Genomic DNA, 142,411 nt, shown 5'->3' with positions numbered 1-142,411 from the left:
GTGAAAGCAGGGGGGCTTTGCGGGGGATAAGCACACGGACAAAGGGGTTTGCGGCCGACTGCAAGGTTGGTGGTTCGAACCCAGCCAAGGGCAAAGAAGATGCTGCACATCTGTCCTGGTTGCCTGGTGCTGAAATGGACTATATGAGGTCACCAGACAGCAGCTGGACAGCCTGAGCTTTATGGTCCATGTACAGTTATTTATTTATTTATTCTCATTCACAGCTGTATGAAGGTCCACATCTGGTCTCCTGATCCTGGACTCCATGAGGTCATCAGACAGCTGGACATCCTGAGCTTCATGGTCATGTTTAGTTATTTATTGTCATTGTCATGTCACCATTTCTATCATAATGTCGAGAGCTTGTATTTAAGATCATATAAGAAATAATAAAGCTTCAAACAAAGTTCCGATTGCAAGACTTTTATTGAAATAAATAACAAACACAAAATAAAAGATGGCAAATAGTAATAAATAAAGAAACAAGATAAACAAACTAGTGTGTGTATATATACATATTATAAAAGCAAACAATAAAATGTCCCTCATCCAGAGGAACAGCCGACATGCAAAGAAGGGGTCGGGGGATGCGGGAGGCTGGGTGTAGATGGGCCGGGTTTGGGGGGGGACCACCAGAGATTCAGCTCACCGATGAGTCGAGACCTCCCCCCGCCGTCCCTGGTAAACAGCACCCGACCGATCCACTGCTGCTGCTCTGCAGTGAGAGCTGCCTGCTAGGACTCGGGCAGCAACTGGTGAGACGACACAAACAGACGGGACATCTTCATACCTGAGGACACTTCATGAGGGCAGCAGAGACACATGAGGCCTCATGTGTTTGACAGACAGACTCACCTCAGCGCTGTCGGCAGGTGGTGGGGGAGGGAGGAAGGCTGGACCGGGGAACTCCTCCTGTTCCTCCGGTGGCGGCGTCCGGGTGGCGCCGTCCAGGTGGCGGCTGCAGGCGGCATACGGGTGGCGACTGCAGGCCGGGCCGAGGTAGCTGGTGACTGCATGAGGCTGCACCAGGCCGTCTTTGTCCTGCGTGGCCTCCAGCAGCTCCTGGTCTGTGGGCTCATGCGGCACCGCAGAGTCACCAGCTCCAGGATGTGGTGCTGAGGAGGAGGGAGGTGGAGCGAGGAGCGAGAGAGGGGCCTGTACATCTGAGGCTTAAAGAGAAATAAACGGTTTGGGCTGTAATCACATGATGAGAGAAGAAGCAGGAAGTAAACAGTGCACACAGGAAGTTCAAAAAAGATGAATTAACTCTATAATTTATGCTGGACTTACCTGGAAATGCAGGCTTAGGGCCCACCATCTTCTTGACCTGGGCCTGCATTTCCAACGCAGACAGAGAACGCCGTCCAGAGACAAAGGCCGCAAGCGACGTACCTGATCTTTTTTGAGTCCTCAGACTCGTACAGGCTCTGCAGGGTCTCAAATTTAAAGTCCCCGAAGCCAACAAGGGCCTGTCCCTCCTGACCGGGCTGGCGGGACTTCCCCCTCCTCAAACGCACAGTGGAACCTGACTGCCTCCACAAAGCCAGGGTACACTGAGGAGTAGCGGGTGAAGGCGTCCTGCAAGTTCACAAAGGAGGTTAAAACTGTCATTTCTCTCATTTGTGCTATGGCATGAATGTGTACTGAAGGACTCCACCTTGTTGGCCATCAGCGGGGACTGAGACGCTGTCCTCTCTCGCTCCTTCTGGTGGGAGGAGACCAGGTTCACTCAGTAGCCCACGTCGTTCTCCAAGAGCCAGTGGAAGGTCTGGCCCTGATACTGACCAAACTGTAGCTTCCACCGGCTCAGGACGAGGGCGGCGTTGGCAGGGTCACCGCCCTCGGAGACGGCGTGGGCCCTGGCCTCTGCCTCCACCTCCTCTGGCTGCTTTGGCCTGTAGGGTTGGCCCCTGCCGACCTTCTGAGCCCGGGCTGCTGGCGAGGCCCTCAGCAGGAGAGTTCCATTGGAGGCCCTCACAAATGTTGGATGTTCCATCTAAACATAAAGAGGAACATAATAATATTACTATGAATAGTATGTGTATTATTATAATATATACACTAATATATAATACAAGTGTATTAAATAGACAGTGTGTGACATATAATATATACTATTATATATACTATAATAAGTTATAATAAAAGTGCATTGAACAGACAGCAGTGTTATCAGCTCAGCTTGCTGCAGGCAGGAGCTACACGTGAACAACAGGTTTAAACAGCAGCGACCCCCGCCCGGTAACACAATCATAATAAACTGACTATAATAATATTGAAATATAAAATAAAAGTGCATTGAACCGACAGCAGTGTGTTAGCAGCTCGGCGCTGCGGCAGCCGCACGTCAACACAACACGTCAATAACACGTGAACACCAGGTTTAAACAGCAGCGACGTCCGCTGCCATAATAAATAGACTATAATAATATATAATATATAATAAGAGCATTGAACCGACACCTAACAGCGCAGCGGAAGCTACACGTAAACACAACACGGCAATAACAACAGGGCAGACTGGCTGATTATAAGTAACTCCGGGACTGTCAGCCACTAATAACAGCACTAGTATGAGCACTAATATGTCACACAGTCATATGTAACAGTAGTTAATAAGCACGGCGTCGATAAAGTGTAATAAAATGTACTCGTATTGTACTCACGTCAGTGTGGTCCGCTGTAGCGAGGATCCAAGATGGCGGAGCCTCGGGACTTTCCGGAGAGGTTCGGAAGGTGAGACAAGTTCGTGAGATGAGACAACCGAGCCATCTGATTGGACGGCAAAAGCTTGGATAGCGTGATTGGCTCGTACAAGTTGAGACAAGATGAGACAGATGAGACAGAGAAGAATGTTTTCTAGGGAACGGCCACTGTCTCGTGATCACATTACATCACTGGCATCACATCCAGTGATCTATGGCTATCACGGTGGTCCAATGGTTAATGTAAGGGCCTGGAACACCAGAGACCCGGGTTCGATTCCGTTAGACTCTGGGTCTTGCTGAGATTTGCGGCTCAGTGACCCTGACATACACTGCAGGGTATGTCGCATGGGGTCCGTGTGTCAGGAGTTCGCTCCCCGTGGTAGTCAGGTGGGTTTCCTCCGAGTTCTTCGGTTCCCTCCAAGTTAGAGGACATGGAATACAGGCTATATACAAGAATTACAGGCGATATACCCCCCACTGGTATATCGTAGGTATCGTAGGTAGTAGCTGAAAGTAGTCCTCCAAACTAAAGTTGGCACCAAAATACAAAAAAAAAAAAGTGTCAACAAAAAACTTTTTTTTCTTTTTTCTCACATTTTTTTTCTTTTTTCTAACAGGAAAAACAGGAAAAACATTTTCATTTTATTTTGAAAAATGCAAGTTTGAAAGTCTTTTTTGTGCTGATGCAAAGCTATTAAAAACACATTAACGACTATCTATTTATTGAGTCTATTTTCACTTAATACTCCGTAAACTGAAGAAAAAACACTGAATTAAATTCATATATGTAAATGTATATTTATCTTAGTTGTATTGGTTTTGGCAAACTTATGTTTCCAGGGACATTTTTCTTCATCCAAAATCCATCCAGAACCACTGGTTTAAAGCCGCTTATAGTTTTAGTTTGAATCAAAACTATCTCCAACAATAAGACAGGCTTTAAAAGATCAATAAGTATCAATTCACACATTAAATCAACAAGAATGATTTGAAACAGGGTATTAAGAGGGGCTTGCTTTTTCACTTTGGATTTTTATTTACCATGTACCAACACATACATTTTCAGTATAATTATTTTAAATCTTTTAGACTTGTGTAAGCAATGCAGTTGAGTTAGTATAGTAGTAGTACAGTTCAAGTGTGATGGTCGACTTATTCCTGAAGAATATACTCTGTAAACAGCAAGTGGACCTTAAGTTGACAAACAATGACCATGTTTGACAAAAAAAGTCCATGATAAACACATTTCGCATGTGATAAATGAACATGACATACAGTCCATGTGATTTCCAGATCCTATGTCAATTGTAAAACACTGTCACATGTTATGTAATAGGAAAAACATAATTTCAGGTCATCACTTTAAATATTTCACATGTGGGACATTACTTTGCTCAATACATGCACAGTAGGAATATTATTATACAATTATATTATTATATGCATATATGCAAATAACGTGTCCATTGCATTGGGCCCAGATGATTGGTCTATTTATTTATACTCAGTGGCCATGCATCTTTGCATGACTCCTTTCTCCTTTTACTTATTTTTTCTACAATTTACTGTCTCTTGTCTTGACAATTTGATATCAAATAATGGCAATTGGCAAAACTCCAGTTCAGGTCCACTATGCTTTTTTTTTTGTCTTTCTCCCAGCCAATTTATGAGTTCACATAATAATATAACATTCATCCAAATCTGCTCATTCAGTCTGTTAACGCGGAAGAGAGCCTGCACCCCATTTTAAGGCTTAAAACCGCAGTATTTGGAAAATGTGTTGACTTGTTGGCAGGGTACAATAAAGCAAACAAAGTGCACGTGCGCGTGCGTTGGCTACACGCGCGTGTTGGTGCCATTAACTGTGATTATGTCGCGAATAGCTCCTCCTTCTTAATCCCTTACATCCGCTAATACCGCGACAGACTTTTACAAACAAGCACCAGCTGCCGTCAGCCAACACGTCAACGTCCCGTGTTGTGAAGCTCCGAGTTCGGGACGCTTCTTTATTTATCTCCGCTGAGGTCTGAGGAGAAAGGAAGGTAAGGAGCCTTTATTAGTGTTCAGCCCTCATCGTGTGTGGACGGCTGTGCAGCACTTAGAGAGCAAAGTACAAAGTCCTGCCTGTCACTCACTCAGATGGGCTGCTTCAAATAATAAAAGCCTAATCCTGTGTGATGGACCCTTAAAAGCTTGGTCTTAATTGATAAATTGTGATGTGCTTTGGTGTTTGGACAGTACGTTTCTGATTAAGCTGATGGGGTATTACAGTGCTTTTTGTGAGATAGGAGACTTGTGCAGAGAAGATAAGTGGACACGTGTCCCAGCATAATTCATATTTCTATACAGGCTGGTGTTAAATGAATTGTTCTTTTCTGCTGGTGACAGTCGTAAAGCTTGTACAGCTTGTTATTGTGGTATGTCTTCACAGGGGGACGTGTTTACTCACTGCTGGTATTTGCAACCCAAGGAATGGCGGCAAACCAGTTATTGTGACTCACCTACTAATCAAAAGACTACCTCCTCAACCTCTTTGAGGTTAAGGCTTCATCCTGGTGTTGTTCTCCTCCCTGTCGTTTCTCTTTGCTCAGTCAGCTGCTCGCCATGGCCTCATCTGAGGACACAGAAGGGTCTCTCACTCCGGTGGATTTTATCCAGCTGCAGCATTACATGGAATGTAAGTGTCATCTTCTCACTAACATGTATTTCAACAGTTATTAATACTACAGGCATGTCAATGCTGCACCTAACACATAAAGAGACCAGCTGAAGAGGTAGTTTCCTCAGTACTTGCTGTGTGGAGCACAATCTGTCTTTTGGGAAATATTTAACATTGTGTACAACTGCCTCTATATTTACTTATGACTTTATACGTTTATATAAAGAATAATGATTTCTATTGTTGAAATGAAACTAAGTGCATGAACCCAAGAATTGTTTACATTTTATGCAAATGTATACTTCTATATACTGATTGAACTGTGTATAATGTAATTTAAATGAATTCCAGCCAGACAAATACACCTTCACATTAATGCATCAATAACAATGGTCAAATCATTTACTGTAATATATAACAATCATAGCTTGACTTTTCATACCTAAAGAATATTTTTCTACTTCTGTAATTTTACAGAGATTTGTAATGCAAGTATTTTATGTATTTTGTAACTAAGTACATTTACTAAAATACTATACTAACTATAAGCTTAAGGTACTTTATTTGAGTCTTTTATTTCCGTGCCACTTTCTACTTCCACTCCACTACAGTTCAGAAAGAAATATACATTTATTTCACAGCTTTAATTACTAGTTACTTTGCAAATTAATATTAATATTTGGATACAACACATATTAAGAGGTTATTAATTATGATGTTAGTTATAAAGGAAACTAACCAACTAAATATACAAGTACAGCTGGTGAGCTACTGTTTTAACAGCGTGGTGTTAGTACTTTTACTTAAGTAAAAATATATGAAAATATGAAAACTGTATCCAACATGGATGATTTGGAAGTTGTGAGAAACACAATGGTTGGATCTGTGATGAGTGAAGGTAGAGGAAGAAACAAGGACAAGAAGAGAAGAAGAGCCGGACAAGCTCACACACTTCAATCAATCAGAACACTCTGGTAATCATATACATGTACAACACAGAGAGGAAACAGGAGGGGCGTTCTGAAACCTCTGCATGTCATCCTGTGTGCAGAATACAGAATATAGAAACTGAGAGAATTGACAAAAGTGCATTCTGATTAATTTGTCTGTGCAGACTTCTCTTATACCTGATTGATCACTGAATTACTTGAATGAGTTTCCAGCTACTTTCAAACTTGAGAATCTGTCCTTTGGGAGGTCGCTCAACGTTCACAGAGAGCGAAAGCAGCAGCAGCCACTAGACATCGGTGGTCACATAAATTACGGAGGAAGTTCCTCAACACAAAATAGATCCTCCGAGGACCATTCAGCGTCAACACAAAAACACAAACAAACAACTCCAAACTGTAAGTGCATGTGCTTATACGCTGCACTTCAAGCTAATACACAATTAGATAGACCTGTTGACAGGAAGCAAAAAGGCTAAACATATTCAGCTGAATGAAATTAAATGGGTTTGTAGGCTTTTAGTGTTGGGAGGGGGTCACTGTTGGATAACAGATTAATAGATGAAAGGATAATACACTCGCTCTTCTCAACAGCACAGGATACACACGCATGTCCACAATTAGTGATGAACTCCCTTTTGTTTCCTGTTTTAGCTCTCAAATAGACAAAGAGCTATACTAAGAGCCTCTGCTCCCAGTTTTACTGTAGGAGTTTTCTTTTCATTGATCGGGTTCAAAACAGATTCATATCAGAAAGTAATTGGAAATAATTGTATTAGTTTGTCCTCTTTGATTTCTAATCCACTTCCGGATGTTCTCTTTGCAGACAGCAGTCTTAGGCTGAAAGATGTGATGAAGGAGTTTCACCCTGGTGGTCGGCTGGCCCAGCACAGCTTTGGAGAGGTGAGTCTAGCAACAGACCCATTATACATGTGGGAAGTCTGGCTGTTATTTTTAATAATGTGAACTTGTGTCTTCATTTAAGTTAACATTACGTTGTGCTACCCGTTAAGTAATTAGTCTCTGTTTTCCTGTAATTAGTTCCAAATGAAATCGTTTTTTTCTTTCGAGTAAATTGTGAGGGAATTACCTAGAAATTACATTTGACCTTGAATCGAGTTTAATTTCTTTCCACAGTATGTGGACGGGGAGGGTTTCTGTCTTTTTCTCAAGACCTACCTCGAAGTGGATGACTTCCCCGCAGATTTCGCCCAACGTCTTTTTCACTATTTCCAACACGTGGAGCACGATGCGTCCAGCAAGAGCCCTGCGCCGCCCAGAGGAGGTACATCTATTTGAAAGCCTGATCTCTTTTTACATAACAACATGGATCAGGCAGGTGTTCATTGGAACAACTTTACAGTCTTGCTCAGCTCTGAGTGAAAATAATCAGAGCACGCTACAAAGAGCATTTCCTGTTGGACACTTTGTCCAACGCCCACCTGTTTGTTTGTTTGTTTGTTTGTTTGTTTGTTTGTGTTTATTTGATCTTGTAGAGCTGCGTCACAGGAATGAAGCCGTAGGCGTAGAGTAGCTTTGGAGATTACTGCACTTGTTCAGATAACCAACCTTTGCTTTTATTGTTTTATTGCTGCAGTCCAGAAGTGAAAAGAACATGCTGTTTTAAATCTCAGTAATGTAATGAAGGTTTCCAATCTGGTCAAACGGTTGATTCTGTCTTTCTTTATCTTCAGGTGGGGTCTTTCTTCGTGATGTGTCCTGCTACTTCTCAGTGCTGGAGGAAGGACAGCCACGCGAGAAGCTCGAATGTTGGTTTCATCCTCCTTTTGAACATTTCCTGACAAATGCAACTGCATTTCATGAACATTTTGCCACTAATGAATGAATAAGATTGATGATCTGGAAGGTCTGAGGAAGTGAAATGGTTGACTGACTTTGTTTTGTTTCTAGTTACCTTCAAACTTTACGATAAAGACTGCAACAAACTCCTGGACAGCTCTGTAAGTTGCTCAAAATCACTGACAAGTTTCTCTAGCGGCTGTGTTTACGACATGCGCCTCACCTCACAACATGTGTGGGATGCCTTTTTCTTCACTTGCAACAGTTGACACATATACATTTATTGTTGACAATCAGTTCTGCAAAATGTAAAAAAAGGTCTCGTGTGTAACTTACTGTTTTGTTTTGTTGGTCTTAGACCCCTTAAAAAACACTGAAAAGTCAAATTATTTAGTTCTGGAGTATAAGTATTCTCTCTATATGTACTTTATAAGTTGAAATGTTGATAGATGCAGAACAGAAAATGCCGCTGACAGTGAACACCCAGCTAATGTATTTCTTGCTGGTGCAAAAACATTTTAGCGGCACCCAGAAACGTTTTTCTAAATTGTAGATAAAGGCTAATTAATACTACAGACCTGCTCCTCCACTGCATATTTGAAAAGCCGTATTTAAGATCTTTTAGATCTTAAAAGTCTGATAATCAGAAACCGTTAAGACCAAACAGGTCTTAAGCCAACCTTAATAAACAAACAAGTAATAATCAAATAATAAGACCTAACTGCAGTTGGACTATATTTAACTTCCATTTATTATTTTGTATTTTGTGGAGGTGTATACGTACTTAGATTGAGTGGCTGTTTTGTTTGTGTCAGAGGTCACAGTATTTTGCGTAAGATGAACATGGTGACTGTGAGTGTAAACGCTGTTGTCTCTCCATCAGGAGGTGGATCGCATCATCACCCAGATGATGCGAGCTGCTGATTACCTCGGCTGGGACGTCACTGAACTCAGACCAGTATGAGTCTCATTTTGGTCCATTTTTTATTTTTAAAGCTTGTATGATTTTTTTATTCTATCATTTTATCATGTATGCTTTTTCAGAAGTCGTCTACATGAGGCGTGTGGTAACATGTATTTGTATTACATCAGAAAGAGAGCTTAAGCTGAGCAGAGCTTGAGCAACTCACTGCCCCTAAAGGCCTAAAATGTGTTAAATGCAGTGGTCAAATTGAATGTATGTATGTGGTGATTAAAATAAAGTTTAATAACAGCAGCTGACAGATGCAAAAGGAAGTTTACTATACAAGAGTTAGACGATGAGTAAGCAGATGTTTTTGTAATTGGACAGGTGCTCAAAGACATGATGACAGCAATCGATGTGGATGACAGTGGGACTGTTACTCTGGATGAATGGGTGAAGGGAGGCATGAACAATGTGCCTTTACTTGTTCTGCTTGGACTTAAGGTGACAGAGCAATAATTTCACTCCATGTACAACACTTACGTTTCCCCACAGTAGCCCCTGTTTTGTTATTGAATGAACCAACTCAAAATAGTTTTTTTCAGTGTAATCAACTGCGGTTCCACTTTTCTTTAATTAAGTCTTCTTACCCACAGATGACAGAGAGAGATGGACAGCATATTTGGAGGCTGAAGCACTTTAACAAGCCGACATACTGCAGCGTGTGTCAGGGCATGCTGCTCGGCCTCAGGAAGCAGGGACTCTGCTGCACCTGTAAGAACTCATGGCGGCCACTAGGGGGCAATCATGCACCTCATACGCAACACAAGCAGAGGAGTCACGCCTTTACTAGTTCACTTATAACTTTTATTATTATCCATTATTAGATATATTTTGCAATCGAATCATATATGTTTTAGTTAAGAACACTTGATCTTAAACTCAGTCTTCCCGGTTACATCTGTTCTTCTCCCTCAGGTTGCAAGTACACCGTTCACAGTCATTGTGCCAACAAGAACCCTGAACCCTGTGCCCGCACCTTTGGCGGATATAATAAGGAGATTGACGTAAGGACACACACGACAACTCCACTTAATTTCCTTCAAACTTACATTTACTGGAGCTAAATTAAAGGATTAGTCCATTGATATTCGATGTCAACAAATCCCATGACAAACAACCAAAACCAACATTGCATTCCACTTAGTCCCACCCTTCAAACGCAGACTGGCCAATCATAGCGTAGCATTAGCCAGCAACGAACTGGCTCACCTCCATATATACTTTCATGCAATTATTTCAGGTTTTCTTCTTTTTCCGGCTGCTTTTGTGGATTTGGAGTCATTTTTTCTATAATATTTATTCAAAGAGTGACATTGTGGGGTCTATGGTGACTCCAGCTCTGACATCTTGATGGAGTAGCACCAGGGGGCAGAGCTTAGCAAAGGGTCCATTTGTTCTTTTTCTGTTGAAAAAGACAGCAAAGATGCATTTTTTTAAAAGGCAGAAAATGTCTTAAAACAGAGGGGCGCAGTAGTTTTTGTAAATGTCATGCAAAAAGAGAAAATAGTGCATTTGTTGGGGATGGGGACTATTTTCAGCTGCTGATTGATACACAGTTGGTGCACCAGCGTAGTTCCTTATTCAGGATGGTGGATGTGCGATTGACTCAAAATAAACTGCAACAGTGAGTCTCATCTGTGTTTTTGAACAGCGAAGCTCTACATCCGGCTGTGGATGTATCAACATGTTCGTGATCAATTCAATCAATCAAGAGATTTGCCGACAATTAGAAAATGATGGAATATGTTACATTTTATCTTTTAAAGTTGTTGTGTCACATTTAAACCAAATCTGTAAAAAGTTATTTTGTCTTTAAAACTATTGTTTTCAAGGTCAAGAATGAACTGAAAGCTCACATTTGTCAAGTGAATATGTCCAAAGTACTATTTTTACTGTCCAAAAAACGACAGGGAACGTCACAGTGCATTAGTCTGTAATAAGTGCAGCCCATCAGTGTTTTTAAGTGCAGATTACAGCCAGCACAGTCTGCTCTGCAAATCATCTAAATGTCCTGATTTTGCACAAATGTAAACAACGAGGTGTTCACTGTCTTTTTTTCTGTGTAGTGTCACAACCACAACCACAACTCACAACTTGTAAAGGATCACAGCAGTAAACTGGCCAAGTTTCGTCAGCCGCTTCCAGAGGTGCCAGGGCGCTCTCCGGATGTTTGTTCTGTTGATGCGTGTCTGCTAGTACATGGTTATCCAACATGTCGTGAATCTAACGCTGCCTCCGCAGTTGCTCTGTTGAGGGTGTGGTCTGTGCTGAGTCTTTGAAATTCAACTATAACATGTTTACTGAAGTCATTCCGTTGGTTTGTGGTTTGGCACCACTGCAGAGAACATGAATGATGTTTTTCCTGGAACGGAAGTTGGTTATTGCCTAAGACTTGACATTATGAGTAGAAGAATAAGTGGAAATGATTCTGGGGAATTGGAAATGGGCAAAGTAGTAGTTGTGAATTACACCTTTTCTTCAGCCTCCTCTTTTTCTCCTCCTATTTGCCTCAGATAGCAGCTCACGACTGGATCAGAGCGGACTGTAAGTCCACCAAGTGTCAGGTCTGCCACAAGAAGATCAAGACTTTAGGGGGGAGGCGTTGTGTGTGGTGCCAGGAGCTGGTGAGGAGTGTGTGTGCGTGTTTGGACATGAATTACAAGATCTCTTTGCTCTATGTAACTGAGACTTGACTTCTTTTAAGCGTCACGATGAGTGTATTTTCTCTGGCTTATCGTCCTGTGATTGTGGGCCACTGAGAGATCATATGCTGCCTCCATGGGCCATACACGCCGTCTCAAAGGTGAAAAGAGCAGCACCATTTTAGGATAATTGTAAGTTAACTGTCTGTTTGTTAGTTAACTGTCCCGTGTTTCCTGCAGGAGGAAGACACCAGCTTGTTAAACGTCACCCCTGATGGCCACATCCTGCAGGTCTGCTGTTATCAAATCGTCCTACACACTTTTATTCCTTTTCCAACTGTAGACCCATGTGTTTTCTTCACGAGGTCTCCTTCAAGTTGTCCTTTCAAACTACCATCTGCATATCAATGCTTTTGGGAGAATCTCCAAATTTAGGGATTCATCATGTTATTTTTGGAAGATTTTCATGTTAAAAAAGGACTGTGCCAGTGTCTTTGGAGTCTGTTTGTAACAGGATGAAGTCCTGGTCAAACAGGCCTGGGACAAACCCACTGGTCCAGTATTTACATTTAAAGATACTCACCAGATACTCACCTCCTGTCACAAGCTTAAATATTGTTGGTTTCAATATATTCCAAAGGAAGCAATAGTAAAAAGTACCAACGCGTATAGAGAAACTTCCTGCAGCATAATCCACTTTGCAGTTTGGCTCAGTTAGCTTTGTGTCCTTATGAATGTGCATTCAATTATTTTACTTTCACTTTCAAAATGTTTTAAATTGAATATTCCTAAAATCAGGCTGTGGGTAGCACTGTCACCTCACAGCAAGAAGGTTCGATCCCCGATCCCGGGTGGTCCCCGTGGCAGTGTGGGTTCCCTCCGTGTTCTCCGGGTTCCTCCCACATTCCACAGACATGCAGCTTAGGTTCAGGTTAATTGGAGACTCTAAAATTGCCCGCAGGTGTGAAAGTGAGCGTGAATGGTTGTCTGTCTCTACATGTACGCTGCAATAAACCGGTGACTTGTCCAGGGAGAACCCCGCCTACGCCCAATGTCAGCTGGGATCGGCTCCAGCGCCAATTTCAATATATCATCATAATGTTTAAATATGAAGGAAACTAAAACTTTCTTTGGTGAGAGACACACAGAGAAGTCATGGTGTATGGTGTTCATGTATAAACCAAGCCTATTTCCTGACTGTGTCCATACATCCTTTCATATGACGTATGTGTTCTTCAAATGAGTTACATAATCCATTGGATTTTAATCTGTATTCTTCTTCAGATTGTTCCAATTCCAGACACCCACCCTCTGCTGGTGTTTGTGAACCCCAAAAGTGGAGGAAAGCAGGGCGAACGGTAAGCAGCCTGAAGTCTCGACATGTTTGTGTAACTTTTTTTTACTTGTGGTGTAAAAGTACTCCTTCCTTTTTTATGCCATTTTTAGAACATGTCACCTCTCCCTTTCGCGTTGTGTTTATTTGTGTGTGTGCTTCTCTGTTTTCCACAGAGTGCTCAGGAAGTTTCAGTACCTGCTGAACCCACGTCAAGTGTACAACCTTTCCAATGGAGGTCCTGCTCCAGGGTACAGTTCACTTTCACCACTATAACTTTAAACTTGCGCTTCTTCACATTAATGATGCCACTACCTGCACACTGCCACCCATGGTCAACCTGAGATAGGCTCCACATTCAAACATTATAATACACAGACATAACTAATGGCTCCTACGATGCCTTGGTTTCTTCAGACTACACTTCTTCCACAATGTGCGTGAGTTCAGGATCTTGGCGTGTGGAGGAGACGGCACCGTTGGATGGGTCCTGGATGCTATAGGTACTGTGGGTCATTTCGGGGTTTCTGAGCGGTAATTAAGATCAACATCTCTAAGGTTGAATAACGTGCCTGTGATTTCAGACAAAGAAGACCTGAAGGGGCATCCTTCAATAGCTATCCTGCCTCTGGGCACCGGGAATGACCTAGCTCGCTGTCTACGCTGGGGAGGAGGTAAAACCATCAGCACATTCATTCTACACCCTGGAGCCATGCATTTACTTTATCTGCTTCCTCTATTATTCCACAAAAGGCTACGATGGGTCAGACTTGAGAGAAACCCTGAAGGAGATCGAAGCTAGTGAGGGGGTTTGCATGGACCGTTGGAGCATCCAGGTGATACCAGAGGACCCCCAAGAGGCTGGGGACCCTGTGCCCTACACGATCATTAACAACTACTTCTCTGTTGGAGTGGTGAGTCATTGCCTCGGCAGGAAGGAATGGTAACATCATGCATTGAAACGCGAATACATTACCTTATGACTTTGACAGGATGCCTCTATCGCTCATCGTTTCCACTCCATGAGAGAGAAACACCCCCAGAGGTTCAACAGCAGGTAAGCATTCATAGAGTCTTTTCAAATAAAAGGTGTAACAGAGATTTTTTTTTCAAATAATAAAGGTTAATCTGTTGTTCTCTTTTGTTTGTAAGAATGAAAAACAAACTTTGGTATTTGGAGTTTGCCACCTCTGAAACCATCTCTGCGTCTTGCAAGAGGCTGAAGGACCTACTCATGATTGAGGTTAGAATATCAATACATCCATGAAGCTGTTGGGCCAAGTTACACACATCATTGTCTCCACCAGGAGGAGCATGCAATGGATTTGAGTGTGTGTGCATGAGTGTGCACCTCTTTGTCTATCCATGGCTAATCTCGCATTCTGCTGCAGAAATCTCTGTAATATTTTGCGTGCCCAGTTATTCTGCATGTTGCGGTGTCTCTCACTTTCTCAAAACACCTTTTACTGCCTCTTTGATACGGCCACTGACTGCCTTGTGACTCCTCACACTCTCGTCACTTTTAGTGTTTTGGTCGGTGTGTTTGGCTAACAGCTAACAGCTAACAGCTATTGGAACGACCAGTACACACACTGTTGAGTGTATCACCGCCACTCAGCCACTGCTAAGCGAGCAGCCAGCTTGGTGTGTTTCATTTTATTTTTGGCAAGATTGTATGAAATGTTTTTTACAATCCCTTACAGTCCATTCCTAAAGAGGTGTTAGCCAACTGTGGGTTGTACTCATTCAATCACACAATACAGCAGTGACGGTTGCAGACACACCTGCCGGAGATCTGCACTCCGCTGAGTGAACCTGTTTCGTCAAGTTTTTTTAAGTTTTGTTCAGTGGTGTAACCAACTTGTTGTGTTGCCTCCACCAGTGCTGTGGAAGAACTCTGGACCTGAGTAGCAAGTCTCTCGAGGGCATAGCTGTCCTCAACATACCCAGCATGCACGGAGGCTCCAACCTCTGGGGCGAGTCCAAGAAGTCTGATAGTGGGCCAGTGGTGGAGCCCAGTGAAGTTATTACTGACCCTGAACTTCTTAAAATAATCTCTCAAGGTTTGTACTCTCCTAAATCACCAAAAGAAATGTGTCCAAATATTGTCAGTAAGCCTTCTCTGCCTTCTTGCGTGCCGATGCCATCAACATGGCTGTTTGTAATAGCGATTGAATCTTTTACAAATTCTTTGTGTGTGTTTCGTCCCTCTGCAGATATGAGTGACAAGCGCTTGGAGGTGGTGGGGCTGGAAGGAGTCATAGAGATGGGACAGATCTACTCTGGACTGAAGAGCGCCGGGAAGAGACTAGCTCAGACTTCCCAAATTACCATCAGGTTGTGTACTTTTACCTACAGGTGGACGCCAATGACAAATAACACCTGACCAATAGGTCAGGCATATATGGGGCCGTTGTTGTGCATTGCATTTTCTTGCCAGGTGTTTTAGCATCTAGCTATGCAGCCTGGGGTAAACAGACACATATTTGACATAATTTTCAGAAAAACAGTATAAATAGCATCGCATAATTAGATCTCTCCTCCGTGTGCAGGACAATCAAAGCCCTGCCCATGCAAATCGACGGGGAGCCCTGGATGCAGCCTCCATGCACTGTAAGTGACAGAAACCAGTGTAATTCAGTGCGAAGAGACGTTACATATGAGATTCATTAAAGTCAGTGATTACAGCACCGTAGTGTACAACAAAGTAAATACAATCATTCTTAAATGTATTCTTACATTTGTTCTGTGCAGATAATCGCACCACGGATAAGATAAACAATATCTCAGTACATAAATCCGTCATGAATAATGAAATTGTTGATCACTAAAGCTGTTTTATATGTATTATAGATCCACATAACTCACAAGAACCAAGCTAACATGCTGATGGCTGCACCAACAAAACCAACCGGCTTCTTTCACCTCAAATAGATCAACGCTTCCACAACACCCTCCAGTCTGCCAAGGGGCACCACCTATTTTACTCTAATGATGCAGGATGAGTGTGTAACTGTGTGTATATTATTCAGTATTAGTGTGTATGTCCTTTAGACTTAATCACTGATATAATTCAACATCATTTTAAAGTACAGACATCTTGCACGGCAGAGACTACAGTGACAGAACAAATCTAAAGTGCAAATTTCACTACACAGTCTGAGTGTTGCTATTGTGTGCCAATTTAAATGTAATGCAATATTTTTTTTTGTAAATTAAATAGCAGAGCATGTTGTGTATCTACAGTGTGTGGATAAGGAATACATGTGTGTATGTTATGTTGGGATTGTGTTATGGTTAATCACATAAATACAGTAGTTTCATCTGTACTTCCTAAGGCAGCTGGTGATGAACTGGCTTTGTTCCGGATTCAGAAGTTCACAGCAGCTCACATTGTTCAACAACACTTATCTTACCTGTCTGCTCCCGTGTCTTTCCCTGTCAGTGTTTATTCCAAATATATAATGTCATTATTTCAGTGGAAAGCAATGATGTGAGAAGATAAAGATTAGTGCTGGACTGATGGGGTTTGACCCAAATTCACCAAGTTTAGTATAAAAACAGCATTCCACTGTATTTAATACATTAGGTGCACAATGTTTTCTTGATGTTGTTGTCCTATAACTTTGATGACAATTTTAACTTTGGATCTTTGTAACAAGTTGATTCCTTCCATTGCTTAGGCTTTTTCAATGTAGTCACACAATACACAGAAGCCTTCAGAAAGGTAATAAATAAGATGTATTCCACCAAATAATATATTTTGTGACTTGAAAAATGTTAACGAGGTTTTGTTTTTGTGATCTGCATCATGTGTCTTTCAGGTGTCAGTAGTCTTGTGTTGTTGTGTTGAATATTACTGCAAACATTAGTACAAGTGTACATGTAACATGCCACCCTGTTCATGTTTTATCTTGTCTTAATGTCAGATTGTGTAGCTGTCATTTGCATGTGTGTCTTGACAATGTTGCATACTCAGTTTCAGTGATGCTCATACAGCATCACATTGACAACATTTATTGAATTTTCCTCCGAAATAATTACAATATGTTGCCCCACCACGAGTCTCTTTGGAATATACTGTCCGACCTTTTTATATTTGGGTTTGCACTGTGTGTCGCAGCTGAATATGAAGCTCTCACATGAGACAGACTTGTACCATAAGGTGCGACAGAATTCATTATGAGGATACAAAATAAAAACATGTCATCTAAATGTTAAACTCTTTTAAATGTAAAATGGCAGGGTACCTGAATGTCTACATGGTCAGATACATCACACTTCTTAATAACATGCTGCTTCAACTGCTTTCAAAGTAGAAAAACACACATTTCCCTGTAAAAACATATTTAACACAGTGTGAACTGTACTGCTTATCTGCCATAAAGGTTGTTTATGAGCACTCATCAATGGTTATATTGAAAAGTATTGACTTGTGCATTTATTTAAAGTATTAGGCTATATGTTAATGCAATAATACTCTGCATGCAGCCCACTTATTGAAATTCTAAATCCGAGTTGCTTAAATCGCCCTAAATCCAAAGCATGGTAGCGTACAGTGAGGCAGGCTTTGCATCAGTGTGGGAGGGAAAGCAGGAAGCCTAATCCAGCAGTGGAAACAGAAAACGTTAGGTTCAATGTAGATGACGTGTGTTTGTGTGTGTTTGTGTGTGTGTTGAACTCTTGTGAGAAGGCATCAGACATTACACATAGGGAGTCACTAATGACGGAGGAAAGAGCAGAGGGAAGAGTTGGTTGAAATTAAAGATTAAACAAAGATATTTTCATACTGCAAATTAAAAAGCAAATCTTAAAAAGTAGGTGAGATATATCTTATATTTAGATGTGAAATCTATTTTGACGTTTTTGAGTGGGAAGGGATTATCCAGTGCTGGCAAAGCAACACTGAAATGAATCAGAAGTTGTCATCTTTGTTAAGTTTACTTGTCAAAAGACACAAGACGGGTCTGTCAAAATATACCAGTGCTAACTTGTGATAACATACGGCATACAAACCAATTTTAGCACACATTGACTTATTTCAACACCATACAAAAACAAGTAAGAACAAGTCAGATTGTTGGATCCAGACTGTGGTCGAGCTTCAGGTACATACATGGACTACATCATATAATTGGACTGTTTAATTGATACAACACCTGTATAATTAAAACAAGCAATGTCTGTCTTCTGTCTTTGTATTTATGTTTGTGTACTACATGCCAGCATGTCTGTTCTTGCACGACTGAGTGAAAGTGACAGAAAGAATCATTTCAGTCTAGCCTGTCATTTTATATTCATACTGCATAAAACACAGCCTCATGCACAATCCCCTTGAATTGACTCCGCTAACGCAGGTTTATTGAGCTCCTCTCCACTGCTTCTCACTTCCTTCATACTTAAGAGAGAAACTAAAGCTCTCCCAGTGTAAGTGTTAGTGTTAAGTGTTTTTGACTTTCTGGTTATTGTAAAATAAGATCAAATAAAATAATCCTTTATTAGTCCAGCAGCGGGTAAATTTACAGCAGCAGAAGGGGTAGTGCAAACATGAGACATACTAAAAAAGAAACAAGAAAAAATAAGTATTATAAATAAGCAAATAAGTAATAAAAACAGTAATGAAAAACAGTACAGAATCCACAATAACGGAAATATTATGTATACAGACAGAATAAATATTCTTGGATGTGTTTTTCCCTTATGATAATTGGATGTTGTGAAATTTATATAACATAATTAAAGTGTTCATACATAAGTCAAAAAGTGATATTTTGTCAAATGATTCCAGCTTAACGTATTCATTGATAAATGCTCGAACGGTATCATGTATAATCATCTCTAATTTGGAGAAATACCTTTGTACAAATGTAAAACATACATACCATTTTTAAATGAAATGATGACATAAAGTTGACAAACAAAACGGAAACATAATTAAACACAAAGCACATCATTACAAAGTATGAGTATATACAAGGTACAACAACAAACAACATCATTTACAACTGTTTCAAAAATAAATAATCATATTACATGGTTTAGACGTCAAAATGTCCATATTTGTTGCTGATCCGAGTGTTTATATGTGGATGGTAAATATAAATGTACTCGTAGTACCTTTCCCCCGAGTTTAGTTGAAAGATGCCAGAGTAAGGAGTTTCTATCCATTCTGTGACAACACATATCTTATTTCATGAAACAACATGCAGGTGTTTCCTGGTCGGCCGTGATAACACACCTCCATGTTGTAAACGTGTGTTGCATCTATATTTCCAGTCATTTAACGTCTGCACCTCCAAACTACCGCTATTTTTAGCATTTTTCATCCAGTAATAGCCCCATGTGAGCGCCGCTGCCGTTGTCGGTCTATATTTAGAACGCACTCTCCCTCGGCTCTTGCGTCAATGGAATCCCTTCCGTGCGTCACGCGGAAGAACGTCTGCGCATCGACCGCGCTGATTGGCTCGCGAGCCGGAACGTTCCACCGCCCTGTTCACCATCTTTGGGCATCGACCCCGCCTTTTGTCGACGTAGCCAAAATATAACAAGCGTGTATGGATCCTCCTGCGTTGGTCTGACCCAGTATGTGTGTGTGAGAGTGTGTTTGAATGAGTGTGTGTGCTGAAAGCAGCTGGCAGAGGTGACGTTCATCAGTTCCACTCGTTTGGAATAAATGAAAAGTTTAACAATCCGGATATTTACATGAACCAGGTGAGTTTGTTTGCATGTTTTTATATATATTCAGGGATGCACATTAATGCTGATTTGAGATTAATATGCTTTCCTTTATCCTTCAGTATACTTCCATAATAATATAGGCTCACAGGACAAAGCTGGGCTGCTCATACAACAATTCAACTTCATGCAACCTTTTAATTAAGTTAGCTTGATAAAAAGTAATGTTTGTAGATGTTATATGTGCATCAGCCTTCCTCTTTGAGTAGAAACCAGAACAATGCAGTCAATTGTAAGTTGGCTAGGTACAACTAGCTAATGCTGTCTAATACAACATCTATGCAAATATTCCCTTCTGATTAGAATGTTCAGTTATGTTGATATTATTTTTTGTGGATTCAACGAGACGACTCTCATTTATATAAATAGGGTGGACAACATATTACCAACACTGTACCAGCAGAACACACAACAGCCTCCAAAATGACCATAAAGTTGAATCAAAGCCCTTCTGTTAGAGCACTGTGTGGAACATTATTATTATGGAGAGAGACATTGTTATACTTTGTCTTTAGTGAATCCTGCTCGTACAAATAATACGGTTGCAACTGTATTCTTACAGTTTTATCAGCTGTCTGATACATATTTTGAGATTAAAAGCTCAGCATTTACAACAATATCAACAATATCATCTTAATGACTTAAAGTGATTCCACATGTATGTTTTATGTGTAGGTCTATTACCATTGATATACAAGAAGATGTATAGAGTATATTTATAGGACTTAAAACACACGTTGGACACTTGAGCAGTGTGTGAGTTTAAATGTAAGTTTGCAAATATAATTTAACAATGTGTTACTGAACAGTGATCATGTGAGATGTGTTTCATTTTTGTATTGAAAACCCACAGAGTGAGGAAGTTTGCACATGTAAATACACGCCCCATTCACCAAACCATGCAGAATACACGCACACACACACACACGCACGCACACACACACACGCACACACATGCATGCACGCACACGAGCGCACACACACACACACACGCACGCGCGCGCACACACGCACACACATGCATGCACGCACACGAGCGCACACACACGCATGCACGCACGCACGCACGCACACGCACACACACACACACACACACATGCATGCACGCACACGAGCGCACACACACACGCATGCACGCACGCACGCACACGCACACACACACACACACACACACACACACACACACACACACACACGCACACACACACACAAACAGCCCGCCCTGAAATACAATCCAGCAACACTCCCTGGTTCAGTCCTGTTGAAAGAGGGTTGCCCTCCACTGAAGGAGGTTTTCAAAGCATTAACAGCCGGTAACACAATATCTGACGATATCTGATTTCTTCACTGGATCTCCCTCTGCATTTTATAAAGATGACTGATTGGTCCTGAAGCTAGAGAAATGGCATGTAGAGGAAATGAGACCGCGTGCGTTAAAGGTGTTAAAGTAAGCTACTGTTTGGAAGGTTATAGACCCTGTACCACATATGTTTAGCCGACAAAGTCCTGTCAGCCCTAGATATTCCAAGTGATTAATTATTTTACAATCGTAATATAGTAGTAGATATGAATACAAACAGTATTTATATAGCATTGACAAAAGGTGAAGGTTTATTTCAATTTTTTTCTTCTGTTCTCTGTCCTAGCGATGCCCTGTGTACAAGCCCAGTATGCTTCCCTGCCGCATGACAACTACTTCAGCTCTGAGTTCTTAAATCCGGACCTCAGTGCCAAACTGGTGATGGACATCAGTGGCCAAAATGACGAGCTGTCTACATCTTCGTTGCCCAGCATCAACACCCTAGTGGGAAATGGCTATGTGGGGGAGTTTGATGCGTATTCCTGCAAGATTACCACCTCCCCTCCCGCCTCTACCGTTTCATTCGGCCACGCCGCGGTAGCTGAAAGCTCCTGCCCTCAGATGCAAAGCCAAGCCTTCAAGCTGGATGATCTTCAGGTGTACGGCTGTTACCCAGGTTCCTTTGCGCTGAGCTGCCTTGATGAAACACTATCGTCATGTGGCTCTGACTACTATGGCAGCCCAGTGTATGCCGCTGCTTCCCCTCCAACATCAGGCTTCCAGGCCCAGTCTGCACCTGTGTGGGATTCCCCTTTTAGCCCCTTCCCCTCAGCCCCCCCTTCCTCTATGGCAGATAAGGGTGCCATGGCACAGCAGCTCTCCTTTTTCAATTTTGGCAGCCCCGCACCAGAGCAGCATTCTCCCCTGGGGCAGCATCAGGACGCTCAGCCAGTCCATGATGACCATTTCTTCCTGCCTACTCAGCAACATGTCTCTCCACATCATTATCCTCCCATGTCCCTGGAGCACGGACCCCTGGAAAGCCCCAGGATAGTGGAGGAGGCCATGACGTCTCCTAAACCTCACAACTCAGGATCCAGTGAAGGCCGCTGTGCAGTTTGCGGTGACAATGCTTCCTGTCAGCACTATGGAGTCCGCACCTGTGAGGGCTGCAAAGGTTTCTTCAAGGTAAATAGCTGAACAGTAGGTTTATTCTACTGAGTAGAGCCTGATGAGTCTTACATTGCCAAACCTATCTCCACAGCGCTGTGTCAGCACTAAATAAAGGTCTGGCTCCACACATTATCTCTCTGGTATTGGGGAACAACGCTCTAGCTTGTTTGTGTTTCTTCAAACCAATGACAGTCATCTTGGGCAGCGTTAAGCACAGGATACAGTGACGGTGCGGTTGCAAAATAGACAGCACAGATAACGTAAATTTAGGAGAACACAGCTTGAGATACACGGCCAATGGCAGACTACACCCACAGTCTACATCCTGGTGAGTCAGACGAGAGTCTGATTGAAATTGGCTGATTGCAGTTTATTGCATATATTGGTACAAAACATCAAAGCTATGTTTGAGATAGTTGAGAAATAGTGACAAGATACAAAAGTGTGTCCACCAGAAAGCATTGACTAAATTAAATGTACAATGCACCCTGAAGTAAATATCTTGATCACAAGTCCAATTTTTAAGGGTAAAGTATTATTACGGGACTTTTTGAGATCTCAAATCTTTCTGTCGGTATCGGCCTCAAAAAGACACTATTGGTTGGACTGTACTACTGAGTTTAGCCTACATGAGACAGTATGCAGATTTATTTCATGTTTGCCCATATTCATGTTTTTTTTCCTTGTTTGACAGCGAACTGTACAGAAAAATGCAAAGTACGTGTGCCTCGCCAATAAAGACTGTCCTGTGGACAAGAGGAGGAGAAACCGCTGCCAGTTCTGCCGTTTCCAGAAATGTCTGGCCGTGGGAATGGTCAAAGAAGGTAATGACTCACTTTTAGTGACTAATGTATGAGAAACTGGGGTTAGCAATGACAGTCTTGTGAAACCAAAGAATGACAGACATACAGTATAACCAGAGCCTTATGGTGCCAGCTGCAGAAAAACAGAATCTGATGCAGCAGTCTTTTTTTGTTTTGCACGTAGAAGCAATGTGAGCGTCACAAACGTGTGCTTCAAGTGCTCCTGTTTTCTGTCCCTGTCTTAGTTGTTCGCACAGACAGCCTCAAAGGTCGACGGGGTCGTCTTCCCTCCAAACCCAAGACTGTGGCCGAGGCTTCATCCACAACCCCCAATGTCAACATCATAGCCTCTCTTGTCCGGGCTCATCTCGACTCAAACCCAACCATTGGAAAGCTCGACTACTCCAAGGTAAATCTCAAGACTTGAAGCATGTTCAGCATCAGATCCTCAACAATTAACTCAACACAGGCGGTAGAATGAACTACAGCGAACATCTCATTCATGGTATTTACAGTTCTCTTCAGTAGCATTGACCCATCCCTTCTCTCCTTCCTCAGTACCAGGAGACTGTGGCCAACCTGAAAGGAAAGGAGGAAGCCGGGGATATCCAGCAGTTTTATGACTTGCTGACTGGTGCTTTGGATGTAATCAGAAACTGGGCTGAAACCATCCCAGGATTCACAGATTTCTGCACAGAGGACCAGGAGCTGCTCCTTGAATCAGCTTTCGTTGAACTCTTCATTCTGCGCCTCGCATACAGGTCTGCTTCTTTTACAGTAAAACAAAAAAGCCATCTTAACTAATATTTCACAAGACTAATGTGCTGATTGTACTATTCTTTTGAAACCCAACAGGTCAAATCCAGAGAAGAACAAGTTGATCTTCTGTAACGGTTTGGTCCTCCACCGACTGCAATGCGTTCGCAGTTTCGGTGACTGGATTGACTCCATCATGGCTTTCTCCCAGAGCCTTCACCGCATGAACTTAGATGTCTCCTTGTTTTCCTGTCTTGCAGCGTTAGTTATCATCACCGGTGAGAGCCTGGCTTTTACTTCTCATTACAGTGAGATACTGTATTTGAATTGTATGTTTATGTTGTGCGTTTCTCATGAAAATGTGTTTTGCATCTAGATCGCCATGGCCTCAAAGAGCCCAAACGGGTCGAAGACTTTCAGACTCATCTCATCACATGTTTAAGGGAACATGTGAGCGGGAACGGCTCAGAGCCGAGTCGGACCCAGCCCAACTATCTTTCTCGTCTTCTGGGCAAACTCCCTGAACTGAGGACTCTGTGCACACAGGGCCTACAGCGCATCTTCTACCTGAAACTAGAGGACCTGGTCCCTCCTCCACCAATAGTGGAAAAGATCTTTATGGATACTCTGCCATTTTGAAAAAACATGAGCACAAATGTGTTATTTGTAAAGATGATAGACTCAAAGCACCAAATGTGAGGTTCTATCATTGAACTCTGGTGAACCTCCTTCTATCACACTGACTTGTGTGCTGACATTGTTCAAGAGACCATTATTTTTCTAACATTAAGTTTGAAAAAGGACTATGGTGCATGTGTGAGTACCGCATCAAGATTTATTTCAGTTAAATGAAACAGGACAGGACACTGTTACATCTTGTGTGTGTATTTGTAAACTGACTTTATTGCTGTGCTGGATGTGTGAATGTTGTCTTGCTATGCAGCTAGTAAGCCATGGATATTTGGGGAGATGCAATGCAGTGTTACATACTCAGCTTTTCCTAAAATCAAAAGAAACACACTAATCTCTTAAAAAAAACTGTGTTTAAAGTTGCTTTTTGATCCCACTAAGAAGCTGAGATAGTAGACTATTTAGTAGGAAAAGGAAGGCAGAATCATGCGTCCTGTTTCTTTAAAGAACTGCGGAGTCCTTATTTTCAAAAGGGAAATATTTACTAATTTCTTTGTATCACAAAAGGTAGTTCTAGTTCTAATTGTGCTCCTGTGGAAGGTCTCGGACCAAAGTTTACTCCTATTTTGATACTACCACTCAAAAACCTTATTGCCTTAAGCTAAGCAAAATGTTCTGCCATAACTCCATGTTGCCATTTTGCAACAACTTGTAAAGGCTGATGTTGGCAGAGTTACTGTTGAACTGCATGTCCCTTAACAACACACTCTGTGAACAAAAGTGAACTAAATTCAAAGTGCCTTTTATCCAGCCTCCCTCCTTCAACCATAATAAGTGACACAAAATGATTTTTCATTTCAAAAATCACATGCAGCAAACCCCAATACACATGTGAACTAATCAATTTCAGTGTCACCATCAACATCTAATCCATATTTGAATGTGATTTCCGGTCAGTGCCAGATTTTGATATGAAGTGCCTGAGGCATGTGATTGTTAAACCACTTTGAAAAAAAAGCATAAGATGCTTCAATTTTGAGCTCGTACTGCTAAACTGGGAAGACGTTAAGGGCTGACAGGTGGTTTAGGATCAACAAGTACTAAATCCTGTTCCTGTGTCAGTGGATTTATAACTGCAGCAGAGCAAGTTTAAGATTAGTATTACTTGTATCCACAATCAGATAAAGTATACCCTTTATAACATTTGTTTTTACCCAACAACTCTTGGAAATCCACATGTATAAACAGACATTTCATGTTTGACATCAACTGGTTTCTTGTCTTTGGCTGCAAATACATCTCCCTGCATGTGTTTGTGAAGCTGTCTTCCACATTCTTCTCAGTTGTGCAGTTTTTAAATGTTGGATTTATTTTGCATTTTCAGCTCCAAATGAACAGAATACATATCTTAAGGAATCACCAATGTGATGAGAAGATGAGCAGCTAAGAACACTTACCCAAACAGTGTTCAAACTATTCTTTCTCCTACTGTATGTGTTTTGTTTGGGATGTGTGTGTGTGTGTGTGTGTGTGTGTGTGTGTGTGTGTGTGTGTGTGTGTGTGTGTGTGTGTGTGTGTGTGTGTGTGTGTGTGTGTGTCTGCGTGCGTGTGTGTGTGTGTGTGTGTGTGTGTGGACTTTGAAAAATACTGCCAGGGCTTTCTCAAAATGATGCAGAAGTGTTAAAAGACAGAGAATATTTGATATTAAAACCTTTTTGAAAATACACCACTGATTTATGTCATGTTTGGGAGATCTTCAAATGTATATTTGTTTTCCTCAGATTTTTATTGGTGAGACCATTTCTCTTTGTTCGTGACGGTGTATATTTTATGTTCTGTTTTTGGAAGTATTGGCTTTCAAAAATGATTGGAGGATAAGACTGTTAATGTTCTATACAAATCACATGAAAAGAACAATCAACCCCAAGAGCTCTGGTTTATACTGATACTGATGAGATAAATATTTTAGGTGTAAGGTGTTTTAGCCTAACTCTTCCCAACCATTAGTCCCAACCAGTCAACTCTGTCAGCACGCTTGGCCTTGCAAGGTTCAGGGTTGATTATAAATAGTAGACCTTTTAAACCCATAAAATGCAGGTTTTTATACATTTGGTTTGATATGTCAATATGAACACCAGCATTGATGTGTTTCATCCCAGTTCAGTAATATAATTGAGTTTACGTTCCAAAAACATGTGTAGGTGTACAGTACTTCTTTAAAAACAGCTCACCAATATACTATAATAAAAAAATATATAAACAAAAAGCAATTCTTTCCAAACGCAGTTGCACTGTTGCTTATAGCAAATGTTCCTGAAACAGGAGTAAATTACATTTTTTATGGAGACTATTTTAGCGGCAGATTTGTTTCGCTAAAGCAGCAAAACGGTGTTTGAGAGATCAACGCAAATAATCTGCATTTGTTCAAACATTCATTCCTCGCAGAAGATTAATCCTAATGACTTTGGTGATGCCCTGACTTTTCCTTTAGTGCCACCATGAGGTTGATATTTGTGGTTTAGCCAGAAATGTCTGGCTAAACACCTGGTGGGTGGTGTACTGCCATGCAATTTGGCACAGCCATTCATGGCCAACCCTTCAGGATGAATTGTAATAACTAACTTTTAATCTTTAGCACTATCGCCAGTTCAGCATTTTGACAAAATAGCTGAAAAACTAAAGACATCATCATTAGCCCCAGCTGCCATTTGTGTTTTGTGGAAATTACCAAATGTTAGCATGCTAACATGCTGCACTAAGATGGTGAACACGTTCAACATCAGCATGCTAGCATATCCGTTGTGTTAACATGCTGACATCAGAATCAAGTTTAAAGTTCTGCTGTTTGAGCAAGGCTAACAAAGGCTGATATAGATTATTTAATATATTAATTGATTTTGGTCTTTTAATGGGCTCTGTTGGGAGAAACATACCTATTCTTTACAAAGAGTTTATAAAATGTCTCCAGTCTGTTGCATGAAACAAAGCTTAGCCTTTATTTAACGTGTGCTGCAGCTTGTTACATATTAATGGTGTGATGAAAAGTGACCAAAAGTAGTCCTTCATCTCCTTTTCAGAGTCTGTGTTGTTCTGTCAAACATGGCGTTAATGTTGGCTACATCCTTGACCAAAGGGAAGATGACACCGTGCCACTCTCAGCCACAGCAGACTGCAGCAGCGACTGCATTCAGCCGCTCGACACTCGATCCTACTGTACACCACGTTCCGGTCATCTGGATTTTGGTGTTGGCAGGCAGAGTGGAAAAAAGGGACAAGGGGAGAAAAGAGGAGGAGGCAATATGAAAGCTAGCTTGTATTGAGTTTTTCATTATGTTACAAAATGGCAAGCATGCTGCCCAAGTAAGATGCAATGGGACCAGCAGATGAGTACATCTGGTTTCATGAGGATTTAGTTCAGAAAGTTCCTTTGGCTCAAAGAAAAAAAACATTTTATAACCTGAACTATCTACTGGTTTAATCCCTTGTAAAGTTATTGTGACTTCTTTATGGTCACATATCCATGACAGGCCAGACATGTTGCCTCTTCACATGGCCCAAAACCCAGACTCAAAATACACTCTCCCCTGTCAATATATCTCACCTTTGACTGTTTGACACCATTTATTTTTCCAAAAGTGGAAAGGTACCATCTGGAGCTGCCATTGGCCCCTTAACTTTTGACCTGTCATGCAACACTCTGCTATCAGGAGCAAACTGTAGCTTTACACGCTGGACACACGAGACATTATGTTCTGACCACTAATATGTGGCTCACTTGTCATCGTGATCTATGGCAAGTACAAGCTGAGCTCAGTGTTTTATGCTTTGCTACTGAACCACCTCCTACTAAGCTACAAGAGAGATTTGAAAAACATGTTAGCAGCATCTACAGAACAGCAAACAGGACAGGCTTTTCTTGACAATTGTAAACGTAGTGGTGAGTTGTGATTAAGTACATAAGTGCATTCATTAGTACTGACGCAACATTGTTATACTCTACTTGGGTAAGGAATATCATTTTCCTTTATTCTTGTACTTCACTACAATTGAGAAAAACACGTTTTACTCCAGGACATTCATCCGACAGATGTAAATAGGTAGTGATCATTAAAGTCAGTACTTCATTCTCTGGGAACAATGAATGTGTGTACAAAATGTCATGATAATACATCCAGTTGTCCAGAAACTTTGGTTTGGACCAAAATGATGGAGCAACCAACCAATTTATTTGTTCAACCGTGCGGCTAAAATGCAATGCTGCATAATAATAATGTAACAAAAGAGACATTTTATCACAAAATATAACTCTTACTTGTGATACTTACGTAATATTGAATATATTTAGAGTGATACATGATACATTTCAAAGAATTCAGCAATTAAGTCATACAAATTGTACATACTGGCCTATCACAAAATGTGTGTGTGTGTGTGTGTGTGTGTGTGTGTGAGTGTGTGTGTGTGTGTGTGTGTGTGTGTGTGTGTGTGAGCAGCTGATCACTGGAGAGGAAATTGTTCCAGCGGGCGGAAAGCTAATAGGTTTGTTTGTGAGGATGCTGCACCTGTCGTCTATTGATAGATTGAGCTGTAAATAACTTTGTGAAGTTCTGTGGGGGTGTCTGTGTTTCCCTTTCCACTGTTCTCCCTCTTTTATACATTTGAATGCACAAGCACTTACACACAAGTACACATAACGGTCTGCAGATATTAATCTTATTTATTCTACAGAGCATCTTATCTGAATACCTCCCTTTGCTTCAAAAAAATAAACTAATTAAGGTGTCTAAAAAAAGGTTGCCATGATAATTTAGTTTCAGTGATGAGCACAGAGTCTCCCGTGTTCATCCAAACACACATTAATTTACACACCTACAACCTTTTTTTGCAACAGTTCTTGTGTGTGTGTGGGTGTGTTGTTGATTGTGGAAAACCCTCTGAGATTGTATTTATAGCAGGCCATTGTTGAGCCCTTAGAAACCTCTGTCATTGGAGCTTGTCTCTCTCACTGATGGAGTCCGGTGATAAATGAGTTGGCAGATGTCAGTGCTCATGCCAACTCCGTGATAACTGTACGCCCCACATCACGTCTTAAGCTCTTAGTCTCCGCAGGATTAAATTCATAAGTGAATGGTGAGCCGGCTGAATTATCATTCTGAGGGGTGCAAAACGAAGGGTTGGTGGAAACCTGTTTGCTCATTGGCCATGTAATGGCTGTCTTCGTTGTGTCCTTGGGCATTGACTTTATTAATTGGACGCTCAGTGGTGCATTTCAAAGACAGCTAACATGTTTTTATTTCATCAGAGAAAAATGAGAATGGTATTTTGCCTAAAATACTTTGAAATATAAAACAAAATATTTTGGTATGTTTCATACATCGTTAGGGTTAAAGCATGTATTCTGTTGGCTTTGAGTCTTCTCATGAGCGGTTGTAGTTCAAGGGGATGAGTGGTCGTCCTGCAACCACAAGGTTGATCCCGGTTCTCCCCATAGTTCGCATGTCGAAGTGTCCTTGGGCAACAACAAAAAAGCCCCCAGTTGCTATGGATGGGTTAAATGCAGAGAGCAAATACTTTCATGTATGTATGTTAAAAATGCATGTAATATGATGCTGTTTTAAGTTCTGATTGTATTATTTCATGTACTTTATACACCTTAAACATGTGATCAATAAGATGTGAAGATGCTGCTGGCGAAGGACAGAGTGTGTAAGGCATGTGTGTAAGGCGTGTGTGTGTGTGTGTGTGTGTGTGTGTGTGTGTTTCTTATGTTGGAAACTTCTCTCTGCTCAGCCAGAGAATATGAGAATGTTACAATTATAAAACAAGATTGACAGGATGGATAGTGTTGCACTGGTGGATGACAGCTTCTGGCTGCATGCCTGGAAGTTATTCACAGCAAAGACAACCCCCCACCCCTCCTGACACACACACACACACACACACACACACACACACACACACACACACACACACACACACACACACACACACACACATAAGGGGGGATGCAGGGATGGCGTTAGGCGTCAGAGGAGAGGGGCTGGTGGACAGGGTGTGGAGTGTGTGTGTGTGTGTGTGTGTGTGTGTGTGTGTGTGTGTGGAGAGGTTCAAGGTCAGAGCAAACACATGGTGCAAACTAGCAACTAGTGCAGACTGTTTGTAAGAGTACAACATATATAAATAACTGCATCAACCAACAATAACACTGACTGCTCAAGGCGTAACGTGTTTTGTAAATCTGTTAGATTTATAACAATCGTAAAACATAACTTTTCCTGCACAGTTTGGACACTTTGCTTCCTCTTAAGAGCTGTGGAAGTGATAAAGCATCAAACATGCCCTTGGAAACATGAGAAGCTGTTAAAAATAGGAAGTAACATACAGGCGATCATACGGTGTAAAGACCTGTAGAGTATAAGGTGTATACTGTATATATTATACGATACATTTGTTGCTGCCTCTTACTGTTGTCAACTTATTTTGACAACAGCAATAGGCAATATTTATTTTACTGCCTTGACTTGCAGTTCATAAAAAGCTCCAGACAAGAATGAATGCAGAATAATTTACAGGTTTGACTAAACGTGTGTGAGTATCAGTAATGTTGGCTGACTGTAGGAAGCTACAGTCAGCAGCTGCTTTACTTTGAGCATAAAGACTGGAAACAGTTGACTAAAACAACTAAAAACATTTTCAGCAGCTCTGTGCTTTTTCTCATTACATTTAGTTCAATCCGAATTCAAACAGAAATATAAACAAACGAGATTTTATGATTTTATGGTTTGACAACAGCAGAGGTCGATCGTGCCGAACTATTCCTTTAGGCGGCCAATTAAGTCAATTTAATTGTGTGGTTAAAATGTAGAAAAATACTTAAAAGTTCCTGCTGGTCAGAAGAAAACTAAGCAAAGGGCTGCAAGCGAGTAACAATCGGGTGTTTTAGGGTAAAAGAGAAATAAGTTATATAGGGAACCTATGGGGTTTGGTATTGGGAAACAAAACTAAGGTTCTGGAAACATTGAGTTAACAATATTAATGGACATGGACACTAAAGAATTGAAGAAAACATTGAAGAAAACGTACTGGATATACGTTCCCAAAAAACAACAAGGCAAGGGTAAACTGCAAAGTAGTTTTGGTGTAGAAAGCTAAAAGAAAAGGGGAACAAATATTGGAATTATGAGAAACTTATCAACCATTTATGGCCAGCAACGTACATATATATGTGGACATAACAGATTATGGCTAAAGCCGACTGCAGATGTGCGTTGTTCCTGCTGCTGTAAAGCTTCCTTTGTACGAATGCTGTAAGACTGGCCTGTGCTCCTTATTAGTTATTCATCATAGATCCATCTGCATTCATCTAAAGAAAACGTTTGATCCCAATAGACTTTTCAAGGTTCAAGGTTTTTATTTTGCCATTTGTGCCTAGACCAACAGTCCAGACACATTGGAATTATTGGGCAGGGCTCTGAGTCAACAGTTTAGGAAATACAAACACACTATAGTAAGAAAGAGAACAAATATAAAACATAAAAACACTATACATATGGTGGTATATGTACAGAATATGGTATATGTACAGAATATGGTATATGTACAAGAAAGGTATTAGATACAATTTCATTTTTTTTTTAAATAACAGTAATAAATAGGCTAGTCCTGAGGGCTGTTCCTGGATTGTGAAAAGAGGGATAAGGGGAGAGTGCACATTTTGAGAGGTGGAAGAAAGTTATCTGGGGATAGTGCACAGTTACACAAATCCTGGATTTAAGTGCCATTAAGAATATGTAATATTAATATTGAATTCATACAAAAAAATGACACTTTAAATCAAAGTGGTACCATAGTGTTAGTTACTTACCCATAGTTACTCAGAGTTAAAATGCAAATGTGGCTTTATCACTACAGGTCAGCAAACAGATAATATGTTTACCAACACAACAAGACGATAATAAGAAAGCAAACACTGCAAATTAGCAGCTGTTTTTCTCAGCTAAAAATAAGGCAATGACACAAATGGATCCTCTTGAGGCGAAGCGACTTGACAAAGAGCCGACTCAGTATCGGAGAGATGAAGGCTGGCCATACTTCACATAGAGTTACATAACCAGTCTGAGGCAAAGGGAGCTGGCACCCCTCATACGATCACAAGGTGCTGCTGTGAGCTCAGCTGTCAGGGGTTGACATTGAGGGCAAAAAGCTGCTGCTCCTCCTAAGTGGATGAAAGGTATTGAAGGCAATCTACCACCCGCAGGACTCTGCTGACTTAATGTTGCTCTATTTTTAAATCAATATCAGCTACAGTGAACACATGACTGAACACCCAAAATGCCACACATGCACATACAGTGAATACCCAAGGACCAAACATGACTATACATTTGCATGGAGAGCTTTCTTAGCGGTGTCTCTATGTGGATTATCAACAACTATTTAATGGATTTCCATGAAATCTGTAACACAAATCCCTTCAGAATTATTTGTAATAACCTTTCGTCGACAGTGCCATAAAATAAAATATGTGTAATACTCTCGCTCAACCAAAAAGTATATGACAAATGTCTTACTAATGACCCTACCAACCATTGTGGAGATCACATGTCATTTTGGGGGTTTATAGATAGTTTAAATTAGTTTTTGCCATTAAAACAAAAGGTAGAAATTCAGTAGAAAATATAACTGTCAAAATTAAATATACAAACCCCCCTTTATTATATGAAACAGACTATTCTGAAGGGTGCAGCTTGTGTTGACAATTTTGGCGCATGTCCATGAACGTTTTAGCCTTTTATTTTGAAGGCAGTTAAACAGGAAGTATTATTTTTGCACGTTTGCTGGTGTTTGACGCAGATGAACTTGAGTTGAGACGTCATCGAAGTAAAACGCGGACCTTGTTTAGCCCGGTCAGATGAAGGTTTATCCTCATCATCAGTAACTACGCCTGCACTTCCTGTTTGGAATGATCGGTGACTTATTGGGTAAGTAAATGTAAATGTATGATTAACAGCCGGAAAAGAAGCAGAAGGCAGAAATGTATTTCGGTTTTGAGTTTTGCATTTTTCCAGTGAAACAGAGCAAACAAGTTAAAAGTGTGACTCTTCATTTCCACATAACAGAGACAATTACACAACTACGACTCATGTAAGGTCGAATAGAGGCTAGCAAGTTACGTTTTGAAGCTGATTGAGTATCAAACATATATCAACAGACTAAGTAAGCGAAGTGCAACACTCCCATGAGAGTTGGAAAAAAGGAAGGAAACAAAAGAGACATACGGGCCACTGTGAGGCATTACTAGAGAAGAAGCTGCTTGTCAGGCAGATCTCTTTGGGCAGAAATGAGACATGGAATAATGTCATGTAATGAATTATCCCAATTAAAAAACAAGTGCTGCAAATATAAACACAATGTGTCTATATAAAAACAACAAAGTCTCAATTAATAATACATGTTTCCTGCATCCAAACCACACAGAATAATGATCATGTCATTAATACAATATCTTTAAATGACAGCTGACATCTCAATCAATGGGCATCCATCTGTAAAAATGAACACATCAAATACTATAACATAATGTAATACATAGCTATCCTACCTATCTTCCTTCATCTGACCGGAGCCCAGCTCCTCCCAGTGAGAGGACATCACTAGGGAAACCTGTTTGCCAACATCCAAGGGGGAATTACAAAAACTCTATGAACCCATAAAACAAACACGCTGGTGTTATTTATACACCTCAATTGATAATGTATCAAATACACTGACATATTAGACTGAAGTTAATGATTAAGCAGACACTAAAGCACTATTCATTTTGAAGAACACGGCCTAGTAAAAAGGGAGAAAGGCAACCTTCAACACATTAAAACAGTTCTGGACAGTCAACTCAGTTTCATGCATTCTTTGTAGCTGTTTGTCAAAGAGAGAGCGATGTTTATCTTTCTGGTCAACCTGTTGCATTGAACCTTATGATGAACGACACTGGAACACGTGACATGAGTATTTCCAATGCATATAACTTTAGACTTTTACTCTTTATTTATATGACAACTAACTACAATTGTGTTTACAGAACAATATACACATATCATTAAATATGCTCCATTTGTAGAGATTAAACTACCCAAAAGTATAATCATTAATTTACTTCACCAGAACCAACTGCTACAGTAAAATGTTGCTTACACTAATATGTCAGAAATAATCAATGCAATATTACAATACATAATAGTGTGTTTAGTGGGCTACATTTCTACATAATTAGTACTTTTACTTTCAAATGTTGCCGCTAATACATAATTAAACTTATAAAAATGCATGTCATGCCTTTTACAATATACTAAGTATCAGTGTTGATATGTTAGGGTGCAGTCATAGCCTAAAACACACTTTTAATGGCTGTTTTTGTCGAATATTGTCGACACAGATTATGTCTTTTCTGAATGCTGTAACTTGGATAGCAAACAGGAAACACCTTCTTCACCCGGCCCCTCTATATTCTATCTTCTTCTGACACTCCATTAAAACATTTTAAAAGCAAAGCTGGAGCAACAGTGTGGAGCAATGTAAGGACAAAACCACCGACAGTCCATATTGAAAAATCGTTGTAAAATAATAGCACAGCACAAAAACAGAGCCTGACCGTTTCCTCTTTTGAGTCTCTGCTCAAATATGTACATGTAACACTCTAACTTAGTGATGGCGAGGTTTCATTGTATTTATGGTAAAGGACTTTCACTTCCCTGTTTGCAAGAGCCACTTCCTCATGGGTAACATTTCCATTAGCTCAATGGAATGTGTTAGAAAATGTTAACCATGAGGGACAGACCTACCGTCACCGTGTGTAGGCCTCACCTGGAGAAAGGGTTTCACCGTCAATGTGTTGATGTTGTGCTCCGTGGACACGCTTTAGGTCTGGATTCAAATACTGAGACTGTTCTGATTCCTTGTCAGTAGCGGGAAGCTTGTTGGAGATGGAGAAGGCTGAACACAGACGTAAGAAATGACGAGGAGTCCTGAATTCTTGGAGCAGCGACAGATGAGCTTATAAGGGGTAAGTCAGTTTGGGCTGATATACAAGACAGTGTATTATGTTTAAATTCACACACACACACACACACACACACACACACACACACACACACACACACACACACACACACACACACACACACACACACACACACGCATAGCTTTGTGGGTTTAATAGGCCTCATGGAAAGTTAGTAAATGTTGGTATTATAAATACAAATACATATAATTCAGAACCAAACTTACGTACAACTGTTATGCACACATATTTTGTTATTATGTAAATCAATTATAATGTTTATATTTTTTTCAATATTCCCACCTGCATATATATATATGTATATATATTTATATATATATACATATATATATATGTATATATATATATATATATATATATATATATATATATTTGTATTTAGTCAATTTGTGGGTTCTACAATTAAAATATTCACATGGTTGATAGATAGTTTAGTATTTTTTACTCAATAACTCAATAAATAAAAGCTTCAGCATTTCTTCCGCAGAATCAAAAAAGTAATTAGACTTGGCAGGAAATAAGATATGCCATTTTTTTACTTTTTTTATTTTTTTGTCACATACATACTGGTACAAAAAAGAAATGTATAGTCTTCATTTAACCCATCCTAAGCTGTAAAGGGAGCAACTTGGGATTAAGTTAACACTTTAACATGCGGAGAGGAGCTGAGGACCGAAGCAGCAACTTTGTGAATAAAGGACGAGCCGCTCTACCAACTTAGCTGTTGCCTGAATAAATCAAATAATAACAAAACTCAACTGAATACGATGCAGTGTGTGCGAATTCATGACAAATTCTATATAATGTCTATGTGTGTACGCTGGATATAGTAATATTTCACATATAATGTGATAATGATACATTAATTAAATTAATTATGGTCCCATTCTATTTAGTGTGTCACCGTCATTGCGGTGAGCCAGCATGCACAACCAGGGCCCACGTAAATGGTACAGAGCCATAATTAATGTTATTAATTACATCTGTGTTTACCCTGCAACGACATGTCGAAATGGCTGCTGTGAAAAGTGCCTATTAAGATGGTGAAACTGGAAAATATTTCCTTAGCGTGGTCATTTTGAGAATGTTCTCATGCTGAGGTTAAATTTACCTCAAAGCTCCACCATACCTGAGTCAGCCGAGCTGTGAGATGAGCTGTAGAGTCTGAATCTGTATACTGAGTGAGTGTATTATTTAAATGTGCTTTCCTTTATTTATTAGCTGCAGTTTCCTGAGCTGGTGAGATGGAGGAAGCATACAGTGAACTGTACCAGCAGTTTCTTCAGCTGAGGTCACTTTGCCTGCGACAGGCAGCTCTGCTCAATCAACTCACGGCCGCTCTGCAGAAACAGCAAGGTCCATATCAACACATGTAATTCCAATTCTCATAAACAAGTCGAGGATTCACTTAACACACCTACAACTCTCTGTCTGCAGGTGCCACTGTTCCTAATGGAGAGCTGAGTGATATGATGTCCTTCCCCGCCCAGTGTTCCCAAGAACTCCCTGTGTTTCTCCATGTAAGGCCTCCCCAGCTGACGGCCACAGTACGCGACCCTGCAGCACAGCGTGCCGTCGGTCGTCTCTCTCCAAACGTGGGGACCGTTTCTGATCTCCTCGCTGAAGACGTATCGAAGCTCTGTGTGGATGTGCCTCGTCAGGGCAAGGAAGACGGGACGTTGGAGCAAATGGTCGCACCGCTGTTAAGCTGGGACTTCCTGGGGAGGCAAGGAGCCTCTTCCAGTGTCTCAAATCATCTGGGGCACGCCGGTCATCACAGCAGAGACAGGACAATGCACACAGTGCAGGTAGGTGTCTTAAATGGACTCAAATCTGTCCTTGTATATTTTACCATGTTCTTCCTTAAAAAACTCAATGTCTTGTCCTCTCTGTTTGTGTCAGATGCCTGCACCAGACAGCCCCTCCCTGCCTAGAGACTTGCTGAATCCATCTGACGGGTTACTGATGTCAGACGTGGTGTTGCAGTCTCACGTTTGTGATTTCTGCCAAGCGGCTTTCCCTGGAGACACAACCACCAGGGGAGAGTTCCTACGCCATCTTTACACCCACGTCACCTAAACTAAGCTCACCGTTCTCCTCCTCCTGACATTTTAGTTGTGTCTTCATAAACGGATGATAGGCTGATGATAGGCTGTTAACCTGATCTTTGCAAACAACAATTGAAATTGACCTGCTCATCATCTGGTTTAGCCGTTTGCTAGATGGACTGTGCAGAGGCTGATGCTGGCATCTTTTTCTGTCTCTGAGATGTAAAAGGAAGAGTGGAAAACTTCCCATGATTCAATTGTACGTGAATGTATTGAGATAATGTATTTATAAAGGCTCAGTACACCCAATTTAAAAAAGAAACGCTACTTTACTATAACCATGACTTTATTTGAGCAGATTTTGACTTATCCACACATCGTAGATGTCAAATGAACCTCACCCAATCCACACTGCGGCAAATTACTCCATAACTATTCGCATGACCATATTTTTTATTTTTTTATGTGGCTCACAGAGAGAAAGCCTATGATAGCATGAATTATTGACACTCTCAAGTCTATTATAGTTTTAACTTGGAACGACTACGTATTGCCTGAGTTTGTATAATAATTTTTAAAGGACATAAAGGAATCCTACTTCACATACTTCACGTGACTGTGTTCCTCCACAGTTGCTTTAATGTAGCCAGGAGACAACAGACACACGCCTGACTATATGAGATTAATATATGTGTTTGAAGGATGCATAGATCCTGATGGCTTGCTTGTAACTAATAATATAAAAGTATGGAATAAATTATGAAATAAATAAAAAAATTCTAGATTGTGATGTTCAGGCATAGTTGGCTTACTAAACCTTTCAATCAGTTCCCGTACAATTTTTTTTAATTTTGGGCAGCAATTATTGTTATTAATTGGTTAATAAAATGGCCAACAAAGGCAGTTATGACAGTTAGAAAAAATGTTTTGTTTATAATCTCAAGTAACTGTTTGAAAAGATATTTACAAAGATAATTATTCAAACTGAAATGGCTAACTTTCCGTATGTTGTCACCACCAATTTATAGCAAAAGTGGTGGGACAGCTACTTCCTTGTTAATGACCTTGCTGTGGTTTCTGACCTGGACCTGAAAATGGGCATCGTTCCCTTTCATTTTTTCTTTTTGCAATTTGCAGTTTGCACAAGCAAACAGACTCCAAAGACACTCTTAGCTTTGAGACATATCCTGATAAACATCTGCATGCTGTGGGAAAATATATAAAGAAATTGAATGCAGGTATGCAGAGAATTCCTAATTTCATTAACAGTCTTCTTTGTGCTTTTTATGTGTTTGCTCTCAGGCAGTTAACTCATCAGCTGTCTGCTGCTCAGCTCTGTGTTACTAAGGAAAACATGGGCTAAAAATAGACTCAAAGCTGTATCTCCCTATTAGTGGCGCTGACAGCGGATTGACGATGACGGTACCCTTCATCTGCGGCCACATTGACTGTTGCTCTTACAATCACACTACAGAAAACCAACTTGATAATATGCTCTTGTGTAATCAGAAAGGTTAAAGGAACTTTTCATATACACATCACTTTGAGCATCTGACCAGATGTCCTTTAAATCGGCCCTGTGATGGAGGTGACATTCGATATGACTCAAGAAGAGTTTACAGTAAAGCCAGCAGTGCTTTGAGCTAGCATGTTGATGCTTACTAGCATAGTTTAGCGCCTCAACTGATCACAGTTGCTGATTAGCAATAAACACACGATGTAACTGAAGCTGATATCATAGCTTTGCAGGAATTTGGCCATAAAACAAAGCATTAGATCAACAAAAATTTGACCTGATGGTGGCGCTGATCATCCTCTGGAGACCAAGAATATCTCCACCTAATTTCACGATACTCTCTTCTATAGTTGTTGAGATATTTCAATAAAAAACTAAAATGTTGTCCTCATGGTGGCGCAAGAGCAAAAGTCAACGTATCATTGGACTCAGTAGGATTTATCTTATTAAGATCATTAATAATTATACAATTTGATGGCAATCCATCACATAAATGTTGTGTTATTTCAGTCTCGACGGGAATGTTAGATGGACTGACCAATCAATAGACACTGCTATAGAGAAAAAAGCAAAGCTTAGTTATAACATTTAACTTTTCAAACACATTGCACTCAAAGGTTTATGATTTTGCGTTATACATACAGTAAAACGGTGAACATTTATGGTTTTGACATCATTCAAAAGCTTGAGGTTGTTTGATGTTTGGATTGTAACTTCTCCGTCTAAAAGTCAAGCGAGGGAGGCTGTGTGTGTGTGTGTGTGTGTGTGAGCGCTGATGACATCGCTGGTACAGGTGAGTCATGCCGGCTTCGAGGCTGATCAGTGCAGAGCGTGAGTGCAACAAACCAGACGACAGCAGAGGTGTTGCTGCCTGTGTGACGCAGTTCCTGCAGCCTCTTCCACACATCAGAATTGCCAAGAAAAAAAAGGATTCTTTGTGGAATACAATGCAACACACTTTAAGCAATAAAATAACATTTATTAAAATGTAACAAAATAAATAATCTGTTTTGCAACATAATAAACTGAGGAGGTTACTAATGCTCAAGAGACAGGCAGGTGTAACGGATGCAGAGCGGGTTACCTCACGGACACACTCTGTGAATAAGTATACACACATCCTTGTTTAGCCATCGTATCAACACGAGCCCTGTCGTTACATAAAGTCGGAATACATTGCAACAATTTTAAACCGACAAATAGGCTGATGGATCTTGCAGGAGCTGCTGTATCAAGAGTCGAGAACATGAGATTTAAAAATCTGCATGTGTGTGTTTTTTTTGTTATGTCTAAAGCTTAGTAAAGAAAGATTAGTCACCCTAATTAACAAGTCTTAAAGGGACCAAAGAGGGAAACCGACATACGAGCCATAATTAATATCTTACGACTACAGAAATCCTCCCAACAACACGTTGCCAATATGTTTCCACTACACCTAAATAAAATTGCCTTAAAAATCAACAATAATCACCACATTCTTTTAAAAATGTGGTGATTATTCATCTCTAAATCTTGCAAATTAGTTTTGAATACATCTCCTCACAGACTGTACAGTGGCACCTTTTGGGAGCAACATTAAAGTAAAGATGAGCGCCGCTGACAGGCCTGGAGCGAGACCCTGATACTGAAACCTGATGTGTAGAGAGAGGCAACTGAGAGGTTCACTGTCGACTGGAAACAATAAAGCATTAGTGTTCCCAGTTTAGATTTAGGTGTTCTGTGTACATTTTCACATAGTTAAAGATAATGAAAAGCCTGAAGTATTGTCTCTTAAAAACAGCATTTCAGTTGCTTGTGCAAAATATTAGAGAAAGATGTGAGGGTGAGGATGATGAAGACCTGCGGCTTTATATCTCATAACCCTCAGCAATGTGTTTTTAAAACTCATGGACGATTAGACAATCAAAAGGACAAAAGGCCTCTGAACCCAACAGCGTTTTAATCGTACGCTCTGGGAAATTTAGATCAGCATGTGATCTAAACAGAACATCCATTTTTCCTGAGGGCTGAGAGTGTTAACAAGCGTTTTTTTAGATTGTGAGTTGCTGAAAACGTACATAAAAAGTCTTCCAATGAAACCAAGTTTCCTTGACGTACTCCAGTGTGTTACAGGAGTAAGTTGTCAAATTTTAAGTAGCAGTGCCCCCTGCTGTGTCGAACCCATCTGAAACAGCTGGTCTTGTCAACACACGGAAATATAAATAAACTGATAAACTTTTTCCCTGTTAAAATCAGTAGATTATTCCACTATCAGCTAAACTTGTCAGGAGGACAAGTTCCCTGACAAAAGATGAGCGTTTTCATTTCCCCCGGTGATTAGAGTCGTCTTTGGTGATGCAAGGGCTGCTGCTCCTGCACACTGTTATCAAGCTCCGCCTCTCCACTTTACTGTCATGGTCTGTGGAGAGAGGTAAAGTTTACAATGAGACCTGGTTTGAACAATTCACTCTGGAGTCACTTAATAAAGAACAAATCCTAGTTAAGAGAACCAATGAAAAGTATATAAAGAGCTCGAACAGCGATTCCAGACTGAAGCAAGTGGCATTAAGGTCATTAATGGATCTACTGTCCGTTACATCTATACATCTATACTATTTCTAGCTTTATGAGTTTTTGCATGGATGGATAAACAATTTGAATGCAAGATGAACAGCACCAGAATGACCAGACGGACAGTTTTTATAATACTGATGTAAAGGATAAATACATGTGAAGTAATCAAGATGCAACCAGTGTTTTAAGACCTTTGAACAATAGTTTGGGGAATTCAGCGAGAAACTCTCCCACGTGCAGTGAAGTCGTTATGGGTTGTATGACCAACCCAAGCTGTTGAATAACAGAAAGCCTACAGTACCACAAGTTTGATTAGTCTACAAATCGAAAAAAGTGGACAAAAAATGTGTAAAGAAATCAAATAGAAGTTGGTGTTCATTGTGTATTTATATTATAACAATTACCTCTGATTTGCATTCATTAATTTGCAAGAAAAGTTGTACACTTAAAGCACATATTAATTTATTGACTATTTATTTATTTGCTCATTAAGAAACCCCCATGTGTGCATGTGCTTTAACAGCAAGCAGGAATGTATTTTGTGATTACACACGGTTTTGATTTCAATTCATGATTTTGATGTTTAAATGATGGTAAATGAGATCCTGATGATAAGTTATGGCAGAAAAACAGTGGCATTGACAGGAAGTGAGAAAAAAGTTCTGATCCATGAGAGAGACAGACAGAGAGATGAGATAAGAGATGAAAACCAAGACAACGTGAGGGAGATCGACGTCAGAGATGAGACATATGTCATTTTGTGTTGTTTTCGCAGTCCTTTTGGTAGAGGGAGAAGATGTAGAAAAAAGACTGTGCCATTTCTCTGCCCACAGTTTTTATTTTTGTACACTGTCGCTTGGTGAGTCAATGCAACGCCCCTCCAATTACCTCCCACTCCTTCGCCCCCACGCCCATCCATCCCGCCCTTCAGCCCACGCACCTAACACACTCTGACGTCAGTCCTTGCCGAGAAAGGGGGGTCCGATTCTGCCGCCCACAGAGTACTTCCTCTCCCTCCCCTCCATCCCCGCCCCCTCATGTCTTTGCTGGCTTTCTTCTCCTCGCCTCATCTCTTCGACTGGCTATCACAGCCCAGAACGACAAACTTGCCCAGATCACTTGCTTTTTTTTCCCTTTCTTGTGAGAAGCTGTGATGCATCAGAAAAATGCAACAGTAACAGGGTATTAAAGAAGTGCTATAACAGTGTAACACCCCCTCCTCTCACTCTTTTCCTCTCTCTCTATCTCTCTCCACCTCCTTCTGTTTCCCCTTCTAACTTCTATCCTCTCTAATTTACAGTCTGGTGAAGTTCAGCTGTGCATGGTGGGAGGCGTCACCTCAGAGAGATTATGACTCATACAGTTCAAGCTGTAGAGCTATAAATTATTCATTGTTAGGAAAGGTTAGGAAGTCTGTCTATCATTTTCAATTCAACCCCAACATCTACTTGCTCTCTTTTTATCCCCCCCTCGGATTCCAACTTTAAGAAATTGTTTGATATTTTGGGAAATGAACATCATTACTTTCTCAAAGTTAGATGAGAAGATTGACACCACTCGTAATGTCTGTACATTAAATAGGAAGCAAACGTTGGCAGACGCTTAGCTTAGCTTAAAGGTTGGGGGAAACAGCTAGCCTGCCTCTGTCTGAGGGTAACAACATCACTATTTAACACATTATACCTTGTTTCTTTAATCTCTTCAAAACTGTATTGTAAAACTGCTTCTAGCTGAGAAATAATTCAGCAATTAAACAAATTGTGTTTTTTTCACACATAAACAAACATGATATATCGTGTCAATGTGAGTTATACAGGAGCCGATAAGTGGATCTTGTTTTGGACACGGGCTTATTTCCAGGCTTTGTGTTATGCTAAGCTAACTGGCAGCCTTATATCTATCGTTCAAGTATAAGTAATAGTATTGATCATTTAATCTAAAAATCTAAAAAGTGTATTTCCCAAAATGTCAAACTTTAACCTGAACAAAGTTGGACAAATATTGCAAAATCACTTTTTATTCCGTGTCCATCATTGAAGACATATTATTGTTAAGTCATTATTGGAAAAGTCACCTGTAGAGTGTGTTCTTTCTGACCCTAGGCTGATCTTGCCAGCCCGATCATGTGACACCATCCGAGCCAATCGCAACCCTTCATCCATTAGCGTTTGCTGTATGAGATGGCGACTCCAGTTGGCAGGGTTGGACGTGTCGGTGTGGGGACGGGGGGATGGAGACTGGTTGCACTGTGAGCCGATGTCTAAGAGGACAAGGCAGATTTGGTGTGTAAATCACATTTGACTGAAGACCGGTTTTCAGCTCAGGCAAAATAAAATCTTGTACGACATACATCAGAAGTCTTTACCATGAGACACACTGTCGAGGCTTTCTGCAGATAAGCTGTCATCATCTGCCCTCTGGGTCAAGCCCTCCGAGCCCTCAACTCCAAGAACCAACGACACGCTCTCAGGCACGATTACCTAAAGACAGCACTGTCAATGTAGTGCTACTGACCCACTTCAAAATGCTGACGAGTGACCTGAACTCTGGCTCCGTTTACACGTTAGAATCACACATTCATCCATAAGGAGTTACACTGAATGTGGTTGACTCACCTCATATCTCGCTCTCTTCTGAGACACTGCACTGCTCTCATCTGCATTTGTCCTGCAGGGAGAAAACAGTTGAGCCAACTGAACGCGAAGATTCGTTCTTGACCTCGGAACATTTTATGTGACAGAAATAGATCTTGACTCATGGTCCACTTAAGAGTTGTTGTTTTTGCAAAGCTTTTAACTGCAAGATCTCCATCATGCAGATGAAGGTTGACGGCTCAGAGAGAAAAGACAGTAATGGATTTGAGATTTTCTTTTGTAAAATCAAGCAGGTGGTTTTGACCAAGATGCAGCGAGAGAAAAGAAGTCACACTGATCGCAACTTTTATTGAACTATTTAATTATTTGTATGCAAATATATATTTTGGATGTTTCTTGTAAATATTTCATGTCATGTGATAATGAGCATGAGGCAGAGTTTTGTCTTCACATTCGTGTATTTGGTCTTCACCATTTGACTAGGAAATATGAAAACATTTAATAATATCTGGAATTAAGACACTGCTAAACCAGGGCATTTGAAACACTCATTAAATCTAATATATGACAAGAATTTCACGAGTGATTTGTTGTTACTTTCTGGAATTCATTAATTATGAGGAATTAATGAAAAACTGTTGATTTTATAAAGATTATCGAGAAAAGAAATTGGGGTTTTGTGTTCTCCTGTGTGGCTCTAAAGTTAGCTCAATATACTAACACTACAGAGGTTGACGTTTAATTCCCAATTAAGAAAATGAATGCACTGGTGGAACGATGACTCATAAGTGCCTTCTTCAGCTATAATATGATTTCATTTATTTCAAATGCTGCTTATTATAACAAGATGCTACTCTACATAGCATTTTAGGAATTGCCGAGTCGCTGTGGAGGGTGCCGACTTAAATCCAAACTACTTTCTGTGAGGTGTGGTGGTCACTGGTTGCTGGTGAACAGATCTCTCTGCTCTGAAGGCAGTGCCCCTACCTTGCATGCTTTAGTGTGGAGGTGTAGGCACATTTTCTCGCCACCTGCCGAGCCAAAGAAAAGAGCTCCACCCGTCTCAGCAAAAGGGCATTGTCACGCATGCAGAACTGGGCTGCAGCTTCATTGATGATCAACTGAGGAGGAAAAGCACTGAATGAAGGAGGGACGGACACTGTGAAAATGTGCAGACAATAGAGACACCCCATACTTTTGTTTGAAATGTATATTTATGATTACAGCTGCCTTCTTGATTACATCTTTGTTCTCGTCTTTGGTGCTTTTACCTCATGGTGTGTGAGCTGCTTCCCCTCTCTCCTCTTGGAGTCAAAGCGGCCGTAAATGAGACTGTACTTCCGGATCTCTTCTTCTTTGTTCACATCCTGGGACCCCATTTTGAAGATGTGTCCCACAGTCTTTGCCATCTTCTTGTTCATCCGAAGCAGAGTCTTCACCTCTGCAGGATCCGACCTGGGCAGGGTTCTGAGGAGCCTGTCCACGCTCTCCACCACCGCCCTCGCCGTCTCCCCGTCCAGCTGTCCCCCGGGCCAGGCTGAGAGGGCCGACGGGACAAATGAAGCGGAGGGGCTCGGAGACGTGGAGGGACCTGGAGGACACGCGGACATCAGCGGTGGGCTGGGTGGCTCCTCCTCTATTCCAGATGCAGATGTCAACGTGCAGTTCCCGTCAGGCTCTGGGCTGAGCCAGTGTGGGTCCATAGGAGACAGTTTCTCCCTGTAGTGTGTGTCTGGCGGCTGTGGGGAAGCCTGAGAGCAAGGGCTTCTTGGACTTCCGCTGTGCATTGGAGTAAGACACGCCCGATCTTCTCTTTCACACGGTGACCCTGGCTGCCCGTTGCTCACACACTTCCTGGGCCCGCCTGCTGGTCCACTGCCCGTCCCGTCCACCTTGAACAGAGGGATGCCCCCGAGAGGAACGTTGGCGATGGGCTGGCTGAAGAGGGCAGGGTTCGCCGCCCAATCTCGGAGGGCCTTCTGCAGCCTACGCACATGCAGTGGCTTGGTGGCCATGCCAACTAGTGCCATGATCTCCAGAAACTCCTCCTCTGCTGCCTCACAGAGTTGCTGCACGTCGTCACCACCCTGCTGGATGAAGGTTTCATAATAGGCCAGCAGGTTGGCCCTCTGCAGCACCCGATAGAGCTGCAACTCCCCAAGTGTGCGTGGCAACGACATGGCACACAGCTCTGGAAAGTTTAGGCAGGAGAAAGTAAAGACATGAACATGCAGGTAGAGACATCTTGTACAAGTTATTTATTTAGATAAAGAGTTTGCCATCTGGACTGCACCTGTATACCTGTACCAAAGTATGTTATCTTGATGAAGCATTCATTCAAATAGATGAATACAGGAAGTGATGCATGCATTGGAGCAGAATAGTTTCTCCAAACTATTTCCACATTTTCAAAAAAGTTTTTTATTTAAGATCTCACATGACTGATGTTTGAGAACATATACATATAAACATCTCTTACCTTTTTTCAGGTCAAGTAGACGGATGTGCAGAGAGGTTTTACGGAAAGATATCCCTCCCAATTACCGATGTCACAGGTCGTTCCTCCCGGAGTGAAACTGGTAAAGAAATACAAAAAATAATGTCCGCTGGTCGATGAGACAAAAGCACGTTACATTGAAATGACACTAAAGTAGAAACACTTGGATTATCGTCTCCAGCTCAGGGAAAAACATCGACTAGTGGCAAGTATTCCTGAGCCAGATGTTCGCAGAAAACACCCTCCTCAAACACACATCGCAGTTTTTTTTATCCTATTCGTTTCTTACCCAGTTACCTATCGCCCAAAGCTTCCCCGGCTCAGATTGGCGTAGTAAATCCCCTTTGCGTATCGTACCTCGTCTGAAATCACTGGCAGAAGTCCTCCTCCGGCGCAGCGTATTGGCTGCTGGCTGCCCTGTCTGTGTGGGCTGCAGAATGACGGGGGCGGACTGCAGCACGCCATCTGACCGAAAAAGAGCCTTCCTCTCCCGGTAGAGAGGCGGCTTTCAAATTGGAGATGTGGGTGGTAGTGGTGGGGGCTTGGAATTAACCCTCTGCGTCTTCAGGATTTGTCTTTTATGCAAAAGCTGAAGGGGGTTCCCAGAGTTTCGCCATGAGAAAGAGCCCTACAAAAGCAGTCAGTCAGCAACACTATATACTATTTAGAGACCGATGAACGCATGTGACAGATGTGTTTTTTTAATGATTTGCTTTTAGGAGGTGGGTCGTAAACTATTCTGAGAGTTCAGGTGAAACGCAGTCGTTATTTTTTACTGTGGTGTTTTTTAATGGTTGTTCTTTGCGAATTTAAATTGCAAATTCACCAACAAATTGTTTTCATAAAATCATTATTAACAATATCAGTTAACCTTATGTGTGGTTGATGTATGGTGATTCTTTATTATCTTTGTTATATAAAATAAAAAAATATATATTATATTTTATATATAAATCCCCCCCCCCCCCCCCCCCGCCCCCCAACAAAAGAAAAACATGTTAGGTATCAAACTAAACGTAAAAAATCTGAGGATTTGCAAGCAGAATTTATTCATTTCAACATATTATTAACGTGATTTGTTGCAGCATAGTGCTGTCCCCATTTATATTTACACCAGTTCAAGCAGTTTTAAGTTAGTTTAAAAAAAGGAAGCCCTCCACCCGACCATCAACATAGATGGCACTCCCGTCTAACAACGGTGCTATGACACCTGTCACACTTGAACTGCACTACTGCTATACAAACCCAACTTTTGCTCACTCAAGGGAACTGATTTGCAACTCAGTTGCTCTTGAGCGCCCGAACCAACCATGCCTGGTTAGCGCTCCCCTCCAGCCGAGGAGCTGAATCCCACTGATCCCGCCTGAGGGATATACACTCACCTAAAGGATTATTAGGAACACCATACTAATGCTGTGTTTGACCCCCTTTCGCCTTCAGAACTGCCTTAATTCTACGTGGCATTGATTCAACAAGGTGCTGAAAGCATTTTTTAGAAATGTTGGCCCATATTGATAGGATAGCATCTTGCAGTTGATGGAGATTTGTGGGATGCACATCCAGGGCACGAAGCTCCCGTTCCACCACATCCCAAAGATGCTCTATTGGGTTAAGATCTGGTGACTGTAGGGGCCATTTTAGTACAGTGAACTCATTGTCATGTTCAAGAAACCAATTAGAAATGATTTGAGCTTTGTGACATGGTGCATTATCCTGCTGGAAGTAGCCATCAGAGGATGGGTACATGGTGGCCATAAAGGGATGGACATGGTCAGAAACAATGCTCAGGTAGGCCGTGGCATTTAAACCATGCCCAGTCTTCAATTGTCCAATTTTGGTGAGCTCTTGCAAATTGTAGCCTCTTTTTCCTATTTGTAGTGGAGATGAGTGGTACCCGGTGGGGTCTTCTGCTGTTGTAGCCCATCCACCTCAAGGTTGTGCGTGTTGTGGCTTCACAAATGCTTTGCTGCATACCTCGGTTGTAACGAGTGGTTATTTCAGTCAAAGTTGCTCTTCTATCGGCTTGAATCAGTCGGCCCATTCTCCTCTGACCTCTAGCATCAACAAGGCATTTTCGCCCACAGGACTGCCGCATACTGGATGTTTTTCCCTTTTCACACCATTCTTTGTAAACCCTAGAAATGGTTGTGCGTGAAAATCCCAGTAACTGAGCAGATTGTGAAATACTCAGACCGGCCCGTCTGGCACCAACAACCATGCCACGCTCAAAATTGCTTAAATCCCCTTTCTTTCCCATTCTGACATTCAGTTTGGAGTTCAGGAGATTGTCTTGACCAGGACCACACCCCTAAATGCATTGAAGCAACTGCCATGTGATTGGTTGATTAGATAATTGCATTAATGAGAAATTGAACAGGTGTTCCTAATAATCCTTTAGGTGAGTGTATGTATATATGTTAATGTATATTTATCTTGCCGCAATTCCCTCCCCAAGGTTGGTCAATATAAAAATATAATATATATAATGTATTATATATATAAAATATATATACAAAAATTATATATATATATATAAAACAAACATTTTAAAGAAAACATATTTATATATAAATATACAGCAGTAACCTTTAATCATTAACCTAGATCAAAGACACAGGTACACTGGAGATTTCAACCATGCAAACCTTAAGACTGTCCTTCCCAAACTACATCAACGTTGTCTTCCCAACAACAGGGTTTTTGTTATGTATTAGATGATGGCGCAATTCCCTCCCCAAGGTTGGTCGATTTAAATTTTTTTTTATATATTTAATGTATTAATTATTTATTTTAAACCATTCTATATCCATCTATCTATCTATCTATCTATCTATCTATCTATCTATCTATATATATATATATATATATATATATATATATATATATATATATATATATATATATGATTGAACATAATGGATATACTGAAATAAGACCTACAATACTAGATTTGTAGAGGAAAATCTACGTTTTTAGATGGCCAGGTTGATTCTTTATTATCAGCATTACCAAGAAATCAATGTGCGGCAGTAGAGGTTTTCTGAGTTGTGTGCCGACAGTCTAAAAACCACGAAGAAGAAGCAGGGGGAGGAGGAGGAGGAAGAAGAAACTGGAAGAAAGTAGGAAAAGGAGCAGGAGAAGAAGAAGTGGCTAAAAAAAACAACACGGGCACTGGCTGTCTGATAACAAACAAGGTTACACAGTTGTCTAAGAGGTATATACGACATTTAGTTTGTTTGAATGCAAAATGCAAGTAATTTGCCTTCTTGATGGTGCGGTCCGGTGTCCAAAACATGCCTTAGCTTGCTCGTCAAACCCCACAGGAAGGGGATATTAGCTAGTCCAGCTCGTTGCTGGTATTAGCTAACAGTTATCTGCTCGGCTTACTGTCTGCTAGCTAAAGACGTGAACAGTGTGCAGCTGTGCTGTCGTTTAATCTTCGTTTGATACCTTATTTAGTCGAGATGTTGTCAGGTTATCTAGCCAGAAGAGAGCTAATTATAGCGCCTGTCCGTCATCCTGCTGCTTCACGCTAACTCCCTGTCTGTCTGCTAACATTAGCCGCCTTGAAAACAACTGGCAGTGCTGTCAGAGTTACATTTATATCAATCCAGTCAGTTAGTCGATTCACCGCTTTGTAACGTCTGCTCGTCTCGTTTTTCATTGGTTCTGAAATGTGAAACGTTAATTCAGCTTGCTAGCTAGTTCCTGAAGGCACCGCGGTCCTGGCTAGCTGAACGTAATGTCTCGTGCACTGTGGTACACGCGCTCGTGTTGAATCAAGTGTCTAATTTTACGTTTCCTCTACAACGACTGGACGGACAAGGTCATGCAGTTGCATCACATGTTTATTATGTTAATCATTAATTAATGACACGACTCATTCGTGCTTGGTTGATTATTTATTCAGGAAAAGCTTCTTCAGAAGCGTGTCGTTATAGTGAAGTCTGGGCTAACTTCAATGTATCGCCTCATCATATTACTGGTAGCAGCAGGTGGAAGGTAAAACTATTATTCTCGATTTGTCAATTGTTTAATCAAGTGTTTAGTCTATGACGTTATATATATTTTGCTGTCACAGTTCTTGTCTTGTTTGACCAACAGCACAAGTCTAAATATTAGTAGTTTACAATTACATACAACTGAGAAAAGCAGCAAATCCTGATATTATTAGAGGCTGGAACCAGTGGATGTTTGATAAGTAAATTTGACTTTAGAATCTGTTTTTGGTATATTTTTCTGTTTATCCACCAATCAGGTAACCGTTTCATCGCTTCATCTTTTATTATATTGCTAGGTTCATATGCAATGTAACAGTATATTTTCTTGAGTATTCAATTAAGAAACAATCACCAATAAATGTCAGTGTCGGTTGTAAAATTCCTAAAAACCAGTATCAACAATACACACCCAGAAATGTTAAAGAAATAGCTACCATGGATTTAACAATACAACAAAGCTTCTGATGGTTGACATATTTTTTAAGACAACCCCTTCATTTCAGTTTGTGGAAGGTGTAAACAAATGTTATTGTAATATGAATGAAGACTGATAGAAGTAATGTTTCCTCATTTATTTCTGCTTATTCACAATTCATTTTACGTGTTGATTTTCAGGTAACGACCGGATGCATGATGCGAGGTGTGTAAAAACCTTTTGACACCTGGAAGCGGCTGCTGATATGGTGGACCAGAGCGTGACGCTCAGGAGCCCCCAGTCTCACCTTTTTATGAGAGCCTGGGGAAAATTCTGCCACCGATTATGGATCTAGAATTTCTTCCATGAGATTCCGATTTTGCGGCTCTTCAATCAAACGGCTGTAAGAAACATGGAGCGAGAAGCAGCTGAGAAGGAGATGGATGGCGTTACAGATGCTGATGAGGAGATCCCTGATGGTGATTCAACCTCAGTAGCTGAGTCTAATCAGTGGGAGGCCAAACAGACTGATGATGAATGTCAGCAGGAGGAAAAAGAAGCCTCAAATCTCAAATCTCAGGACACCCCAAATCCAGCTCCTCAACAAGACTCTGGAGATGCTGAAGCAGAGTATTGTGGATCTACAGAGGCCAAAGAGGATACTGAGGAGGCTTCAGATGGGTTTGAGCACGACGACACTGCAGATAACGAGAACCCACATGTTATAGATCAAGAAGAGGATGAAGCTGCGAAGGAGCAGCACATGAACGGGGAGTCCGGTTGGAGGAACATGGGGCCTGGACGTAGATGCAAATTGAGGCTGAGTGGATCAGTTTCAGAGCAGAGCGGTCAAAGTGCATTCTCCTCCATTCCAAAAGGCAATGTAATGTCGAGTGGTGGGCGGCACAAGCAGACCCGCAGACGTAACCACCACCACCATCAGCAGAACCGAGGCCGCAGGCGGACAGGCAACCAGCTCGTCTTAGCTTTCAAGGAGATGCTCTCAGAGTCCCTGAGCTTCTGGTGCATCTCCTGCGTCCACATGATGATTGAGATTATTGTCACATTTACTCACAATTGTGGAGTTGGTGTGGAGACGGGAGGGGTGAAACTATACAACTTTGGGCAGCAGCTCCTTGTAAAGATCACGGATGTAGGAGGATTGAAGGCGGACGCTAGTCGGATTCTGAAATGGACTGCTGGCACAGGAACAGACTTGGTGGATAAAATTGTTCGGTCAGTAAAGTGGGTAAAAACAGCTGCCTTATTTTGTTTGAGACTTTTCTGCGCTTTGGTTATTCTCGGCTTCCAGTGGGCAAAAAGAGTGTCGGTTCGTCTTGGTGGAGAGAGGGCAAAACGCTATTGGACAGCTTTTCAGGAGTCAAGGTTTTGGACGAGAGTAGTGTCCCTGCTGGAGAGAGTCCGTAGCAGGTTTAGGAGGCATGGCCATGTTCCACCGTCCAGCCCTGACTCACCGGGCAGAGCAGGGAGAAGCCAGCCAGGCCAGGAGCTGGAGAGACTGCTGGCCTTGGCTGAAGTACCAGAGGATGAGCTTGACCCCTTTATGGTGCTCGGTGTGGAGGTGCATGCCACTGAGGCTGAACTGAAGAAGGCCTACAGACAGCTGGCTGTCCAGGTGTGTGTGAAGTGACTAGCTGAGTGAAAAAATACAACTATTGAATGCCTGAATTAATGCCTGACGAATGTATCGGAGGCTTTCTCTCCTTTACTCATACAGCCTTTTACTCTGTTCTTTCTTCTTCAGGTCCATCCAGACAAGAATAAACATCCACGAGCTGGAGAGGCGTTCAAAGTACTGAGGGCTGCCTGGGATATTGTCAGTAACCCAGAGACACGGCGAGAGTACGAGTTGTGAGTACACAGAAAAAGCGAGACACATAAATACAAAAAAGACAAATGTCCTCAAAAACATTTATTTAGTAGTTTTTAAAATCAGTTTTTCCAGTTACATTGATACCTAAAAATTCGTTTTTTCTGCAGTTGAAAACCTGTATCACCAGTTTGGTAATAATACATATTCTAAGTTCTTATTTTTTTCATCCTCCTTTTGTTAACCACCACTGTGGAGTGCATGTGCTCCACAGTGGGCTCTGTCCCTGCATCATTTGACCTAATTCAAGTTTCCTACAATTTCCACATATGTAAAATAGCGATAGTCAATAGAGATTAACTGGAACTATCCTGGGTCTATTGCTTTAAGATGTACAGTGTTTTCTTCTGTGAGTTTGACTCACAGAAGAGTCAAACTCTTCTGTGAGTCTTCCAGCCTTATGATGTTTTATGTGTCACAAACCTGTCTGTTTCGTTCCCACACAGGAAGCGTATGGCAGCAACCGAGCTCTCAAAGTCCATGAATGAGTTTCTCACTAAACTGCAGGATGACCTGAAGGAAGCCATGAACACCATGATGTGTACCAAGTGTGAAGGCAAACACAAGTATGTCGCTCATCAACTGAATTAGAGTCAAAGTATTTCCTCAGACTGAATTTAAACATTCTGTGATAAACACAACTAAATCATGTCTTATGCAGTAAACTTTCACGACAGACGTGTTTCCTTCGTTGCCTTTCAGGCGGTTCGAGATGGATCGTGAGCCTGCAGAGGCCCGGTTCTGTGCCGAGTGCAACTGTTGCCATAGTGCTGAGGAGGGCGACCTGTGGGCAGAGTCCAGCATGTTGGGCCTACGTATCACGTACTTTGCCTGTATGGATGGCAAGGTGTTTGATATTACAGGTGAGCACGAAGATTGATCCGCCCCCCTCATCAGTAACTAAACAGTAATACATTCTGTAGTTTGCATGAGCTCATATATATGATCAGCAACCACCAGTGCTTGTATTTGCAGGTTAAAGGAATACTTTACCCACGAAAGCACCTTGTGTTACCTTTTAATTCTTAAAGAAAACTTAATTTTTTCCCATTCCTCCACAGCGAATGAAGATTTTTTTTTAAATCTGAAAAGTCTTGAGGTATTGAAGTAAACGGGGGGCCACGCTAAACAGCAAAACTATACGACACTAAACATCCCTTTACAAACTATCACACAACTCGTGCAGTATGACCGAAGACTCATTTCTGTAGTTGTTACATTTCATTTCATTCAGCTGACGCTTTTATCCAAAGCGACAATAAGTGCATTCAACCATGATTACAAACTCAGAACAACAAGAATCAAGAGAGTACAATTTCTTCAAAAAAGCCTTTATTCAAAGTATAGTCGAAAAAGATGTGTTTTTAGTTTTCGGCGGAAGATGTAGAGACTCTGTTGTATACTTATTACTTGCCAAACACATGCATCTTTGCTAAAATCATACTATTTCAAACACTTGGTCACAAACACGCTCACTCTATTTGTTCGTGTGAGTCTGCATGAGTCACACGCGTAGTGATAGTAGCGAGGTTTTAATGTCAATGCATGTGCGCATACGACTCGATAAAGGTGACTTAGATTGTACCGCACGAGTTGTGTGTGAGTTTGAAAGCATCGGTCATTGACGTCAATTCATCACGACTTTTCTTTCTGTTTTTTGATTATTTGTTCACTGTGGAGGCACTTGAGGAAAAACTATTGTTTAGGAATTCAAGGTAACACGGGGTGAAGTAACCCTGGAAAGAAAAGCGTCAAAGCACAGGTTCAGAGTATTTCCTAGATGCACTGATTCCTGTCGGTCATGTGAGATGTTGTCATGTTTCAGAGTGGGCCGGTTGCCAGCGAATAGGCATTTCTCCTGACACGCACCGAGTGCCCTATCACATCTCTTTTGGTTCAAAAAACAACAGCAACTCCACACGACACAGGTACGTCCCTTCTAGTGAGACACGTGTATGTTTGTTGTATCGGTGATAAATAATGTTTTATAATGTATCAAAACGCTCAATCCTTGGAAAAAACGAACATCGCCTGCATTCAGAAACTGTGCCTTTTTAAATAAGCTGTAGGGCTTCGATAAGGTTGGGATGTCACATCTACACTATATACAGACAGTCAGTGCAGCTTACAGTTATTTCCAAGCTGCAATGACGGTGCAGAGCTGCTGAGAGTGCCGAGGCGTAAGACCCTGAAACGCATGGATGAGAGCAGTCTGGGCTCTTTTGGGAGCAGACTTTAATGGCGCTAAACTTCATCTTCTCAGACAGAGGATTAATATACATATGTTCATTTAAACAGACAGTACCAGAAAATAATAATAACTTTATTTATATAGCACCTCTAAAAACAAAGTTTACAAAGTGCTCTACAGAGAAGCAAAGTCATACATAACGTCAATACTGGTAATCAAAAAAGATCACTACCATAAAGGCAATGAATACAACAAAACCAAACGAATAACCAAAATGAGCCAATGGAATAGAAAACAAACAAATAAATAAATAAAATAAACGAACAAAAACAGGGGAACAAAAGAACTGCATAGGATGAAATAAAAGGATGATGTCACTTAAAAGCAATTCTATAAAAATATGTTTTAATGATTTGAAAGAAGTTTTTGATTCTGCAAGCCTTATCTCCTCCGGTAGGTCGTTCCAAAGTCGAGGGGCCCTGATGGCAAGAGCACGGTCACCCTTCGATTTAAGCCTCGACTTTGGAACCCGAAGGATCTGAGGCTGCTGTTGGCTCATATGGGGCTAGCATTTCAATAATGTAGCACAGGCGGGCCTTTAAAGTGATCCATACAATCTTTAAATAAATTCTAAAACCAACCGGGAGCCAGTGGAGAGAGGCCAGAACTGGAGTAATGTGATGTCGTCTGTTAAAACCAAACCGGTAGGAAGAAGACATGTTCTGGTAGAAACCCAACATCCAGTTATGGACCTGGAAATGAGCAGGATGTGGTTCCTTTAAAGACTGTAATTATAATAACTACATTTTTTTCTCGTCTGTGGGTGTGTGTGGTGCCGGAGTGGCCTCCCCTTGTGTCGAGCACTGTTGTGAAAGAGAAGCCCATACTACTGCCATCTTGAATGCACTTTATGTTCCAATAGAATATCCTTCTTGTTTACATTTGGCCAGAATGCACTCTGCTCATATGCTGTTGCATATCATGGTCTATGAGAAGACCATGATTTCACTCGAGGCTCCAGCACAGATCTCTGTACTTTACACCTTTGACTTCCAGGACGCCCTCAGAGCACGCCGCAAGTCCGACCAACCCTGCAGACTTGCAAGACTTCTTCAACCGCATCTTCAAGGGAGGACCTCCTAACGACATGGCGGCCAATGGGGGCTTCTTCCCATCAGGTCCAACCCCTCACCCACCTGGAGCTGGAGCTGGACCTGGAGCTGGACCTGGACCTGGACCTGGACCGCCCCCCTTCTCCCCTCCCCCGAGCCAGACAGGTTTCTACAATCCGGGGGTTCCACGGCCAGAGTCCAGCGAGAAGTGGGCAGAAAGTGGCAAACCCCCCCGAAGGAGGAAGAAGGTCCGCAAACCCTTCCAGAGGTGAAGTCTGTTGACCCCTCAGTGTATTAACATAGCAACACAGAGACACAACACATAACGGCCATGTTTGTCTCTCGCCTGCCTGTTGGCATGCCAAGATCTGAACTGGAGATAATTTGTAAGGCTGTGGTCAGATCAGCCCGAGCAGCGAGAGAGGGACTATCATGGGAGGAGCCTGTTGACTGAACAAGTATTGAAGGAGGGCTGAAGAGGTGGAGGTGATGGTGCTTTACCTCTCATGTCACCTATTTTGTTTTGTTTGTCTTTAAGATGACAGTAGCCTTGGCATTGAAATCCTTATCGGGATGCTGTAATGAAACGTTTTCCTTTTCATAAATTCCTGCCAAATCCCGCAACGCATGATTTATTCACTTGCATTTTAATACTTTGGTTTACTCACTTTTGCAGTTTTTTTGTTTTTGTTTTTTTTGTACATGGTTAGATTACGACGTTGGTTCCATTCAGAGTGTCACCTGAGGAGAGAGTTATGGATCACTTTAATCAACATGATGATTAATGCTTCACTTTGTCAGTGGCTCCTCATGCATCTCACCCACTGTATTTCAGGAATGAATGGAAACTAGTTGAACTCAACACATCTGAACTAAATTTAAAGAAAAGGGCAGAAAATAGTGTGTTTTTCTGCTTTTACAGTCAAATCAGAAAGTAATACTACGTTAAGCATTCGCTGTGTGGACGGAGCATTAGTGTCTACAGACAGCAGGATTCAGACTAAATGAAAGTCAACTGAATCTTTTGAGAGTAACAAACTTGTGCTCTAGAAATTATGTTTCAGGGTTGAGATATCACAGAATATTAAACAAATTCGTTTAAAATTATTACTACATGAAGATTTGGCCATTTGTGCAGTAATCTTTAAATTCTTGATATTTGTGGCGGAGATTACCAGAGAATCACATCCTACATTTATAAACCTTTCTTAAGAGCCACTGAAAATGATAAAGCGTTTTTTTTGTTTTAAACTATACTGATTCTAACGCGCTAAACCTGCCTGCTGTTTGTTTCCGGTTGAGATGTAAAAGCAGGAATGAGTTCAGTTGTGTTTCTGTTAGACTGATCACCAGTTTAAAAGGTCTCAACTTTAAAGTGACACCTTGACATTTTGAAATGTTGATATTTCTCTGCCACATATATTGGTGTTTTGAAGCGCAGATATACTTGCTCTTTGCTGCCCCCTGCTGATTCAAAGTGGAACCAAACAATGGAAACATCAAATGCTAAGGCAAGCCTGACCTGTATGTAAACTTACAATGCTGTCAAATGTTTCCCCCCAATCAGCATTACTTTAATTTGCTCATTATTGACTTTCACAGTGAGCTGACGGTTAAAAACATCATGCAATTTGCAACATATACAAGATGTTAATGTCATTTAATTTGAGTAGTTCATGCTGCCACTGAAAGATTATACATTCCACAGTCGTCTAAATCTGAACACTATTTTTTATCAGCTTGTTAAATTCCATCTGACATCAGTGGTCACCCAGCTCAGGACTAATCTGTAAAACATAGACAAATAAACCTTCATAAATAATAGTCTTACTCCTGAGGGTGTAGAGCTCAGATATGTTTTGTTTGAAATTATATATTTGTATCATCTTGTTTTCAGCTGACTGCTTACAAACACAATAAATAATGGTATTCTTAAGGTTTTGCGGTCAGGGGTTTTCTTCTGGATGTGGTTCAGCTTTCAAAATGTCAAAGTCACAGGTTTCTGTTTGCAACAACATGAAGGGGTCAGAACAATTATAATTAGTTGTATTTGGGGTTTCGTGATTATGGTTCTTGCATAGAAATAATGTAATTTCATCAGAGGTTAAGACAACTGAGCTGTTAATGTTTACACCTGATATGTGAAGGTTGTGAGAGTGTAGTGAAATGGCAAATGTTTGCGATAAGGCATTTGATAAAAGCTATTTTTTTATATTGACAGTTTATGTTTGTTGTGTTTTGCACACCCGCCCCTGTATAACATCGGAGGGTTTTGAACAGTCATCGTTTAGTCGAAGCAGACTCTTCCAGCTGCAGCTGAGTGGGAGGTGTAGCTCGCTAAGCTAACAGCTCTTTTGCAAATTAAGATATTTTTTGGTAGAATCTAAATGTTAAAGGAGTGACAGATTTTTAGAAAAACAACATTTGAGTTACACTCTGGAGAAACCCAGCTCTCCAGAAATATGGCATTGTAATGCATTATTTTTTCTGGTAGTTTGAGAAGCTAAATCTTTGTTGTTTGAGCTCATTGCATAACGCTTGACATGTTTCCTTTTTTCTTTTATGTGTGCATTTGACCAGTTTCCCAGACTGTATTGAGTTGCTGTCAATTAAAATGGCCCTTTTTAAATGAAACCAACTCAAAATTAAATATTTGTTTTAAATTGACCAGGGTTAAAGTTCGATTTGTGATAATCAGAAAGAAACCAACAAAAAATGTGGGTAATTTGTTCCAGATAAATAAAAATTCCAACAATGTTTTTCCATCTTAAATACTCATAAAGGCTCATTTTAATATCTTAAGTTCCTGCTTCAGAAAAGTGTTTTTTGATCGTTATAATTGTAAAATATTTGAAACTGGATTCACAGCTGAAGCCACGTTGAGCAGAGTGTTGATTTCCACACCTCGACTTGAATGTACAAGGATGTATGTTAAAGGTAGCAGGTCGAGGTCAATGAAAGAGCCAACACTTTGTTTTCTTTTCTTTCCAAGTTTTTAACAGAATATGCAGAAATATTGCAAAAAATATCTGACAATCATCAGGGTTTTCTTTTTCTTGTGGGGAGTTCTGAGGCGAGTTCCCTGGCTGGCAGACAGTTTAAAGATATCACTGTTGGGTTTCTTTCCCCCGCTTACTCTGGTTTTCAAAATAAAGAGGATTTCCTATATGCACATTGTTGTTCTGTTTTATGCTCAGAAGGCTTATACATAAATTATTTCTGGTACAATGCATATCAAAGCTATATCATATAAACATACACTGACAAAAAGATTACACGTCATCATTACAAACATCTTGAATCGGTTTCAGTTCTTTCGAGGAGCTTGTTGGCCTGCATAGGTCCCATTCTTCATATTACATTTGACTAAACGCACACAGTCACTGTTTTACCTCACAAGGCTTTTCCATTCGCTGACCTTAACTGATGGTACTTTGGCCATAGAAAGAGCCGTCCACCCTTCTGCTCCTTAAAAGGAGTTGTTCCAGAAAGGTGCAGATTACTGAGTCACTCACTTGACTCATTATAACCTTTTACAGGTTAGGGTGGAACACTTGTAATATCACTTTTCATAACTGCAACTTAAACTCCTTTAAATCACAAAGAAATCCTTCAGATCAGTCAGAAGCCGTCTTTAAGTCTTTCCTCTGGCAGTGAAGCGTTCCTCAGCAGTGAGCGATGTTCCTTCTTCTAGCTAACGTCTGTCTGTAGACACATGGCCACAAAGCTATTAAATGCTCATCAGGTCAGAGCTAAACAAAATTCACAAATAATGCCAACATATTGGATCATCGCAGCGCATAGAAGTCAACCGTGAAATTGACTGAGAAACATTCTGATGTAAATCTGAGGTCGCAAAACGTTTCCTGTCCCTCGCCACACTGTGACCTCCACTCCCTGAGGCATTGATAGTTTTAATCTGTATCAGCTCGGAACAATACTGGGAACAAACAGCATTTTTCTTTTCCCGACTCTTTGTGCACACACACACGTTCAAAAGTTTGGGGTCACTTAGAAATGTCATTTTTCAAAGAAAAGCACTGTTTTTTTCAATGAAGATAACATTAAATTAATCAGAAATACACTATACATTGTTAATGTGGTAAATGACTATTCTAGGTGGAAACGTCTGGCTTTTAATGAAATCTCTACGTAGGTGTATAGAGGCCCATTTCCAGCAACTATCACTCCGTGTTCTAATGGTACATTGTGTTTGTCATCGCATAGAAGACTAATGGATGATTCGAAAACCCTTGTGCAATTATGTTAGCACAACTTAAAACAGTTATGCTGGTGAGAGAAGCTTTAAAACTGGCCTTCCTTTGAGCTAGTTGAGTATCTGGAGCATCACATTGTGGGTTCATTATACTCTCAAAATGGCCAGAAAAAGAACGTTCATGTGAAACTCGCAGGTCTGTTCTTGTTCTTAGAGATGAAGGATATTCCATGCAGGAAATTGCGAAGAAACTGAAAATGTGTCTGGGTGACCCCAAACTTTTGAACGGTAGTCTATATATTTTTTTAAAAGACGACATTTCTTGTACTTGTCTTCTCTCTGAAAAAATCTTTTGAACCTGAAATTAAAAAGACAGTATTTGAAATCATTGTTTAGCCCAGACCGGATGTTCATCTTGTAATATGCACACTTGCAAATATATATATATTGGTTAAAAATAAGTCAGTCTTATTTATATTTAAAATATTTCAACCCCATCCTTCTTTCTCTACTAATATAGAATGAATATGATCATATATGCAGAAATCACTGCTTCAGCTTGTGCTGATTACATCGCTGCTCTTTTAACTACAGCTTGTCTTTCAGAGGTCCGATGATGCTGCGAAGCTGAGAACAGTCTCGATAAGCCGCCAGGCCGCCGCGGTTAGCCCAGCGCTCTGCTCCTTTACACTCAGCGGAAGGCTGGTGATAGGTCAGTTCTATCTGGGGATCCTGCGCTCCAGAGCTGGACTGCAGACACTTAGTCAGGTCCACCACTCCCCCTCCGAGGGCCCGGAGCAGAGCGTGAGGCGCACAGGAGTCCCACTTGAAGGTGCTCCCCTCTGAGAGCACGTAAACATCAGCCAGGCCCTGAATGACGCACAGGATCTTGTAGCCGGCTCCAGAAGCGTACATCAGCTTGTCGGGGCCGCACAGAGAGGTCAGCGCCTCCTTTACCACCGGCTTCTCACTGGAGCTCAGCACCACGGACAGCCCCGCTCCATCCTTTGGCCGGGACACGGAGCAGATATTGATGCCGCCGCAGGACACCCCCCAGAAATGCTTCCCCCTCCAGCTGTGAACGCACAGAATCAGTAGGTTGAGAATATTTGAATTGACTTTTCGAAATGCTAGCCTGTCTGTGATGTAGTGTACAGCGGCTTTTTAGAGCTTTTACTCAACAGCTGCTGCTGCATCCGTAATACACCAATACCAAAAAATATACAGCTACAAATGTACAGCTACATAACTCCCTGTAAAGCTCCTGAAAGCTGAGGGGAGCTGCAGATTAATTCTCTGTGAGCGACTCCTTTCAAATCCTTATTTGTACATAGTTAGCTTTAAAATATCAAATTCAGCTGCGTTGTGGTTAAAGGGAGGCCATGCCATAACATCTTGGTTACGTAGTTGTTCACAGGGTTCAGGGGTTTCACTAGTACTAAGTCACCTCTTCTTCTAAACACTCCCCACAGTTGTTTGTAGTCACAGTATCTGATTTGAATCAGACTGGAAAACGGAGCTCACAGTCTTAGTTGTTTAATTCTGATAAGCTCGACGGAATGTTTTAATAAATATTATATAAATATGAATGCAGCTGCAGACTATTTGCCAGAGAAAGACAACTCAGTGGCCACTTTTCAATGCAACTATTCTGCTATAAAGTTTACTTTTATGATGTTTTTGTACACGCCGTCATAGAGGTGTTAACTACATTGTACGTTTTAGTACTGAGGTCATACTAAGTGGTGATGTTTTACTGGACTGCATTTTATTGAGAGCGGTTTCTAATATTCTTCCCCCTCTCGTTTGTGAATGGGGATGACCAACTAGAAGAAGTCAGATTGCAGATGTACATTTTAAACTTACCCTCCACCTGCCGGGTCTTTGTGGTTGAACGGCTGGTTGATGACGCCCATGACGGGCTCGCCCGTGCTCCGGAGATAAACCCCGATTAGGACCAAAGCGCAGTGCAGCCCCGAAGGAGACAGGTGGCCCTCCTGCAGCACCTCCTCTCGGCCCTCGATGTACTGGCTGGTGGCGTCTTCATGCAAAACAAGAGACACGCGGTTCTCACGGAGACTCAACTCTCTGCAGGCAGAGTTCATACACATTCTGACCAATGCTTTTCCATGACTTTAAACCAAATCTCCATGACCAAACATGTTGTGAAATCTGGGTGTAAACATGAAAAAACGTAGTATTTAAACTAACAATGAGAATACAAAGCATACAGTAAACCTTAAATGACTCAAATAAATGAGACAATAGTTTGATTAAAAGAATAAACATTTATATAGATGCCTGTATGTATGCCTGCTTATATTTTTAACGTCTTTCTTTGAAAAGCATATTAATTATTTCAAACTCAGCGTAAATGAACGTCATGAACACATGAATATAACACATTTACATGACTTAATTTTTTCCAAGGACTTTTCCAGGCCTGGAAATAAGCATTTTAAAATTCCATGACTTTTCCAGGTTTTCCACGGCCGTAAGAACCCTGTGCGGTGTTTTCTGGAATCGTTCAGCGCATCAGACGGGAACACAGCCAGCCTCTCACCTATGGGGTCGATCCAGATGCCGAGCTCGGAGGGGCTGATGGGCAGCGTCAGCCCGTCTGTGTCGCCGTGGATGGTCGCTGGATCTTGGTGGATGGCTCGCGCCAGCAGAGACGCCGCCGTGTGGTCGCCGTCCAGCACCGTGGCGAGCAGCGCCGCGGTCGCCTCCTTCGTACCGCACACCGTGACGGTCACGCTCTCTCCTGGTGACACAGAGGCAAGCGAGGCTTCCTTTAACTACTCATTCTGAATTATTAAAAGTACTTAAAATATTTACACAGCGCAATGTGCAGTGAGCTGGAAAACGTTTGGACGACACATTGATGCGTTATCTTTATATTCTGATTATTTCGATGAATGATGCTTCACTCACTGGTTCAAGTGCAGATTACTAAAACAAGCGTATTTTCAGTGCTTCTAGTATTTAGTCTATCAATATAAAGCTTGAGTGATTACTATTATACAGACTTACATCATATTTTAAAGGGTACAAATTTCTATCACCAGATTCTTTTAGTTTCAGATGATCACTGTGATCATTTAGCTGCGTCTCAAGACGTTGATGTAAATACTTAAGTCAAATGATCGTTAATATTTTTGTGGGTATTAGTATAGCACGTCTTACAATCAAGCAATAAGCAGACACAGGTGTGTCGTCTCAGTGGAGATGTAATGGTTCTTACCGGAAAGACAAACTATTTAACGGCACAAAGCTATAAGCTAGATTCTACATGTTGCATAAGTACTGACACAGGAAATGAAACTACAGCATCTCGGAAGAAGCAAGCAGAAATAAATAAACCAAAAGGTAACACATTGTGGCTATTGGTGAAGGACCGGCCTCGAAGGAGTTTCGATGAGATTATCGTTGGATTGTTTCATTGCATCGGCAATCCAGTTTGAACGTCAGTATCAAGGAAGCAGAGACGGTGGATCTTTTATCCAACTCTGGCTGAAGCTTTGAACAGTATTGGGCTGTATTTATGTCGCGAGGCAAACATTGATGATGATGATTTTGAGTGTTGAGTCAATAAAGCTTCTTTGTGTATTTCATCCCTTGGAGATATAGAATAGAAATACCCTGATAACTATGTTAACTGAACTTATGGCCGGGAATCCTGAACCAACCCAGAACACTGATGTTAAAGAAAAAAGGAAAATCAACTACAGTTAATGAGTGGAAAAACTAATTGAGACGCTTATGCATGGTTTGAAACATTTTCAGGACATGCGTGATAGTGGTGTTTAAATACACAGACGGTTGATTGATTGACCACTTAATAATATAATGGTATAAGATGGATATAAATAACCAGCGTATGAGTAATGTGAAACAATAGCTGACAATCAGCTTGATGATGATGATGCTGATGTTATAGTGTTTCAAATGTTTCTGTGAAACACGTAAAAACTAAGGTTACAATCAGTAAATTGTCTGCTTCAAGTTCTTCCTCGGTTTATCGTAAAGCTGCATTGCTCTGGAGGCTAAACATGCTTTGGAAGAGGAAAACTAAAAAAGAAGTAAGGAGAAGTTACAGCTGGAGACTGAACTAAAAGCTGCCGATGCAATGTGTTTTTAGAGGAAGTGATGTGTCTATTTGTGCCAAAAGCAGGATGAGGACACGAAGGCTCATCCTACCAAAATCTAAAAACCAGCAAACTTTAGATTAAACCAAATGTTGATTTGAAAGAAAACCAGCCTACATCATTACAGGCCCTGGAACATAATCTGCTAAACAAAGGAAATCAGCTGTTCATCCTGCAATCACGGTTTATATTTAAAGATGCACGATTTCTGTTTCAAGCTTCTCAAATGTAAGGAATGGCTTGTTTTCATTGTCTCATGTGATATTAGTAAACTGAATATTTGGGGGATTTGGACTGGTCAAACAAAACGTGTGGAGACGACCGCTTAAGCTTTGGTAAATAGTTTTTCACTGTTTTCTAACATTTTAGAGACCAAACAATTAGTCGTTTGCAGCTCTAAAATCATTCAATACAAGAAGGAAGTTCCAACTAGTGCACTGCAGAAGAGCAGGACCGGTCTTTGTTGACCTTCATGATCTTAATCCTCAATTACATGTATTTGTCTTTGTCCCTGTGGGGCATCTGGGACCTTGGGGCAGGTGCTCGCTTTGATAATCCAGAAAGGTTTCCACACACCTTCAATATTACGATGTATTTTACTTGTTGTGGAAGGAAAATTAAAATGAATAAACTGTTGCAGGAGCAGAAGGACTCTAGATTGATCATATTCCCACGACACGAGATATGGACTCAAGTGTACAACCAGCTACACCGATTATATTGAGACAAACTAAAGTCTGCTTTAACCTTGAAGTCATTTACATCCAAAGTCAACAACAGAACATGAACATGTAGTGTGTTAAGAACAATATCAAGTCATTACCAAGCCCATTTTCAAATTTGTTGGACTCCTCTCCATGAATGAAGGCGGCCATCTCAGGGAACTGTCCAAAGAAAAGACAGCACACGATTACAATCCAACTCCAGTTGATTCAGAAAGTCCTCACTTGACTTCTCCTACCTGAGCGCCGACATCGTGCCGGATCATCTCCTGGATCACCACGTCGGCGAGCGTCTTGAAGTCCTGGACGAACTTCTTGTTCTTGTCGTCTCCGGTCTTCTCCTGAACGAGCAGCTGAAACAGCGGACCCTCCTGCCTGCAGACTCGAGCCACGTTCGCCGCTTTCTCAGCCACCCGGAGCAGCAGCCTCAGCAGGTCAGCCATGCCTGAAGAGAGAGAAGAAGAGAGGGTTTAGTCAACATGGAGACGGAAACTGTGTGTGTGTCTAAGAGAAAAGGAGACGAGCAGGTCACACTCTCACATACCGAGCTAATTATAGCCTTTAAAAGAAAACAGGGCATTTCTGAGGAAAAAAAGATGTGTGTGAGGGAGGGAAAGAGGCTTCAGGTCTTTGCACCTCTGCTGAAGTCAAATGCTCAGATATGCAGCTTGAAATCCTTTCCAAAAACACTCCCATCAATCTCATTTTCCAAATAGTTATCCAGAGAGCATGAACATCTTACTATATAGCAACACTGTATCTTCTTACAGTGAAAAATAATGATAAAAATAACATAACGGACCTACTTTGTGACACCTACACACTGCGGAGTGCTATTAGTGTCACAGTAGCCATATGTTAGCCAATGATGGAAAAACGGCCTCCATTAAAACTAAATAATGTAAATATGGTTGTTTTGACTGCATCCAACTTTACTCCAGTCAGCTAACTATTCCAACGTCACTGGTCTCGACATCCCAGTGAACATATGTGCTCGTTTAGCTTAGCATTTATGATATTAGATAATGTAGCAAATGAGTTCAAAATAAAAAGCACTGTAAAATAATGGAAACCTCACCAATACACAGGTAACAGACCGCGTGTTTCCCTCTCGTCTGTCGCTGTCGGTAGCGGTGCTTCTCTCCGCCCAACAGTCACCAAACGCGGAGGATTTAGCGCGAGAGAACGAAGAGTTTCAGTAAAACTGTGGTGTTAAAAAACGCCTAATTAACACTGACGTCTGCCTGCTCTGGTTTCTTTACGTCAGCGCGAGTTCCGCCTCGACGGAAGGGCGGATACATATAAATATATATATTTAAATATATGGGCCGGCAGCCAAAAGGTGCAGACAGGCGCGTAACCGGAGAGCGCACGGTGGGTTTTTTAAACAAGGTGCGGACAACAGGAAATGCAGCAGCGCTGCGTTCAAACGCCAATGGGAAATTTAAGCTTCTGACGGAAATTGTAGGGTGATTTCATGTTATCTTAGTGGGAAGGTTTTTTAGCAAATCTACTTACAAATAGAAGTTATCGTGACATATACTTCATCTGTCATTGAAGCAGAAGTGTAATTTTTCTGTTTTTGCTTTTGTTGGTTAAGTAAGGTACTGATTTTAGCATTACAACGTAGGCATGAGGGCAATCAATGCTAACATATGTATTCGGTTGCCTTTCATTTAGATTGTATCTGTACATTCATTGTATTCAGTGATCTACTGCCTCCTGCCTTCTGTCCCCTGCCTCCTTGGCCCTGCCTCCTGGCTCCTGCCTTCTGTCCCCTGCCTCCTGTCCCCTGCCTCCTTGGCCCTGCCTCCTGCCTCCTGCCTCCTGTCCCCTGCCTCCTGCCTCCTGTCCCCTGCCTCCTGCCTCCTCCCTTCTGCCTCCTGCCTCCTGTCCCCTGCCTCCTTTGGGGGGAGTTCTTCCTGGTCCGATGTGAGGTCCCGGGACAGGGATGTTTTATGTGTACAGATTGTAAAGCCCTCCGAGGCAAATTTTTAATTTGCGATTCTGGGCTCTACAAAATAAACTGAATTGAGTTGATCAAGTCAGGACTCAACATACAATAGTTAGACTGAAATGAATGGAACTGAACAAAGTGATTCCATTTAATTGAATTAAAAGCTGGAATATTCCTGTTTGATTAAAAGAAATGACCAGAAAATAAATTCAAAACTTAACTAAATAGAATAATACATCTTTGGCAGTGCCTTTCATCCACTTCCAGCTTCAGTTATTGTCTTTTCATTCATGGATATATTATTATATATATCTCCTCCTGCTCCATATTGTGAGAATTTACCAAAGTCCTCAGAAAGTAAGGGTGGTGACTTTATTGTTGGGAAACAAATATTATGAATTTCCAAACCATATTCACTACAATTGTAATAATTGTTTACTAATAAAGCCCCAGTAATCTTATCTAAAGTTTATAAGATAAAAGAAAGTTGGAATTAAACATATTTTGTGCACATGCCATGTATTATTAAACCTTATTTGTGCCCAAAGAACTTTTGATGTGTGATGAAAATGCATTAGGTTGTTTTTATAACAAACTGTACACTTCCTATGCTGGACATTATCGGGAAGACTCAAAACCACAATGGCATTTAACAGACCACAAGGGGCAGATGCAACATTGAAAACGGGAACATACTCCCATAATGCAGTTCATATACTTGATTACACACACACACACACACACACACACACACACACACACAACCTAATTGGAGAAACTTACATCAAATGGTTGATTTTAAGAGCAAATGTTTTTTGGTCGAAGCTTTTACCACTGATTTCCATTAGTCGTCCATTACGTAGAGCACAGCAGAGGAGAAACCTTGGCGTGGTTGATCAATACAGTTTAGTGTCAGAACACTGGGCGAGGCTGTCGACACACTGCTGGACAAGACATCAGTTATACAGTAGGATCCTTACAAGACAGAGGAGTTTCTTCAGATGGCGGTAAGAAACTTAATGTTTTTGTTTTTTTCCATATAACAATATTTCTAGATGATAAAAACATAGTACAATAAGTAAAGTGAATGCGTTACAATGTGTTTAATCTCTATCACATCATAGTAAAACACATGCTTTTGTATTGTGATTTAAATTGTTTGTTGCAGGCCTCAAAGAAGAAAATGTCAGAGCTGGAATGTGGCATGGTCACTATAATCAATGTGTTCCACAAATACTCCAGTTACAAGTGCAATCTGAAGAAAGTACAGCTTAAAGATCTTATTAACAATGAGATGGGTAATTTCATCCTGGTGAGTTATGGAAGTATAATTTTTAAAAAAAGGCATGTGTATCAGTACTTTGCAGTGTAACGCTTGTAAAAAATCAGCAGATTATAGTACAAATTATAAATCAATGTATTATTATAGATAAGATGAGATACTTGTTGAGCTTGAAGCTAACATAATATGCACACATGTTACCATTGTGAATGTTGCCAGAGGATCAAATAACATTTCTTTATCACAACCTTCAGGCCAAACAGTTTTATTCTATTCTGCAAATATGTGTTCTGGTGTGCAATGAGCATTTTAACCTCACGGTGTCACAAGCGTTGCTACAGACTTTTAGTTTTATGAAATAAATGAAATAGCCTGCAAATGGTTCACTGTCTTTTCAATTTTCCTGCTGAACAGAAAATCCATGAGAACGAGACTCTGGACCAGCTCTTTGCTGACCTTGACCAGAACGAAGACCTGGAGATTGACTTCAAAGAGTTCATCAACCTCATCGCCATGGTTACCTCAGCATGCCACGAGCTCTTCATCCCGAAACAATTGTAATAATTAGTTAGCATGTCTACTCATTACTCATTAAACATTTGAGGATTAAAGAAAAAGTGTCTGACTTTTTTTAAGGTGTCGGAGAAGATTTTCACTACATGGATGTCGATTCTTTGTAACATGTTTGGTACGACAACAGTGTGTTGCATAAATGAAAATGACAACGCACAAAGAACCATACATTTACTCTAATGGCATTCGGTGCCGCCGCACCTGAAACCAGACAATACATCAGCCATGAAGCCACTACGTTCTATCTCAAGATGGACCACAGCTTCACCGTCTCAGATGACGTTCCATGAAATCCAGGATCTTCTTCCAGGCATCTTGCTGTGCAGCAGCGTGAGGCGCAGGTTGACCTCCCCACAGAGTGAACACTGCAGGAGAAACAGAACAGCATTGTGATTATTGATACTTAATAGTTACATCTTCTATTTTGCAATGATTTTAAAGTTAAAAGTGTAAAGACACCAAGTGTAAAATAGGATTTGGGTGATGGAAAATGCAGTTCTGGGATAAGGCTCACGCTTTTTTGGTTTGAAGCTCCACAGGGACAGTCTTGCGTTTGGTGTGTAAGGCGGTTCAATCAGGTGACCGGCACCGGGGTACGACACAAGGGTGAGCAGCTGGGATTTACCTGCGGCCCTTAGGGTCTCTTCGATCTGGGGACAAATAAAACAGCGGCAAGCAGATCAACCATGAACCTGAAGCCTGTAAACGAGAGTATTAAAGTGAATCTCACAGCTGAAATTTATAATTTAGTTTGTGAGGTCAAGACTGCTCAAATTACAAATATCACGTAAAAAACAAAACCATATCCAGTATGGTTTGCTCGCTTTATCAGGGAGAACATAAATGCTTTCCAAAGTCAATCATTAGAAAATACTTATTTTTACAGTAAAATAAGACAGAATGTACCAGGTTTGCATTCTCCATACTTGAAGAGCTCAGGTCATCTTCACCCATGATGTACATTAATGGACAGGCGAGGTGCTCTATCTGTAAAAAAAAAAAACAAGATGTCATTCTGGAGCAGAGTTTCTCTTATTGATACAAAATATCAACATGCATATTGCATCAATATATTTTGTAAGCCTGAGTACATGGTGTTATGGTGGATTCAGGAGTGTTAAGTATTCACCTTCACTTTACTCTCAGGGGACATGTTTTCAGGCAAGGAGAGGCTTCTGAAACTCACATAGCCTTGATCAGAGATCAAATGTTCCGGGAAACTAAAAGGACAAGTTAAGAGAGAAATAACAATAATCAGTCATTGGGGAAATTATTGAAAACAACCTCTGGGATACGCATGTTCTGCCTCTGAAGCTATTTTACTATTAAATTAACAATTCTGCTTTATCTACAATACTAAAATGAGTAGTTTAGTCTATAGATGTAAGTATCACACCTGATCCCAGCCCCAATCAGAGCCATAGACTCAATAATCCCAGCGATGTCTTGACAATATTATCCTACAAATTGCATCTTTAATTACCTTCCAAAGCTCTCAGTCCTGCCATCTGCATCTGAGAGCGTGACGGTGCTTCCTACTGGGCCATTGATACAAATCAAACAGGATGGCTGGAGGAGAAAACGTTAATTGTTGAAAGGCGATGTGAAGTCACCAGAAACAGCTATGTGTTGATCAAAGTGACTATCTGACATACTTTGACACCACCCTGAATGGCAAGTCTAAGAGTCAGGTAAACTCCAAAGGAGAGACCTATGATCCCAATTCTGTCTGCAGAGACCTGAGGATGATCTTGAAGTAGGCGGTATGCTGACTGTCCAAACAAACAAATAGGATATTTAAAATGAATGACAAAATAATCAAAGGAAATGGGAGATATTGTAAAGTGAGATGTATATGATGCAGAAAGCAGGAAATAAAGCATCTTATCTTACTTTGAAATATGAATCACCAACATTGACACAGTTTTCAGGGCCAGACAAATCTTTGTGCCCGAAGTAGGCAAGAGAAAAGCTAGCGTAGCCCTTGGATGCAAAAAGGGCGGAGCGGTACTCTACCAGTCCTCCACCCATCCCCCACAGGTCCAAAATAGCTGGAAACGGGCCTGGGCCTGCAGCACATCAGTCAAGTATGTTCAGTCATGGCAGTCTTAAAAAACATTGTGAGTAAATTCATCAAATATTATGCTCACCAGGCGGTAAAAACAACGTTCCCACAAGTCCATCCTGGCGGATCTCTATTCTCCGTACACCTGGTGCCATGTACCAGCGCTCAGCAGTTACTGCCGCCAGCTCGGTGCTCTGCTTCTCACTGGGGGACACGTGGCCCTCCAGTAAGGACATGAGCGTCATGTATGGAGTCTCTACATTCTTTTTCCTGAGCCTGAAACAAAGAGCACATTTCACTCAGGAAACTCATCAATTCATCATTCATTGCCAGAAATACAAGCATTCAATATGGCCCCAGTGTGGCCCCTTCACCTTTAATGCTCAAGAACAAATATGTGTGAACGTCACACAGATTTAAACAAGACATAATTAAATTGACTTGAGTCGATTTTGCTTTTAATCACATTATATTCAATCAAACCTAATTCTAAAATGAGTGGATGCTGGAGGGAATTACATGTGTGGGAAGCAGTCATTATTTGAGTAACTAATTGAGTTAGATTGTGGTCATGTATTATTGCAAGGTATGTGGAAAAGATTGATTTAAAATGACCACTGTGTGCTGCCTGAACAAACACGAGGCTCCAATATTTATAGGGTTGATGTAGAGTTGTTGGGCTTTGCTACAATTGTAAAACACAACACATAGTTGGGTTTGATGCCTCAAACGATTATTTCTTTAGCCGTCAGTGAGCTTGTTGACATCACATGCCTCAAACCTTCTCTTGAACCAGGAGCTGGCTGCAGTCCCCAGAACAGTCCCATCGGCTCACAGCCCAAATATGAACCCCCGACTGAACGATCCCTGGTCACTTTGGAGGAGACAGAAACAGAGAATGTAGAAGATCTCTTCACAAAAGTCTAAATGGCCCAAATAATCTGATTTCTAAAAGTTGCCTCCATGATACACAGATTCAATGTTAACTGCCGAAACTGTATATTCCTCTTAATTACTCTTTTGTTCTTTAAGTGGCTCAAATCTCCTTTTAATTTTGAGAAACTGTATACATTTTGTTAAATACCTGCACAAAAAAAAAGACAGGGTGATCATAGTAATACAAGTTTAAATCTTACATTAATAATGTTGTTTTCCAACATTTATTTGAACCCTTTCCTCACATCTATAATCAGACTGTTGTGTTTTCTTTCAGATATTGTATCAAGTTAATACATTCCATTTGTAGTAATTACATTATTACAAAAGCATTGCATCTAATCCAACAGGGAATATATTGCATTGTGACTCACAATTGACAGTGCCATCTGCATTTGTATTATAATGGGCGAAGGCCTCCCACAGGTCACCGTCATCACTTTGCATTTGTGCGCACACGGTGACGGGACACTGCGGGGTCAGGAAACGCCCTCTGATGCTGATCGGTTCATCTATGAGGGCACGAAGAGGAGACGCTGTCAACAGGGGGGCTGTTCTAAAGCTGCTCTTCCACCGAACTCCACCTACAGGCCGAAGAAAAGTATACCTGTGAGCTTTGAAGTATATCAAAATAAAGCATTAAAATTGTAAACGCTCTACTGACATTATTTTAATGTGTGTCAAGTATCAGAGGGCTGATAAGGATCCAACAGACCTTGATGTGAAGACATTTGAACATTTATGCAATTTAGCATTTCTCCACATACAAACTAGACAATAGCGAATGAGGAGACATGTGTACCACATGCAGTATTTCACAAGAGAATAGCAAGAATCAGGGTTCATACACATTTTGACCAATGGCTTTTCCATGACTTTTTCATGACTTTAAACTAAATTTCTATGACAAAACATGTTGGGAAATCTTGGTGTATACATGAAAAAGTAACTAACAATGAGAATTCCAAAGCACACAGTATACCTTACATGACACAAATGAATGAGAGACAATAGTTTGATTAAAAGAATACACATTTATATATATGCCTGTATGCATGCCTGCTTATATTTTGAACGTCTTTCTCTTAAAAGCATGTTTTGAGATTATTTTACACTTGTAATAAAATGATCTCAGGTGGTCACATAAATTACAACCAGACCGGCATGTAAAAGCAGAAGTTGAAGACCTACAGTATCATAGTAGCACATTTACTCCCAGTCAAAGTAGATTTCACTGCTCATTTCACACCCAGGTTCTCCAATGACCAATAACCACATTCTTACCCATAGCTCGATGCAAACATGCCAGATTCCTGTGTAATCCGATGCATGGTCTCATTTTTGTTTCTATTAGTTGTCGAAAAGTTGTCACACTCACATGAACTGTTTCTGTCAACCATATAAAATGAATGAGTCATGAGTATGCGCTACACAACACATGAAGTCCTTCTGTGTCCATTTTCACGAATCATGATTGACAGAGGTGCAGAGTTAAATATTAAACCTGAAAACTGATCAAGGGTTAACTGTTAACCCTTGGATCAGTGGCCGGCCGTCAGGGCCAGCTAAACCTTGCTTGGTCTTGCTGCCCTAAACAGAATCACAAAGTTATAGCTATTTTATTATTTATTTTTTATAATTAAAAGTCATATCTATTTTATAATGTAATTGGTTGTATAACAACCTACTGCTGCAAAGACAAGTTGACCTTTGTCCTGAATAATACTGGTCCAATCCAAATCTCCACCCTTAAAATGTGTATATATTCCATTGACTGTAGTTTTTTTTTATGGGCGACTTTAACGTACCGTTACATCCTACGGAAGCTAAAACTAAAGATATTTCAAAATAAACGTTGCGCTTGCATAAAAAACCCAAAAGAAACATTGAGTACGTCACAGTAATCGTAAATGTAGCTAGAATATAATAATTATTAGATTTTATCATCGGTTGTTAGCTGAAATAAAGTTCCGCGGGGAAATCCGCACAGCTAGTCTCAGTAATACGACTAAGGTGTTTTACTTTGAAAATAAACCGTGAGCATGTAGTTTTATTTCCGGATCCACCGCCGTGACTTCCGTGTTGTTAACAAGCTACAATCGATTACTAGGCCTTAACAGTAAAGTTTTGAAAACAGTAAGCAACCGAAGAGGTTATCGTCAGTACGGCACCCTGGACACATTGTAACCCGGTGCTCAGGTTGGTAAAAACATGTTGGCCATGTTGGTTAAAACAGTTAAGCTGCTAAAGGAAACAGGCTAACTTGTTGGTTATCTTGCTGTACGTTAGCCTGATACCAGAAAGACAGCCTACTACAGCGGTATTGTTGTTTATACACACAATTAGTTAGCGTCAAATGTCTGCGGTAACTTGGCTTTTACGTTCGCTTGAAATGAATGGCACTGAAGGTTTTGAGTATTTAAAACACGGTGCGTCAACGGACTGTAATTAGTTAACGTGAGCATTGCTAATCATTGTGTTAGCTTGGGACAGCTAGCTAGGTGACAGTCAAGCCTGGATAGACACACCAGTGGAGGTTTACTCAAGGTATTTACTGGATATTGAAAGGACCTTTTACTTTCCTATTATGTTATCACATGCAGACATAACTATATATATATATATATATATATATATATATATATATATATATATATATATATATATAGTGTGTGTGTGTATGTATGTTAACCATGGGCAGATACTCTCTTACAGAGGTTGATTTATGCATTAACTCATCTTCTTTAGTTGATTAATTACAGATGATCTGTTGTTTATCTTTTCATATGAATTAAGTTGACTTTTCGAGCTATATACAAAGATTACATTTGATAGAAAAGATGAAAAGGGACAAGATTGCGTTGATCACATGCCTGGCCTGTTGACAAAGTAACGTTAGTAGTTGATTGTGTACGGACTGTTTTTACTGCTTAAACTATTTTGTGTATTATGTGTGTACTATGTATGTGTGCACATGTTATGTGCACACATACAGTGATTACAAGCTAATAGAGGGTGTTTCTTTTTAAGAATTTTAGATTTCAGCCTATACTTCTTATTCCATCTGCTATATACTATAGGTACTTTACAGCAGTGTAGTTGGTTGTATTCTTACTGAAATAACGATGATGCTACAGTCATTGTCCTACTTCTTAGGCTGACATTAGAAACTCAAGACAAGATAATACATTTCATTCTATTTTACCTTTTTGTGTTTCAGGTTTTGAGCTCACTCACAGGTCAAACTAGATGGCCCAGCTGGTAACAGTTGGGTCCACCCGGTAATACATCCCTACGTGTAACATCAGTCTGCAATGGCCAGTCACTTCCGTAGCTACATCTGGGACCCGGTCCTCATTGTGAGTCAGATTGTGTTGATGCAGTGCATCTACTACAGCTTCTTGGGCCTTTGGTTAGCTGGAGTGGACAGTCTGGTGCAAACTAGTCGATCACTGGACCAGATCTTCAGCTATGATGTAAGTTGTATGTTCTCTGCCAGCTGTGTGATGTATGTTTGTGGCACATTTGTAGACTCTCAAAATGGTATTTACATCTTTGGTCTGCTTTGGAAGGTCCTTGGTTTTGCATCGATACAGGGGAGGCTCTCAATGATCGCATTCCTCTTGAACTCTCTTACCAGGTAAGTCATCTCTTTTTCCTCCGTCAACCAAAGAGATGAGGACTGTAACACCTAAAATGCTGTTGTTCAAGCATCTCTTGATTTAAATAGCATGACAGATGTATTCACAACTGCACAAGTTAAAGGATTTTTAACTAGGAGGACTAAACTACTAAAGAATATATTTAATTACATACAAATAAAATGGATAATTTCTTTAGATTTGGTATCTGGAAAGACTTAAACATTTCCAATTTTTGTATTCACACAAAGCTGAAACATAAATGAGCATGGCCTATATCATAACTTTTCTGTCATTTGTCCTGCAGCGCCCTCGGTCTGTGGTTTTTCATCCGTCGGGGGAAACAGTGCCTGGACTTCACAGTCACTGTGCACTTCTTCCATATGATTGGCTGCTGGATCTATAATGCTCATCTTCCATCTGCCCTGTCCTGGTGGCTCGTCAATGTCGCCTGCATGGCGTTGATGGCTGTAATCGGAGAGTACATGTGCATGCGGACTGAGCTCAGGGCTATTCCAGTCAATAGTGGACCCAAATCTAACCTGTGAAATTGTGTCGATTCCACGTTGAAAATCTGTGGACGGTTTACTCCTGAGGCACGCGCTCTGAGGAGGTTTCTCAACTGCTTTCAAAAGAAATGGAGCGTGAACCTCTATCAGCGTATGTTGGATTGTGGTCCATCTTCTCTTCAAGTGATAAACCAGATGAACTGATCTATTTATTATTCATAACTGCCACTAAATGTTGGACAGTATTATCTCTGGAGCAAAAGATACATGATTTATTGCTTGTAAAAGCAGATGTCAATTTACACCTCTGAACCTAATGACTATACATTTTATTTTAAGTAATTGCACTTTTGTGTTCATTTTAATTACATCAGCGTGAACATCCCATTTCCTCATTTTAAGATGTACAATATTTCTTTCTGATGTGTATACATCTTCAAATGACAAATTAAAATGTTCAAACAAAAGTAAACGGTTTTATAAAACAGCAAGAACATTTTTTCCATTTTCTTTGTGTTGGTGTAATTACAAGCTGGCTGGGTTGGCAAACAAACGTGACTGTGATGTTCTAGGATATGTCAATGTGCCAGTTATCTATTGAGATTTGATCATGTTTTCTTACAGCTGCAGCTTTAAAGTTACATGTTGAGGAACAAGTTCAGTGTTTAAACAGAAATGCTAAAACTTTATGACTCAGTAATCAATCATTGTGTAAATCCAAATGTAGGAAAATGTTTTCTGCTTCAAAATGTCAATACATTATTAGTCAGAAGTATAACATCCGGCTCATTTGAATGTTCATGATTCATTTAGCACACTCTGCTCAGTTTCTGCTTTTCTTGTCGAGCTTGTACATCACATTACACAGCTTGCGTTGTTTGTCTCCATCTCTTTATGTCATGATTTATTATGCAGACATAGGGGCCACTTTGGGGACAGTTTGTCAGCCACCAGCTGCGTTCTGACAGCAGACTGTCTGTGCTTCTGTGGGGGATGTGATATGATGAGTACTGAAATGTGCAACACTAATGGTTTCTGGAACTCTTCTCATTTTACGATGGCTTTTAAATCACTGTCTACTTGACTGCCGATTATTTGAGTACCATGTCCTGTAGCGTGTACCGCGATATATTTTTATTCTGTGGTGAAATGTTGGTTTAAATCTCTGCAGCTTTGATGGTGTGGACTTTACAGTGTCTGATTTTGAGGCAAATATTAAGGTTTAAAAGCTGTAGAATATGGGAAATTCACTTATTCTTGGTGAGAGTTAGATGAGGATATAAATTATACCACTCACATGTCTGTCCATTTAATATATGACTACGGCCAGCAAGCGGTTTGCTTAGCTTAGACTGGAAACTCTGAAAAAGGTAGCCTGTTTCTAGTGGTACATACATTAAACCCAAGCTTTAAGCATTAAGCTCACTAATTAACATGTTAACAGAGCCAGGCTACCTGTTTCACACCTATTTCCAGTCTTTTTGGTGGCACAAACATGAGAGTGGTATCAATCTTCTGGTCCAAGGACAGCGAATAGGCGTACATCCTGTTATGTTCAAACCCATGACGACACTTTCTAAGCCAGTGTCTCCTACTATTTCATTATTTTTTGCAACTACTGCTCTAAAAATTTCTACACCTTTGTATTCTTTAACACAAACATTAGTTTTTATTATGTATTTAAATACAAAGAACTTGAAAGATGGACCCTATCAATGTAATTACAATGTCTGGCTTGTTTCTCGTTTAGAAGCATCACAGACATGGTGCACATGTTTTCCTCCTCTGAAGATTTAAATATAGGGTGTTGGCACCAAAATCATGGAATTATGTTGCAAGTTCTTCTGTGCATATGCTGTTTTATAAAACACTAGCAGTTCATATGGTTGCTTGTAAATCTCAGTCAGGAAACTGTAGGTGAAAAAAAATAATTGGCCATTATGCTTCACACTTCAAAGATGGGTCCTCTAATGAGGGGCACACCACACGCGTGTCCTTAGATCTCTGGAAGTTTTCCACCCCGGGCCCAGATCCTTCAATTTCTCCAACTGTCTCTCCTGGAAGTGTCCAGGTGGAAAGAAGCAGATGGGAGAAGTACTAACGAGTAAAAATCCTGGTCACAATCCTCATTACCAACACTTTGCTTCAGGGAGGGCTAAAAACAAACTCTGTGGTAAGTCATCAATTAAAGGCTTTACTATTTTACCCATTTGTGTTTCTAGATCTTACCATTATTTTGCTGAGTGTGTTGCACACACACACACACACACACACACACACACACACACGTGTTAAACGTTGGCGCTTTATTATTACAAACACATTACTCTGCCATATATTGCTTTATACAGTCTTGTAAATAGTGTGCATTTCTATCAGTAAACTGACAAAAAACATTGATATAGAACTTGCTTTTACATTCAGAAGTTCTTAACCATGTTTAAACTGTCATTAGGGTTAATTTCCTATGATATAATGCTTATGATAACAATCATTTTCATGCTTTTTTCAACAGCATACAACGGGATAAGAGTCCTCTCTTTAAGAAGTGATTTTACATATTGCTCATGCTTTGAGGACATCACAACTGCTTTTGTATTCTCACCACCAGACACACGATGTATGACATAATGCAAGCATGAAATCAATAGAAACAACTAGAACAAACATGCTAAGAGAGGTGGAAGTGGGTGGGTGAGGAATCTGCATAAAAGGATGCTGATACTCTGAGGAGCTATAGCCTAACTTCATGCACAGATCAATACCATACATGTTGAAATCAACACAATGTTCATTATTCTGAAGCACTGTCACTAAAATGATCATGCATTTGGGATTAAAGAGATAATGCCTACGAGGACCATCAGAAATAAAGGAAATGTGCAAATTATGTCACAATAGAAATCATTGCTTTCACTCATTAGTTTGCTCTAAATCTAGGTGAACGTAGTATCAGTACAGAAAACACCAGATTCTGTGAAGAAAATGTAACCTAAATACTAATTAAACAACCAATATAATTAGTAATATCTCACATGGCGTATGGCCTAATGTGTCAAATGAGTGAGAATGATGCCAGATGTTGTAAAAAGTGAGATTCACTACAGACATTTTGGTTGCTTTTGAAGCTTAAAATCAAGCCTGGATTTCTCGAAATGAGATTGATTAAAAGCATGAAACAGATAAATTGAGCAGCGCAGTTAATCTGTTTTGTTTGATATTATAAATATGCAATGGGTCGATAATAAATTGTAATACTTTTTCTTTTATACAAAAATAAGGTTTTGCTTTTGCATATCAATTGACTTTAGATTAACTACAGTTGTTTAAAAGTGAAATTAATTTTTCTTCTTCTTTGAAAATCTGTGATATAATCCTCCCCTGTGTTGTCTATCAGCACACTGTATGAAACACCGTGTTTATTCGGTACTTAGAGGTCTTTAAAGAAACGTTTTAGTAACATTGTGCTAATTAAAAGTGAGCATTGCCACACAAAGTGGAGCAGGTATTAATGAAAAAACACTGAACATTCACAATTAAGATTTCTTTTTTTACATAAACATCAACAAGTCAGTAGTGAGATCGATCATAAGACTGAACCAAAGGGTGGGACGAGGCCCAGAGGAGGAAGTGAACGTGTGAGGTCGTGTCAAGGTGACGCTTTTTGGTGTCTTTATAGCAGCCGTGCAACATCAACCACGATGGGCGGAAGTGTTGGACGGGCAACGTGTTATACAAGTGGCTTGATTGTCACTGACACAAACATTTAGTTGGAAACCGATTAAAGGGGCATTTCACCTATAATACACCTGAGCGTTGTAGTTGCTAACTGAGTCTGTCAGATTAATGTTTTGTTCTGTGTTTAGGTTTTGGTCATTTCACTGATCAATAAGTTGACAACATATTCAAAATGCTCAAATTGAGATAAAAGATTTGCTCAGATATTGTTGATATTTTTTTGGTGAAGTGCTCCTTTAAATGTTTTCTTGCAATGTGACAGCTATTATTACATCACAATGACTTGGCTGGATTTATACAAACTCACTGATTAAAATTGCTTAAATTTGCTCTCTTGTCGAGTAGTAGATGTGACAATTGATACCACGCTCATGTCTGTACACTAAATGTAAAGCTATAGTCAACAGCCGGTTCACTTGGCGTAGCTAGAGGACAAGGAAACAGGAGGAGACAGGAGGAGACAGGAGGAGACAGGAGGAGACAGGAGGAGACAGGAGGAAACAGGAGGAAACCGGAGGAGACAGGAGGAGACAGGAGAAACAGGAGGAAAGAGGAGGAGACAGGAGGAAACAGGAGGAAAGAGGAGGAGACAGGAGGAAACAGGAGGAAACGGGAGGAGACAGGAGGAGACAGGAGGAGACAGGAGGAAACGGGAGGAAACGGGAGGAGACAGGAGGAAACGGGAGGAAACGGTAGGAGACAGGAGGAAACAGGAGGAGACAGGAGGAGACAGGAGAAGACAGGAGGAAACAGGAGGAAACAGGAGGAGACAGGAGGAAACAGGAGGAGACAGGAGGAGACAGGAGGAAACAGGAGGAAAGAGGAGGGGACCGGAGGAGACAGGAGGAAACAGGAGGAAACAGGAGGAGACAGGAGGAAACAGGAGGAAAGAGGAGGGGACCGGAGGAGACAGGAGGAGACAGGAGGAAAGAGGAGGAAAGAGGAGGAGACAGGAGGAAACAGGAGGAAAGAGGAGGAAACGGGAGGAGACAGGAGGAGACAGGAGGAAAGAGGAGGAAAGAGGAGGGGACAGGAGGAAACAGGAGGAGACAGGAGGAAACAGGAGGAAACAGGAGGAAAGAGGAGGAAACAGGAGGAAACGGATCCAAAGGTAACCAAGGCCCCGTCATGCCTAACGCTCACTGATTAACATTGTATTTGTTAATCCGTACAAAAGTGTAAAAAAGTCTTGGTTTCACAGGGAGTGACGTCAACATATTTCTCAGTCTTAAGCCAAGCTAACTGTCTCTGGCAGTATCTTTATATTTAGTGTACGGACATGAGCGTGGTATAGATCGGCTCAGACAACTCCCCAAATGTTGAACTATTCCTTCAACTGTCACAACCCCATACAATCCAGGGAGAGGGCACACATGAACACCTCGCTGTCTTAGAATAGAATGAAAACCAAAACAACTCCTCAAATACCGCTTAAAAAAAATGACCCCAGAGTTGAATCCACAAAAAGTGAACATGGTAATGTTCATAATCATAGTATTCATTGCATTAGATTGTACTGGCGATCGCGATGCTGTGTCCACTCCGTGTTTATTAGTAACCCAGAACCACAGGTGTCTGGCTGTTTGTCTCTGAAATCCCTCGAATACTTGGCTTGTTAGCTTTAGACTGATTTGACTGAAATGTAGTTTTCTCAACTACAGTACTCTGTCAGTTTCTAGCCATAAGGGAGGATCAAGCTGAATATTTGAGGAGATTTCAAGCATTATTCATTACAACAAATATTGATTGGCTAGCCACAGACCGTGTGGCTCTGAGTCAAAATATTCCGTAATATTGAATCACTCATCCATCTTAAATCCTTGGCTTTAAGTTTGAACTCAGGAGGACAGAACCCAGAGAAATTTGAGGCCCTCGTCATCACCCCTTCCATGTCTTCACCCCTAACCCCGCCCGATTTATACGGCGAGCCAGTTGGGCCCGGTCATGATCAACACACCTATCAGGGGGAGGGTCAGGGCAGCCAGAGACACGCGTATACTGGACGAGGAGCTGGGGCTGCACAGGTCGAACAGACTTCCCTGGAAGCGCATCTTGGTGGAGTCCTGCCTCAGAGTCTCCCAGATGGAGCTGACCTCCTCCTGACAGTCGGACAGCGCTGTGAGGGCACATGTGTGGAACTGTTCCCAGTGGCTGTGGCAAAGAAAAGAATCACCAGATCAACACCTCACTCAAGGTTTCATCCTGCCTAGACGTGCACTGGCTGCCGTGGAGCAATTTGCTTGCCAGTAATCTATCACTCAGACGGTTATGGTGGCTTCAAGTAAGTCAAACTGAGCTTTAATTACCATGGCAACTGCATCAGAGTGAAACAATATCGCAGATGATATTGCAAGAGGGCCATTTTCAACAGAAGGTGTAAATGTGTAAATCTTTGTTTTAACTATACAGTGCAGGGGTTGTAGAGTGAGTGCAGTAACAATGACAAAACACATCCCCGGAATTTCATTACTGCTGCAGCTAAATCATAAATTATTTAGTACAATGGCTCAGTGTCTCAGCACCATTCATGTCTCTATTCTCCCTCTGAGATCACGGCATCTTCTCTTTTTCTCTCAAGAGATGCACACTTCATACTCCACATGTCTGTCTTCATTCACTATTTCATTTTTTTTTTTTTTTTACTGAAATGCAGTTTAATCACACATATATTCACAATAATCATCTTTTACTGAAGGGTTTTCGTTACAGCCCATCCCAGCTGCTTTGTCTTTCACTTCTCGACCTTCTCTGGTTCAAATTGATGACACATCTGTTAAAACACACAGTACCAATTCCATTGGGGATGTCCCATGTGCACAGGTGGGTGCTGCATGCTGTTCATGCTCTCACTCCATCATAAAGTTATGATCACCTGCACACGGCTGCCACTCCCCTCTCGCTGGTCACGTTCTCCTGGTAGTTGTCCATGCTCTCTCCCAGCACCAGGACACAATCAGAGAAGTCCTTATAAATGTGCTCACAGTTCACATCTGAGTCTCCTGACACCCTCAGGGACAAGAATACTGCAAAACACACACAGGTGATGGCTCAGTTGAGTTTATAAGCACATGCAAAATAGCCTCATTTTTGTATTTCTAATTTGGCAATATGCTCGCGTGTGGAACAGTCTCAGTTTGGTTTATACCATCTCTCCACTTCAAATGCTGCTCATGATCATGCAACTTTCTTTTCACAAATACACAATATTACATACAACACATATTACAATGATATAGCATCTCTGTTTGATTTTGTTTCATAAATATATTCAAGCGTTCCTTTTTTGTAATCCTGTCATCTGAAATCTACTTTAGGCTGTTACCTATAATAATCCTCAACACTGCATCTCATATATTCCTTCCACAAAATGCTAAAACGTGTCAATAATACAATAATGTGCAAGAGAACAATGCAAACATAAGCACCATTTAAGCAACGAATATTAGTAAAAGTGGCGCTTGTAAAAATACATCAGTTTGGCTCATGTTTTGTATTATTTTTGGATCGTGCATGGCCAAAAGCACACTATCACCTAAGTATAGACTCAGCTGCTACTGATGGGTGAGGCTACTACAAGCGCTGCACGGCGCAGGTCTCACAGCCATCACGCATCGCTGATGGAGATAAATACAGATTACACTCATAGTGTGATTTCTGATCTAAGGCTATCTGTGTCAAACCATCCGAAGTGGCTCGCAGTCTAAATAAAACCGGAGCAGCAGCTTGACATATTTCTTACCCAAGGCAAACGCAAGAATCCCTCCGATCTTCGTCGACATGAAAAATCCCATATCATCCCATTTCAAGCCGAGCGGAGGGCGCGGGATGCTGCCGAGGCTCTCGTGAGGGGATCGTAAGGAAAAAAGCGCTGCTGAGTCACACAGAACCGATTAACTGCCCATTATTAATGTGTGTATCAGTGATTAAGCGGCGGTAAACACTTGGAGGGTGTGTGTGTGTGTGTGTGTGTGTGTGTGTGTAGTCTTCCCCGGCTCCGGCCCACTGCTGACGTTACCTGCCCCCCGGCGCGCGCTGAGCTCATCTCCCCTTCAGCACCGGACAGCTCTCACCTCCCCGAGGAGGATCAGGATGCCCTGCGTGTTACGACACTAGCGAGCACTTTATGGATAATATCTGATGTTATCTCCATGTCGAAGCTCCTCTTTATTCTTACAGTATAGCTGCTTATATTACACGTGTGCTATAGTCCTTGTTTCAAGTTTAAATCGGATGCTGTCCTGTCTACACCGCAATGCAAAGATTGGTACATTTTAAAAGTTGAATTGCTTTCTAATTTTGGGAAGCAGTATGTAATATGGTAGGCCTAATTAAAGGGGTAAACTGATTTTTTGAGACTATTCTTTTTCATTTAAAAGTGTGTAGGCGTCCATCCCTTTATCATAAGGAATATAGGAAATGTTGCATTGGGAATGTAGAGATCAATTATTAAATGTGTGCATATATGCAAATGCTAAAATCAGAAATCAGAGCTGCAACAATGAAGCCATTAACAGATCAGTTGATGTTTGAATAGTTTTAAGAGGAAAAATATGATGGATCCAGATTGTCCAACGGGAGAATGGTTTTCTTTTCCTTTACTTAATATCAATTGAACGTCTTTGGGTTTTGGACTGTCGGTTGGATCTGATGACATTGCGCTCCGGGAAATTGGCTCGAGTGAAAACATCCACATTTTACTGAATATGTGTACTTTTGATTGCACAAACCTTCAGAGAATGCAAAAGAAAACAGTATTATAAATTAGGAAATCGTTTTTAAGTGAGCAATATTTGGACAAAATATACATTGTTTACCCTTTTATTGTCTTTGAAAACACAATTTTCTCCCAAAGGAAATGACAGATTGCCCCAACAGCCCTTAGTAGAGAGATTGGAATGCTGAACCAAGGAGAAGTTACATTACAACAGTGGAAAACCACAAGTAAACTAACCTGCAGAAACCTCAAGAGAACAATGTTTAATATGTTGTAATTGAAGCTGCCGTTGCTCTGCTAAAAAAACATGTATTTACTTTTAGAAACTTCATGCTATACGTGACTGGACGGTAAAAGCAGAGGCGTGTCAGTGGGAAACCGTTTAATCAATTGCATCTATACTTTTTCTTTGCATGGCACCGCAGAGACAGTACAGAAAGGCACACTGGTGTTTACATGATGGAGAAGTGGGGGATTCACCTCATTCAACGAACGAAAAATAAATGATTTGAAGCCTAAAAATGCAGCCAACATATCTCCAAACCAAAAAGTAATTAAATTATGACTTGACAGCGTTCATAAAGCAAGCAGGTTGATTTATTCAACTCTCTTTTTGGGAAAGTTTGTACCACAATCAATTTGTTTTTCCACAAAAAGTTGAATGATTCATTTTTTAATCACTTTTCACACACGCACATAGTGATAAAAAAAAGTCCTGTTCAAAGTGGACTGTAGTTCAGCCCTGTTGGGGTCTAGGTGGCCTTGCTCTGGCCAGAGTCCAGGATGCTCTCTGGTCGTTGTTCCAGCAGGATGAGGATCCACACAAACATCTGAAACATGCTGCTCGGGTTGGAAATGTTGATCCATCGTAAATGGGAATCGGGTTACCACGGCGAGGAAATGAGCTTCGAAAGCACGATGGACAGCATGATGACAGATGGAAATGGACAGTTTTATTGATCTGTTCCAGCTGCTCTATTGGTTCGTTTCCGTGGAGATGCTTTCGGGGAAGCCCTATCTGTAAGACAGGATGCAAAGATCAGATGTGTAACAGTAATGTGAGCAATCAAATCTATCATCTGTTTTATCTGTTATTACGTGTAACAGTTGGGGATAAAAGTGAACATACTCATGATATTGAGAGTCTCCTGAGGAATCCAGCTGATGTCCACGTCGTTCATCCCACCACCAGTGCCCTTCTCTATTTTCACAGAGAGTCTCTTTTTCTGCAAAAGACAAATTAAAAGACAACACGTCTAATTTTAAAACCATTTTTTCCATGAGCCTGCTTCAATATCTTCAATTTGTCTAAGGAAACAAATTCACAGGGAGGAGAATGGCCAACACCCCTTGTTAATAGGCCCTCTATTCCATTAGCTGCCATTGACTTTATACAGAGGAAATCACATTTGCATTAGTAAAAACAGAGGAAATGACTCATTCCAAGTACTTCATGTAGACCAAACATCCTCATCGTAACATGAAGAATGAAAAGGAGCTGATAGAAGACAAACACATACCGTCCTCGTCTCCAGAAACTGGTACACTCCGAAGAGCACCAGGCTCACCAGTCCAACCAGGAAGATGTACAAGAACATTCTGCAGAAAGAAAATGGAATCAAAATGATGAATATGTTTTCATTAGTGAACAGAAGAGTACATGGTGTTTTTGCATACTCTACAACTGATGCACAGCTACTGACTGACTGAAGACACAATGTAGAGTTTGACTGAAATGTAATTTACTTTACTTACATTACCCACTGCAATGCATGGTCACAATGTGAAGCCATTTTGGCAATGTAATAAATAAATGTAGCAACCAAGCAAGTTGAATATGGAGGTATGAAAACATTTATCACCTTTTCTAAATATTCTGCAGTTGACTTACTGAATACGCTATGCACATTATATAGAAGCACAAAGTAGCCATCAAAATATAACAATATTAAAGCTAATAGCTCCTTTTATCAGCAACTGAAAGACTGGCCTTTATGCTAAAACCTAACGAAATTGGCCCCTTTGTGCCCTAAAATGACTGTAAGTGATCAGTATCTGAAACATTTTCTGATTGGTTTTGAGATTTTAGGATGCAAAACACTTTTCCTTCCTCTCTTGAATAATTTGCTGGTGACAGTTTCTGCCTCTTGCAGCAGCAGCACAATTCTGACAACTAATGTCTTTGTGCCAATTTCACACCTCCTTTTTTACAGGTTCTTACATGTGCTGCAATAGTCTGGGAAGACTGGTATTGTGAAGCCTTAGAGAGCTGCATGTAAGGGACATTTCAAATAAGTAATAGGTGGGGAAAATAACTAGATTTACACCTCATTTACATAAAACTGAGACACAGAAATTGGTTGAATATGTCAACCTACTGATTCAGTCATTGTGGTGCTACTTTATACATATATTTATACTTTATAGCATATAGTCTTCACTAGATTTTTTGCAGTGAAATAATATGACAGAGCAAACACTTTATCCACCTTTTCTTTAACAAGAATGTACGTGATAGAACATGGTAGAAGAAAGTCTTACGTTTCTCCATCCATTCCCTCGTCTAGCTCGGTGATGGTGACGGTCTGGTTGTAGATGGCAGTCTGAAAGCCGTTTCCCTGGAGAGAAAAATTTAAACTAGCATCCGAAAACTCAAAGTGAACTTTCCTTTTTAGAGCTGCACTCTAAAAATCTGAATGTCAATATGACTTAGCATCTCAAAGTTCAGCTGGCAGAAAATAATGACAGTGAGAAGCCACCAGTCGTCCCAATTATACAAAAACAATATTGCTGTTTTATGAATATAAAACACTGCTGCTTTGCTGACAATGACTAATTCAGGTATTAGTTTCAATGAATCATCAAAATTGAGGCGGGCTGTGAAAACCTTCCTGTGAAAAACCTTCCTGCGTCTGACAGCACTCTAACACATCAACCTGAACAGACCTCAGTCATCACCGCCAGAAAAATATTTTTGTATAAATAAATAATGAAAAACCTTTTTACCTCAGTGTCAAGATAGTTGAGGAGGATAACAAGACCAAACGGGCGACCGGCCATGGGCTGAGCTGGGATGAAGGAGTACTCAAAGGAGGCCTGAGCCTGGGGCTGCACCACAGTGCTCAGAGGCAACGCTGTGAACTACACAAAAACACACACACTTTATGGACTGAATGTTATAATACAAACGTTTAGTCTTCTGCTTCATGTCAAAATGAAATTGTAAGGGTTATATTTACGACATGCAAGTATTTTATTGTCCGATATATTGTTCAGAAGAATTTTTTAACATACTCTTATACAATCACATCCCAAAAAGACTTTTTGATCATCGCAAGGAATCACATTCTTGTATCAGACTTCACATACAGAATACAAGTTGTTGCACATGTTTGCTTGTTTTTATTATTTCAGATTAAACTTACATTCTGGATGTAGAACTGGAAGTCTTGGGGGTAACGGAAGGAGGCCTCCAGCGACTGGACGGTGAAATCCTGACTTCCCTTGTTGGTGAAACCCACCAGGAATCTCACAATTTCATCGGCAGGAAACTCTAAATTAGTTATAAATACAAATATATATAATGTAAAAGAAATAAAATAACAAAAAAGTAAGTTATAAGATGAAGGAAAACTACATGAATGGTAAATGGACCCGTGTAGTGCTTTAACGCTACTCGTCATCATTGGCAGTGGCTAAGGTTCCACCTGCCCATCAGGACTAACTAACATTCATACACCGTAGGCACAGCTACAGGGGAAATTTGGAGTCAAGTATCGCCCAAGGACACGTCAACATGGGCTAGCGGAGCCGGGAACGAACCACCGATCCTTTGATTGAAGGATGACCCTGCTCACCACTGAGCCACAGTCGCCATGAAACACCAGCAGTCTAAGATGATGTATTCACTTAGTGCAAATGCTGTGAGTAGTTAACTCAATGAAATCCTGAACAAAAGATCTGACCCCACCTTCTCCTGTGATGAATAGGATGGTTGTGTCGACATCAGGGTGAGACAATACATGTTTATCAGCTTCATCGGAGTCTTCTTCTTCTCCTGCGTCTCCTTCCTGAGGACGAACATTGCATGACATTGTCTCTTGATCTTCAGCATGTAAATCTATGGTTGGCTATACAGCTGCATAATGAAAACATACATACCGTGTGTTGCATCTGATCTTCCTCAACAAGCACCTCTTCTTCTTCATCTTCCTCCTCTTCCTCCTCCTCCTCCTCCTCATCTACTGCTGCTTCTGGGTCCTCAGCAACATCCTCAGCAGAGTCTGAGTCTGCAGAGACTTGGCCTGCATGGGGATGAAGACACAACGATTCATGAGTTATGGTTTAACCATGGCAGGAAACAATGTTGATCAATATTATATTATCCAGGATGTTGAGTATCGTCCCATCTCATTACTGATAAATTGGGTTTTACTAGTATTTTACAACTTTTGGTAGTTTTATTTTCTCAACTAGTACTCTTTTGACAGTTTTTAGGGAGAAATATTGAACATTAACGCATATCCACATTTACCGAAAACTTCTTTCACATAACTTGTTTGTGTGTGTGAATACAATATCAGCCAAAGTGAAAAAAAAAAATATATATATATATATAACTGGAATACTACACACCAGTCAGGCCTTTCAGCAAACCAATCCACGAATACTACGTTTTAAGGCGATGATTTAGCTGCATGGATTGAGCTGCTAGTGGCAATGCAATGAATGGCTGGGTCGAACTTCTAATGTAGCTAACTGTTGATACATTTTGATTCATGTTCCCTGTCGACAGCCGCGCTACTTTGTTGCCCGTTTCTTTAAAATACACAGCAGAACAATAAAAGTCCCCATTTCAATGCAAGTCAGCGGGAGAAAAAAAGCTTCGAGACACCAACAAACACACAGTGAGTTACACCTTATCTATGGTGACGTGTCCCAGCAAGAGCGAGCCGTTAGCTAGAGCTGCAAAGGACTTTCAGACAGGTTTTTTTCTTCTAAAAAAAAAAATCACCTCTAAAAGCTCACTATGAGAAATTGAACTCCAGTTTTCACGGCAGACATTGTTTTTTACGCTTCGACGGCAGCAGCAACGATACTTTTCAGAGTGAAAGAGACGAATACCCCGCTGTTGTTACTAATAAAACTGAATAAACGTGCGCATAAAATGTATTTATATTGAGGTTAGTACAGCGAGTGGAGACTCGGAGCTGCGTGGGAGCCGCTGCGTGACTATGCCACGTCAATACATGTGTGTGAGACTGTCTACAAACTTTTTAACTGTTGCCGAACTGAGGAGGTGAACCGTCTTTGAACCGCTTCAAACGAAGAATAAGACTCACCGATGGATATTAATCCGCAGGGGAAGGCCAGGAGTAAGAGCAGCACCAATTTTGATCCGAAATTGAACATTTTGTCAGAGATTGAGTCAGAAGTTAGTAACACATCAGCGTTCAGGAGAGCAGAGGACAGCAGGCGAGCAGGAGGCGGGACAAGAGAACGTAGCCCCGCCTCCTCCGTGTGTCTGGTCTGACGGCTGGGAGGGCCTTCAGTGTGTCAATCATGTGACAACGCTCTCTGTTTGCTTTGCTTTGCTTTTCAAACAATATTGTGAAAACTTAAAAAAAAAAGACATCTGGCTGTTTGTCCTTCAAAGTTACTCGTTCATAGACTTGAATTCTTACCAAATTATGATGATAGTTGACTTTTGCACATTTTGCTATGCGCTTACCATTGCGATAGATTCAAATTAATTTCAACATTAGTTTTAGTATAAGGGTAAGCTTGTAGTGCAGCATTATATTCTCTTAAAAAAAATGTTGTTGTCTTTATTCTGAACATTTTATTTTGCCACTTTATATCCTGTGGTGTTTATGTGATGCATATACATCCTTGAGTACTTCCATTCTACTTCTACTTAGCGGAATTTAGATGCATATATTGCATCAAAACAATGCAAGTATAAAAAGATGAATTGTTGTATGTTGTTGTTAAATACAATGTCTCTCTATCTCTCTCTTTCTCTCTCTAGAATAGCCACATAAATGCAATGCTTTGTACATGTTAGTGCATCTAATAGTTAGTGCAATATAATGCAATATAATAATATACTTAGGGGTTACCCTGCTTGTAAATGTATACTTTTACTGCTCATATAGCTCTTTAGATGCATTTTGGTGATAACACTTTTATACTTTTACTTAAAATGTTGAGTACAGGACCGATTGCTATAACATTTGTGTACAAATATGAACAATATGTACTGTAAAAACATACCTTGAGACCATGAGCCTATTGACATTAATTGTCAGATCCAGGTATTCCTGGACATGCTACAATAAACCGCACAGTGAGGTCAATGTGAAGATAAAACCTTAACGTCATTGCACTCCTTGAATAAAACATAGTTTTTCAGTCTGCTTCAAAACTAATAATTTAGTGTCTGATTTGTCTGGGTTTGCCTGAACTTTGTATCGGGGTTCAGAGAGTGTCTGGATTCACGAGCAAAATGAAAATAGTGCAGGATGTGGAACAACCTAAAGACCTCAAGATGTCACTGCAGCACATTCACAGCAATACTGTCTATTACAATCTAAAGAGAAAACCTGCTTGGTTATGAAAAACAAAGTGAACTCTTTCAGGATGATGAATCCACCATTGAGAAGTACTTTATTTCTCTAACTATTCCTTTGAATTCACTCAGTGACATACATCACATTGCAGGATGAGCTGCGCAATCTGATATACACAACCCCTATTGAAACATAATAACAATAATTACACTCCTCTGTGTCTTCTGCTTCCTTTGATAAACATTAGACACTTAAAAAACATTAGAATAGAAAACTTTACCCAGTGGGGAAATTTAATTGCCACCAAAAACCCATACAGACAACAATATACACAGTCCATAGTGCACAACAAACAACACATTACAAAGAATAAATAACACCAGAAAATGCCATATGGAACATGATCAACATCAGAGAGATGCTACATCTAAACACCACATTTAAAGGTGTTCATTAAAAATCTAACTGCTGTGGAACGAAAGACCTTCTGGAACACTGAGGCCTCCTGAGCCTCTCACTGAATGTTGTCCATCAACAACACAGTGTGATGCAAGGCCTTCAACAGAAACAACCGTTTTAACTTGGCCCTTGTTATCTTTTCTACAGTGACCTAGTGAGTCCGGGGGACGGCCAATCACTGAGCCAGCCTTTCTGATCATCTCATTGATCCTGTTTTTATCACAGAGCACAGCATAGAAGAGGACACAAGCTAAGAACTCCTGGTAAAAAAACATGAGGAAGCTTTCTTCTGATATCAAAGGATCTAAGAAAGGTCTTAACTGAGCCTTTTTTAAAGTGTTATATTTCCAGTTTAATGTCTATACACTGGCGTTGTATCACATTGTGAAAATGGACATGGCTTGACCAAAAGTAGCCCACACACCTTACAGGAAACCAGTCATCCAGTGTTGGTGAGTGGGACGTGTGAAAACAGACCTGGGGACCAGCTGGAGGATGTGTCAGGTCTGAGTCGCCATTTCACTGAATTGACATTCACATCAAATGTGGAAAAGGGTGCAGTGTGCAATAAATATACACACACACACACACACATATATATATATATATATATATATATATATATATATATATATATATATATATATATATATATATAGCTTGTGTGGTTGTGGCTACAAACTTTGTGACATTTCACCCGCTCGTCTCTTTGATCATTCTCTGCCATGTATGCATCTTAAGTCACCTTGCAGTGGTCATCAGCTGAAGGTAAATATAGAGTCTAGAAAATCCTCAATTTATCAGTTTATCCTCAATCAGGCGTAAAGAGAGCTGCACAGCCAGGTTTAACTGTGGTCTATGTAAACATTACATCCACAATATGATCAGGACGAGAGTTAAAACCAGCACACTAGTTTTCACATAAACACAGACATTCATGAATCTATAATCTCTGTGGAAATCCAAGCTATCTCCTATACGATCTCAGTTGTTTCACTAATATAAAGTGTGTGTTTGCAGCCCAGGTTTATCAGGTTCAGCAACAGAGAGAGGTTTACTTACGCGTTATGACGCTGATCATGGAATTATTCTTCACACTTAGTCTTAGTCATTGTCACAGGAGTATTTTTGTCGTGGCAACTCACGACTGACTTTACAGCTTTATAACGAGACATCGGATAACAGCACTGAGCTGATGACTTAATGTGCCATTTTATTTAAATATATCCTGTTTCGTTAAATATAGAGGGGGGAATAATATAAAATACACGACAAAATGATCAATATAATGCATAGAATAGCTAATTCATTTGAATCTGCAGGGTCATTTAAGGGGAAAATTGGTTGTTTTAACTATAATAATCCATAATATTGTCAAAAGAGGTTTACTGTCTCACTTCATCTTGCTTTGATGTTATTTTCAGTCTAAAGAAAGATTGTGGTTTTCTGCAAAAGCACACATCCTGCTATGTGTAGACAGTCCTTTGAAAAAAGAGTTTCTTCCCTTGAGCATGCATCACACCGCGTGAGGATAAACATGCAACAGATGCTGTAGTCTTGTTTGCACATTTGCAGTATAGTAAGAGACACACAGAGAGAGAGACGGAGATAATTGTCCTTTGTTAAAGCTTTATTGCCATGGAAAGACGTGTCAATGAGACACAACAAGGTGGTAAGTCTTGATTGAAGATATAGAACATGTCATCTAATGTAAGACGTTACGATCATTCTCGATGTAAGGGTTGTCGTGTGATTGAAAGGTCATCGATGGCGTATGACACATTCAGCTTAAGCATTAAGTACAGCTTAGAAAACATTGATACAGTTTAACATGGTAACATTTGCTTGTGTAGAAACTAGAGAGATGTCAGTCCATTTTCTTTTTGAAGAGCTGAGTCTATTGCCAGGCTTTCCTGACTTGTTCCTGATTATTTTATTTTGACTGTTGTATTGGCACTTTCACTTAAGTAAAGGATCTGAATAAAGCCTCCACCTCTGGATGCTACCATGGTCACAATGTGATCTAACTATTCTTTTCAGACACTCACTGATGAGACTGTAACTTAATGAAGGCAGTCAGTGAAACACAGACGCATGTTTAATGTCACTCAGTGGGTTAATTAGGTTGGTGCTGCTTTGCCTGGAAGGCGACGGCATGCAACAGAATTATCACACCACTACAATGTGAATAATTAATAATATTATGTATGTCTCAATAGGATATTTTGTATATATTAATTATGGGGTATATTATGGGGTTGAGATTTTCATTGACAAAAAATGCTAACTAAATTGCTAGCTTAAATGCTAGCTTCAAAATGCATTGTTAAAAAAAAAAAAAAGCTTGTACATTTGCCAAAGTCAGATTGTCTTTTGACTTTTGGCAAAATAAAATGGCCGAAGTCACACTCTTGACATGTTATACTACAGGGGAAGAATCACATGATCTGAACTGAGGATGTAGAAGATTTTTACCAGAGATGACCAGTATCATGAGGAGATGATTTAGGAAAGAAAATAATTTGTGTCCTAAAATGACCTAGGCCATTATTTTAGGAAGGTGACGATACGTAATTCCCGATCATTTAAAATGATTATATTTTAAATTATTATATATATATACAATAAATAACAATTCAGTACATGTATATATGTATCTATTAATTTGTTAGAATGAATGTCTAATGGTGTTTTAACAGTTTGAGGGCAACGTTCAGAGACATAGCCTGAAACAATAAAAGTTACTGGGACAAAAATGGGATTTTAAAAAGCGTTTTTCATTAATGTTGTGGTGAAGATGAAGAAACATCTTCATTATTCAAGCGACACAGGTTCAGTGAAACGTCAGAATAGTCTGCTACAGTCAGTTGCACTGAAACAAGGCTTTGCAAATTTTTTGGAGAGAGGAAATGCATCCAACATGTTTTGCTGAGTTCTTGCAACACAAACTTGCTGCACTGAGCAATCACACAGTTCACACATTGGCATGTGCAATAATGTCTCAGTAAAAACCTCATCTTCTGCTGCAGACGACTGAGCAGATCCACTCAAGACACATTCTGTAGTGAAATCTGCTTCCATGATTTGTTTTATTGTCTTGTTTTCCAAGCAGTGTCTGCTGACACATGTTGGGTATTACGTTATATTTGTCAAACCTTGTTTCAGCATTGCAGTCCATGTGACAAACCCAACCAAAAGACTCAGGTATTGCAACAACCTTCCTTTATAATGAGGCTGGGTATTGGTTCAGACTTGGATTGAGAAAATAGGTGAACAAAAACAGTGACAGATCAGATTTAGTGTTTTTTCATTTACAGTGTAGTCTAAATGTTTTTTCCTTTTAGAAATCTTTCATGCTTTTTCAATGTCTTATATGCACTGTTATTGTGCTATTTGGGCTGTGTCTGTGAGTGAAATGTGCTCTATAAATAAACGTGCCATTTCCCTCTGTTTCTAATATATACGTGTATATATTATATATATATATGTGTGTTTCCATGTTGTCTCCTTGTCTGCAAAGGTTTTCTATAGGCGCTTCGGTTTCCTCCCAACCCATATACATATAACATAAAGCCTACACACACTGAGAATCGACATATCATGTTTTGCATATACACTTTTTAAAATGAAAATATTTGCATTCATAGGGTCTGTGTTTTTCAATGCAGGGTGTGTCAATATGATTTTATGAATTTTTATAGCTTCACTTTCTGGTGGAAAGAAACAACACATTATTATTGATGGACAGGTATTAAATTATCTTCAATGATCCTTGTTTTTTCTGTGTTTCTCCAGGTTGGATTTCTGTTAGTGTTCCATTTAATCTACAGCTGATAATCGGCGCCATCAGTACATTGCTGGTCCTCTCACTGTGTTGGAATATTTTTTGCTGTGTATCAAAATGTTCCTCAGGTAAATATTATATTTGCTTGTGAAAGCTCCAGTGAACACACATTAATGTTCTGAATCTGATGGTCAGTGTATTATTCTTTATATGGCAACAGGGAAAGAGCTGTGTAGACCAAGGACAAGAAAGAGGTGATTATCATATAAATATATATTCACTGTTCAGAGAGAAAGGCATATTGATCTCCTCTTTAATGGTCTGCTTTTTCAGTAGTTATTACCAAACTGAAACAAATAAAATACATTATCCTCTTTATGTCCAATTTAAGACGGAGCCTAAGGCAGATGGAAGATAATCCTATTTATGGAAACATCAGATACATGCAATCAAGTGAGTGCATTTACATGTGTGTCTCTTTCAATGCCTTCATCTGTGTCTGTTTACAATGCGATGCTGTTTCCCACAGGCACGACTTTGTTGACAGGCGTTGATCCTCAACACTCTTCATCTTTGAGAATCAATTCTGAGTCACAGGTAGGTTAAGCTCCTTTTCAAAGATGTAGGCCTCATCTGTTGAACATGTGGTGCAGAGGGCCTTTATAAGGAAAGGAGAGGATTGTGTTGGATCCTATTGGATTACCTTGCTAAAATTATCTTTTAAACATGTCCCGTGCTTAAAATGTTGTGTGAAGACATTACATTGTTGTTTTTGGTTTTTCCCTCCAGTCCAAATTGCAGGACTGCTATGCCAACCTGACACTGAAGGCTCCCAGGCTGCAGTCTGGCTGTGTCCTTTCACAGATGCAGCACTCGGATGAACTTCATGTAGAGGAGCCGCCGGAGTCAGAGAAGGAGGAAGAAGGCAACGCTGACAACGTCTCCACCATGTCTGATTTGTATGCTTCTGTGCAAAATCAGCGCTCCAAAACCGTCAAAACTGCAGACAACGGAGAGGGCTACGCCAACATCTCTTAACTCCTCTTTGTGCATCGTGACCTGCCACCACAGGAGGACACTGTTGGTTGTTTCTCATCAAAAAAGACAACCGCTCTGTAGTGCATGTCACACCACGCATGCACACTGACTGAATTGTATTAGTTGTATGAGAGAATGTTCAATGCGTTTTTTGGACTTGCCTTGTTTGGTGTTTCTGTAACAGCAAAGCATTTGATTATTCTCTGCTAAATCACTCTGGGATTTATTAATTTTGTCTTTACTGAAATGATACCCATTGGTTATTTAAAATCCCCTCCTGATATGTTTAAAGACAAATACTCTGCTTTGAACAATACTTTGTTTCTGATATGCTCCACCAAAAAGGTTGTTTTCTTTTTTTTAGGTTTTTCTCAACACAGTAGAGAGGGACTATACATTACATTCCCACCAATTAATATCTGTATCAAAAGGAGCTTTCCCTATTCATGAGGTCATTTATATTGTACAGTACAGCTTCTGTAATCTTTCCATGGATTCAATTTATGTAATTTACTTGGTTAATGTTTGAACTGGTCACATCTGACCTGACGGAAAGGGTTACTACAATAAACAAATAAAACAGAATGTAAAAATTAAACATTGTTTAAAGTAGGTCTTTATCATGTGTCCTTTTTGTCAATGGGGAGTTCTGTAAAATATAATTGTGACAAAAACAAAACGCAGGTACAAAGTAGAAGTTCAGATGTCCGCTGTACACGTTCACCTTGATTAGATATCCTCCAGGTGTTGAACGTTGGGTAATATTAGAGCAATGCAGATAAAGAGGTGAGTAAACTGACACCATCAATCTGAACCGAGGTCTTTGTGGTCACAGTGGTGTGATGTTGGTGATAAAGCTGATAAAACTAAATCAGAATGTTGAATGCATTTTTCTATGCTATATCCTTTTTTCATGAAGATGATGATCAAGCATGAATCAGCAATCTGTGAGTGTTATAAACTTTATATCAAATGCACTTTACATGGATCCATCAATAGAACTTTTCTTTCCTGTTGTCCGTGATTAGATAAGGCAGATTGTTGACCCAATCAATAAATAAAAGACAGTGTGTTGATAAAATGCCTCAACCTTTGTAACTAATGGCAAGCAATAACTTAACAGTATCTATTATCTGGTATCTGGTGCTATCTCTTTTCTTAAGGTCACAATAAACGATTTACGGACTTAAACACAAAGAGCTTAAGTGGCCCAATAATTTGTAGATAAACACATACAGAATAGTTCGCTCTGGCTTTATTTCCAGAGAAATTGGCAGGAGATTTGGCATTGAGCAGGTTAGATACGTATAGTATCTATCAATATATCAGATGTTTGATGTTTTACAATCTTTGGCTTAGATGAGCAGGACATACTTTATTGATAGGGCTGGGTCGTTAAAAAGAATTTTTTTTTAAATACTGGTTTTGCAATGACATTGATTCAATGGATTCAAATGTACTTAAAATCCATAGTTTGTTCATAGTGAGTTAAACATAAGCATGATGATAAGTAAACATCACATGAGACGTGATTTTCTCTACGTTTAATCAAATGGTCATTATTCATATATTCTCATATATGACACTTTTGTCCAGAATTTCAAATCTAATTAAATGGCATGATTACCTGATTGTAACTATTGTCTTAAGTCTTAGTACACTGTTTTTTAAACTTAATAATACCATAATAAAAAGTCATTATTTTTCTTCTGCTTTCATTTTAGAAGCACGAGATAATCAGCGTAATTGCTTTTCAAAAGATCCTTTTCAGGGGATGCTCATTTCAACTTGTGTTGGTGGTCTGTAGAGTCCAGTCCTGTAATCAATTATACAACACAAAAGATATGATGCATGTGGAACATGGATTATCTAACTGCTTTCACCTTTTCAAACCCAAAGGCAATGTTGACCAACTCAGTGAGGAGGCAGTGAGCACTGTTAACCATAAAATGTAAGATCAAATGAATACAAATGCAGTGCAGCTGGGGATTTTATTCGATCATTACTTTATTATGTTGCCGAAAGGAAAAAAGTGCAATTTATAAAACAATTCATTTCAAATTGAATTGAATGACATATAATGTTAAAGCAAATACATGTTATACTTTAAATTGCCCTTTTACCTTTTACATACAGTACTCCAACTGCAACAGTAACCAGCTTTTGGTGAGGGGCTAATGTTTAGGTTGAGTGAAGGTTTTAGTTTAAATTCCAAATATTGCATCTGTAACTCTTGCAACAAGTGTGAACAATTGCAAACGTTTGGAAACAATAGTAATGTCAATAACAAAAATGGAATGACTCACAACGACTGCCTCTCTGTGTCGACTTTTGTGTTCATAGAGCTCATCTGCACCTTTTCGTCATAGGGGCTGTGGGGCCTTTCTAGATACTGAAAGTCAGAGGGCATGTCAAAGAAAAGCTCATCATCAAAGCAGTCCGGGTCAGATGGGGATGCCATGAATGGCAGCTTCATGACCCATCCAGTGAGCAGCCCACCAACTGCAGCTGCTGCAATGGTGGAGAAGATAGCTGCCACCTGGTAGAGTGCTTGTTCCTCCGCGGTACGACCCAAGCCCGGCTTCAGCCCGGGAATCAGCTTCTGCAGTTCCAGGAGCTGTGGATCTCCCTCAGGTGGAGCACGATGGGAAAAGATCTGGTACATGCTGGGTCCGTAGGTTTCCTCCGTGGCTAGGAGGATGCCACAGATCCCTGCTGTGGATGAGATGAGGCCCGTGAACCCGTGCAGGTTGTGAATACCACACTGGTCTTGGATCCGCATGCGTCGGGCCATGAAGGGGGTCACGTACTTGTATCCAAAGAAACAGGCAGTGCAGCCCATGATGCCCAGGGCGTACGCAGCTACAGGGGAAATCATCATGTCCACAGAAGCCCCGACCGTCACGCCGCCCGCCAGAGTCACGTTCTGAATATCAGCCATTGTGAGCTTGCCTCTCTTATTAAACACTGCTGAGAGAGCAAAGGCAGTGATAGTGGATGAGCTTAGACCTAAAAAAGTGTGGAGTATCGCTCTGTGTTGGTCGTCACCCTTAAAGGTCAGAGCAGAGTTAAATGAAGGCCAGAACACCCAGAGAAACAAGGTCCCCATGACAGAGAGGATGTCAGAGTGATAACTAGTGATCTCTTTGGAGTGGCCCTTATTCAGGCTTGGGCGGTACAGCACAAATGTCACCCCGAGACCAAAGTAGCAAGCAAACAGGTGGATAAGAATACTGCCACCTGCATCGTTGATTCTAATGTATTTCAATACAGCCCACTCTGTCGCAGCAAAGATAGGGATCTCCAGTAAAGCCATGACCAGGAGCTGAACGGGACTTGTCTTCCCAATCACGGCTCCGAAAGAGATGAGAACCACAGCACAGGCAAACTCTGCATTCAGCAGGTTGATCACTCCCAGGTGAATTTTACCATCATAGTAAAACTGGAAGAAACCTTGCATCAGGATCGCCCACTGGATTGAAAATGTAGCCGTAAGAAAGTTGAAGACCATTCCACTGAAGCCATAGAATCGGAAGAAGGCCAGCAGACACCCGAAGCCGATGAAGATCATCATCTGCACGTCGACAAAGTAGGGGTAGTCTTGATACACGGCGTTCTCCATCGGTTTGGTCTCGTTGTTTTGCAGCTTTGCGTTGGCATTATCATCATAAGTGACAAAAACAGCATAAAGAATTACCATGACAACTTCTGACACAAGTACGAACGCCGGCAGGCGCACCCTCAAACTTGTAGACACATTCATGATGAAAGTACAGCTCCCAGTTGCTCTCCCAGCAGCAGTAACTCAACTTTATACCTCTATTTTTATCAGATAAGAGCAGCTAATGGCATTGGGTGAAGATCAATCAGTGCTGACTGTACTTTAATCCTTCAGATTCCTCAAAATTACACACATCAGTTATGTTTAAAGGGCATAATTTAGGGGGATTCAAAGATTAATAAGGGTGCTGTAAATTAATGAATTAATTTGACACAACAAAAGCCAAATGAAGGCTGCATTCGACAGTATAAATGCCGTGCCACACAGCAGTTATTGAATTACAGTTGTATTCATAATGACGTTTTCATGTTTATTTAATATTCAATGCCTCCACCATTATTATTGTTGCATGTTGTATTGAAAATAAAACTAATACACCATTAAAAGGGGCATTGAACATCACTACTTTTGCTTTGGGTTTACAAAATGACCGTTGATTAAAACTAGCAAACAACATGATGCATTTTAATGTTCCTAAATATTCTCATGCTCCCATTCTGAGTAAAATGTGAAGACAATTTTACCAATAGTTTTACAAACCAGAGCCAAAAGTAGCGTTTCAAAACCGTTTTGTCTGCTTGCCAATAAAAAATATGAATACAAAATTAGGGACTATGCAATGTATAGCTGTTGTATGAACACATATAATAACATACAGTCTGTTACCATAATAATTCAGGTAGTTTAGACTTTTTCAGGAACTATGGCAGGGGAACAAGTTTTAAAGACTAATTTTGAGTTCCTAAAATCGTGAAATACCGGGAAAGTACCTGAGATCAAAATGAACCAATGGCTGTTGACTCATGTTTATTAAATTAGCCTGCAAATTTGCAGCTGTGTGTGACTATAATAATCTTAACATTTAATTTTTGTCTGTTTACCTTTATTGGATGGTATAGAAACTAAAAAGTCACAGAAAACACGTGGAAGGACAATCATGCAACAACTGTGGGTGCCGTATAGAGACAGGGGGCTTTGTGGTGAGGCTACATGGTATATATGTGCAGATTGTAAATTGCTGGTCATCAAATTAAGATGCTCCATTTGTGTTGTTTCCAAGATTGATCAGATTAATCGATTTAGACTTCAGTTCACATTTGTTTCTGTATTAGTTTTACTTCAATATAGGCTGTGTAAATGCACAGAAGAGGCACGTGTGTTTGTATAATCTGACCTTTCAAACACAGAAGTAATTCAAAGTGTTTTGCACAAGGCAAATAAGTGGGGTAAGTAGTTGACATTAATACAATTAAAGGCTGAATTACATTTAGTTGCTTCACTTTGTGTCCTGGTATTGACCGTCATGCTGGTTCAATGTCACCAAGTTGGAGACAGATATCTCAGTTCAGCCTCGTAATGTGTAAATGTCTGCTAATTATGCCCAGAGAAAGACACTACTTTTGAGATGGGACAATAACAGCACGGGATGCCAAATTTAGACCGTGTATCTTATGATTTTATCACGGTCCGGTTCTCGTGTGCATTCTGGCTCCGAAGCAGCAGAGGCAGCAGAGAGAAAGAAACCCAGAGAGACAGGAGGATCCAAATGAAGACGAGGAAGACGGACTCCCATGATGCATTGCACTGCCAACGTATGCAAACAGGAACATGGCTACCGGTGCTTAACATCAGCAGCCTCTCGTTACAATACACTTCTGTTGACCTGACACAGCCTGTGACATTATAGTGTTTGCTGTGCCTCCGCCGCAAAAGAAGAGCTTTCTCAGAGTTCACCGGCGGAGCAGCAGAGAAGAAGAAAACAGCGTCTTCATATTTCATCAATCACAGACAGGTAACGGTTCAGCTAGCTCGGGCGACAGCTAACGTTAGCTTTGTCTTTGGTTACAACACTTAACGCTACATTTTAACATGTTGGGGGAAATGTCCACGTTCAAATAAGTATTTAACGATAAGCCAAAATCAAACAGGACAACAGGGTCTTAACGGTTTACTCGTTTGTCGTTGAATGTACACGGAACCCGATGTCTGACATGTGTAACGCTAGTGTTTGTTACGTGTCTCGGAGCGGTGACACGACTGCAATTCTGTGTGGAAACCACGAATAGTTTCAGCATTTGTGATTTCATTAAGAGACAGACGTCACCATGACTTCTGTCTTATAATTATGGTTATTTTCATTTAGTACATTTAGTCAATTTCATTCAAGTACATCTTAATAAAGACATCTGATTAGCTTAACTAGCATCCTCGCTCTTGTTGAGAACATACGACTTTAAAGAACATATCTATGAAGTCTATCTGTGAATTTGCTCCTAGGAATCTCCCAAAATGCTCAAGCTTGGCAGAGCGCACACATTTCTCCTATTGCATTGTGTCTCCTAATCAAGTGGTGCTGGTTTGAGGAATGTAAACCTACCAGTCGACTGAGTTTTCTTTGCTGACGTTTCCTCTCATATTCATCTGATAGTCTGCATGGTTTTTTGAATAGTCTCTCTGTGAAAACATCACACCTATCTGAGAATCGCACAGTTCAAATCCAGCCTGATACTGACGCTGCACTGTGTAGTGTACTGTTTATGATTTTGTTATTTAGCAGGTTAGTATCGGTATCTTTAAACTATTGCTGTTATGATTAGATGGTAAATCAATTAAGTGATCATTCTGTAGTGGCTTTTGGACTGCTTGATTTTTAACGTTACATTGGGCTCTGTAAAATTGTGATGGTTAATTGTGTTATAACTGTGTTGTTCATGCTGTACACATCTATTGAACTTCTGTCCATCCGGGAAGAGGGATCCTCCTCTGTTGCTCCCCCTACAGTTTCTTCCTTTTTTCCATCGGTGTTAAAGTTTTTTTTGCGGGGACTTTTTCCTTTGCCGATGTGAGGTCCCGGGACAGAGCATGTCGTCTGTGTACAAGATTGTTAAGCCCTCTGAGGCGATTTTGGGCTGTACAAAATAAATTGAATAGAGTAAATCTTATTCAGTTCCATACCTGAGTTTAAAGGGTAAAGCTGGCTTTTTCCATTGAAAAAGACCAATACCAACCATGCATTATTCTCATACATATTTTTTTTTTTTTTCATTATTTTATGTGGTTCTCTGTCCCAGGCCCATGCATTCGTATAGAACATGTATATCTTTAAAACAATGATAACATTTCTTAAAATAACTGCTACGTTTGTTTCTAAAACAGCTAGGCACTGTAGATTTGAGCTATCATTAAGAATGCATTTGATAGGGATGTGCTTTAATACACATGTAGTGCTGTATAGCAGTAGATCAGTGTAGGATGGGCTCTAAAGAAACTAGTGTCGATGTACATTGCATTGACGGCGTGTCACACAGTGTGATGTATGGTTTACTGATGTGTTTTAGTCTTTTCATGGGATTACCGAAGCAGAGTATTACATCCTCTGTTTAGATATATTCAAAAGACACAAATACTTCTGGGAATAAATACTTTACTACAAAGAGAACATTCACATAGTTTAATCTTTGTCGACAAAGAGAAAGAAAAAAAAATATATCACCACTGTGTAGGGATTACAGCAGTGTAATGAGTGAATGTTACCCAAACAATATCTGCTGGCATAGTGTCCTGGTACTTGGTTAATTAATCATTACGCTTGTTTTCGTTCTTCGCAATAACAACTCTGTATTCTGGTTAGAGGTCTGTGCTGTTTGGTGTCAATGAGAGGATTTTGCTCCTGTGGAATTGTATTTTCACATTTTATACACCAGAGTAAAACAATATGTAATCCAAAGATGTATTGATAATACAAAATAAGAATTTGTTGCAGCCCCAGTTTTAAAAGTGCGTTCTGACCTCCTGTATCATTCTGGGAAGGTTTTACTGCAACTTTTTGTCACTTCCCTTGGCAGCACTCTGCCTGCTGCTTTTATCTGCTTTCAAGGCGAGGCACAGTTCATCTCAATCCTTCTGTCTTTGGAGCAGCTATCTGCTTTGAACCAGAGACTGGTTAAAATTCACAAAATAAATCTGACTCTTTTGAACATATCTATACAGATTATTCCATACTCTTCTTTGATAATTAAATGCGTTACTTAAGAAAGTCCTCTACCGTTTTCTTCCAGTGTGGGTCAACATGGCGAGTCCAAGGACCAGAAGAGTTCTGAAGGAAGTGAGAACCCAAGACGAGAATAATGTAAGCCTTCACAGCAACTTATTCATACGGCTAACCTTCACTTCTTAGTCACAATCGTGTCGACTCACTGGACCCTTAAAATGCACATTGCTGGAGGTAGCAGGTGTTTGGGATGCCTGCAAAGCAGCTCAATATCACTGTCCTTCACAAACCTTCCTCGCTTTCATCAATGATCAAATAAACGGTGGCAGTAATTTTAGGTCCTAATTTCACTGCCAGCGGACATCTTGTTGGCCTGCATCTTTGGCGATACTATTTGACAGATATGTGTCCTAAACTAAAAATAAATGCACGATATCAATACATATTGTATTGTTCTATTTATTTAACTGACACTTCAGTGTGAAATGATTGTGTACAATGTTAAAACACATGGGGTTAATTCACTTGTTGTATACCATATACATTTTCCTTATGAATGCAGGATCAGGCTACATATAATCTTCAATGTACAACCGTTTGTAAATCCACCTCCTGAAGAGATGTGTAAATGTATGAATTATCCAATGTGCCTTGTTGTTTTTCAGCTTTGTTTTGAGTGTGGTGCTTTTAACCCTCAATGGGTTAGTGTGACCTATGGGATCTGGATTTGTCTTGAGTGCTCTGGCAAGCACAGGGGCCTGGGAGTACATCTCAGGTGAGACTAGTGGAATGTATTATGGTGTTGATGATTTTGGAGATGTTGGATAGCCTAATAATAATTAATGTTTCTGCCCTGTCTGCAGTTTTGTGCGCTCCGTCACCATGGACAAGTGGAAAGATATTGAGCTTGAGAAGATGAAAGCGGGAGGAAATGGAATATTCCGTCTATTTCTTGAAGGTCAAGATGATTATGATTCCACCTGGACGTTACAGGAGAAATACAACAGCAAAGCTGCTGCACTCTTTAGAGACAAGGTGAGGTGTGCAGCTGTATAGGTCTTTGATTAATTTCTTTCACATTTAAGACTACATTCTCCATTATCTCATACAGGGAGTTAAGCATGTTATTTGAATATCTGTAGTAATCCATTTGTTCATATATGTTTTAAACAGATAAAGTACTAAATGGGTCAAAGAAGGAACTATACTTTAAATTCCTAATTGCAAGTGTGTATACCCGATAAGATGCATATCTTTACATTGATATCTATAGGCAGAATTATTAGTTTTGGCTAAGGCTTTTTTTAAATAACTAGTTTGTGAATGCGTCTTATTTTGATCAGATTAATTCATCCTCTTTTGACTGTGACAGGTTGTAACTTTAGCAGAGGGTAAGGAGTGGTCCATTGAGACATCCCCTGCCAGAAACTGGACATCTCCTCAACCCAAGACTAGCCTTTCATCCTCTCATCGGTAAAAGTGATTTTTAACACATTCACACTATGGACAATGGCAGATTACATGATAGGCATTCACTTTAACTAGTGAATTCATGCTTCTGTCAAACAGCTCTGGAGGTCCTGGACAAAGCTCAGCCAAGTCTAGCGACAAAGCTTTTGAAGACTGGTTGGGTGATGATGTTAACTCGTATCAGAGGTGAGAGCCTCACTTTTTTTTTTTTTTACATTTCTTTTATTATGCACTCGTTTATTGGTTTCTTTGACTTTAGTGTTTTATTTCTTTATGCTTTGTTAGTGGAGGAGGCTATAGTGGGAATCAAGAGAATCGGTACGTTGGCTTTGGCAACACAGTGACCCCAGAGAAGAAAGAGGATGACTTCATCAACAACGCCATGTCTTCTATTTATTCAGTAGGTCACAATGTATATCTCTTGTCCGAGTTGTACTTTTTATTGTATGTTTCTTCCCCCGTGGCAATTTTTCACTTATTTTTTTTTTGCAGGGCTGGAGCAGCTTTGCTGTTGGAGCAAGCAAGTTTGCTTCTATCGCTAAAGATAATGTAAGTGTATTTATGTGGTGGATGCTTTATAGTTTTTTTGTGTTGTATTGAATTTGATTCTGATTATTATGCACACAAAAAGGAAAATTCCTATTAAAATATAGACATCATTCATATTTTTCCCCTCTCATATAGACATCTAAACTTGCAAACCAAGCAACCTTAAAGGTAAGACTGACAGTCATGGGTAACTTGTTTCCACTACTAGTAATCTTTGTCTGTCGGGATTGTGTTTGAAGTTTTCCTCTGACCGCTCTGTTTTGTTGAATAGGACCCCTACACCTAAAGGGAATTAGAGTGTTCAAAAATGTATGCCATCTTTTACCATATCATGTCAATTTCCAGCTGCAATAACTGTGTTACTACTTTAATATATCTTTGCCTTCTCTGGATGTAGTTAAAGGGCTATAAAGCACCCCCAGAACCGGTAAAGCAGATAATGGGTGCATGGCGCTTATTCTGCATCATGTTTTTTTTAAGATGCATATTACCCTTTTTTTTATTTTTATTTTTTGTTAGCTTGTCAGTTTTTCAGTCAGTTTTTTTTTTTTTTTTTTTTTTTTCACATTACAAACATTTCGCTAAATGGTGAACATCATCTTCACGTGCTTCTGCTTGGATAATGTGTTTTTCTTGGGGCTTATTCTTTGACTTGATGGATAACCTGAGGAAGACAGTTTAACTGTATTGTGAGGTGGGGATTGACTTTAATTCCTACCCCCAATATAGAAAGGTTGTTCATGAACTGTTCACTCACATCCATTGATAATGGGTTATCCATTCATGCATGCCAGTTTTTGTGTTGACTGCTAACCGTGCTGTAGAAGTGTAATGGTATGTAAAAACAATTAAGATAATCAAAATCAATGCAGAGCAACATTTTGTATATATATTTATTATTATGTATGTATGGGTGTTTGCTACTCATCTATTGTTATGTTCTATACATAAGGCAACTAGAAAAAAAAACCTAAGGAAGAATTGAAGCTTACACTTTTGTAATCCTAGTTCTAGCGCAGGTGCCGCGCTCTACTGAACTCTGTGGCGTAGCCATTCAATCAGGATGTGCCGACCAGAATGCGTAAAGAACCCACAGTGTATAAGGCCGCACACATGACAACCTCTGTCTGCCACCCTACACTCTCTTCAGCGGGTTGCTTAGCAGCATCTAGGTGTAGGGCTCTGCTTATCGAACTAGGGTTACAACATCGTAACCTTAGTTCTAACTCACACAGGCTTTGAATTCATGCCCTGCCACGGCCCAACCACACTGATCCTAGAGGTTAGTCGCTGTAGCCATCATCTTTTTAATAACCTACGCCACCCCAGCAGCCACCCAACCCTGGCAGGCAACTGAACTGGATAGAGCCATGGCTAAGCTGCACATGGAGCGAACCTACAGTGGCTAGAGACATCACATGGCTTTAGGCTGGTAAGATGCCAATGAAACGCCCAACACAGCCAAAAAGCCTCTGCAACCAGCTGAAATATGTTGTCCACATTTTCCAGAGTCTTCCGGTAGAGGCTTATTGCTCTCTGACCCACCAGAGTTCTTAAAGTGCGGAGATGAGCAGTCAGTGGGCAAATTACACTGAAGAGAGAAAGGCAGACAACTCTGTGTGTTGCCTTATATACTGTGGGAACCAATTTGGGTACCTGATTGGCCGGCTGTGCTCCTCAGTGGGCAAATACGTGCTCCCGATTGGAGGAGAGTATTGTCCATAGAGTCCTGTAAAGGCGGGAGCCTGTAGGAGTCAGAACATAAATCCTATATGTAACATGTTCCTTTGAAGAACTTACGAGGCAGAGTAGGACAGCAAAGACCTTGTCTTTTTGTAGTATTTGGAATATAGATGAAGACTTAAAAGGCTTCTAGTGTTTCACCAAACTCTACTGTAAGAAATAGATTGCAGCATCGCCTCATAAGAGAAGTTTACTTTGAACCATTCCGCCCTCTAGTGCTTGCTCAGTGTCATGGTGAATGTGAATGGCTGTCACTTCATGCAACTTCAGAACAAGCAGCTCAGTGTCTTGCTCTACTGTGAATGTTTAACTGTTTCATTCAAGTGAATTCTCCCCTCTGACTTTCAACTAGGCTGCAGAGTTAGGACAGACATTAAATGAGAATGTTATCAAACCCACCCACGAAAAGGTAACATTGATGTTTGAAGTTGTTGATTTGGTGGTGGGATACAGTCCTTTTTAGAGAAAGAAAACAGCTTCAGATGTGAATGTGCTATTTTCTGCGCTGCTTGTCTTTGTCTTTTATCTGCTTCATGCCAGCTTGCATCAAACGACAAAAGCTGCAGTTTTAAGGATGCAAAAAAAATCCAACTTTTTGATTTCTCCACTTGACTCGGCAATGAGATTTGAAGAAGCACACAGCTGTGAACTGTTTATTTGGGAACGGATGAGAGTCAGATTGAACTTTCGGTCACTGAGCAAAGCTTAAAGTGCATTTACACATTTGGAGGAACCAAAATATTATATCAGATATCATGCCTCATATCAAAGCATTCAGTTTTTCCCTTCAAAGTATCACACGGGTAATTTATTGAATGTCTTATAAACATGTCCATTTTATATCATTATTATTATTATTGAATTAAGGGCTGCACGTTGGTGCAGTGGCTAGCACTGTCACCTCCTTCTGTGTGGAGTCTGCACGTTATCCCCGTGGCAGCGTGGGTTCCCTCTGGGTTCTACGGCTTCCTCGCAGAGTCCAAAGACATGCACCTTAGGTTTAGGTTAATTGGAGACTTTAAAATTCCCCATACGTGTGAAAGTGAGCGTGAATGGTTGTCTGTCTCTGTGTGAGCCCTGTGATAAACTGGCGCCAAATGTCAGCTGGGATCGGCTCCAGCGACCCTAAAATAAGTAAGCGGTTTGGAGAATGGAATTATTTTATTGGCAATTAAAGTAGGGTTGAGCGTCGGTTACATGAGCCTTCGTTACCCTGGAATATACAGAGCATGTTACATCAGCATCCAATCTTAATATCAATGCTACATTTAACAAATATTTAATTCAGCTTAAAATGTGGGCCACACTCACCCTGAAAAATAATGTAAATCTATTATCTATTGAAAATTCTTAACCAAATTAATTTTCGCATTCATCTGGTGGGGCAACTGTATATAAAAAAAAAATCTATTTTGGCCTACATTTTGTCATTAACGTCAAGTTTCACTGATCAATGGCAAAAGTTAAAATACCAGTCTTGGTCCTTACATTTCTCAAATGGTGACATTTTGTTAAGTAATGTTAACATGAAATGACACGACCTGGAGCTCTTCAAGTGATAATTAGTTGCTCCTTGGCTTTCAGATTCAGTCTGTTTAAGCGTTTGCATCAGAATACACTTTGTTTTTAGTAAAACCCAGAGGTCATGGTGAGTTGTTTCCACTAACTGCTTGAACGCTTTACGTTCAAGTAAGCAGCCCCTGGATGTGTCTTTTAATGCGTTCAAATGAGTCCTGTTTGGCTATAAGAGAACTTGTTGAAATGAGAGTTAACTTTGTGATAATAGATCTCTTTCCCCTTCTGTGTGGTTTACTCTCTACAGATTTACAGAAAGTTGAAAGGCCAATGAGAGAAACTATTTTTAAACTAAATGTTTTTGTCTTCTTATGTACAGTTGGCATTTGTGATTTAAGGTGTCTATAGTATGCGCTTTGTAACAATCTTCTTTCTCTCTTGCTGAGCGCTTACAGCTTCTTTTACTTTGGACTTCTTTTTTCTTTAGAATAACAACCTTTTGTTGGATTCAAACAAAAGATTGTTGTTTTCTCCTGTTGATTACCAGTGCCCTTAACAAAACACATCACTTTTCTCACACTTATAAACAAACTGCTGCTTATTACATGTAAATTAGACAAATATATGTGGACGATACTGTGGTTTTTAATAGTTTTTAATGATAATTTGGCTCATTCAGGTAAAAGATGGCAAATTTCTAGACGAAATGACAGTCGGCATCACTGGGCTGGCAACCAAGGTAGGATGGGCAGACCTCTGCCAGATGTACAGATGCCAAACCAGTCTCCTGAGCCAGGAACAGCAGCTCTGATCAACATGTCTAACTTCTTAGAGCAGATACGCTGAAACTGCGAGCCGGCCTCAGCCCCTGCAGCGTTACCCTCAAAGGAGACTGGTTTCGCTGTGATGATGAATGTTTAAATAATTGTAATTTAATGTCATCTCTCATTTTTCTTGCTGCCATTTTTAATCTGGTGGTGAGTACCTGGTGGTCCAACTTCCTGATGTAAAGTGTTAGAAAAGAAACATACGCTTTCAGTTGTATTATTACTGCCTCTAATTGTTGTTAAAAATAGAAATGAAGCATAATATATTCATTTGTTGTGCAGCTGATATTGATTATTTATGGGTTTAGATTAGATATTTAAATTCCTTTTTTAATTATCCTTTCAACCACCATTAGTTTTTTTTACCACTGGATTTAATTTTCAGATGAAGTAAAATACCATTTGTTTCTTCAGTCACAATGTTTTAACACTGACAGTAACAGGTGATTAACAGTCTTGTCTGTTTTTTAGGTTCAGGGAGCTGGTTCAAAATTGACTAATCTCTTCACGGGAAAACCGGAGGATGGGTAATAATAACTTCATACTTATTTTTTTAATACAAAGTCCTTTGTACTTGATGAATTAAAGCAGCAACATGAACATGTTCTGACCGTTCAGGTCTACCGGAGAGAGCTACCAGAACATGGATGCCACTGAGGGATATCAAGGCAGTTCTACTCAGCCGGTCTCAAAGGACTTTTGGGAAACCTTTGGCAGCAGCAACTCCTTAAAGGCCCCGAAATCACCCAGCAGTGACAGCTGGACCATCGCAGAAAATTCTGCAAAGAAGAGCTCTGACAGTTGGGACAATTGGGGCTCCGAAGCGGCGTCCAACAACAAACACAGCACAGAGGAGAGCTGGGAAGCCTGGGACAACAACTGGGAGAACGCAGAGGGTAAGACGAAGAAGAGTCCCACGAAACCGGCTGAGGAAACCTGGGATAATGCAGACTGGTAGTGACCTCACAACCATACATCCCATCACCCTTCTCCCCACTCTGGCCTTTTCCTTCTGTTTCTCTCTCTGCTCATCTCACCCGCACTTTTAGGGAAAGAGCTGTGTCAGCTTAGTTCCCATCAATCCATTCAAAAATATATTTATTATAAACCCAAGCAACAATAAATGAAGCCCTGGGGTTAGGTTTTGCTCATTGTTAAAGGAATATTCTTAAAATGTGCAACTATACTGACTTGCAGTCATGTATTTTATTGCAAATTGCCTTCATCCGCAGAAAGTGAGAATAAATCAGTGTAGATATGGCCATAACGTTCTGCTCCCCAAGCATAATACTTTAAAGAATGAAGAAGCCAGTGTTATGGGTTTAATGATACTGGTTCTCAATTCAAATATAAAGCCGATGCATGACGGAGAAAATCTGACACTGTAAATATGAATTCTTGTAAATACAGTATGATTGACTAAACACTATTGACATGATTTTCTGTTTGTTCAATCACATTCATATGTTTTGCCCCTGGACCTTTTGCACATTTTGTTTGTTTATCAAATCAAAGGAACCAACAACCACTGTCACAAATTGGCTTAAATTGATCAAGTCTGTGTGAATATGTACCATTTAAATAAAATAATCTAATGAGTTGGAGCTACAGTAAGTTACCCTTGTAGTGTTGTTGTTTTTGTTTAAAATGTGCAAATAGTCAATGGGTTTGAAAACAGAGCTGTGGATACATCATGTTTTTAAGAGCAGAAAATGGACTGGATGGTTAAAAGTTGAATTCCGTGTTTCACAAAAGAATAAAATGTATCAATAATTGCCCTTTTTTAAATTGTAAAAGTGTCATTTTGACTTCTGGCTTGTTCTGGAAATGTATTTAATCTAACTTCAATGAGCTGTTGCAACTCATTTTGATTGGTTGATACAAGATTGTGATTTTACTATCAGTCTTTTCCATCTTCTCCATCAACAGCTCAAGGTCTGCGACTCTCATTCAAACATTCTTTGTAAAGTTAAAATATTCTTTTTAGGCACATCCCCAACATAATTTTTTTTTTGCGTTAAGCAGTTCCTCGAGTAACTTTATACTTCATTAGGTAAAGTTTCCACAACAATAAACATTTCTATACAGCTTTATCTATTAGGGTTGAACATTGAATTACAATAAAATGTCACAATAATGGCTAATCATTATTGGTCTGATTTACCTGAACTTGAAGCCAGCTGATCCTTTTTTTTTTTTTAATCAAAACTTTCAAATTAGAGCTCACATGGTCAGGATAAACTGTATTCTCTGATTCTTATGAACCTAGCGGATGATCAGAAACGGTGAATAATGCCTCGTATTTTGAAAGACACTTGTTGGATCAGCAATTATTTAATCCATAATATCGCAATCTTTTTTTTCAAGATTTGGTATTTTTAGATCATTGTCTAAAGATTATATATATATATATATATATATATAGTTTATTGTAGATAATTCCTCATTGCAGGATAATATTCTGTACGTACTGTATGCGAGTGTTTCAATAAGTTGACGCAGATTTTAACTGCATGGTGTTTCCTGTAACTTGTGACCTCAACTGAACCGTCTGGTCATTGTAAATGTCATCTCGTATGAAGCAACTCTGTGTTCTCCACATCTGGTTTATTGCAGCACCTCAGTCATTATGTGTTGTGAGGATTTGGTGTCACAGATATCTTCACACTTGTTAATGAGGCTCATTATACGCTGGCTGCTTAGACTGTCATAGCTCTCAATTACTTGTTATGAATTAATTCGGCAGCTGCACTCGCATTGTTCATCGTAGATGCAAATTCATCTTTAAAACACTCATTCTTTTAACAATTGGAAATGTAATCCGTGGTGAAATTGGGTATTTGACAAGCCTGTAGTAAACATACATTTAGAACTAGGACAATTTGGCAGAACCTGACTTTCCCATGTGGCCTTTTAATTCCCTATAACATGAGGTGTTGCAACTTAATCATATTTTAAATGACTGTAACATTGAATTGTCCTGTACATGTAATAACCTACAGATGACCAGTCTTCATAGATGATGCAAACCTCTTAAACCAAGCTCAAGTTAAATCCACTTAAACCAACTCCAGGTCTGGGTTAGATTTTTATTTTTTATGTTACAACAAAAGATAAAGTTCTTGACTTCTATGAGAAGACCAGCTTTGGTTTGCACCTGATTCTTTGAGGCTTGGTGTCTGTAATCTTTGGCCAGTTGTTACTTATTAACTGCTCACAGAGGAGTCTACCAGTGTAATCAAGCTGCTGGATGGTTTGTTGTTAGGGTGTTACAACACTTTGCTGTACCTCATGATTAGTAAAGATCATATTTTACTATCGCAGGTTTTAATGTGGGAAAGCTATTTCCTGGGGACGTTATTCCATGTCCATTTCCTACCTCTAAGATGTCTTCAGTTTACGGTGGAGTTTCTTCTGAACCTTTCAGCATTGTTTCGATGTAGACCTTATTGCAGCAGGCCTTGCTGCGGCTCATCTCGTTTTTGCTGAAGGAAGTGTGTTAAAGCAAAGCAACACAGATGTGCATTCGTGAGAATACAATGATGTAAAAACAAACGATCACTCCTGGAACATTGTGTCGCTGAACCGCTGTAGTCGTGTTCATGTATGTGTTGAAAAACCTTAAACAGCTGTGATTGCTTTCTCTCGATGACTGACGTCAGTTTGCTTGCGTGTCTTTGATGCAGTGAAGTGTCCATGTTAGTAAATCACCATCAAATATATATTGTTCACCTCCCATCTTCACTTCTAAAGCTTTATGTCAGTCATTTTGATTTATTCTTATTTTTATGATGGCATGACTTAAAACCTATAAACTGCCAGAAAATGAATGGAAGACTTTGTGCTGTGATATTCAATGTTTTAAAAAGAGAAATATTTGAACAGCCTCATGTCTGAAATCTGCATAAGAGCTTATAGTTCTGAAATACCTTTTTATGGTGAATGTTTGGGGTTAGTGGTACACATGAAACACGGATAAACTGCAGAATGTGCTGATGACTGAAATGCATCCTAAAGGTCTTGATATATGGTGATGATTATTTTTTTTTTATACACCCATTGTAATCTGAAGCCAATTCTAGACTTTAACTTTCCAGAGCAGTAGTTTGGCTCAGTCTCTGTGCCTGTCGAACATTTGAGATTGGGTATGTCAATGTGTATGTTGATGAAACTATTTCTGTCAGAAATACTATTTTTGATGTCATGCATGAGATGTAATGTGGAGCTAAATACATTCAGCTGTTGCTTGATTTTCAAAAGTTGTTTCCTCAGTGAATTTAAGTGCAGTTGTCTGCTTTGCCCCGACAAGTTTCACCAGCAGCCATCCCATGAGGTGAGCCAGTGTTACCTACTCAGCTGAGGCTGAGCATATTTTACCTGTACACATGGTGTCTGTGTTGAATAAAAGTGTGTTGGTGCAGAATCTAGAGTCATTTGTATTGAGCAATATATACATGTTAGGTTAAAGGTTTGGGTAAGTTGTTTAATGTTGGTCTGTTTGGGAACATGTTACTCAAGCTTCTTCTGACATCTTTAGAGATGCTCAATATGGCGGTGGTCAGTATTTCATTCACCAATAAAGAGAATTGTTGTTAGAGTTCCGATAAGGAAGTATTATTCGATAATTACAACAGCTCCAGTTGTTTTGTGCCTGGACCACAAGTATAATGAGTTGAATAATTGTATCAACAAAGACCTTAATGCAAATAGTTGAACTATGCTGACTGGGAAAATACACTAGTCCTAAAAATTGGATTACAATTTAATAATTGTCTTAATATTTTTGCAAAATTGACAAACATAATGATCGTTAGAGTGTATATGTGTTCTATGGCATCTGTTACCTGTTAAACAAACTGCATTGTGTATTTATTTATACACGGCATTTATTCCGTGTTCTGTGTCATGCTTATATGCGCAGGAATGCATTCATCTTATTTATTAATTATTTGCGTCTATGTTTTACAAATCTGATGGTGACATCATTATACAATATGATTATGGTTTCTCTTCAACACTGGAATTGTTTTTTCAGGCTCAAAGTTTCAGGTTAAACATATAATTAACTCATCAGGAATGATCAGCCTCACGTGACCGAATGAAAGGACAATACATGTTGTAAAAATACTTTTAACCAGATGGTGAATCAAAAAACAGATCTAATATATAACTTGAGTTTAATCTGTAATCGTCTTCACTCTGGTATGAACATTTTGTTTATTCCGTCTGCTATTCTAACCATTATTACCGAATTATTAACTGTTGATGGATCGCTTTTATTTCACCGGCGCAGCTTTTCCTGCCTTCACGGCTCTCGTTCAACGGTCCAGGAAACACACCGACCGACCAATCACACGCCTTGTAAATACACCCACGTGATCCTACTCGACCAATCACATGTGTGTATTCCGTTAAGCCCCGCCCTCGACTCGAGTGATATAAATAGTCACACACACGGGAGCGACAGGAGAGACCCGTACTTGAAAAAAGTCAGAGAAGTTATTTCACTTGGCGCTCCACAAAGATAAATGTGGACCGCTTAACCAGAGCCTTTAACCAAGAATGGACAGACTGTTATATGTTTATTATTCACACAACCAGTTCAAGAGCAGCATGTCTCATGTGTCTTTTTTGTTTTTTTTCGTTGTTTTTTTGTTTAGATGCGTCAAATAAAAATAAATGAAAATATATATATTATATTTTATATATACATCTTTTTATCTTATAAATAAATACATATTTTTATATATAAATATTTTATATATAACCCCCCCCTCGAATGATGTATGTTGATTCTTTATTATATAAAATAAAAAAATCCTACCCATCCCGACCGTCACCCCACCAACCATACCCATAGACGGCACTCCCGTCTAACAACTAGAACACCGTCACACTTGAACTGCACTACTGCTATACTAGCCCAACGTTTGCTCGCTCAAGGGAACTGATTTGCAACTCAGTTGCCCTTGAGCCCTCGAACCAACCATGCCTGGTTGGCGCCCCCCACCAGCCGAGGAGCTGAGTCCAACTGATCCCGCCTGAGGGACCTGAGGGAAGCCAGTCGAGTGTTCACGCTCAGTTGTACCAACCCAGGTTCGAACCCTGGCCAAGGTTCGAACCTGGCGCTCCCGTGTGACAGGCGAACGCCTTAGGCGAATAGGCCAAAGTGTTAGACAATATGTGTATATGTTAAAGTATATTTATCTTTGCTGTCGCAAGAGATTTCAACCATGCAAACCTTAAGACTGTCCTTCCCAAACTACATCAATAAAGGGGACCATTCAATATAGGTGCATCTCAAAAACGTTTGCAGGATTTGCACCAAACAGTATTTATGGATGTGATTTTACTTTTTTTTAAGTAACATATATCATGTTTTAGATCTGGCATCTTAGTTAGTTGTAATCTATGCAATAGGTTAGGTAGAGCTCGATATGTCTCAATGAGAGAAAAGTGTCCCTTTCTATATAATACATGGATACCTGCATTTAAAGAAGATGTCAGTTTGATTGGAGAGAGAGAAAGAGAGGGAGGGAGAGAGAGCTCTATCCCCAGTGAGTAACACTGAGCATCGGAGTCGCTTCAGACTGAAGCAGGAGCACCAGGAGCTGCATCATGACTGCAATGGAGGAGCAGGCACAGACTGGCTGGATGACTGACTAACGTTGGCCGCCCTTTGAGGAATAACGCCGGTGCTGACTGTGATAGCGAGTGAGTTTGCCGTTTGCTGTTACTTCCACGCAGAGAATAGCGAGATGTAATCAGTGATAGCCGCTGTTTTAGCGCATCGTTACCGACGTTATTACGAGTTGTGATTGATTTCGCCAACGTGAAATACCACACGGCTGCAAGCCGTTGCTGCTGCATCAGTGTGTGAGCTCCCCCGCGGTTACCGTAGCTGTAGCCGGATAGATACACAACCAAGCCTTCAACCTTTTGTATTATTATGATTATGTTATGATACAGGAAGCGGGTATTGGACGGCATTAACAGTGACTTAAAACGTCTGTGAGATCATGCCAACAAACGGCCAATCTTCTAACATGCAAGCGGGCGACTGTTATTGCGTTTCATGCAAAACTAGACCGTGCATTTGTCTTCATTGTTGTATTTTGTTATGCAAAGGGGAGAAAGGAAAATTGCCGACTGTTTTTCTCCAGTAACGGAGCAGTCGTCTCCTAATAAACATCGTATAACCAGAGGGGGCGCCACTCCGCGCATTAGCGTAGGCTAGCGATGCTAGCTAGCTAAGTTAGCTCTTAAAAGTTCACAGACTCCATGTGTGCATGTTTTATTGGAACCAGCCGAGACAGAAGCCCCTAACCACATTATAAGAATAGTACAATGGCGTCAGAAACATCCGGGTTGCGGTGCAAAGAGTAGCTGGTGGGGGACACAAGAAGTTGGGAGTCTTTTGAAACGACAGACCACACAGGGGGGATTTCTTTTCAGGCTGAAAGCTCCTTCGCAGTTGTTGCTTTGCCACCACCGCAGCGCGTGCAGCCCAATACCGGCTCCCAGTACCTCCCAGTATGGACCAGTACCTCCCAGTACAGCAGCCCAGTAGCTACCCAGTCGACTTGTATACCAGTCAGATGACAGGGCTGAAGGAAACAACATGGTAAAGGATATCAAACCGTCTTAATCAAGTGACTTTGCAGTTTCCATCAGCATGCATCTCATGCACCAGAGAAGCACACAGGCATAATGTATAGCAATACTTGCAGGTGTGTCGTTTAATGGCTGCTGGCTCATTTACATTGAGTCAAGTCAATTATTTTTACATAGCCCAATATCACAAATTGGGACATCACAAAAATAGGGGGGAAAACGCAGGAAGAGCAATTGAGGCCAGGACAGACAGGCCTGCAACAGAACGGCCCAACGTAGTAAAACTACAGAATGGACAATCAGGATGAACACATTTGTGGATAGATTATAAACATACTGGAGCATATAGGATCAGGGAGGATGTCGAACAACGCCAAACCTATTCTGAACTACACAACCTCTTCTCCCCCATGGAGAGGACAGGACACAGGAGGAGAAAGTTCAAGCACATAATTCATGCTAAAAGAGAAGGAGACAAGTCAATGTACGAAAGAGAGAGAGAGAGAGAGAGAGAGAGAGAGAGAGAGAGAGAGAGAGAGAGAGAGAGAAAAGGAGAGGCTGACTCTCCAGGAAGACAAAGATCCTGATCCCAAACATCTGGAAAGAGTCGCCGCCAGCCAAGAGAGAGAGAGAGAGAGAGGTCCCAGGACGGCCAAGAGAGTCTCAAAGTCTGTAAATTTATGCATATTGCACTGCAGATTCTGCAGAGGTAACTGGAGACAAGGGACTACGTTTTCATCTAATCTCATCTATTTTTCTGAAAAAAATTGTAAAAGAATCAGACAGCTGTTTTGGGGGAGTTTGGCTACAGTGTCATAAATAGATCTCGAATTGTGTTTATTATAACTGATTATCGAGAGAAATAGGCAGACAGAGTATGCTTGTAATTCAATTCACGCTTGTGCCATAGGAAAACAAACGAACAGTTTTCATTTACGTTGCAATCTTCTGACAGAAACGTGTTTGATCTTTAAACCAGGGTGAAGACGTCTTTGGTTTGTTTCAGTAGAAAGAAGTGCAACTAAAACTGAACTGAATCCCAAAGACTAGAAAGGGCTGTCTTTAAATTGTTGGTGCAGTTTTCACAGGTCCTGTCACTGCAGGCAATCGCTCTCCAAGTACAGTGGAAGTTGACGGACCAGTGGGCAGAATTCCAAGTACAAGCTAGTGTTGCTTCAAATCTGACAAGAAAGTGATCTGACAGCACGGATGTGACAGGAAAGACAGTCAGAGCAGAAACCTCCATCCAGTGTGATTTAAACCAGTCAAGGGTGTCACCATTGGTGTGAGGGAAACCCAAAGTGTTATGAAGTACTAGAACATATTTATATAGAAGATCAAAGGAGGTGACATCGCCAATAATTCATATCTCAAGTGAGTAACAAGGTCTGAGATAAATTATCTGAGTCTGTTACCCAGAACATTAATTGATAGAGATAGTTTTAATTCAAAAGAGTTGATTTAGTTGACTTTGTTGTTAGACAGTTATCTGGTATGTATGAAACCTAATTTGAGGGTCTCAGTAACAGGCAAATATGTGGAGCCACCAGTAGACGATGGATTAATTGGAACACGATACCTTATTATGGTATCATTGTTCATGTTTTTAGTAATAGAAAAACAGAAATTTACATCGATAACGCTTCTTGAATCGTCAACTTTATGTTAATGATATTTGGCTGTGCGATAATGTGCGGAAGTCAAACCTGAACTTTCATTTTCAAATATTTAACAAATAATGAATGGAGAAATCAGACGGTTCATTACTTTTTGCAGTGTTTTAGACAATTATTTATCATTATCTGTTGTATGAAAAGTGTAATATGATGTTATTGATGGATGATAAATCATAAATGTCGATAGTCCTAAGAAAAACACCTTTGCTGCTAAGATAACAATATATCTATACGCTGCTTAACACTGTGCATTTCTTCAGCCAAATGTCAGTGCTGAAAATGTAGTTTAGCAACAGAGGAAAACATCTCCCCCTGTTTTTTTATCCAAGAAGAAACTTCAGAGAGGGCTGAGAGATCACATATTATGTGACGTGAGGAGCGTCTGCTTGGAGATGTGGAGGCGGTGCAGGCGCTCCATCAGATGGCTGCTCACACTCTGAATTGAATTGGCAGTTTTTGACTGCGTGTCATTTGCAGAATCCAACTTAATTTGTTGTTGTTGATGTTAATCAACATACAACACTGTCAGTCTGTTAATCTCTCTAATTTGTGACAAAGGATGTCGAGAATGCAATGCGATCATCCTTTGGTTTAAAGTTATTGAGATGAAAGGATTCAGGGGTGCTGAGTATTTATTGTGCCATTTCTGTTCCAACTTTGAGACGTTTTCATCATTAGCGAGCCAGCAGCTTTAGTGTAATGATGCTCCGACAACGGAGTCTGTTATCTTAAAAGAGTAAACTCATATTACAGGGAAAAACATTCTTTGTTTTATGAATGATCAAAGGACAACACTGTCAGACATCTGGGCCATTGTTGATGTAAACTGACAGGTGAACATATTTATAGAATCAAACTTGGAAAGAATGTGCTGCAGTGTTTAAATGTACCATAACACTGGTAAACCTCTCTGGAAGATAATTTTTCATTCAGGCTGGTTGAGGTTGTTTCACCAGTAAATGTAGTCACGGTAATGTGGCGGTTATAATAAAAATGTGTGTGTGTAAATAATAGTGTGCTCTTGCAATGAGTTAAATTAAACAGTTGTAGGAATTGAATTATAATGAATATGTGACCATATATGTGATCTGAGAGCAGATGCCTAGATTGTAAATGTCTCTACACAGCTTGTGGGTCATGCAATACATATGATTTATTCAATTATTCATTGCTCAAATTCAAAATATGAAGGGAGGGTTCACAGATGTAATGAATATATGACATATTCATTACATCTGTGAACCCTGTTTTTTTTAAGCACTGTGATAACAAATAGTGATATTACAATGGTGTTTTCTTTCACATTCTACAGCTCTTTTCCGGAGTTTTGAGGCTAATAACTATATCAACATGCAGCATGAGAGTTAAACAAAATATTGACAGCAATATATCACCTGGTGTGTTTTACCTTACATTTGTGAATTGTGAGCTGTTTCTAAATGACCTCAAACAAATGGTGGGCTTTCAATATTGCAACTTTACTTTACTATCGGCCAACAAATATGTATTTGTGATGAGCTAAATTGGGGGATGATTGAAGTCAGACTCTCAAAATGTCACACCATAAAATAGCTGTGTTGTATATCAAGAAGAAGAAACCAGTTTGACTTCTTCAAGATGATGCCGCAATAAATGCAACAAAACCAGTTTGGTAGGACACTTAAAAGTAAATTGTCAAAAGAAAGTTGGCAAAGAAACAACTGTGATGTAAATATGTTTGGCATATTTATTGGAAATGATAATAACATGCCGAGGGCAACAAAGCACAGCAAACCCAGAGCTGCAGAAAGCAGAATGCTCGATCCAGTCAAGATCTGTGTGTGTGGGTGGTTTTGTAAAAGTCATGCTTATTGATCCGTTCACTGACAGATTCAGTTCAGAGGAGAGAAAATGCAGCAATGGAGACTTTGGGCTTTTTAAGGAGAACAATGTTTCACACTGACAAGACCGCTGTGTGTGTTTCTGCGTTCACAGGGGAGCTCAGTGGTTTGGACAGCAGAGCGGACCGACAGGTGAGGTATATTATTCTGAACTTAGTCAATCAACAAACTAAAAACCCAAAACCTCTTCCAAATATTTTGACCTGCTGTAGGAGTGCAAACACTGAAATAAAACTATTTTTAGTTAGTTGTCAAACACGATTCATTAATTCGCTTTTTTTAATAGCATTTATGTCACAGTTTAAAAGTTCAAGTGAAGTAAACGGTGTCTTAGAAGTGATTTCAAAAGCAGGTGTTATCAACCCAAATAGTCTAACAGGTGAAGTTGTACAAGAGAGAAATCTGATTTGTTTCTTCTTCTGCAGGTGCTGTGATAAGGAAGCCATGCCGCCCCCAGCTGACATCGTGAAAGTTGCTATTGAATGGCCTGGTGCTAATGCTCAGCTGATAGAGATGGACCAGGTCTGGATTTGTGTAAAACATTAAACGCATCTTTAGTTGGTCTCTACTAACTCTTCTTCTTCTAACTTCTAACTAGCTGTTAGTGGCTAAACCTAAAAGTAATTTCAATTCAATTCAATTGTAAAAGGCACAAGTAATGTTAAGATGTGTTTTAGTCATTCAGAATACAGGTATGTACCAACATGGTTGTTATAAGTGACCCTTCATGAGTAATAGATTTAGGATATGTAATCTTGCTTTTTAAAAGTAAGTCTTCTTAACACAAGCTGTCATTGCTTTTATTTTGTATGTTTTAAATGTTTTTCTTCTTCTTCTGTTTGCAGAAAAGACCTTTGTCTTCGATAATACGGGAAGTATGTGATGGGTAAGCATTACTCCCACACATTTGAATATTTTACTTGTATTGATTTGCATTCTGGCTTTCTGTATAATTACCAAATTATGGAACATTGACTAAATGTTTGCACGCTTATGATGTAAGATTATAAAGAAGTCAGAGAACGGCAGTTATTATATTGCGATGCCCAGTCCGGTCACAGTTGGTGCAGTGGTGTAGACACCGGGAGTGTCTACACAGCTGATACCTTTACATGACCCTTCTTACCCATGACGTCTTTCCTTTATCTGTCATCATATCTGCTTATAACATAACATGTGATTTTCTGCCTTCCTGCTGGCGTTGTTTGTTTTTTTTACCTGCTCTTTTGTCGTGTACTCTAGTGATGCGTATTGCAATTTGTTTATCTCACCCATCCACCTCTTAGCTGTACCTTCCCACTGCCTCCCTTTTCCATTTCAAACTGAGAATTCTTTGCACGTTACTGTTAACACCCACTGAATAATTCTCCTCCACAATCTCTCATTTGTGTAAATACAAATGCTGGAGGGAGCAATCTGACTTTCAACTAGGTTTTGTTCATGCATACTAGCGTATGCTGCATACCAGTGACACTGCTGCAAACCAGGTTTATGGTTTGCCTGGTTTATGCTGCAAACCAGTGACACTGCTTCTTTAGTTGGTATCTAACACTTGAACTGATGAAGTCATCTTCCCTTTCCTCATCCTCAGCTGGTCTTTATCAGGCTCTGAGCAGTTTGCTCTGCGTTATGCTGATGGCCCTCAGCTTTACATCACTGAGCAGGTGAGCTTCACTGCTGTCTTCCTAAGCTTGAGTTTATGTAAATTAGTGATGAATGTGCAGAACTAATATTCCTTTATTCTCTTATAGAGCCGTGGGGAAATCAAGAATGGGACCATCCTCCGATTAGCCATTTCACCTGTGAGTCAGCTTTGTTTATTCCTGTTTAGTTGTGTCTTTTTCTTAAAGAAAGTTTTGAAATTGTAATAATTTTAAAATAAGATACAGTCAGCTATTTGTACAATGAGTAACTGCTGTGTATTCTTGTTCCTCGCTCTATTTTCTACATCTTATTTTGTAGTGACTTAAAAAGGTCTTTACTCATGAACATCACCAAACTCTACTTTGGTGCAGCAAACTTTGTGTGTCTTGCAAGTTCCGCTTGTCTGTACTCCATAACCTGAGTGTCAGCAAATGCTGGTGGGAGAGCGATGCTTTTAAAAGGATGAAAGGGGCTGATGGGATTTGCCATGGTGGATACCAGCCTCAAAAATAATGTATGATAATATATTCTTTTTTAATCCCACCCTTCCTCCCAAATGCACTGTGGGTGCACCTCACGCCTCCACTACCAAAACACACACAACAAAGTGCTACCAATGCTCTGGGCTCTACTTTGGATTTATAACAACTTGGGCCTTTTTCTTGGCCGGCTTCCTGGTTCAACTTTGACCTATCATATTCAAAGTAGTTCTGCATCTCTTCATGCTTTGTGCCTAAATGTTCCACGTTCTGACTGTAAATGTTCTGAGCCTTTAATGCTTTCTTCATCAGGTCTCTTGCTCGTTTGTTCAATTCATGTAAACATAAAGCAATTATTCATACAAAGGCAGGCACAATTTATATCGTACAGGTCAACCATGTTCAGTTAAGGCTGTATAAAAAGCAGTACACATAATTTAGATGTGTCTCGAGTGTTACGCTCAGATATACATCAGATCATAGTCTCATCAAATTAATTCAGCACAGCTAAATACATCAAAAAATACTAATAAAAGACTTGACTTGTGTTGGGTCACAACTTATGAAACAGGCTGTACTATTTAAACAGTTTAACACTGAAAGCATATGGAGATAATACGTGAAACCAACATAATTTGCAAGTAGGTCTGATTAAGAATGATCTGTTGCATCGCCTTAAAATCACGCTATCACGCTCAAATAATTCCGTGAGTGGGTGGTGAGGTAAACTTTGGTGTCTGACAGGCTCGCGCTGCCCGTCAGCTCCTGGAGAGGATCCAATCCCACGGCATCGACGCCCGGCTGGAGGCTCTGAAAGAGCTCGCCAAGCTGTCCGCAGACCCAACCTTTGCCGCCGAGTTCATCAATATGGAGGGCATTGGGACGCTGGCTCGTCTGGTTGAGAGTGGCACTCAGTAAGCACACGTTCTGTTTTTCTGACAGCGATAATATTTTGTTATTTATATGTGTGCTATTCATTCTTGGTAGTTGGACCAGGTCGGATGATGTGAAAAGGCCTCTACTAACTGGTCTTTGCTTCCTTCAGCTTTGGTGAAATGCTGGCCTTCACTCTCACTGCCTTCCTGGAGCTAATGGATCACGGCATTGTGTCCTGGGACCTTATCTCCCTCTCCTTCATCAAACAGGTACCTCCTCCAACAAAAGAGCATTTCATCTGACATATTATATTCACAGAGAGCCCACCGGACACATCTATGCTGTTTTCAATTTCAAGGCCTGTCTTTTTTTATCCCTTTTTATTCATACACTTTTATTTAATTACTTCACCAACCTTTCGGTCCACATGCCGGGAAAAGAGTGGCTGCAGTTGCCTAGCAACTCCTCACATTATTCGAAGCTCCTTCAGTGTGTAGAGTATGGGACTATTTGTCTTCTGAAAACTTTCTGTACAGATTTTATTTTATTTTATTTTACAGATAGATTTACGTTTTAATAAGGAAAGGAACTCAATGATTCGAATCTTTTCAGGAGTACAAACTCTTGTGAATTGATTCAGAAAGGCACAGTTGAGGACGTTAAAGATTCAGAGTCCTCTTCATGTTGCTTGGTCTTCTCTGTCCTCACTCAGATCGCAGGCTATGTGAACCAGCCGATGGTGGACGTGTCCATCCTGCAGCGCTCTCTAGCCATCCTGGAAAGCATGGTCCTCAACAGCCACAGCCTCTACCACCGCGTGGCACAAGAGATCACCGTTGGACAGCTCATCGGACACCTGCAAGTGTGAGCACACACACACGCACAGGGGCTTCTTGCACTCTGATATGAGGGGGGGAGATGTGTGAATGTAGCATTGTGGGGTAGTTTAGAAAATAAAATATTTGAAATTTGCTACGACTTTGGCTCGTTGCACTATTCAAAGGGTGAGTTCAGGATGTGTAGACGACCCCTATCAAACACCAAGGGTGATGTTATTCTATATTGTTCTTGTCTTTCAATACTTTGCTACTTCTCTAATTTAAGCCCATTGGTTCCTATTGAAGACATAATCCTTAAAAACAGGTCATATGTACGCTTCATGTACATAATTTCCTAAAACAGCTGGGCACTGTAGTTTTTAGCAAACCTTACTCAATCAGAAGCAAGTAGTGCTCTTGTTAAAGACTACTTTCAGCAGTGGATGTATCCACTCCTCTCCTTATTAATCTGTGTGTGCGAGTGTAGACGTACTTCAAAGTCATGTTTTCAGATTATTACGCACCCCTCTCCACCAGCGCCCGGCTGCTCACCTGTGCGTCATGCAGCGTCTGGAGGTTTCAGCTCAGCTCTTTTTCCCCCAAAACCCATGCCGGGTTTTGGGGGAAAACTTTAAGCTCAGACATATGCGCTGAGGGTTTGTTTCCATTACATGACGCGGGAAGGACTCTACGAGACATTTCTCCCTTCTCGGCTGAGATGACGGCATAGTGCTGCAACATGTGGGAGGACGGTGTATGTGCGATTGCTAAATATAACATCTAAAAATCCCTTGTTAATTGTATTGATGGAATCCGTCACCCAGTGGCCTTTATGTGTTTTGTAGTATTTTCTGGACAACAATGGAGCTCAATGGCACATAGGAAAAAGCTATATTAGGCAATACTTGTTGTTGGTTTTGGTCTTTTCATGGTGATAAATATATTTCCAAAGACTTTTTAATATGTTCAAGATACTCTTGGTTTTACTGCTCGTGTAACATAATGATGAATAACATACAATTATTAAAAGAAAGAGGGTTCTCTAAACGTCCTGCACCCATCCTAAGTATTCATAGTGATACAAGTGAGGTGTATTGTTGTTTAGCATCGTCGTTATTCTTTCGTTGATACTCTGTATGGACATTTCCGGAGCAAGATGCTTCTAACTGGTTGTTGCAACGCTTGATATTCCTTCAGGTCAAACCAAGAGATCCAAACGTACGCCATCGCCCTCATCAATGCTCTTTTCCTGAAGGCACCAGAGGACAGACGGCAGGTCAGTGCCCTTTATTAGAGAAAAGGACTGAATACTCAGAATAGATAGACAAAGCTAGAATACTAATAATCTTCCATCCTCACACTACGCTCTGGAAAAGCCACCTACACATAAAATACTGACATTTGCTCATAATAGTCGCATGTTTTTTGGTGTCAGAGCTGCAGATATCGTCTCTCTGGCTGCTAATGGGGGCGGCTGTAGGTTGGTTACTAATCTCATGAACAAAACGTCTGTCTGCCAGCTGTCATTATTCTGTCTGACAGGCAGCACTGTAATGACACACTCACTCAAAATAGTCCTCGCTTTCCTTTGAAGTTTGCACATTTGTTATGCTGGAGTTATTTGAGAAAAGCTCACCGAGGTAGAGCAACTGAAGGATGACTGATTGTGACAAATAGACAAAGTGCTTTGATCGGATCCGAGCAGAATGCAGAAATTAAAGATTATTTTTGCTAAATTCAGTAAAGAAAATGCTTATTTCTATTTGACTCAAGCATTAGTCCCAATGCCAGCCAGTGGTTCACTCTGTAACAAATGTGGCGTGAACATTGATTCGCGTGACATCCAAATATACAAAAATATGATATTAAGTTCCAGGTGATTAAACAGAGTCGGACAGAAACTTCCCAAACAGATTCTGAAATATCTTTGTCGCACAGCCAAATATACAAAGACCAAAGGAGCGAGTGCTGTTTTGGATGTCTGTCCAGTCTGTTACTCATCCTTCACGTCATTCTGTGCCCCGCTCGCCCTGCAGTGATCTCGTCTGTCCCAGCTCACGGAGCACACTGCATTGTTTCATTCTGTTTCACACATTGTCACTTGCCCTGCGTGTGTCTCGCTTAATTAGTTCTCCATGTTGGAATTTGATTTGTATGTGTTACTTATGTATTTGACCATTTTACCATAGAAAAACAGGACTTTAAAGTTTCTATCCTGGACGAGGGAAATAATATCTCAGGAATAAATTAGAGGAAAACGAACACAGCGTGAAAATTGAACAGTAGAAACCATCTAATTACAACCTAGATCACAATAACTCACTTAAATATTACATTTTTGTTTTTCTTTAACAAGTAAATTGAAATACCATACATTTACTATTTACACCAAGATTTATTTTCATTTGATCAACAAAATAAACAAAAACTTGTGACAGACATAGTTTTTGGTTGGCAAGATCTTTGCAATCTGTTTATCAGTCACAAACTTCAACTTTTCCATCAGATTTCAGTATCTAACAAGTTCATGAAGTCAGAGCTGAGGATGTGCAGGGAAAAAAAGACATGGCCTATCTTTTGTTAAAAGAAGAGAACAAATGCCTACAAATATGTTTGACAAATAGCTACATGAATTCAAGACATGTTTTTACTGTCATATGCACAGATAACAGACAGTTATTCTATACAATGAAACGCTTATTTTGCTGGGTCCTCTTAATACACAGAATTAGAATAAACTTAAGTTAAACAAAAAATAAAAATAAGGCAAAAAATATAAAAGATATAACAGTATTGCACAAAAATATGATAATAGTATTGCTCAGTGTATAAAGTGCACTATGCATTGCTACAATGAATGCTGCTCATGCTGGATTCTCTGCCTTTAATCATTAGTCCAAACACTTGGATCAATCACTTTAATTTGTCCACATGTCACACCATAGCAGCATCAAGTGGACGAGGCAGTGAGACGTTGTAATGTCACTGGTTTGTGCTGCAGAAACACATCTTTGACTGACTGTGAAAGATGTGTTTGTTTTAGTAGCACAATTGTAAATCACTACTTTACATTGAATTTAAGGGTAAATTGAGACTGAACATATTTATTTAGTGTAATATTTGGATTCCAAAACTCCAAATACAAAGTTCCTCAAATCCTGATTCCTCAAAATAAATGCAGGACTCACAGTATGAGGACGCACAGTATGTCCGGACTGTTGTCCTTGAACATGCAGTCCTCTCCTCCTGCTGTTGTTGACCACTGGAGGGCAATCCAAGTCAGTTCTTTGAGATAAATACATCAGAGGGACACACAGTACATGTTGTATGTGGCTGGCACTGTTGAACTGATCACTAACATTACTAAAATCAAGTGCATTACTGGGAAGCTACACTTTAAAATATAGACTTCGTTTCTCTTGTTTTATAGTTTTCAAAGGAAGGAGACTTATTACAAAATGATCCTGAAATCATGCTGCGATTCTGCAGCAGCGTAGCAGTACAACAACATTCTAATGATCTGATGTTTTACATTGAAAAAAAATCCTTGACGAATTAAGGTTACATGACTAAAATCCACGCTACAATCACCACAGTGATTTTCATGCATAAATGGGAGGTTTAAAGATCACCTTTCCTCTGTGGGTTGATAGAATTGCACTGCTCTTTAGTATGTAAAATCCTTTCAAAGCCAGTTGGATGACCAATAAATGTGTGGTCGTCTGATTCGGCATGTAGGCCATGAGCTTTTTCAAACAGCTAAATGTCGTGACTACTTCTTATTGGACATTATGTTGTGTGTTCTTATTTCGTTGCATGCTGTGCCGGTGATGTATCCCTGTATCTCATTGTCCATGTGTGTGCGCTCTTTGTTTCCATCACTGTTACACCCACGTCCCTCCTCCCTCCCTTCACCCTGTAGGAGGAGTATACTAACCCGCTGGAGCAGCACCTCACTGTGAGTACACATCCCTCAGCATCTCATACCGCCCTCTGCATCCCACAGCCCTTCTTCTCCCTCACTGCCCATCTCTTTCTGTGTCATGGAAAGCCGCTATTTATAATCCATGCAGCAGCAGACAGACTGTGTTGACAGATTAAAAATGTTTTACAGAAGGTGTGAAGCAAAAATAGTTATAACCAGTGATGGAAATGTAGCTTCTGCATTTCAGTAGTTGTTTAAAATTCCCATTTGCTGTTGTTAGACTTTGGTAAAGTTACTGCTGTGCTGTATAATAAAGCATCTTCCCTCATCAGCCCTTTGTGTTGGAATAACGTATCTCTTTACCTTCAGGAAATGGCGAGCACTTTGGCTCAGAAACACCTGCGATCCATCATCCTCAATGTGAGTATCAAATCTGAAAGTATTAGAGTTGACACTCTGCTTAAGGAGAAATATCCATGTGTGAACACAGGATTTGAGCAGTTCCCAGAGGTTGGGTTTGAAACTAGTGGCTAAATCAAACATTGGAAAACTATCTTTAAACAAAATATTTCTATTCAGCCTTCTTTGAGACGATCCTTTGCTGGGGTTTGATGGGGCTGAACATTTTATCCCTGGGACCGCAAATTCAGAATGTGTAGATTTACTCACTCGGAGAGCTGCGACAGAGAACCAGCAAATGTGATACAAAATCTGCTCTGAAAATTATTATTTTTTGGCACCAACAAGTGTCTGACTGAACTGGCTGCACATTTTAGCGTGGATGACCTGGAGCAGCTCCAGCATTGTGTTCTCTGATGGACCCAAAACCTGCAAATCTGTTAAGGAGACCTGGTTACCTGTTGGACTCTGAGGGTTTTATGACGTCATCTTTAGCTTTATGTCTTGAGGCTTCAGCTGACTTTCTTAGATACAAATAACTTTTATTTTTCCTTCAGTGGAAGAAAACCCTTCATGATGCTTTTAGATGTTTTTGTAGCGTTTGTGCATGAATTGTAGCCAAATATGGAGGCTTCGCTCTTAGCTAAGTGCTCTTCTTTCATCAGCATGTCATCAGAGGAAATCGACCAATCAAAGCAGAAATGGCACATCAGCTGTATGTGCTGCAGGTTTTGACCTTCAACCTTTTAGAAGAACGAATGATGACCAAAATGGATCCAAATGACCAGGTACACATTTAAATAGTTGGCTAGTTTATTTCAATAATGACATTTAATCTGTTCAAATGTAACATGATAAGTGAAATACAACAAATGCCTTTTCTTTTTGCTAAGTTCAAATCAACAACATGGTTGTGTTTACACTCAAATAGATTTGCATTAAGTGTAAAAAGAGGATTTCCCTGCTTGTTTTCATCAGTTCTTGTTTACAGTGTAGACCTGGCCTTTGAATCTTTGCACATGTTCCACAGGCAAAAATATAATATCTGATCTATTTTCCCTGAGATTAGATTTTTAATTCCCAAAAAATATATTATTATGTTGCTGCTATAATGTTAAAAGCATCAATGTTTATTTTGATAACATGTTGCTTGCTGTGGTTCAGGCTCAGAGAGACATCATATTCGAGCTGCGAAGGATCGCTTTCGATGGAGAAAATGACCCCACTGGTACCGAAAAGAGAAAGGCCATGTACACCAAGGACTATAAGATGCTGGGGTTCACGGTGAGTCTCCACTATAGAGCTCGGTTTCTTCATCTAAACCAGCTGTCCAAATAGATTCAAATAGAAACAGTTAGTTAGTGACATGTTTTAAAACTGCTTTATTATTTGTGTTTTAAATGCAGAACCACGTGAATCCAGCCATGGACTTCACCCAGACTCCTCCGGGAATGCTGGCTTTGGACAACATGCTGTACCTCGCCAAGGTTCACCAGGACACGTACATCCGGGTGCGTCTTGGCATGACTCGTGCATGACTTTGCTCAACTCACAGAGGCGGCGCATCTAACATGTCTTCTCACTCATGGCAGATTGTGCTCGAGAACAGCAGCCGCGAGGACAAGCACGAATGTCCCTTCGGCCGCTGTGCCATCGAGCTCACGCGAATGTTGTGCGAGATTCTCCAAGTCGGAGAATTGCGTAAGTAGATCTGTGTTTGACACGAGGTGAAGCTGCTGTACTTTTGTTAACAAATGTCTTTGAAATTACAGTTTGACACTCATTACTCCAGGTGTGTGTGTGTGTGTGTGTGTGTCTGTGTGGAAATGCCTCTCATACTAACTTTTTCTTCTTGAAACATTTTATTTTGTGTAGCTAATGAGGGCTGCAACGACTACCACCCCATGTTCTTCACTCATGACCGGGCATGGGAGGAGTTCTTCTGCGTCTGCATCCAGCTACTTAATAAAACCTGGAAGGAGATGAGGGCCACAGCTGAGGACTTCAATAAGGTCTTAGGACTAAAACGCTCTCACATTCATATTCATATATGTATATACTGTATGTTTACATTCCGTGCTTTGACCCAACTGTCATTGTGTCCTTGCCTTCGAACTCACAGATATACTGTTTATTTAATATTTATAGAACTGAACATCTATTAGAATAAAATCCTCTCTACTTGGAAATTGTTCTGCCTCGAACTTTTGGAATTTAAAAGAGGTGAAGGACCCAAACTAAAGTAATGAATGGATAAACTGCATAACTAAGAAGAAAAAAACACCTTCAACAGCCATAACTCATGTGGCATAACAGTCCCCCTGCCCTAAATAATGATTTACAATTATCATTATTTTGTGTTTTATGAGGCTACAACTAATACAAATTCAGTTTTCTACTAATGCGCAGGACAGAATTTGGTATTCAGAACAACTCATAATTCTCATACAACTACAGTACTCATGCTTCTCAACTGTGCTTACAGCTTAAACAATATTTACAATGACTAAAAAAAACAATCCAGTGAGATATGATAATGTCTATCCCATGTGCTTCAACCCTGAGCAGGTGATGCAGGTGGTCCGTGAGCAGATCACCAGGGCTCTGGCAATGAAGCCGGCATCTTTAGACCAGCTGAAGAATAAACTGCGCGGCCTGAACTACTCAGAGATTCTGCGTCTGCGGCAGTCCGAGAGAATGAGCCAGGACGACTTCCAGTCTCCTCCCATCATGTCAGTGTGTAGTAAAGATACATAATAGTACAGTATTGTGCACATTTATGTGTGTTTTTACTTGTGTTGCTCATGCTGTATTTGTCCTCCAGTGAGCTGCGGGAGAGAATTCAACCAGAGATTTTAGAGCTCATCAAGCAGCAGCGACTGAACCGGCTGTGTGACGGGAGCTGCTTCCGCAAGCTGGGGAACCGCCGAAGGCAAGGTACATATCAATACAGTCACTTTGCTTTCTTTATGCTGAAGTAGGAGTACTGCTGCTGTTGATTATCCGCTAAGCATTGTGTTGTTGTGTGTCTCTCTTTTGTAGAGAAGTTTTGGTTCTGCAGACTCTCACTGAATCACAAAGTGCTGCACTACGGAGACCTGGATGAGTCACCTCAGGGTGAAGTGCCTTTTGAGCTACTCAGTGACAAGAGTAAGATGCATTTATTTCGTCAGGTGGCTCCGTCTCCCAACTCATAAACAGTTTCATTACAATCATTCACTAGCAGAGCATACTGTATCAGTCAGTGGGCGGAGCTTAATAAACTTCTCTATGTTCCTCTCAGTCCCCGTCTCTGACATCAAGTCTGTGGTGACCGGGAAGGACTGCCCTCATATGAAGGAGAAAAGCGCTCTGAAACAAAACAAGGTACTTTTAGTTTATTCATGTTTTATTGTCATTCTAGTCACATGGCGGTTCTTTCATTCTTTGCGGTCACTGAGTGTGTTGTTTGTCGCCATGTTTGCTTCTTCAGGAGGTGCTGGAGTTAGCCTTCTCTGTCCTTTATGATCCCGATGAGACGCTCAACTTTGTTGCACCAAACAAGTACGAGGTAAGATCAGCAACAGTGAGGCGTAAGGCTGCACGATTCTATATTCATTTGAACAATGGGTCATTGTGTTTAACAGGAGCATTTAGCAGGTAAATAGCCATTTATCTTCCTCAGGAGTTGGTGGAAATCAAAACAGCTAAAAATGAGGACTTAGTAAATATTGGAGAAACATTAATCAGGTGGCCAGAAACACATCTCTAAATAAATGCTTATGTTGTAATAGGCAACTGCTAACAATATTGCTATAACCAGTTTACCAAGTGAAAATATGTCAGTGTTGACAAAAAAAGTTATTAATGCTGCTGCTTTAACTATAAAGCTGGGTCCTGGCATTATTTGTGTAACCACCTTAAACGTTATTTTAATACATACATACATGAAATTTGACTTTTGCATTTAATCCATCCTAAGCATTAGGAGGAAAGCGACAAGGGAGCAACGGTCACGATATCATATTTTTACCACATGATTATTCTGGCCAAAATAATTTACAATGAATATAACCTTGTCGTATCTTTTAGAAAGTGTGAAAAAATACATGTAATCATAATAATAATGCTATCAGTCCAATTTATTGTACTTTACATTTATTGTACGTGTTGTTTTTTGTGTGCAAATTATTTACAGAACTGTAGAAAAGCATAATTTATAAGTTTCCTATGTTTATTATTAACGTGATATCAATATTTCATTTTTAAACATATCGATTATCAATACAGGGTACATCAGTCAGAACCATGCAACTTGAATATTAAAAGCGTACCATATTATTCCCATGAATCTGGATTTCAAATCAACATACAACCTGTTGACTCGCATTGTACCGTGTAGAAACACACTGTTCTCATGCACGTTCCTCTGTGGGTCTCATGCACGTTCCTCTGTGGGTCTCATGCACGTTCCTCTGTGGGTCTCATGCACGTTCCTCTGTGGTGTTTTGGGAGCAGTACTGCATCTGGACCGATGGGCTGTGTGCGCTGCTGGGCAGAGAGATGGGCAGCGACCTGACGCGCAGCGACCTAGATACTCTCATCAGCATGGAGATGAAGCTCCGCCTCCTCGACCTTGAGAACATCACCATCCCAGAAGCCCCGCCCCCCGTGCCGAAGGAGCCCAGCTCTTATAACTTCACCTACAACTACAGCTGAGATGTGTGCGTGTGAGTGTGTGTGTGTGTGTGTGTGTGTGTGTGTGTGTGTGTGTGTGTGTGTGTGTGTGTGTGTGTGTGTGTGTGTGTGTTTGCAGTGTGTGTTTGTAAAGGATGATTATCTTTTGATGAATTTAGCTGCAGATATTTGCACCTAGAAAGGTTACTTTGAATACTTTTTTCTTTTTTTCTCACATTCCAGAACCCTGGAGACTCCTCTGTCCGTGTTTGTGATGCTGTATGGTTCGTCAAATAGGAGAAATGTGTTTATAGCTTCACAGGGAGGTCCGAGGTCAGGGTCCACTCCAGAGAGTTTCTCCTGTGAGTGAATCTCATTCATTAGTGCAGTCTCCAGGCAACGCCTCCCCATTCTTTGCTATTTAAAGGTATAAAGCTGCCTAAAAAGTGTGCCTGATGGGGAATGCATATCTGCAGATAAGTCTTTAAATTAGTATATTTTTGTCAAATTGTGGCTTAACCGGTCAATAAAATAGTGCACTTGGTCTCAAGGCAATAGAAGATGAAGTGTTTATACCTTTTGATCGGTCTATCCCTCCATATGAAGGACGTTTGACCGTCACACAGAGTAGAGAGAGTGGGCCGAGGCTTTACACACTCACACTCTGCTGAAATGACTCAGCCAGTGTTGCTCAGAGTCACTTTATTGGGAGGAATAGTTGAGGTCAGGAGGTTTTGAACAAGATGTTTCTGGTCCCCATAATCAGAACATCCTCCTTATACCATCAAGAAGTAATTTGACCTGCAATTCAGTATTGTAAAGACAATGAAAGCTAAAATTCAGTTATGAAGAGAGAGAAAAAAATCTACCTATACAACAGATAAGGTGCAAGGATAATATTTGTTTGTTACTTTTATCATGTTTATCATACTGGGACACAAAAGCCTAGGGCTGCAACGAACAATTCTAAATTGATCATTTGATTTAGGAAATAAAATAAATGAGTGGAAAGTAATCATCGCAATCCCCGAGAAATGAATTGCTCAAGTTAACATAAATGTTGTTTTGTCAGACTAATGTTCCAAAAATCCCAACAAAAACAGTTTGCTATTGTTGAAGACAAAAGAAAACCAGCAAATAATTATATCTGAGAAAGTGGATCCAGTTAATTTTTGCCTTTTTCTTTAAAAAAAAAAAGAAGTGTTCGTCAATATTTTTGCAGATTAATTGCCTGTCCATCAACTAATCAATGAATACACTAATTGTTTCATCTGCATATATATTTCATACAGCTTCTGTTTATTCAACATTCATGCTGCTTCAGATCGTTTAAATCTGTCTCTCCTCAGACTTACACGTGTTTTTATCGCTGGTTAAACCGTGTGAGTTAGATATACGTATCCCGTTGAATTAAAACTGTTCAAGCATGTTGTGTGAAGACACCATTGCAGACTGTATGTGTCTGCCGTGTGTATTTGTGTGCATATTTGAGGTGTGGTGTAAATTGTTAATGTTGAGAGATGGAAGGTTTAATCTCAATATATTTCATACAAATCGTGGCCAAAGCTCTGACATCCAATGCTTTAAAAAACATGAATTACCCTTTTTTTGTTGAGTTATAGTCACTGTGTTGCCTTATCAGTCAAAGTCAAAGTTGTTGTTAGGATTTCTCCTATGAAGCATTCACTACTGATGTGTAAACATAAAATCAATGTTTGATAACAGTAAAACAGTTTCAATAATTTACAGTCAAATATCGTCAATGGTTACCATATAGTATGACACTTTTACAGTGTGTGACAGATCCTTAACTGTGGACATGAGGCGTATGGATGTACAGCAGGGTGAAAACTATTTGAAGTGCATGTGTTTAAAACTACAGAAATGCAGTAATTTATGTTTGCAACTATGTTAGACTGTGTTATTAAACACTGATTAACTGCTAATCCACCAGTTATAGATGATTCATACTAGGAGTAAACCACATATTAATTGTTTATATACTGCTTATGAATTCTAAATTAGGTTTGTGTTTCCATGTTTGGTCAGATTATAGTGCTATTCTTTCCAGTTAAACAAACCTGTCTCATATACCAACAGTGTTTGATGTCCCTTGTGTTTGAATTCATCCGCAGTTTTGAGGCTTGATTTCAGACTTTTCTGGCACACTACACAGGGAAACAGGAAAGAGCAGCACTGTTGGCCGGTTTTAGAAACAGACCCTCCCATGAATGGAAGCAGGTCAGAAACATCTGAGTGACATCTAGTGTTGCTCATGTGTCGTTGGAGCAGACAGTATTCTGTGCTTTGTGTGCAGTGATATCAATTATAGGACTATTGCTTGATGGTTTCTGATTTCCATAGTGCCATTGGTTTGTGTATTTTATTCACTTTATTCATGTCCTGTCTAAACCAGTACTAATCACTACTGTCACTCGTTAATGCAGAATAGAATTATATTTTTGTAAATGATTGTACAATCTTATCAGCTGTGAAGAGAATGGGTATCAAACCAACAGCATCGCTCCGTATAATATATTCAACACGCCAATAACTGTGGAAGGACATTCACACACACAAAAAAGAGAATTTTTGGACTCACAACCACGTTTTCAAACTACAAGCACCTCATATTGTTTAGTAATGACACCCACTCCAGCACCCAATGATGATGTCAGTGTTCATGTATCTTATAATGCTAATTGAATAATGAAAAATGCCATTACTGTTGATGATGTTTGTGAAAAGGAATATATTTGAAGTTAGTTGTTTTTAAATAATGTTTCTGTTTGGTTTTTAACTGATGTTGGAGATTGTAAAAGTTCCCTGTGGAGTTTTAGACCTCTAGTAGTGCTGTGGAGCCGTCTTTCTTGAAGTGGGTCCCTGTTCTGTATGTCTCACGCACGCAAACAAGGACGCATATGTGGTACACTGCCAATTGTTGTACTACAATGATCAGCAGGTGGTGGTAATTCACCAAGAAATGCTGCAATGCTCCAGTAAAGGCAGTGTAGATGAATTCTGCAAGCTATTAAAGATGGATGTTAACAATACTAGATGTAAAATACTTAAATCTCTCTGCACATGTTTTATGGCACGTTTGTTAGACCTCAAGGATACACAGTAGTTTTAGTGAGCAACACTGAATGTAAACATATTTTGGTTGTTGACAAGAAAACTCCACGGGGCCCCTTTTACTGCTCAAAAAGGGTTATTTTATATTCCAGGAAGTGGTCGAACTGCAGCTAAAATATATCAATAATGACAAAATACCGCAGTGAGTAAAGGATTGTTGCATTGGATGTACTAACAGTATGACTTGGTACTCTTTTACATGACTTGCTAAACTATTTATTTACACTTGCTAGTGATCGTAAAGAATGACATGTTGTTTGCTAAGAAATAAGAACATAACGTCAAATTATGGTTTACATATAGATCATTGTATGTATATACAGTATTGTGTTGCCTTATTGAAGAAAATGTATTATGTTTTGTGTGAATAAATACAGAGTCTAACTAGATTCAATTAGACATCTTTATTGTCCACTCAAATGGAAATGTGTCTTTGTCTACAGTTTAAATTTTGTTTTTTACTGAAAATCTTTTCTTAATCTACCTTTTTGGTTCAACCTGGCATTATTCAACCACATCAATTAAGATATGTTTAGATCTATAATTCAAGAGTTTGAGTTTTAGAAAATAAATATATATATATTATTTATTTATCTATATATATATATATATATATATATATATATATATATATATATATATATATATATATATATATATATATATAAACTTTATTTAAGTTTTCCCTGTGCCGTTTCAGACTTCCGCATGCAGTGACACTTTAGTCCCACCAGTGGGGTGCCACTATTCCACTGATCTGCAGGTGGAGGTAATACGCCAAGATATGCAGCAATACTCTATCAAAAGCGAGTCAGTATGGATGTAAACCATGCTGAATTTAAAATACTTCAAAATCGAGTTAGCAAATGTTTTATTAGGACGGAAATACAACAACAGATTCGTCATAGCTCAAAGATACACACAGTGCAATGTTGGTGAGTAACACTAAATGTAAACATTGCTTTTTATTTAGGAGAAAACTCAACAGGACCCTTTTAAATACAGGTGCCTTTATACCACAATGTAAAAAATACCTCATTGCAAATAAAGGTTCAGCATTCATTTATGTTACTTCACAACTAACAGAAGTATTAGCAGCCAAAGATATCAGAAACATATACGCCCTCATGATGGAGGCCGAAGGGCCGCTGTAACTGTCACATACATTTCATATAAGGGGGATTGTTCGACTGATGAAGTACAAGTAAAGTAGCACTTTAGTGTTGTAGTTGGCCAAGTTAAAGCTATTTTCTTTTAGCAGTATCCCACATTTATAAGCTCACTTATAGTATAACTTAAACTGTCTAATACATGTAGTGCAGTAGCCTTAATATTGCATCTGAAATGTTATGGAGTCAAAGTATAAAGTAGCTTAAAATGGAAGGACAAACATGTATTTATATTCAGTCCTTGATTAAATATAGTGAGTTACTTTTAACCACTTAGAATAACATGTGAGTGTTATTACAGACTGACTTGCTGTAGGTTTTAGGCAGGGGTGTAAAGCTAAAGGACGAATACATCAACAATTGCAATTCATTTGACATATCTGACCTACAAAAGCTTGTATCAGTTCAGCAAATTGATAATCGGGACACTTTATTGTAATTTTGTAAATCAAGTTCAACTGACTGTATTAGGAGCAGTCTGAAAAATCAATGGATGTTTTTATCAATATAATCTTTTAAGGACCAAATGACTTTGGCAAGAAATTACAGAATACATAAACAGCAACATTGTATAAACAAAAAAGGTTTTATTGAATAACAGCTTAAAATAGAATTTAACACAATTACTTTTAGATCACTTTTATTCTGAAAGAAGATGTGGGTTGTAAGGCGTTGAATCAGAATGAGCATATACTGTATTAATACTGCAAGATGGACAACCCAGTCCAAGGTACTGAAAGCTAAGCCAAAGGGTTGTTCACATCAATGCAATATTTTAATTCCGTTTCAGTCTTAACACCCGAGTTTCATCTGCTTGGAGAAAGAATGGTTCAGTCTGTGGAACATGGAGACAGGAAACATGACAAATACCCTGCAGGTCTGAGCTGCTCTCCCCTGCAAATATATGTCCCTGGATTGAATCAGGTTGTCTTTAGTCTCAGTCCAGTGGTCACCGGCAGCTCAGATTCATTTGTTTCTCCTGTGTTTAGTCACTGTGCTGCAGGAGGATGATTGTCCACCTTTATTTTTCCTGGTCAGGGTTTATGCATTCCTTATAACACATATTTACACACAGACAATGTCAATATATACTTTATACTGAATATAAAATAAATACAAATCTCTTTCTGCACCACCGCTCTGATCTACGACTGCTCCCTTTTGTGATTCACAAATTGTCGGCAATATTTTACATTTTGTATATGTTTGTGTCAGTGTTTGTTGTCTGGCTTTGAATGTGCAATAACATAATGATCTAAGCAGTCCTGATATTACAGCAGGTCCTCAATTTGCTTGGGCTAAGGTGCCTTGCTTCCTTCTGTCTTTTGATTGATGATCGGAGCGTTCGGACTTTTGATTTCCTGGAGGATGGGACTGGGGTGTTTTCCTGGCTCATTGTCCAAGACCTGACCCGCCAGCAGCAGCAGTATGATTGCGAGCAGCAATATTGTGAATGCTGTGGAGGTCAGCTCTGGGCTCAGCTGCAGGCCGGGCTGAGGCTGCTGGACATCCTTCGTCCTGAATGAAATGCACTGAGGCTTTCTGCTCTCTCCTGATCTCCTGCTGGCATGCGTGGCACCCTCACTGATCCCTAAATGTAGACACACTCTGTAAAATGTCTCTGCCTGCAGGTGGGTCAGGTTGAAGCTCTGAGTACCGGCCAGGATGCGTGTGGTGTACGTGGGCGTGTGTGTGTTTGAGTATATGGCCTGCCAGGATAGACGAGTTGAAGGGAGGTTGCGCCCACTCTGCCAGGACAGGATCGCATAGTGTCGTCCGACCTCCCTCACCTCTAACCTGGCATCTTTGCTGAATAACTGATATCCCTTCTTAGTAGCAGCCATCCCCCTCTTTCTTTTCTTTTCTTTGCCATGCACACCCACAGTAACGCTCCGTGTGTCTGCTCCCAGTGCATTCTCAGCCACACAGGTATACAATCCGGCCTCGCTGGAGGTGACCTTGTTCATTTCCAGAGTTCCCTCAGGCAGGAGCCGGTAGTGTTTAGAGGGATTACAGGGAGTGTCATCTTGAGGCTGGCCGGGAGAGACGTTGGATGTGTGGTTGAATCCCTCAGATGCTGCCAGACCGTGGCAGGGAGCAGCAGCTGGTAAACCTTTGGATGCATGGTTCGGTGCAGGACCAAGCCTCAGCCCAGAGGGAGTCACCCAGTATAGTTCAGGCTGTGGCTCCGCAAGAGCTCGGCAGTGCAAGACCAGTTTTCCTCCTTCTCTCACACCAACGTAGGAAGGGAGGGAGCTGGTAGGGATCATGGGGAGGCATGAGGCCGACATCTCCCTGGAGGACACCTCTCTCACCCTGCGAGCTCTCAGCTCTGGGGGTTCGGAGCACAGCGTGGCCTGGGGTTGGATGAAACGCACCATTCGAGGTGTCCGTCTCTCTCTTTGTGCGTCTTCACTGTGAGGGTGAGAGGCCTCCTCGGCGGCCCAGTGAAACAGGCAGTCACAGCGCAGTGGGTTGGAGTGTAAGCTGACCTCCTGAAGACTCGGCAGGGAGAGCATGGTGTGCTGGTGCAGTGCGCTCAGAGAGTTGGAGTTGAGCATCAGACTCTCCAGCCGGCTCAGCTGGAGGAAAGCCTGAGGGTGAATGTAGGACAGTCGCGGGTTGTTGGTGATCTCGAGCTTCGTTAGCTCTGGAAGGTTTTCCAGGGCGGCTCTCTCAATGGACACCAGCTCCTCCATGTTGTTCAGGCCGAGCTCCTTCAGGTGGGCCATGTCTCGGAAGTCCCCTGTCTCGATGAGTTTGATGCGGTTCTTGTTGAGGTCGAGGAACTTCAACCCTGGAACTCTCATCAGGGCCTGAGTGGGAACCTTTGTCAGCAGATTATCGTAGAAGGAGAGGCTCTCTAGGCCATCCAACCCTTCCAGTGCTTTTTCAGCCAAGCCTCTCAGACCCATACCACCAAGGACAAGACTCCGGAGGGATTTCAGGGCCAGGAAGCCCCGCTCAGGCAGTGCCTCCACAGGGTTTCCCCCAAGCATGAGAACCTCCAAGTGGGGCAAAGCCCTGAACCACCGAGGGTCAACAGTGGTGAGTCTGTTGTTGTTGATATGCAGACGCAGTAGGGTGTCCAGACCGGTGAAGGCTCCGGGTGCTATCGAGTGTAAGTTGTTGTGACTGAGGAAGAGCTCCTGCAAAACTGGAAGTGCGGAGAAGGACGCCTCAGGGAGTCGACTGAGATGGTTTTCCTCCAGGTGGAGAGACAGTAGAGAGGGCAGGGAGGAGCTCTGGGTTATTGTCTTGACATGACTGAAGCGATTCTGGGAAAGGTCTAGATCGGTGAGGTTGGCGAGTCCGTGCAGCACCGCAGTGTTGAGCTCAGACAGAAGGTTACTCTGCAGGCGTAGGGTGTGTGTGTTCGGGGGTATGGGTAAGGGAAGCTTGGTCAAGAGCAGGTCGTTGCAATCCACAGTGGGAGCTTCATGGTAGACAGAATCAGAGGAGAACCACGGCTTGATCTGACACACACACCGCACCGGGCAGGAGACGTGCCATGGTAGCGTGTGAGGTAGCGAGCCCACAACGCCGGGCACACACACACCAA

General features: G+C 40.4%; 16 protein-coding genes across 18 annotated transcripts in view; 8 read left to right on the top strand and 8 right to left on the bottom strand.

The window, feature by feature from the left end:
• Positions 1-407: 407 nt before the first annotated feature.
• LOC306736318 (uncharacterized protein) lies at positions 408-1,943 on the bottom strand. Its single transcript, XM_079217936.1, has 4 exons — positions 1,658-1,943; positions 1,291-1,578; positions 856-1,169; positions 408-752 (listed from the first exon to the last, which is right to left on the bottom strand). The coding sequence occupies exons 2-4, from the start codon at positions 1,337-1,339 to the stop codon at positions 735-737; spliced, it is 381 nt and encodes a 126-aa protein (XP_079074062.1). The 5' UTR covers positions 1,340-1,578; positions 1,658-1,943; the 3' UTR covers positions 408-734.
• A 2,692-nt stretch (positions 1,944-4,635) lies between these two features.
• dgkab (diacylglycerol kinase, alpha b) lies at positions 4,636-17,398 on the top strand. The gene is made up of 24 exons (XM_079218571.1): positions 4,636-4,750; positions 5,300-5,385; positions 7,141-7,217; positions 7,452-7,599; positions 8,009-8,083; positions 8,226-8,275; positions 8,998-9,072; positions 9,406-9,522; positions 9,675-9,792; positions 9,997-10,085; positions 11,595-11,705; positions 11,786-11,884; positions 11,964-12,014; positions 13,008-13,081; positions 13,233-13,307; positions 13,474-13,559; positions 13,641-13,730; positions 13,810-13,970; positions 14,049-14,113; positions 14,209-14,299; positions 14,939-15,119; positions 15,273-15,393; positions 15,609-15,669; positions 15,910-17,398. The coding sequence occupies exons 2-24, from the start codon at positions 5,313-5,315 to the stop codon at positions 15,988-15,990; spliced, it is 2,169 nt and encodes a 722-aa protein (XP_079074697.1). The 5' UTR covers positions 4,636-4,750; positions 5,300-5,312; the 3' UTR covers positions 15,991-17,398.
• Positions 17,399-19,648: 2,250 nt separating this feature from the next.
• On the top strand, positions 19,649-26,168 carry LOC306736456 (putative nuclear hormone receptor HR38). The gene is made up of 7 exons (XM_079218097.1): positions 19,649-19,767; positions 21,438-22,279; positions 22,959-23,088; positions 23,313-23,476; positions 23,626-23,828; positions 23,923-24,101; positions 24,200-26,168. The coding sequence occupies exons 2-7, from the start codon at positions 21,440-21,442 to the stop codon at positions 24,460-24,462; spliced, it is 1,779 nt and encodes a 592-aa protein (XP_079074223.1). The 5' UTR covers positions 19,649-19,767; positions 21,438-21,439; the 3' UTR covers positions 24,463-26,168.
• Positions 26,169-33,349: 7,181 nt separating this feature from the next.
• LOC306737199 (uncharacterized protein) lies at positions 33,350-38,815 on the top strand. 2 transcript variants are annotated; one of them, XM_079218904.1, is made up of 5 exons: positions 33,350-33,434; positions 35,413-35,512; positions 36,752-36,886; positions 36,968-37,338; positions 37,433-38,815. In XM_079218904.1, the coding sequence occupies exons 3-5, from the start codon at positions 36,775-36,777 to the stop codon at positions 37,607-37,609; spliced, it is 660 nt and encodes a 219-aa protein (XP_079075030.1). In that variant the 5' UTR covers positions 33,350-33,434; positions 35,413-35,512; positions 36,752-36,774; the 3' UTR covers positions 37,610-38,815. The 2 variants fall into 2 exon arrangements, with proteins under 2 accessions (XP_079075030.1, XP_079075031.1); XM_079218905.1 differs by having other exon boundaries at positions 33,421-33,434; positions 35,416-35,512.
• A 2,579-nt stretch (positions 38,816-41,394) lies between these two features.
• On the bottom strand, positions 41,395-46,421 carry nab2 (NGFI-A binding protein 2 (EGR1 binding protein 2); the record flags this gene model as incomplete). Its single annotated transcript, XM_079218119.1, has 6 exons — positions 41,395-41,492; positions 43,722-43,907; positions 44,013-44,121; positions 44,263-44,314; positions 45,229-45,362; positions 45,513-46,421. 6 exons carry the CDS (start codon positions 46,419-46,421, stop codon positions 41,395-41,397), a joined length of 1,488 nt encoding a protein of 495 aa, XP_079074245.1.
• A 5,145-nt stretch (positions 46,422-51,566) lies between these two features.
• dnajc14 (DnaJ (Hsp40) homolog, subfamily C, member 14) lies at positions 51,567-60,875 on the top strand (the record flags this gene model as incomplete). Its single annotated transcript, XM_079218121.1, has 6 exons — positions 51,567-52,790; positions 52,920-53,026; positions 53,492-53,611; positions 53,748-53,908; positions 54,871-54,973; positions 56,293-60,875. 6 exons carry the CDS (start codon positions 51,567-51,569, stop codon positions 56,618-56,620), a joined length of 2,043 nt encoding a protein of 680 aa, XP_079074247.1. The 3' UTR covers positions 56,621-60,875.
• Positions 60,876-61,145: 270 nt separating this feature from the next.
• Positions 61,146-65,877, bottom strand: inpp1 (inositol polyphosphate-1-phosphatase; the record flags this gene model as incomplete). Its single annotated transcript, XM_079217810.1, has 5 exons — positions 61,146-61,639; positions 62,431-62,605; positions 63,128-63,328; positions 65,536-65,596; positions 65,674-65,877. The coding sequence occupies 5 exons, from the start codon at positions 65,875-65,877 to the stop codon at positions 61,153-61,155; spliced, it is 1,128 nt and encodes a 375-aa protein (XP_079073936.1). The 3' UTR covers positions 61,146-61,152.
• A 2,428-nt stretch (positions 65,878-68,305) lies between these two features.
• LOC306736424 (protein S100-B-like) lies at positions 68,306-69,397 on the top strand. Its single transcript, XM_079218056.1, has 3 exons — positions 68,306-68,398; positions 68,560-68,703; positions 69,088-69,397. Exons 1-3 carry the CDS (start codon positions 68,393-68,395, stop codon positions 69,232-69,234), a joined length of 297 nt encoding a protein of 98 aa, XP_079074182.1. The 5' UTR covers positions 68,306-68,392; the 3' UTR covers positions 69,235-69,397.
• Positions 69,398-69,510: 113 nt separating this feature from the next.
• Positions 69,511-73,586, bottom strand: LOC306737120 (bile acid-CoA:amino acid N-acyltransferase-like; the record flags this gene model as incomplete). Its single annotated transcript, XM_079218821.1, has 11 exons — positions 69,511-69,611; positions 69,761-69,896; positions 70,153-70,233; positions 70,376-70,466; positions 70,730-70,815; positions 70,902-71,018; positions 71,140-71,315; positions 71,397-71,587; positions 72,086-72,185; positions 72,622-72,831; positions 73,532-73,586. 11 exons carry the CDS (start codon positions 73,584-73,586, stop codon positions 69,511-69,513), a joined length of 1,344 nt encoding a protein of 447 aa, XP_079074947.1.
• Positions 73,587-74,411: 825 nt separating this feature from the next.
• sys1 (SYS1 golgi trafficking protein) lies at positions 74,412-76,866 on the top strand. The gene is made up of 4 exons (XM_079217817.1): positions 74,412-74,446; positions 75,468-75,723; positions 75,820-75,887; positions 76,196-76,866. Exons 2-4 carry the CDS (start codon positions 75,562-75,564, stop codon positions 76,434-76,436), a joined length of 471 nt encoding a protein of 156 aa, XP_079073943.1. The 5' UTR covers positions 74,412-74,446; positions 75,468-75,561; the 3' UTR covers positions 76,437-76,866.
• Positions 76,867-82,051: 5,185 nt separating this feature from the next.
• On the bottom strand, positions 82,052-83,926 carry LOC306737200 (neuritin-like; the record flags this gene model as incomplete). The annotated part of the gene is made up of 3 exons (XM_079218906.1): positions 82,052-82,286; positions 83,008-83,158; positions 83,875-83,926. The coding sequence occupies 3 exons, from the start codon at positions 83,924-83,926 to the stop codon at positions 82,052-82,054; spliced, it is 438 nt and encodes a 145-aa protein (XP_079075032.1).
• A 1,013-nt stretch (positions 83,927-84,939) lies between these two features.
• LOC306737240 (translocon-associated protein subunit alpha-like) lies at positions 84,940-90,301 on the bottom strand. Its single transcript, XM_079218955.1, has 9 exons — positions 90,192-90,301; positions 89,011-89,153; positions 88,820-88,919; positions 88,275-88,402; positions 87,856-87,990; positions 87,391-87,467; positions 86,370-86,448; positions 85,979-86,075; positions 84,940-85,867 (listed from the first exon to the last, which is right to left on the bottom strand). Exons 1-9 carry the CDS (start codon positions 90,259-90,261, stop codon positions 85,803-85,805), a joined length of 894 nt encoding a protein of 297 aa, XP_079075081.1. The 5' UTR covers positions 90,262-90,301; the 3' UTR covers positions 84,940-85,802.
• Positions 90,302-99,004: 8,703 nt separating this feature from the next.
• LOC306737119 (ammonium transporter Rh type B-like) lies at positions 99,005-100,465 on the bottom strand (the record flags this gene model as incomplete). Its single annotated transcript, XM_079218820.1, has 1 exon — positions 99,005-100,465. One exon carries the CDS (start codon positions 100,463-100,465, stop codon positions 99,005-99,007), a length of 1,461 nt encoding a protein of 486 aa, XP_079074946.1.
• A 1,680-nt stretch (positions 100,466-102,145) lies between these two features.
• arfgap1 (ADP-ribosylation factor GTPase activating protein 1) lies at positions 102,146-114,964 on the top strand. The gene is made up of 14 exons (XM_079218107.1): positions 102,146-102,275; positions 104,542-104,612; positions 105,140-105,249; positions 105,338-105,509; positions 105,847-105,947; positions 106,044-106,130; positions 106,230-106,344; positions 106,437-106,493; positions 106,629-106,661; positions 106,891-106,920; positions 108,589-108,645; positions 110,431-110,490; positions 111,050-111,105; positions 111,197-114,964. The coding sequence occupies exons 2-14, from the start codon at positions 104,553-104,555 to the stop codon at positions 111,534-111,536; spliced, it is 1,278 nt and encodes a 425-aa protein (XP_079074233.1). The 5' UTR covers positions 102,146-102,275; positions 104,542-104,552; the 3' UTR covers positions 111,537-114,964.
• Positions 114,965-122,192: 7,228 nt separating this feature from the next.
• On the top strand, positions 122,193-134,587 carry LOC306736717 (engulfment and cell motility protein 2; the record flags this gene model as incomplete). 2 transcript variants are annotated; one of them, XM_079218374.1, is made up of 21 exons in its annotated part: positions 122,193-122,270; positions 122,594-122,634; positions 123,340-123,412; positions 123,500-123,550; positions 124,616-124,785; positions 124,917-125,016; positions 125,460-125,611; positions 126,763-126,841; positions 129,488-129,523; positions 129,860-129,910; positions 130,555-130,677; positions 131,054-131,173; positions 131,296-131,400; positions 131,482-131,590; positions 131,765-131,901; positions 132,458-132,621; positions 132,714-132,826; positions 132,932-133,039; positions 133,173-133,255; positions 133,362-133,439; positions 134,387-134,587. In XM_079218374.1, the coding sequence occupies 21 exons, from the start codon at positions 122,193-122,195 to the stop codon at positions 134,585-134,587; spliced, it is 2,172 nt and encodes a 723-aa protein (XP_079074500.1). The 2 variants fall into 2 exon arrangements, with proteins under 2 accessions (XP_079074500.1, XP_079074501.1); XM_079218375.1 differs by lacking the exon at positions 129,488-129,523.
• A 5,560-nt stretch (positions 134,588-140,147) lies between these two features.
• LOC306737118 (leucine-rich repeat neuronal protein 2-like) overlaps positions 140,148-142,411 on the bottom strand; it is a gene marked incomplete at both ends in the record, with an annotated part of 2,316 nt that continues 52 nt past the window's right edge. Inside the window, one exon of the mRNA XM_079218819.1 lies at positions 140,148-142,411. This exon is cut by the window's right edge and continues 52 nt beyond it. Within this exon, the coding sequence (XP_079074945.1) occupies positions 140,148-142,411 (2,264 nt within the window).

This window comes from Taurulus bubalis (assembly GCF_910589615.1).
Source record: "Taurulus bubalis genome assembly, chromosome: 5".
Classification (NCBI taxonomy): domain Eukaryota; kingdom Metazoa; phylum Chordata; class Actinopteri; order Perciformes; family Cottidae; genus Taurulus; species Taurulus bubalis.
Note: the sequence above shows the minus strand (reverse complement) of the source record. Positions and strands in the feature narration are given on the sequence as shown.

Coding starts and splice junctions, on each gene's coding strand:
- LOC306736318 (XM_079217936.1), bottom strand. CDS start 1,339: ATGCAGGCCCAGGTCAAGAAGATGGTGGGCCCTAAGCCTGCATTTCCA. Junction 1,170..1,290: donor CCCTAAGCCTGCATTTCCAG/GTAAGTCCAGCA, acceptor TTTCTCTTTAAG/CCTCAGATGTACAGGCCCCT.
- dgkab (XM_079218571.1), top strand. CDS start 5,313: ATGGCCTCATCTGAGGACACAGAAGGGTCTCTCACTCCGGTGGATTTT. Junction 14,300..14,938: donor AGGACCTACTCATGATTGAG/GTTAGAATATCA, acceptor TGCCTCCACCAG/TGCTGTGGAAGAACTCTGGA. Junction 15,670..15,909: donor GGATGCAGCCTCCATGCACT/GTAAGTGACAGA, acceptor TATGTATTATAG/ATCCACATAACTCACAAGAA.
- LOC306736456 (XM_079218097.1), top strand. CDS start 21,440: ATGCCCTGTGTACAAGCCCAGTATGCTTCCCTGCCGCATGACAACTAC. Junction 22,280..22,958: donor GCTGCAAAGGTTTCTTCAAG/GTAAATAGCTGA, acceptor CTTGTTTGACAG/CGAACTGTACAGAAAAATGC. Junction 24,102..24,199: donor AGCGTTAGTTATCATCACCG/GTGAGAGCCTGG, acceptor TTTTGCATCTAG/ATCGCCATGGCCTCAAAGAG.
- LOC306737199 (XM_079218904.1), top strand. CDS start 36,775: ATGGAGGAAGCATACAGTGAACTGTACCAGCAGTTTCTTCAGCTGAGG. Junction 36,887..36,967: donor CGCTCTGCAGAAACAGCAAG/GTCCATATCAAC, acceptor CTCTGTCTGCAG/GTGCCACTGTTCCTAATGGA. Junction 37,339..37,432: donor GGACAATGCACACAGTGCAG/GTAGGTGTCTTA, acceptor TGTTTGTGTCAG/ATGCCTGCACCAGACAGCCC.
- LOC306736424 (XM_079218056.1), top strand. Junction 68,704..69,087: donor AGATGGGTAATTTCATCCTG/GTGAGTTATGGA, acceptor CCTGCTGAACAG/AAAATCCATGAGAACGAGAC.
- sys1 (XM_079217817.1), top strand. CDS start 75,562: ATGGCCAGTCACTTCCGTAGCTACATCTGGGACCCGGTCCTCATTGTG. Junction 75,724..75,819: donor ACCAGATCTTCAGCTATGAT/GTAAGTTGTATG, acceptor CTGCTTTGGAAG/GTCCTTGGTTTTGCATCGAT. Junction 75,888..76,195: donor CTCTTGAACTCTCTTACCAG/GTAAGTCATCTC, acceptor TTTGTCCTGCAG/CGCCCTCGGTCTGTGGTTTT.
- LOC306737240 (XM_079218955.1), bottom strand. CDS start 90,261: ATGTTCAATTTCGGATCAAAATTGGTGCTGCTCTTACTCCTGGCCTTC. Junction 88,920..89,010: donor AAGATCAGATGCAACACACG/GTATGTATGTTT, acceptor GTTCGTCCTCAG/GAAGGAGACGCAGGAGAAGA. Junction 87,468..87,855: donor TCAACTATCTTGACACTGAG/GTAAAAAGGTTT, acceptor TTTTCTCTCCAG/GGAAACGGCTTTCAGACTGC.
- arfgap1 (XM_079218107.1), top strand. CDS start 104,553: ATGGCGAGTCCAAGGACCAGAAGAGTTCTGAAGGAAGTGAGAACCCAA. Junction 105,948..106,043: donor AGCCTTTCATCCTCTCATCG/GTAAAAGTGATT, acceptor TCTGTCAAACAG/CTCTGGAGGTCCTGGACAAA. Junction 106,662..106,890: donor CAAACCAAGCAACCTTAAAG/GTAAGACTGACA, acceptor CTCTGGATGTAG/TTAAAGGGCTATAAAGCACC.